General features: G+C 40.8%; 2 protein-coding genes across 13 annotated transcripts; both read right to left on the reverse strand.

Moving 5' to 3' along the window:
• Window positions 1-1,589: 1,589 nt before the first annotated feature.
• mctp2a (multiple C2 domains, transmembrane 2a) lies at window positions 1,590-34,250 on the reverse strand. Its single transcript, XM_005470781.3, has 23 exons — window positions 34,139-34,250; window positions 32,288-33,275; window positions 31,366-31,407; window positions 31,172-31,280; window positions 28,954-29,096; window positions 28,745-28,821; window positions 28,534-28,648; window positions 28,410-28,433; window positions 25,891-26,067; window positions 25,040-25,170; window positions 24,738-24,924; window positions 24,460-24,553; window positions 24,219-24,321; window positions 24,022-24,124; window positions 23,831-23,932; window positions 23,641-23,715; window positions 23,243-23,362; window positions 13,396-13,515; window positions 11,525-11,566; window positions 6,863-6,972; window positions 6,623-6,732; window positions 4,531-4,628; window positions 1,590-2,379 (listed from the first exon to the last, which is right to left on the reverse strand). Exons 2-23 carry the CDS (start codon window positions 33,260-33,262, stop codon window positions 2,320-2,322), a joined length of 3,117 nt encoding a protein of 1,038 aa, XP_005470838.1. The 5' UTR covers window positions 33,263-33,275; window positions 34,139-34,250; the 3' UTR covers window positions 1,590-2,319.
• A 7,418-nt stretch (window positions 34,251-41,668) lies between these two features.
• Window positions 41,669-103,773, reverse strand: mef2aa (myocyte enhancer factor 2aa). 12 transcript variants are annotated; one of them, XM_025908680.1, is made up of 12 exons: window positions 100,440-100,623; window positions 97,925-98,054; window positions 82,858-83,072; window positions 75,816-76,019; window positions 58,683-58,817; window positions 57,086-57,308; window positions 55,242-55,301; window positions 49,472-49,656; window positions 47,941-47,964; window positions 46,080-46,209; window positions 45,784-45,907; window positions 41,669-45,593 (listed from the first exon to the last, which is right to left on the reverse strand). In XM_025908680.1, exons 3-12 carry the CDS (start codon window positions 82,909-82,911, stop codon window positions 45,257-45,259), a joined length of 1,476 nt encoding a protein of 491 aa, XP_025764465.1. In that variant the 5' UTR covers window positions 82,912-83,072; window positions 97,925-98,054; window positions 100,440-100,623; the 3' UTR covers window positions 41,669-45,256. The 12 variants fall into 12 exon arrangements, with proteins under 12 accessions (XP_025764465.1, XP_025764464.1, XP_025764463.1 ...); XM_025908679.1 differs by lacking the exons at window positions 97,925-98,054; window positions 100,440-100,623 and adding an exon at window positions 103,511-103,773; XM_025908678.1 differs by lacking the exon at window positions 97,925-98,054.
• Between the last annotated feature and the right edge of the window lie 3,123 nt (window positions 103,774-106,896).

Below are 106,896 nucleotides of genomic sequence, written 5' to 3' on the forward strand. Positions count from 1 at the left end.
AGCATGAGTGCGCACCGGTGCATGCAAAGTAGAATCAACAATTGTTGAATCCCTGTCAGACTGTTCGGTATGATCCACTGAATATGAATGATACAGGGTACATCCAAGTCCACAACCTCAGTGCCACAGATTCAAAGATTTGACAGCTTGGAGGCAGGCAACCATAGTCCCACAGGACCTCTCGTAACTGGAAGAATTTATCTTTATAATAATATATATGTCAAATGACACATCATTTCAACTAAGTGCTATTAACCAAAGCGATTATTTTAGATAAACCGTGTTGTTTTTGGCCCCGTATATGTCACATTCTTATTTTCACATGTTCTGTCAGATATTTAGATGAAATCCGGTTGTTTGCTGTAATGTCTCTTAAAAGTACCCTGGGAGTGTCGCTTAATTGGTTTCACCTCTTGGGGACGTTTCATCGGGTTTTGCATTGGAACTGCTTGTACCCCCCCTTACACACCTCCCCGCGATGCCCTCCTCTCAGCACAGCCAAAATCAGCCCCCTCCCCGCCAAGCCCCAGTGGAGCCAAGAATGTAGGAGGGTTTCAGCCAGTGTGTGGGATTTAGCTCGTCAGAAGCTCAGGGTCACCTCCACACCCTCTCACTTTGAAATGGACCCCTGGTGGCAGCTCCTGGGAGAGCCCAGTGATGTCTCTATCAGCCTGTCAAAAGAGATAGCCCGGGGCTCCACCAGGTCCCCCTGAGCCAATCAAACTCTTCACAAAGCACAGATGGATGCTCTTTCACCAGCGTGCTACTCCTGAGGAGAGGGGGGGTGGGTGGGAGGGAGGGGACCCGGCCGTGATGCTCAGTCCCCCAATTGGTTAGAACAAACTTCCATTGCTGGAGTCCACTCCTCAGTTCAGCTCAACTTCAATTATAACTATGTATATTGTGAAAGAGAGTATCTGCCATTTATCTAGTGGGCAAAGAAGGAAATATGTACTACTGCTATTTCTAGTTTTAATTTCCTCTTATGTACTCTCATATATTCTACAGGATGCAATTATTTTGAAGGACATTTCTTTAGTCACTTTGTGGAACATTTATGTGAGCAACATAAATAAGAAGAAATACTGTTTTGCACAATCAAAAATGATCAAAGATGCCAATCGATCATTTTGCGTATTTAAAATTAATATGCGCGGGAACACTGAGAGATGATACGCTATATCCCTTGACTTTGAAAAACTGTTGCGGGAATACAGATGGAAAAACAGAGTACGTGTGTGTGTATATGTGTGTGTACGTGTGCAACCATTAGATAGGCCAGGTGATTTTAGTGGAAATATAAAGCACTAAGTGCCGGGGATGGAGAGAGTACTCTCTGTGAGATGAGCTTTTTCTCTCTCATCTGGACCCTGTTATTGTGAGAAGGCAACAAAGCAATACATTAGGAAGCACACTGGAGCCACACAGCTTTGATGTGAGCTTGGTAACCAAGGCGCAGCAGTGGCCGGTGTGTGAGCGCCGTTTCAATGGCTGTGTTGTGTAATCAGATGTGTTTACTGTGTATTCAAGTAAAGAAGTGGTGTAATCCATCCTCACAAGAGTGCAGTTATTGAAAAAAAAACAAGAACTCAAACTGATCAAGATTCTTTATTCAGGATTCGTGCAGATTCTCCATTTGATGATGCAGACACGATGCTAGGAGGTAAAACTTGCACATGAATTTAACAGGAAACACAAAAACTTTACTTAAGCAAAGCAAGTTGGAAATAATACATTTCGTGACTATATTTGCTTCGGAGATAAAATGAGGAGTGCTTGTAGGATTACGTTAAATAAAGCAAATCTATACCACAAAAAAGATAAATTCAGTACTCTGTCCTTAATATTTTAAATATAAACAAAAAATATTATTTCACCACAGTTATTTAAAATATATGTGACCTTTAATTAAATGAACATATAAAGAAAAAAAGCACATTGCAGTGATTTGGCAAATTTCTCAGTTTTACCAAAGTCGAAAAAAAGCCCCAGATGCTTTTCATTCCTTTTTTAAATTATATCCAAAGATGAAGGCTGAGCCTCGCAATGCTCTCTTTTCTTTGCCTCCAAGCTTGTGATTGACAGCGCCATGTGCTGCCCTCCTAGCGGCTGCAGTTCACAGCCCCTGTCAGGGGGGTGGCAAACACACAAGCCAGAGAGCGGCTAGCTGCCCCTCAGCAGCAGGGAGCAGAGTTAGGGTGGTATGATGGGGTGCATGGGGTCAGGGGCTCTGCTGGTACTGGAGCATTGTTGTCAGGTGGATTGCATCATGCCACATTTAGAAAGAGACCAGCCTTTCATCCAGCGTGTCCGCGGAGCTTACTTTTTCTTCCGCGCCTGGTTCTGGCTGGTGGGCGCTCTCAGCACACTGTACTCCACCTGTAAAAACAAACAGGAGTTTGGTCAGAGGCAGGTAATCCGAGCTCAGTGGAGCGCACGGTAATGGCTCCCCTGAGGAGAGCTGGTGCAGGGGAAAGCGAGGCAGGCTCGCCTGTAATGAATCATTTTTTAAACACAGGAGCAGAGGGGATTAATCACAGGGAGGAAGGATTTGAAGAGTCAAGGGTTCTGTACCAGTGAACGCCCCCCTCATTCTGCACCACAATCACAATATTAGAAACAGACATCAACTGCTGAGATGACCTGCCAGCCAGGCCAGTGAAGGAGTTGCGAGCTGCATAATCACTCACTGTAAGTTATGTCCCCTAAAGAAAACTTTGTAAGTGTTTAGTGTTGTTTAAGCTGAGCGCTACCAACACAAGTTGATGTATAAGTTTCTTTATGACTTTGCAAACCTCGGCGTGACTTTAATTTCTCCAGGCTAAAACTGGACCTGAAATGTGATATTTGAACTTAAGACCTTGTTCTTTCTCCTGGATACATATGTAGTGTTAAACTCAAGGAACTTAACTCATGTTATACATTTTCTCATCCATAAATTCCCGCATGTGCTTGCGAAATAAGAATCGGGTTTATTCTGACGCAAATTTTTCTCTTTTTTTAAAAAATTACCACCAAAATTCCCATCATATGCCAAAGAGGGCCGATCATAGGGTAAGCTGAAAAGACAAGTTGGAATTTGAAAACTTGCTTTGAAGCTTGCTCGCTGAGCTCAAACAATACGGTGAATCTGTTGAATAAAGGTAAGAACTCTATGCTAATTAGCTGCTCTCCATTATTAGAATGGGAGATGGAATGTGGGAACAAAGTGACTGCCTCCTGCATCAGAACATGAAACTGTCCTCAGAACTGACAGATGCTTCTTATTTCAAGACAGACACTGTGTTGTCAGAAGTCCCCGTTTGAGGCGGACTTTGTAGATGTGCACAAGCACTAATTGCCAAGTCACATTTGCAAGAAAGACAGGAGTCAATTTTCCTCCTTTGTGGTGTTCTGTGTCCACACCTATCTGAGGATTGAAGTTCTAAGTCAACAAAAAAAAACAATATGTGGTTTATTGTTTTTGGGTCTCCTGTGTATATGATGTTAAGGTTATTTTTCACAGCGCATAATGGAACGTACTTATGATTAATCTTAAGAGTGTTTTGTTTCCTTTTTTTATGACTGAGGCTATTTTCAAGATGTAGTTCCTCTTTTAATCCAGGCTAAAAAAAAACAAAGAAAAAAAAAGTATTGTTTCCATGGGATTTGAAAATGAGTCAATTTCAAAGCTCAAATAGTGTATCCCAATGGGGGAAAAAGACATACAAAGGATTCTGAATCAAAATGTATTCACCACCTTGTTTTGCCAACTCAGTCAGCCAAATCTCAAACAACACAGGCTCCCTCCAACATCACAGAGAAGTCAGCAATGGCTTGCTGCAGAAGGACATCAAGGGTGCAGCTGAGAAACAGACTAGGGTGAGAGTGCCTTGCCAGATCCAGACTGTCAGGATTTCTCGCTCTATTCTGTCTGGTGAGTTACCTGCGAGATAAAGGCATTGTGTGGCACTTCATTTCCTGGCTAAGCAAAATCCTCAGTCAGAGAGCGCCGAGCACCCAGCACCACTTATAACACCCTGACAGCTCCTCTCAGCTCTGTGATGTAAATGCAAATGACATATCAGCCATGGCTAATATGTAATCACATATGGCACCCAGCAAGTCGACTGGGGCTCGCAACTACATTAATTGACTCTACCACCCTGAAGTGACTGGGGCCACATCAGAGTTTCTCTGCTGACACAACAGCCAGGCACGTCAGGAGCCCTCTCTGTCGGCATGCAGCCAATCACTGGCTTTTATGTCACAGCGCTTCAATCAGCCGCGCAAAATTGCTAATAACGGACAAGGCCTCGGCAATATGGCTGAGGAGAGATCTGAGCATCTCCTTATTCGGGCATTGCAGCAGCTACACGGAGTTGCACTGTGGAATAATTGGGCCAGGCCCGCTTTAAAGGCGAGTGACCATTAATAATCAAACAAAGCCAGAGGATATATCTCTGCAACACTTGGGAATTCTGGTACAGCAAATAATGCGGACATCTTCAGGGAATTCCCTCCATATCTGTATGTAAAATTGGACCTTACCTTTTGAACATCTGAAGGCACCCTCTTGAGGAAATCCAGTATTTCATTATGGTCAATACTATATGGGTTGCGCAGCTTCTTGGTAAATTTGTTAATGCCTGTGAAAACAGGAATGCATTATTAAATAAAGCTGTCATGCAGGAAACTAGTTTATATAGTTTTATATACTTTTGTACTGTAAATAACACCTATAATAAAAAACTGTTGTGCAACTCTATCAATGCAGAATTTCCCCATCTTGTTTAAGTAATGCATTACATGATGCTGCTTTAACAGATTCCTTTCAACCACAAATTTGGGGACGGTTGTTAATAAGGAACATTATTCAAATCTGATCTTACCCTTTATTAACAAAGTTTATTTGTAATTATTAGAAGGACTCCTGACCACATTCGCAGTGTGTGCTGCATCCACTTTATCAAATCACCAGTAGAGCAGGCGGTGTACAACGATTTGAATCAGCAGGAGACGCAAATCACTTTTCAGAACCTTAGTGCCAAATGGTCCCCCCTTTGACATCCTAGGATGTTATAGTAGAACTCTCAAAAACAAATGCTAAACATCTTCCCGACTGAACCCTGTGGATTCTTCCACAAAAGGTGATAATGGTCTCTGAGTTATACCAGGAGACGCAACTCTCAAACAGCAGTATTACCCCCCGACATATAAATCGGGCCAATTTGATTTAGAAATTACTATTTGCTCAGTGTGCAAGTTTGAAGACTGTGATGGTGTCACATACGCACACATCAGAACAGGATATCCAGGAAGTAAAGTTTTAAAAAAGGAGGAAATTTAAAGGTGATAGCATCAAAATTTTATGGGAAGAAAAGATTTTTTTTTTTAAATCACAGATCTAGGCACGTCTGACATTTAATGGGTTTACAATTGTGCATTAACTAATCAATGGCAAGTGTTTATCAGTCACTCAAGCAGTATTTATTAACCATTCATTAATCAATTATAACGTTTTTTGAACATGCATGCATCAGGTCGTTGTAAAATCACAATAAAGATGGTTAACAGATCAGTGATTAACCCATTGGCATTAGTAATTTTATAAACAAGTGAAAGATTATGTAACATCTTTGCATGTAACAACTTTAGCTTTAGCTTACTAAACCATCTGAATCTCATTTAAGAATAAAATATTTAATTACCCACGAATGTACGATTCATTAATAGTAGTTATAAAGTGTTAGCAGTTACTTTAATTTGAACTATAGGTACTCGGTTATAACAACTTTTTTCCACTTTTGTTTGCTTCAATCTGATCTTTTTGTGCACATCTATATTTACTTTACAAATAGTTCCATACCACAGAGGGAAAAAAATCTCTTGGGTCTTGTAATGGGACCATTATATTCACAGCTCAGTACTGCCTGTACCTCAGCATGCAGACAAAGAACCTAAGGACTTAAATATGTGCAAGAAACTTGAAAGGCTTGCCTTGCAACCACAGAGATGGGGGTTAACTGGGAAGGCAGAGGAGTGTCTCAGACTGTGTGTTTTTTGTTTGATATGGTGGTTTTTTGGTATTGATTGTGTTGAAGGCAGTGTGGAAGTACAGTGGTTGTGGGCTTACAGCTGGAGGAGGAGAGCCTGTTAAGGGCAGCATATCTCCCTGACCACTGAGATGACGGTCTATTCTCTATGACTACAGCAGATAATGAGAGGCTAGACCAGGAGCCTACAGACTGCCCAAGGACATCATGTATTATATACAGCTTGCTACTCTACCTCTGCTTTGTTTTCACACAAACCCTCGGTCATGCCTCTGCTGGGCTCTGCTACATCAGCCCACACTGGGCAGAGCAAACCTCTGCAGCTGTCTGATCTCTGTGCATTTGCAGAGGTGTTGAGATGGCATAGTTCTTAAATTAGTGTACTTCATTAAATCATGGATTCGCAGTTAGGAAGACTGAATAAAAGTTGTGTTTTGCAAAGATGATATAGGTATTCATTTTTTGTATAGTATTCGTAGGGATATTTTTGGTTATATATATGTATAGATGGATCAAATAACAAAGGGTACTAAGTATCTTTTGTGAATTAAACATGCTTGCGATTTTTCTCCACGTGTGGTACTTACCCCATATCAGTACAATGTATCGCAGTGGGATCAAATACAATAGCGCTGCTGCCACAAACAGCACCAAGCAGGCCAAGCACGACAAGAATGGGACAGACCAGTTGAATATGCTGTAAAAAGAATAACATGTCCAGTTAAGTTTTATGTATACACTACAATAATAAAATGTTAGTAATTTAAATGTATTATGTATAATAAAATCCAGATATTTGGCAGGTGATTATGAAATAGTCATATTACTTCTTAACTCGCTCCCCGATGTTTGCAATCTCCTCCAAAACGTTCTGGACAGCCAGCACTACTTCCTGCACCATATATATCTTGTCAATCAAACCCTTTTTTCCGGGTTCCTAAAATGAAACAAAAAAAATGCACAGACACTGATGAGGTACACTGTATGTCAATTGTTGGGCAGAGTAGACAAAGACCAGTTTATCTCTGCTGTGCTATTATGTGTGATTTATCTATTGAATGGCCCGTAATGAGCAAACACTGTACATCTTCAGACTATGCTTTTGAAGATGAGACAGACTCGGCCATCCACATAACAGCTTCAGAGCACTGAGAGATTTCAGCTTTTGTCCGTCACACACAATGGAGCTGTTGCACAAGTGCAGCACAATCAAGACTCTCCGGTAGATGAAAAGTACAGAAAATGGCCATCTGCAATCAGGCAGACTAGACGACCTAGACAAGAAGTGCAGGGGCCTCACAACTTAGGAGCGATTTTATTCCAGGAACCTGCACAGGACAAGTCTGAACACGTTTTGACAAGCTTCCTAGCCTATCCTAACATTCTCTCTGCATGGGGAAAAAAACAACAAAACACACACACACACACTTCAACCTGCTTAGAATACCACACACGAATATTATCACAACCATCACGACGCAAAGCGCGCTATTTGCTTTTATGCATTGAGATAATAAACAAGGTGGAAAAGCAATAAGTCAGAACGAGAGCGGATTGGGCTGTTTGTCTTGAAATGAAGCAAACATGATTGCATCAAACTTGGAAATAATGGCAACTGTGAAGCCTTCCAGGGCAGAGAAGTAGACTAGAGATAACACGAGTAACACAAGCTAAAGAGGGCTGAGGAGGCTCACATCAAAAGGAGGAAATAATGACAGGAATGATGACAGAGAGAAGTGTGGGAGAGGGAGAGTGAGAAGGGGGATGAGAGTGTTGAGGGGTGGGGGTGGTGGGCTTGCTCTAATGGACCCTAACAGGAGGCTTGAGGATGTCTATATGTTTGTGTTACAAGTCAGCTGAAGCCGCAGCCTGTGTGCATTGACAGGGCGCAGACAGAGTGCCTTTATCAGAGCTTCATGAGGCAGCCCCTGGGAACACGCTGTCTGCCAGCACAGAGAGACTCCCCACTGCTGGGCCCACTCTCCTCCACGAAAGGCGCAGGAAGAGAGCAATTCCCACACTAGCGGAGCCTCCCCCACTGGGCTCCGATCTGGACAGACACTGAAGGCCTAGCACTGTCCAAAAAAGGAAAAACTATCACAAATATGCTTTCTGCGAGATTAACATCTCACGGTCTCATTATGAGGAAAGACGACTATCTGTGTGCACGCTTCATTTTTGCTCTACACCCCACTGCACCGGGCGGCAGAGGGAAACAGAGGAAACCATCCTGAGTGTCTTTTACTCCACATCAGGTGTTAGTTGAGCCGACTGGGGACGCTTTCAAGTTTATTTTGAAGGCGCGGAACATCTTCAGAGTTTGCTAAAAGCCATTACGAACCGTGTTGGTAAGCTCCTGCAGGACTTAGACAGCCACACATCAAATGATAGCTCATTTGATATGGAGCCTCGTCAGTTAGGCATTCCTTTCCTTATTTCCATTTAAACTTGTTTAAGCAGCCCAATTACATGACTTGGAATTCAAATATATTACAGTATGAGATATGAAGCATTATTTATCTACAATGGATACGCAGGCGAGGTAAATCTAGGCCCCAAAAGAAAAAAGAAAAAGAGAGAAAACCATATTGGCTTTCATTTCTAAAAGAAAAAACAGACAAATAGATGTGCTCTGAAGTATGCATCAAGAGGCAGAGCTCTCGTGATTATCATTATTCATCTGCTTTAAGATTCCTGAAATCCTCCATCTCCTTAGCGACCAAAACTGAAGTCCTTCCTACATTAATCATGTGATGATATTCTTTGTTCATTTCTCTTTTAAGCATGTACTTGAGCGCGAAGAAAACACAAATAAATAAAAGATCTCCCTCTTAAATGGGAAAGGATGACTGAACTGGGAATGGACTAAACAAGGCCTAAATGTCTACTGATTAGAAAACCTGTGTGAAATCATAGTCTCATTTCAGATAAAATTGTAAAAGCTTCCTTTTAAGGTGCCGTAATGGAGAACCAATTTGATCTCCCACATAAAGGTAAACATGCTCTCACAGACATGTGGCGCTATCAAAAGCTGGGGGGGGGGAAAAGCTCATTTAGCATCATTTTAATTAGAATAAACGGTGCCAAATTTGAATTCTCAGACTGAATCTTTTTTTTTCTTTTTTTTCCCTGACATGGATACAAAATCTCTCTAAACAAAAAACACCTGTGTTCCTGAAACAAGCTAACAAACAATTTGCTGAGATAGGGCTTTAATGTAATGTTGGGTCCACATGCAGCACGACGTGCACATCACAGATCACGACATGGGCAGTCTGTCTGGCTGGCGTGCTCAAGGAGACCCAGCGGTGAATGTGGACTATCGGGTGAGTGATGGAGTAACCCCGCAGCCCAGTCTAGCACCCCCACAACCACCTCTTCACCCCCCCACCAACTCCCCTGGGCTGGGTTCTGTGAGCAAGTCAACCTCAGACTTGGGCGCGGGGGGGGTGTACAGGCTGTTTCATCTTCCCTGTTCGTTTCTGTTGGAGATCTATGGACTTGTTTTGCCTCTCTGTTTCTTTATGTTATGATTAAATATTGTCTATGTGCTCCATTGATACCTAAGGCCAAAGGGAAGTCACTTTGGCCACACATAATTTGTAAGCCCTCTTCTTCCCTGAGGACAGATTTGTTCACAGGCAGAGAATCTGTTCTGTATTATCCTGCTGTAATGCTGCCTTGCCTTTCGTCTCTCTTTAACGTCATGCCTTCACATTCTTGCCGCTCTGACTGAGGTTTACATATTTCCTTCCTCAAGGGGGAAAAAAGAGGGGGGGATAAAAACATATTTGAGTGGTAATCATAACCTTCTCAGAGGGAAAAGAGACTGTGGGGAAAAAGTGAGGCTTTGAAGTCATCAAATTTAACACTGATCACTCTTTAACCCCAAATATTTTTAAAGAACACTTTGATAGGGTGTGTAAAGCTACACTGCTTGATCTAACTGCATGATATCGCATTCAAGTGACAGCAAGACCATAACAAGACTTTCAAATAAGCCACTTTAAATTAAAGCTGACAGCTTAAAACAAACATGGGTGACTGCTTAATTAGTAAATGAAAGGAGATATTTCATTTCCTCTGAGTGTGAAAGGGCTTAGAAGGCTCATGGAAAAACCTTTCAAAAAGCTTTAAGAGGCGAAGGCTGAGTTTGCAAACACATGGTGTATATAGAGAATCATAAACCAAAGCAGTTTGTGGGAGAAAAAAAAGAGACATTTCTCGCTTATGTGTTGAAGTTTCAAGGTGAAACCAATAATGATTTTTCTGACCTCGTAACGTAATGATGATTTGGTCAATTCAGTTCCCAGTTCAATGTGGATAAAATGCCGGATTCTCTCAGTGTCACCGCTGTTTGTTTAAGCCTCGGTTTGCCTGTTAGTAGCTGTGATAGGAAGTGTGGGTTTTCCACTTTGTATGTGCAGACATATCACGCGAGTTTCATCTGTGAATTAGCCCGTCCTTTCAGACAGGATTTGCAGGATGTGCCTGTGTTTTTAAACAAAGCTGGCTTTTTTTGTAGCCCCTGGTCATCACTGCAGAATATATTGAGCGCATTATGGATATGAATCCTGGGCCTAGACACGCAGCACAGGGGTCATTGCTTGGAGGCTTTGCGTTAGTTCCACACTTCATTGCCATAAAGCAATAATACACATCCCTGTTAACTTTTTTCCCTTCTGTACTAAAAAAACGGCGAGTTGAGTATAATTGAATATTATGTGCTGTGGGAAGTATAATTTTCAGGCTACTTAAAGATTTCCTGTTGTTCTGTTTTTCAAGCAATGTCATTATTATTTATGATTTCTCACAAAGGAAAAAGTGAAGATAAGTGATAACCTTTTGGGGTGCGGTATGTGTTTGTTACTGTATCTGATTCTAAAAGATCATCCTCAGTTTAACTTCTCCCTTTAGAAAAGGATGACATAAGAAAATCGACTTATTTTGTCCCCAAAAGCGGACTCGAAATCTACCTAATGATGCGGTTTGGATTTGTAGATTTTCAAAGTGCTGCAGAAACTATGTGCACTGCATTCAGGATTGATACTGAGCGCCCAGAGGAAGAGAACAAAGAGCTTCGTGCTACAACTGTTTCACAGACTTTGAATGCATGAAAATATGGAAAAGAGCTTCGGAGAGCTGTCATTGTGACTATGCTAAAATACTGACTAGGACCCGTGTGGCTTTTTTATTTTGTCTGAATATTTCCTGAGAGGAAATTTGCAAAGGAATCACAGCTATTTGGTTGAATCGGGTTTGTCTCTGCCACAAGCATGCACGCATCGCCGTGTTTGATTTAACCTTAGTTATTCAGAAAAAAAATATTTAAAGGATTTTTGCTCAAGCCGTTGAGTAAAATCACAGTGAAATGTTAAAACAGCCTGTGCTAAAATATGTATTTACATTCATAGTGAAACTGAGAGGAAATAGCATTCTAGCAGAACACGTTATCCCTTAAAATGCAAGAAGGAGACAAGATAAAATACCTTCTCGTCTTCCTCCTCGTCGTCACCTATGGTCATGTTCACCTAAGAGAAAATAAAGGGTAGAGGGTGAGTTCCAACGAATGGGACATGTGGGCACTGGAGCATTTTTAACAAACACCTAGTAATGAAATTTTCTTTGAGTACATTCACCCCTATTGGGAGAGGCTTGTTTCCATAGAGACTGCATCACAGGGGTGACCTCACACAAAAGCAGAGGTGAAAAAGGGCCTTCCTCACAAGAGCACTGTCACACCAAAGCAATCTCTTTTCTTCACAACATAAGCACACAGAAAAACAGAAAGAGGAAAGAAAAAACACATTTAATTTGGATGTTGTTGCCTAGATCACTTTATATCAAGTCATCCCTGACCCCTCTGTGGTGCGCGCTGTGGCATTGCCTGGGCACAGAGTTGTGTCATTGCCGGCCAGAGGGTCACATGGGGGTGACAGAGGCTCCACACTGGATATGAGGTTGATCCTGGGCTTTAACATTGCCCAGGGATGGCATCTTGAGCCAGCAGCCATAAACACAATGACTGGGACAGAGATTTCGCTTTGGGGAGGGTGTGTGAGGAGGCCAGGCCCCTGGCTGGCCAGTGAGAAGGCTTACAACACAGTGAAATTGGGGGGCAGTCAGAAGTGTGAACAGCATTAACCTTCACAAGCATGTGTAGGGTGAGAATAATTTCCATAAGAGTAGATAGAGGAAAGATAACACCGTAGAAAGACCTACAGTCTTCCACCTACAGATGTGGACAAACAATATCAGCAGTCTGTAAGCTGCACCGCGTATTCATAGTCACTTCATTTGAGTGGCTTTTTGCTGCTTGTTGTTTTGTATTTGGAGACAACATAGAAACTAATCTTGCTGCATACAGTGGAAAGCTGCCACAACTGACTGTAGTGTTGGGAAAGATATTTTTTGGGAGTGGCTCAAAAAGTAATGATTTATGTTACTGTAAAACTGCATATATGCCCCATGTGTACCAAAGGAAATTAATTCTATCCAGCGCTGGGTTAAAGGGACAAATCACCCCTAAAAAAAAATGACATGTACACAAATTTACACATTTATCTCAGCTGTAGTGCTCTTTTATTCACAAGTATTATTTCAGTGATAGTCTGCCTTCTCCTGAGTATAATGAAACAGGAAGGCACTTATCTCGAGTCTTTCAAAGCACCAAAAAATAAAATAAAGAACTACGCAGCAATGTCTCTTTCCACACACCAAGACCTGGTTACTCAAAAAATCCAAAAACATTGTTCTTAGCTTAATGTGGGAACTGTTTTCTCTCTTACCAAACTATACAAACCAACTCACTCACATGAGAAAGTCCATCTACCCCTGGTGAGTTGCTTGTGCTGGTGACAGCACAGCAGGTTGTAAACACAGTGTCCCCTCCCATCCGATGTAATTTTAGCTGCTTGACTCTTTTGGTTGGCAGATGTAGATTGTAGAAAGAAAATAGTCACTGTTTTAAAATCTGCTCACACTCAAGGTTTGTGAATCTTCACTCAAAAAAGAAAAAGCTGATTAAAACTAATTTAATTCAATGTTAATTTTGAAATGTAATTTTGTCACATAAGCTCAATGAATCATTTTTGGAGTGCTTTTGAGTAACCAGGTCACGTTTTTTTCTTCTGCTTTGAGGATCATGTGTCAAAAAGAAGGCAGCCTACAGCAGATAGCTCCAAAACAGGGCAATTCACACCAAAACAATCTACATGGATGAAGCACATTGGAGGGCAGAGAGAATAAATGTGATTGACTTTGAGATCTATTTAACTTGTTACAAACTGTTGCACTGTAAAAGCATGCATTTGAAGATCCTTCTGGATAAATACTGAAGTTACGAGTCCTCATCGCTTACCAGGTCTTGGTTGTAGCTGGCCCTTCCCGTTGAGAGCTGGAAGTAATTCCAGCCTATGAGGAGAAGCAGGAAGAGGGGAAGCATGAAGAGTTCCCAGTGCCACACTGTCAAGAGGAAGATCTGAGGAGACAGAACATGATAGTATAACGCAAAGCACACAGCACACACCACTGCACCCTCACCCAGCTTTCAAATCTCAGCAAATCTTTTCACAGAACAAAATATATCATGGTTTTAATCACATCCTAAATTTCTTGATGACAGCTACAGTACTAAGCTTGTAAGATTTAGAGCCAGTGGCAACAGATTTTACCCCTGGCAGTTTGAAAGTAAAAGACATTCAACTTTTAATATCATGAAATCCTATTTGCAGTATACACACAAATAGCACTGTGCTGGCAGAGTGCCTTACCGCTGAACAGAAAGTCTGACATGGATAGGCATGATATGCTGCCTTTTAACATGCACATCAAATCCTCTTAGATTCGGAGACAGGAACGCTTTCTGACGAAGCACATATGGCAACTAGAGAAGCATTTGCAACATTTACCCCCTCCGTGGCAATGATACTGAGAAAAGCCAAGACCCCTGGTAGAAATAAGATGGATCACACTGAATGAGTAATCCCTCATAATTCTGTAAAGGAGTGGTGCTAAGCACGTTGCACAACACCCACTGCATTTCACAGCAGAGGACTAATTGGACGGCTGCATTTAAACCCATTTAGTGACAGCCTAATGAGTCTGCCTCCAACTGAAATGATCGGGAATGTTTGAGGAGGATCACACCAGCAGGTTGACATGGATGAAATAAAACATTTTTTTTAAAATGTCCCCCACACACTATTTTAGATGTCCTAAAATCTAATATAATGCAAATATGTGCCAGTGCACCCAATATGGCCCACTTTTATTTACCACAATACATCTTGCGTGCTGAAATTTTGCCTATACATTTTCTACAATTAATGCTTCATTTGCAAAAGTTACATTAGCTCCGCTTTCACGTCCATTTCAAACATGGTGTGACTGCTATGTTGAACCCACATGACGGTCACAGTGTGCAGTCTAGGCTCAAAGAGCTGGAGGCTGCTTAGAGTATGAACAATATGTTCGAGTTAAGCTCGAGACAGGATGTGAAGCACTGAGGCCTTCAGGCCCCAATAGCAGGCCTGTAAACAGCAGACTGCTCCTGTCACAGCAACCATGCGGAGTCTGTGCATGTTGCTCTGGGGGGCAGTCTACCTATTGCCACACCAGGCCTAGGTTCAAACAGCCACCAGGGAAACGTGTACCATGACTAATGCCGACAACACTGTGGCCCAAGAGCCCTGGGCTTCACTACTGTACTGCTTATTATCCCCTCTATGCAACCTGGGTGGGAGGGGTGGGTGGGCCAAAGTGCTGTGCAGGAAGCAGTAAGATCACTAAGATGCAAAAAATGAACAATATAAGCAATATGTTATTGTTACAGCTCATTTGAATTACGTACACAAAAATAAACTAGAGCCGGTAAGTGATAAAAAAAAAAAAGGTAAACAATGAATATGCATGATGTGCAGATATAGCTGCGCTACATCTCCTCTCGGTTATGAATAACTTACGTCATGTGTTGTCACCTGAGTTCCCATGAGGCAATCTAAAGCAATGCTCCCCTCACCCCAGAGGAATTCTGCTGGCTGGTGGACAGGTAGCTTGTCATATTCCCAGTATTTTCATTAAAAAAAAAAAGAAAAGAGAAAAAAGGGGGGAAGGGAGGGTGTGCCTGGAAACTGACACAAGCCCAGCAGGAATGTTGAACCTCCTTGCCCTCCCTGCAAAAGCTTCTACATTAACCACTAAAGTCTAATTGCTTGGTCTCTGTCTTCCTGTGCAAGTCAACAGAGGGAGCCAATTCATTTCCGCCCAGGGAGCCAGCAGAGAGAATCTGTCACAGGTATTCATAATCGCCCACTAATGCAAATTTCTTCTCACAGCGTTCTGGCTCAGTGGACAAGATAAAAGCCTACAGAAATACAATGCCTTGTGTCTAAACTGAGTGCTTAAATGAGGGTATAAACCAAAACTGTCAGAAATATCTTCTCAATTCCTCCCTCATGGTATGTCAACCCATGTGTTCAGGATTTACATGCTTTTTTAACACTAATAAAAACGACGGAGAGAAACATCTGGGAGAGGCGCTCAGATTCCTTCACTCAGGTGCGCACACTGAGACTTCGCCGTCAGATATTCCGCAGTAATGAGAGGAGGCAGGACTATTCCTTCCCCCTGTCTTCTCACATTCTACAGAGTTTCTGTGAAATGGAGACGGAGCTAATTCCCCACTTAAGTGGTTTATGTTTTATTAGCAAGCAGCTGAGTGATTAAAGGACATGTTGGACAAAGTGCAGCCTTTCAAAAGTAAGTGTAAATTTGTAGGAAAATAATCCCGTTTTTAATTGCGTTCAGCTCCATTTCGGAGCCCAGCCGCATATTTTAATCGTCTTTTTGTCAACATGACATTGCTAATATGTTGCACAAATACTTAAACAGTGATTTATTTCACCAAAAAGGACACAAAGCACCAAATGAAAGCCAGAGTGGTAATAATTAATGATATACCTGGGCATTGCGGTTTACCCACAGCAAAATTGGATAACGAGCGACATGTAATTGAACAAGTGTTGGTATGTATGTCTGGAAGGAGTGTCTCTAATGCAGGAAACCTCCCTTGACAAACACCATTTAGCTGAAAAATGTCTGTATGATTATGCACATGGTGCCTAGGGAGAAAAAAAAAGAATGAATTAATAAAACTATTAGCACACGGTGGAGTAGATGATGGAGATGCACTCTCCTTAGCCACCTGTAAGCGCTTGGAGAAGGGGGCAACCCTGGGCAGAGCAATTCTGCCAGGAGGGTTAAGAACAGCCTGACAGATTTGTTTTATAGTGCCATTAATATGATTCCACTAAATGCATTCTGCGCCTTCTCATGCAGATCCCCTGGCCAGCAGAATCCAGCACCTAATAATAAAGCACTCAGCGATTAAAAGTGTGAATAAAATAACTTAAAGCTGAGCAAGCACGGTAGCTTCCACCACCCACACTCTCCCTGGAGAGGGAGAAGGGACTGTAGCAAGAACAAAGGGACAAAGACACCTTCTATATAAGTTTCTATCACTCTGTAAATTGATTAACAGGGGGTGGCCCGATCTACCAACCTAAACCACTGACTGGCAGACACACTGCCAGACTACCAGGCTGCCAAATGCTCTCTTCATGCAGACAGACTATAAATATAGGCCTGATATCAGTATAAGATAAATAAAACTGTTGATAATCCAAATAAGTGTAATGTCACAGCACCCGGGCCTTAACAAAATCCTTATTGTTTCTGTTTAAAAAAATAAAAAATAAATAAAAGCTTCTTTTTTTTCCTCCCCTCGGTGTGGTACATTTCAAAAATACCCTTATTTTTAAACTATGCACCAAGCAAAAACACGAAAGATTTAATCTTGGCTCTATCTTCACTATTTCTCTTCAGTTGCACTCCACTTGGAAAGCTAAACAAAGCGAGAAGAGCGCCAGCCAGCATTATGAGGGTCAGTCATGGGGGCTGTGGACGGATGCCAGATTACGTGAACATACAGTGAAAGAGTTTAAGACGGACTATAGGCTGCAGGGTTTGTGTCTGAATGTGTGTGGTAGTCTCTATGTGTGTGTGTGTGTGTGTGTGTGTGTGTGGCAGAGAGACAGCAAAAAGGACATAATTCGTATATGTGATTAACGGCAAAATATGAACGCTACAAATAGTAAAATTATAAATTTAGGCCATGAAAAAAAAATCTTAGGAACTTTTACAAAACCTTGAATAGTTTTTATTGTGACAAAATTTTTCCTTTTATGGGTGAAATCAAGGGCAGTAAAATTAACCTGAAATACCTAAATTACAATACAAAAAACCCCAAACAAACAAAAATAAAAATTAATAATGAATGAAAGGCATAAGTAGCAACTCAGCCCATGCGAGTCCTTTTTTTTGGTTTTCTGCTGAGCTGAAACAGAGTCTGGATGAGAGGGCTTATGTGGGGGACAGGAGCGGCAGGCTTTAAAGTAGCTGTAAATGCAGAGCAATGAGACATGTAATTTGTGTTGAGCTCGGGCCAGTGTGGGGACAGGCTTTCAGGGGGTGTCGGAGGCAGAGGAAGCACAGATAAGATTTCTCTTCAGGGCAGGTAGAGTGTGTGGGCAGCCATAGTGCTCTGAGCTAACGCTGAATAAATATTTCACATACCCTCAGCTCAAGTCTTATCGACTGAGGGGAGGGAAAGAGAGAGAGACAGTGAGCGTAAAAGGGGCTACCTTTGAAACAAGGAGCGATACAGTGGGGAAAAAAAAATCATCTCCCTCTTGAGCAGAGTGAAATCATTTGTGGCAGTTGCAAAGTGTGACACAATTAGGAACAAAATTTTTAAATAAGGATATAACATTATTTTACATACCTAAAGAAACAAAACTGACTGTTTTTTGAATATTATTTGAAATTAATATTCATTTTTCTTCAGGATAGGGTATAAATAGTACAAAGACACCAATTTTAATTATAAATGTCCAAGTAAATAAAAACAATTACATTTCTCAAAATGTAAGATCAAAACCTAAATATAGTGTTATATAGCGCAACTGACATCAAATCGGTGTGCACTACTTTTTCAAAGTCGGACCCAAATGATTAGCATTGAATGATAAGCCTGTAAGTCCGCCTGCACGGTACAACGCAATAGTGATAGCTCTTCATCAAAGCACTTATGAAGAGCAGCTGTGCAATGCGAGGCATTAGGATTTGCACACGGGGACATTTCTGGCCGTTGTCTCCCTGCCTGTCTGACACATGCCAGGGCCAGAGTAGCGCCAGTACAGGCTGGAGCGGGGCAGTCAGCGGGGGCCCCGTGGTGCCTGTCAGTGGTGGCTACACTGACCCCGCACTCCGGCACTGGCCACTAGTGTTTAATCCGTGTCGGGAGCGTTAACACTGAGCGACCTCCCGGGTGACAGATCTGCCATGCAACCCTTCTCCCCTGAGGAGGTGTGTGTATGTGTGTGTGTGGTGGTGTGTGGTGGTGGGGGGGTTGGGTGGCAGTGGCACAGACTCTTTCTCCCTGTCAGCTCAGCTCACGTCGGGGCCAAGACCAGCCCCGAAACAGCCACACACAGGGGTGGACAGGTCGCTACCTCAGCTGCACAGGGAGAGGTGTCCTCTGTGAGTGGGAAGGTGGTGATGATACGGCGCAGACAATGGGGTCAAATGCGGAGCATACTTCAACTAGGCTGAAAACATGCATAATATAAAACAACAAAGCGCAACAGATGCACTGACAAAATCTTGCCTTCTCATAAGTTCGTAACCACTCAGTAAAACTTTCAAGTGAATTCATGCTGTTTTCTAACTGTAAATTGTAATGATGGGCAGCGGTTTAAATTAATTCACGAGCACCCGCAACTTTGAATGTCCTAAAACATAAAACATTTACAGCCCTAATGACGTGAACGTTAGCACAGAAAGCTTATTAATCCCACTAATAATGTGACATGTTCCAAGGTTACACACTGAATTCAGCTGGCCTCAAGAGCTGTCAGCAGAAACACAGCTATTTGAGGGCAGATAAATAATAATAGCGTGTTAAATCAGGAGGCACTGCTGAGCAGTTTGCAAGTAGTCACAGACTATCATTTAATAATTAATAGATCTCGGGCTAAAACACCATGAACACACACCGCCATCGCTGCCATCATTTTTTTTCTCCCTTCTAGACACATTCCCACTGCACAGCCTGTGAGAACTCCCACAGCCACGGAGATGGAGAGTGTAACCCTCATGAGACTGAAAAGAACCACTCCTTTAAGGCCTCCAACTTTTTCAAACAGAGAGAAAACAGATGTAAAGCAGAAACAAGGAGACAATTCACAGGCGCACGCGGACCTTTTGCTTTTCTCGCAAAAAGCCCAGGCACGCCGCAATGCAGTAAACCACAAAAGAGCACATCCAAGACTCACAGAGCATCTCATATTCAGGGACGGTGTTAACAAGAACAATTATGACAACTCTGATTGTGGCCTTCATCTTGGCCAGGCTGGTGTTCTGGTTAATGGCTCTGACTGCTGTTGCTCTACACAGGTGGTCTCCTGAGACCTCTGGAACCAGATCTGACCCCGTCCTGCCCTCATCTGGGACGACGATGATTCTATCAGCCCGCAAAAAAAAAAAAAAAAAAAGAGCGCCCGCTGCAGCTGCCAAGTGTGTTTACAGCTGCACCGCATCAAACATTCATCAAATGCCATCTTTACAGTGTGTGATGTGAGGCAATCAGCATTTCACAGGCCGTCAAATGATGTCTAAAGCAGTTGTTACCTGGCAATGTCGAAAAGAAAATGGTTCAAATACTCACGCAAGGTTTACAGGTTTCTTTCTAGTCTAAGTCCTGACAGATGAGGTGCCTCATATGTTAAAATATTAATTCTACTTAAATACTTAAAACGGTCTAATGACAGCAAAGCTCAAAATAAGCTTTCAAGTGTAAATGATCCCCCCCCCCCTTTTTTTACCTTTCAACCATTTCATCTAAATCAAAATTGTTCTCAACTTTAAACTCCAGATTAATTTGGCTTGTTAATACGCGCTCATTTCTTTCTTTCTTTTTCATCTTTTTCTCTTTTTTTTCCTGGAAGAAACTTGTGTCTTTTGGTTTAATGCACAGAATGGAGGATTTCACTCCAAGTTGTTCCCACGAATGGCTCCTGTTGGGAAAAAGTTAGTGATCTGATCTCTCCAGCGCCTCCGCTGATGTTTCTAGCAGTGCTGTAGCTCCATCTACAGGTGGTATCCTTGCATGCAGCAAAGAACTCTGGGTGACCCCTCTGCAGTCGCTGCTGATGTATAGCACATTCATCTCGCTCAGTCTTAGTGAAAAGCACATCTAAAGGCAGTTATTTTATGAAGATTTTAGCTGTCAAATTTCCCTCTCTCTCAGAGAAAGGAACATGCTGTTGTCAAACTCTTTAAAAGCCCAGATCCTCAGCTCATTACTGTAGCATAAACAAGAAGAAGGGAGGAAAAAAAAATCCAAATTTCATGTTTGTATTTCCACTTACTGATGAAAATGTTTATGAGGATTTGCCAAAACTTTGTTTAAATGCACGACAAAGATTTTCCCCCCCTTTTTCTTGTTTTTCTTTTTCTTTCTTAAATTGCATTACCTAATTAGAGAGACTATTTTAAAACTGCAACCCATTGGTGGAAAACTGAAGGTAACTTCAAAAAGTATGGACTCTGCTGATGAGTTTGCACAGTCAAAACAAGCGACCGCCCCGCGTTCACAAACTGTAACAACACTGCAAGTCTTTCCATTCCTTACGGAGTCTCCTCTCCCACAAAAACACTTGTTAGTCGCCCAGCCAAATAAGTCAATGTGCAGCTTTCTGATTGCTACCCACGGGGGAAATCAAATTGAGATATATAAATATATATATACAACTCGCTTATTCAGTCTTTCGAACCAGACCACTGATCTCTCGTGCAAAATTTGAATACCTTGCACACCCTAAACCAACAACCTCTTCATAATGCAGTTATAAAATCTACATAAACAGGGTAGCAGCGTAGACTACGTGCTGTGTAGAGGTCAGAAAATTGGCCTGTGGGACTGAGTGATATAATGGCTAAGTATTCCTGGTAAAGCACTACGTGAGCATCCCGCAGTCCCAGTAAAAACCACAGCTGTGGTAATGCATTACAGGATGTATATAGTGTAAAAGGGTAGGACTGGTCTGCCTGCATGATAAATAATGTATTGTAATGTATATTATAGCTAGACCCACCGCTGCAGTGTTTCCAACTGCTATACCCTGAGAAGCCCTGTGCTGCCTGCCACTGTGGAAAAGAGCAGACACTAGTGGTATAATTATGCACATCTGAGAGGCAAGCAGAGGCCATCTGTCAATGTCTGAATCAGTTACCTTATTACCACTGCCTAAAGATATAAAGATAGGAGTGGGAGCTGCTTTCATTAAAGCACATGGTGGCATGCTGCTTTAGACAGCTCCAAACAGTAACTTAATTGGAAACGATGACTTGGAGGAGGAGAAGTGACTGTACGGTGGGCGCCCTTGGAGTGGGCAGGGGCACGAGACGAGGATGGTGGCATGGCACCAGGCTTGTAATGACAGTCAGTCAAGACCTTGCGGTTGGCCTCGTTGACAGTGAGGCGGTAGCAGAAGGAGTTTTTTTCCTGTTGCAGTATTTACAGTATTGTGATTTGCATGTTTCATTGTGCCTGTTGAGACTATAATAAATCACTGAAAAGGGAAAAAAAAGAGCTTTTCACTCGCTGTACTCTCAGTCTGCTGATGAGTGGGTGATGAATAACAATGCCAGTTTCGCTCTCTTTGGGCAACTCTCGCCGTGCACCTTCGACACTTAGACTATTTGAAGCGCACCTCTTCACGGGCACAGGCGTACTCTGACTGGTGTGTTACTGTCTGCTTTTTGCACGCTGGTATCAGTGTCTGAAAACATACCAGTTGTTTCAAATAAAAGGATAAGAATTGCAAGAATTACCATTTTCACCGACAGCGAACAGATTATACACAGCTGACGACGGGGTGGGGGGGCTACGCTGCCGTAACAATGACAGTCACCATGAGAAAAGTGAGCGCGAGCCTCTTTCCTGAATTTTAAAATCTGCTGAACTCTTAAACAGCAGGTGGAGTAGAAGTGGAAATGAAAGATTAGAGTGTACCACCTCACACTCCCAGTGCCTGCGGAGGATCTAATTATAGGTGGAAGAAGATGGCCCCATCCCGCTGACCTGTCACCTGTCAGCCTGCCTATCCTCCTGCTCTCCTGCCCATATCCATGCCTGCCCGTCTGCCTCCAAGACTCTCGCTATCTCGCCCGCACTCTCGCTGAACTGTCTTCCTCTTTCTGTGCTCCAACTTTCTTTCCCAGATAGTAGCCTGCCTCCCACTCTCCTTATACAATTGGCTGCATTGTTCTCTGCCTTCCTGTCTGTGTGTCCGCTGTCTGCCTGTCTATGTGCCGTGCTGTTCTAAAGGCTGTGATACACTGAGCCTGGCCATTGCCTGCGGGGATTTGCACCTCAGGATCAGTGAGAAGGGCTTATAGAATACACCAGGTATGAATTGCATGTCATCCTGAGACAGAGCAGACAGAAGAAAGGCGGTGAAAGGAGAGTTCTTCACACACCCTGTCTGTGACCGCTTCCTCACCCTGACACAGCGCTGGCAGGGCTTTCATGGTAAGTGTGCACTCTTAATCATGACATTACATGTGCTGTACTGCAGGGGATTCACTGGGTGCTTTAAGATTATTTAAGCTTAGGACCTAAGATCACATACCCTCATTAAAAACAGCTAAACAGAGACATTTAAACAAGTTTCAAATCTCAGAGGCAGACTGTCACTACTCTACCCAAGGAAGCTGAGACTGTGATCCTCCTTACACCATCCCCTGGGTTAGGAGGCTTTGCTAAGAAGTCAGATGTACAAACGCCCAAACCCCACACCTTCAAATACACTCTAATGTCATCAGAAGTGAAGGAAAGCCAAGTGGGGTTTGATTTAAAGGATAAATCACATCCATCACATTGCACATGGGATAAAAACAGAAGGCAGCCATTGTTTTTCATGGGAAAAAGTCCAGCAGTGAGAGAAAATGGCTAAACCAAAGAATCTCTTCAACATCTAATTCACATAAAATGAAAGAGTTAAAACTGGGCTGCAGTGAAATGGGACAAAACTTGTTCGCCCCTAGGCTTAAAGAGAGTTCATTAACATGAGGCAATGACTTACCAGAAAGGCTATTAGACTCCGTTGCGTGCTCTCCCACTGAAAACAGCTTTTAATGTACTGTAACGTGGACAGAACTGCCGTGCTGATTTTGCGGACCCGATATATACTCTGGGCAAGAACCTAATGGGAAATAATTGGAAGAAAACACCAGTTAGTATCATTTTGATACTGGACAAAATGTTTATGACTTTGCAATGAGCTTGGATCGGCTTTACAATCCCTTATTTGCCACTATGAAGCCAAACCCAATAAAACTAATTAGGTTGAGTAGAACAATCTGAACTACGGCCTATGTGTAGATTTTTAGTGGCCACTTTATTAGTACATTGTGAGGAGGAGACCTTAGTGTAAGCTTTTAGTTCCTTCTGTAAAATCTTGCAAAAAACAATCAAAATCACCTTTTTGTTGAACTTGATGGTTTCCTCTGTTAATTTCGCCTCCTTGGGCTGAAAGGATTTGACACCAGCTCCCACCTGAGGCAAGCAAAGAAAACAAACGAATGCTGCAGTTCGTTAAGACTTTTCACAACATATAATACAGGCTATTATCAACATTAACAATTTTTGACAAAGTTGATTTGATCTTTACTTTGTTGTAGATAACCTCCAGCACCAGAGTGATGGTTCCTTTAGACGCACTTCCCAGTTTTTCTTTCTTCAGTAACAGAGTTATCTCCTGGCCATTCTTAACCTTTGGGAAATTCAAAATACATAACTATGTATAAAAATAATTTGCTGCTTCTTTTTTTTAACAGATATTTATAAACTCAGCAGACTTACAGTAAGTAAAGGAATGGCCACCTTCCCCAAAAAGTTTGGGGCTTTGTCTCCATTTTCATCAAAGACAGTCAACTCGACCACATCGGTGATGTCCTTAATCGGGCTGCGAATGAGTAATTCAAATGTGATCAATATTAAAAATATAGATCCCAAAATTTGCTACAGATTTGCTTTTTTTCCCTACTTGTATTACTTACAATGTAAATGCTTTGTTCCACTCTGGATTTACATTCTTATAGACTGTGTGAGTTTGAAGTTTACAGTTCCCCAGCTCTATAACGCACAGGGCGTTGCTTTTCCCTGCAAAACAGCAACAATGCGATGTACCCACAATTTCATCGTACATGTACAATGGCAATAAAGGGCTATTCTATTCTTATCTAACGTAAAGAAATGAATCTGAAAATTAAAAAAAGATGATATGGAGTAGCTGAATACCATTAATGTCTGTAGCAGCGAGATCATTTGCCTTGATTACGCCAACCTGAAGGATGCCAATATCTCTCATGCAGTTGTGCGAGTTTTTTAAGCTCTGGAAAGATGAAATTGAAAAATGTTAAACAAAGAAGGCATAATTATTCAGTGTAATACTGCTATACATATAACAGAATACATCCCAAACTTGAACTCATTACTGAACCAGTTGGTGTTAGTTCATGAATACTATTGTCCTTTTTTTCTTTTTAACATTATACAGGTAAAAAGGAAAAACATACAAATTTCTCCACCACTTCGTCTTTCTCATCGGGTTTTGACAAGGTAGCATTTTCAATGTCAGAGATGGAGACCCCCCAGACAGATCTCAGGGTGATCAGAAACACCACTCTGCCTTTTCCTGGGTTCAGCATATAGGAGTAGAATTGCCTCTCATTAACCGTAAGTCTCGACACGTCAACCTCAAGCCTGGCGCACAAAAAAAAAGGGAATTGCTCAATTGAAACAACTTGTAAGGAGTGTGAGTTCCTCGGGTGAGCAAGTGTGTGGGCAAATGTAACTTTACAAACCAGGGAATACTCACATCCCCCATGATTCTTCACTCTTCCTCCCTCTCTTTGAGCACATCTCCACCTGTAGAGGTTCCTGGTTATCTTCAAACTGATTGAAGTCAAACTGCTCTCTCCACTGGGGATTTGGCTGAATGCAAAGGTTCTAAGGGCAGAAAAGATGCGGCTTCAGCACATACAGTAACACAGAAACACACACACACAAACACACACGAGAGCGCACAAACACTTTGACGCAATGTCAGGTTTAATGCATTATCAGACTGAGCAGCTCCTGCATGACAGCTGGATTAAGTCTTCACTCAGTCCTACCAGAAAGAGGCAGGAGAGGAGAAAGAGAGGTATGTTGTGCGTATGTGTATCTATTTGTGTGTGCTTGTATGTGTACACCTCAGTAGCCACTGTGGGATTGTAAACACTGACAGCTTCCAATTAGAATCAGCTTTGTTCAACAAACAAACAAGCAGAGAGGAAAGCAGAGAGGTTTACAAAGAAATGACACGACAACATGAGACAAGTGCACCATGGAATCATCAGGGGGGAGGCCAACAAGTACAGGTAGATGAACAGGGCATGCTGGGTATGCAAATGAAGGCAATGAAGCCCGGCACTCGCGAGCACAGTTAGAAGTGAGTGGCAGCCTTGCCCAGTCTAATGAGCTGCCTCTGCCATGGCCCAGTGAGCCAAGGTGGAGGTGAGTCAGTGGCAGGCGCCTGCTGGGAGAGAAAAGCGGGGAAGTAAGAGAGTAGGGCTAGGAAGAAAGTTAAAGTCTAAAGAGCAGACATTAAAAAGACAGAGGAGCACGAGTAAAGGGAGTGTAGGAGAATTGCAAAAAGAGAGCGACTTTTAATGAGACCAGTCCAACCTTGCTCTTGTACTTCTGATCACTGAGGCGAAAGCGGACGTAAATGTCACCCTGGCCACACTGCGGCATGTCCTGTCCCTCCACCAAGGTGATACAGAGCACCCCGGTCCACATCTGGTTCCTCAGCTGATTCTTCTGTGTTTCAGCCGAGCGCTGAGCCGGCGTGGCCTGGTTCTGCTGCAGGGCAAAGATGCACACAGATAGTTACATCTTTTTTTTTCTTTTCTTTTTCTCAAACCAACATGCATGCAAGCTTTGTGAGATCGCTTCCCTTTTACCTGCTCCCGCCTCAGCCTGGCATGTTCGCAGAGTGCACAAAAGTAGGACAAAGGTTTACATTATACAGTGCATCTCTGTTGGTGCACATTAGCACATCTCTACTGACAGGCGAGCCACACCATGGCGGCTCCTGGAACGAGAGGAAGAGAGGGACGTCAGCGAGCAGCCAGATGTCCCTGGCTGTGACAGTCCCACTCATCACTGGCTCCCAGACTGAGTGTGGGGAGGCAGGACACTTGGCATACTGCACCAGAGACAGCAGGCAGCAGTGAGTAATGATGCAAACCACACAGCTCTCTCTCTCTCTCTCTCATCAGCAAATTATGCATACATGCAGCATGTATGGCCAGCGTCAGAGTTTTACTGCATGTTAGCAAATGTATCCACTTTGAATTCAGCCAGCAAAGTAACGAGTGTTTTTCTGCTCAGGTGAAGATATCAAACTGACCAGGGTACTGTGCTTTCAAGAAGACTTCAAGAGCAGCAAATAATCCACTTCTCCCGCCGTGTGTCACAGAGCAAGTGTGAGAGAGAAGGAGAGACCTTGATATGTTTCCATGTTAGAGTTCCCGTGAGGCTGTGCAGTGATAGGCCAGGGCTGTAAAAACAAACAGCACAGAGGTTGTGTAGGGCTGACTGTAATTAAAGCGAAGGAGCGTAATCTGCTCTCGCTTCTTTGATTGCCCGGCTCCTTCGGCTGCCCCGGCGACGGCGCTTCAAACAGCCCCACTGCAACTCCCCTGCCACTCCGGCCCCTCCTCAATAGCTACGGGGTCGCAACCCACATTGCCACCCAATCCGGAGGGGATCAAAGCACATCTCAGGGACCTGAATTAACATGGAATACCACAGGCACAGCCCTATAAATATCAGGCCCTTCAAAAGAAGAGGAACAGAGGGAGTGGAGGAGCGATATAAAACAGGCCTCAGCCAAGTCATCCCAAGTGTTTATCTTGGACACATTTCTATCTCAGCGGCCAATAAAACAATTCCACTTAACTGTAAGTGGCCCCTAAAGAGAATCTATTCCTGGTCTTAAAAGGGCTGTGCGATTGCTTCCATATGGTGGGACAGCATGGGGACAAGCATGATGAGCTCAGACCCAGGTCCATTTGGCTGGTGTCTCAGCACTGTCCATCCACAGCTGTGATATTACATCCTAACATCTGGGTTATTGCCCGTTATGCCTGGGAATTATCAGCCTTGCCGATCTTAGTCATCCCACACTGGCAACATGCCTCCAACAGCCAAGCCCCCCCCTCTCCCCTTCCCTTCCGCTTCTCCCATACGCCCCCTCCTGTTTGAAACACTGTCACACAGCAGACTTTTACTCAGGCACTTGCAATTCCCTGTCTCTGTCGTGGTAACACAGAGGGAGAAAACGATGTTCTGACGGAGGGGGAGTAGAGCTGCAAGAGCCGTGTATTCAGCACTTCCAGGATAGGTGTTAAATGCAATAAGATATTGTACGTTTGTCAAAAAAAAAAAAAACATGAAATGGGGGGTAAAAATGGCATTGTTACATTGTTAAATTAGCACCGCGATTTAGGCAGGAGAACAGCGCGCAGAGTCCCGCCACACATTTCTGTCTCCCTTTGAGTATATTTAACCATCTGTAGTGGATAACCTACAATGTGTATGAAAATGGCATTCATTCCTTTGTCATCTAATTTCAAATTGAGACTGCCTACTGGACCATCAAGAGACTGAACAGTGGCAGATGTAGTGACAGCATAGGTGTGAAAATAAACCCAATCGCTGCAGTGCGAGTCCCAAACAGCAACCCTCCTATTTCACTCTGAATCTAATTACTGCTTCAATATATTGAAAACCACTTGAGAAGAGACGGAACTTTGTTTACCACAAAACCAAATACTGCTCTATAATGCTCATCAAAAGGCTCTTTCATGACAGCATATTCAGCGAATATTATTACTTTGGTTTTGATCAGAATGTGATATTGTACCATACTTTCTTTACACAAAATGATTCCACTGACTGAATATAGTATGCATTGCTAAAAAGGTTAACTATAAACCAGAAAGGAAATAGGCTGTGCTGATAACAAGGTTACACACAAAAGCCTGAGTCCTGAACATATGCCTCGTTCTTTGTTGCACCATTGTGTAGTGAGCTACTGCCCCCTAGTGAGTTAGATTAGCCTAACCATAAGCGCTAATGAGGAAATTCAAAAATATGATGGCATTAAAAGCAAATGTGAAGATTTTAAAAATTCATACCTTATTCTTTTTGGGTCCAAATCTCTATAAAATTGAAAAGAATTACAATGAATGAGTGCATAATAGCAGGTAAGAATATAGATTTTCATCACACAAACACTTGTAATGTCTGAAATATTCCTACCGGGCCTTTTTTGATGGTGGCGTCTCTGAACATCAGGCAGACGTCAACAATAATGACTCCCATGTCATCTTCCTTGCTTTTTGGATCTTCGAGACGCAACTCCATTTCATTGGTTCTGTGAGGAGACAGGAAGGGCATGAAGATTAAACATGAGAAGACCCCTTGTGCATAAGCTAATCTCTAAAATGCAAAAAAGAAAAGTATTACTCACTTGTGCAGTTCAAGATCTCTCAGGGAAATAAAGCTGGAACCCATGAATTCATCAGAGGTCCGATTTTTATCGTAGACCTGCAACATTATTAGAGACATAGCATGTATTAAATTAAACATCTCATGGCCTTGCATTTAGACTGAAATTGTCCAGTCTGGCACAAGACCAGTGGTACTAGGAAAATGCACTAATATATAAGCAGCGCCTACCCGAACTTCTATGTTATGTTCTCTGTCTCGGAGAGGGTGGGAGAAGGACTCGTTCCAGCGAGGGTTCAGGTCTTTATAAACCACTTTGCTTTTATAGAACTGCTTTCCTTCAATTTTGAACTTCACATATGGATCACTGGTACCTAAATTAAACACAATAAAGGGCAAATCAGCAAGATAGTGTCGTGTGACACAAGTGGGGGAGTGATCATACGTGTTAAATTATCAATCATCAAGCTGGTTCCATGACAGCATATAGAGGAAGTGGAAATACTAAATGGAAACTAAACGATGTTAGCAGCTTGTCGCTCTATTAGTGTACACTGTGCATGAAAACGCACATTCGTATACACTCCCTCCTCCCCCCCACATGCTGGTTGTGTGAGAGAGTGAAATATGTATGGAGGAGGTGCACCCCACACATGGCAAAAACAGAAGAATGTAGCTGTTTAATTGTCACAGGGTAGAAACACTCGCCAGCATGAGGCTACCAGAAACCAAAATCTAGAAGCAACCAGTGTTAATCCTCCAAGCTTGTTAAGAAAGTCTGTCTGTGAGTGGGGTGGGGGTATGGGACTTCTTTGTTTCTGCAATTGCATGCAGATTGGCCAAAAAAATGAAAGCCAGCCCCATGCCTTCATTTGTATAGGGGAATAAAGGGGTGCTTGAGAGAGCCTGCAGGGAGGCTTGAATCACATGACAAAGGCCCTGTGGGGATGGGCTGTCAGGCCTGTCAGCTCCCCACTCCAAATGAACATCTCGCAAAGGCAGGCAGGACCCACAGCAGCTCCACCCTGCCAGCCTGTGACAGGGAAACCTCCAGGCAGCTTGACAGGAGGAGAATGTGGCAGCTAGCAAGGAGAAAAGCTCTGGCATGACTGAGAATGGTGACGATGGAAATTAATAGGGGAAAAAAAAGGGAGAACAAAAACCAAGGAATGGGAGAAGGGGGGCTGGTGATGTGGGTCCTTTCAGAATATGTAATGACAATGTATGCCATTGGTGAGCTCTTGGCACTGTGTTGACTGTTGGGCAAACAGTGGAGAGATAGGGGGCGTGTGAGGATTGCATCATCACGGTGCCATCTTGTCAGGGGAAGTGAGGTCTCAACTAGCTTAGAAGTATGGCTGGGAGAGCCTTGTGCCACAAAACAGCGCCATTTCAAGAAGACAGGACCACCACCATATAGCTGTTAGGTGATGGGAGGCACAGCAAAGTTTATAATTGCTTAAAAGGAAACTGAATGAAATTAACATAGCTTTAAAATATTGAACTTTTACGAGGCCAATTTGAACAATTTTGTTCTAACCTCAAAATAAAAGCCAGAAATGTTGCTTTAGTTCCTGATCAGTCTTCACAGTTTTCTCATAAGTTGTAATTCACCTTATGACCACGTGAGGGTGTAGCTTTCCCAAAGTAAATCCCGACCTAGGCCTCAGGGGAAAGAAAAATAATCTTTTCTCTCTCACAGATCAATCCCAGATAGGGGGAAAACAGTCATTTAAGCACATAAAGATTTAAAACCACCTTTCAAAATGTCTCATTGATTTTACACACGGATGTGACTGTTAATAAATGCAACCAAAGCACAACTCTACCACTTTAGGAAGAAAACATCAAACTATCAAAGTAATTACAGTGATAGACAGCTTTGACTCTGGGAGGTAAGGGATAACTTTTCCACTTTAAAAATCTACAGGCAAACAGTCGTCACAATACCAGTGGTGCCATGCACAACTGCGTGTTCTTCATACTGTCAACCTTTTGTCATACTCGTTTGACTGCATACTTTTCTAATGTTTTTTTTCTTTGTCCGTTCACATGACATGTCTTTCTCACCTGTAAATAGGAGCTTTAACTGAACTGAAGTGACCTAACTGAAGGATATCTCACCTTCCATTCATTACACGATAACAACAAGATTGACAAAAACCTATATGGACTTCACGTGCCTGCAACATTTTATCAGATTCTCTCTAGGAGCCAACAAATAAAGAACAGCATTCTTTTACTGCATACAGGAAATGTGATCTATCTGTGATCTAACTTTCTGATATATACTGATCCAGGCAAGAGTGTTTAAAAAACTGCTTTTACAAAAACAGGATTTGATGTTAGCTTATTGAAATTTCTAAGATCTAAGTGAGATCTTTTAATTTTACAGGTTGTTAAAGGTCAGGAGCTTATTTTATGGATCACATGCAGGTTTCTGACCTACCTGAGCGCTTGTGTCTGATGACCAGGTTTTTTCCCCGCTTTAGGTTGATGTTCAAGAGATACCTCTGGAATCGGGCAGGTACTCGATCCTCACACCCCCCTTGAACATCCTGTGGAGAATCCCCGACATTTATATGCATTTGTCACACCAGATGATTAGCTTAATAAAATGGAGACAACTCAGTGAATACTCACAGGAGGATTTTCATCAAATAAGTCGGCTGATTCACTGGTTATCTGTGTATAAAAATAGAGTTTAAAAAAATGTTGTGACACTTAATAAAACATAAAACTGCGCAATCATTTGAGTCGAGGACAGCCGAGCCATCTAGGTTTGTGTAGCATTCAAAGGAAATCGTAAAAGTGTTGCTATTATTTATTTAGTCGTTTGTTTGCATTATTACAAAAAAAAGTTGTCTATCCACATCATGCTTATGACCACATATTACATTGGGGAGAAAAAGTCAGTAGAAACTTTGTAAACGGTATCGTCTGAAGTGCAAAAGAAAGTGAAATTCTGCTTGACCTTTCTGTTTTTTTTTTGGTTAGCACATTGTGTGACTAACTGGTAGCACAGGTTTTTATCTTTCTTTTTTAGGGTTTGTTTTCCTTTTTTTTTTTTTTATCTAAGAGACATCTAGACAAAAGAGGATGCTTTCATTTCAACTACACCCAAGGACTTTAACTTAAACACCAACCAGCTTTTGACGGTTCATCAGTGGAGTGAATTGACTAAAAGCCGCAGAGATCGAATGTAATAAAACCACAACTCTGGGCTCAGGTTTAGAAAAATTATTTTAACTTCGTTCAAGACTTACTAGAAGCTATAGTAACTACAACTGTTGGCTTCATTTGAAAAGCCACACTATTTGAAAGTTAAATGAAGGCATGGAAATGTTCAAGTAAATGTGTCCAGTGCTCGTGACATTAGTTATTGTGCTGTTACTTCACGTTACATTTGCTGCAACTACTTTTTTTCGTTTTTTTAAGGAACTCATTGGGACAGATGTTTCTCTTGCAGAGCCTCTAATTTCTGTGTCAGTTGTCAAAGTAAAAGGAAATCACTATGATCCTCTGACTATCTGTCTAACTATATAATAATAAAAATAATACGGACCTCTCCAGTATCATCGTCCTCATCCCTCTGGGTTTCCTCAAGAAGATTCTCGTCTAAGGAGAACTCTCTCATCAGCATGGGAGTAAAAGGTTCTTCCACGTCTGTCATCCAAGGCATGTTGACTTTCTCCTCACTGGGAGTGCCGCACGCCGAGTCCAGAGAGTTGCCATCTCCACTTTCCAAAGGTCTGCCCACAGAGTCTAACATCATCCTATCAGTATGAGCGTTTTGTCTGATTGCTGGTGGAGTCCCTTTTTCAGATGATGGCTTTTTCGGCTCAGTTGATAAGCTCTGTTTTTCTTTATAAAGGTTTTTTTGCTCCCCCAGTGACTGTGCTCTGGCCAGCGCTGCAGCAAGACTAGGCCCTTTTTCTGGGACTTCTTCACCAAGAATACTCCATCTCTCTGGAAGGTCTGGTCTTGGTATGGGATCTTGTCCACCGTTAGACATATCGCTTCCTGTCGGAACTTGTTCAAAAGGAAATTTTGATAAGGGCCCTTTGCCTTTTTTATCTATTTTAGCATATAAATCATCTAGAGCTGGGCTGGATTTGTTCTCTGAACCAGAATTAACCATTTCATTAATTTCCTCATAAAGGCCAGGGGTCTCTGGCGGTGCGCTTAATCTATTCAGAGCTGTATATGAGGGATCAGGCTGAAGAAATCTGGATCTGGTTTCTGGGATTGTATTACTTTGTTTGTCTGCAAACTCGTTCAATGAACTCGCAGCAGAATCAGTTTCACTCAGACCGGGAGAGACGCCAACGGCCGTGGCATCAGCGGCAGAAGACAGCAAGGGATTCTCAGTAGAATATGCTTCACCTGGCACCATTGTTAGGTCGGGTACAGAGATACTTCGTCGATTGGCCAGATTCCTCCCCTGCTTGGCCAGTGGCTTCTTGGGGGACTTCTTAAAGTTGGGCAACTTGGGTTTCAGACGAAATCTGTCTGCTAAATTCTTTTTCTTGTTCTCCATCTTGAGGGATACCCTTCAGATTAAAATAATCAACAACAGTGAAATTGAGTTAATATGCCGTGCATGTTTAGAGGTCTAATGCATTTGTATAGATGCTTCGTGGAGATTAGGTGATGTGAACATAATGGAGATGGTCAGTCAAAAAATCTTTCCTATAGAAGCACTTAAATGTGATATTACAGATCTTTAAACGTATTTATCTATTTTGCTGATGAGGTTTGGTTGCACTCATTCACTTAGAGGGAAGTGTAAAACAATGAAAAGTTGCTGTGCAACAGTACCCCCATACAGGCATGTTGGCTCAGTGAATGCTTCAATCAGTATGAAAATCTTAGAAATCACATGCCATGGCCTTCACAGGAATCAGATCCCAACTCTACTGAACAGCTACAGGAGGTTTTGGTGTCTAACATGATGACCAATCACTATCAACACAACAACAAATAATATTTTGGGAGAAATGTTTTTCATCTCATCAGTTTTCCACAAACTAGTAGAATCAGTGCCAAGACACACTAAAGATAATGTGGCAGCCCAGCACCTTACTAAGACCCTTCACATTCCATTAATTTGTCACCTTTCTGAATCTTCCTAATGTAATGTAAGTAAGGGGGTAGGCAGTAGGTTGGCAGTAATATGGCAAAGAACTTTTCAACATACTCAAATCACATGAAGACAAACATTTAGTGTGATTTAGTGTGCCACGTTTCTGCCTTTTACTTTAATCCAACACACATACAAAAAACATATTACAACTGGAACGATCTTACCAATAATGTTGACTTCAAACATCTTACTGCATAAATCTGTGTTTAAAATAGCTTTACATAATGACACTGGATTTTCCAGTCTAGTTTAACAATGGAAGACACATACCTGTTCGGTTGACTTCTGCTGTGAAACCCAGCAAACCCACACAATGATTTAGTTCCCACTGAGAGCAGATGAAAATTTTCCAACAGACTGGTTAGCAATCCCAACTATGATCAGCAAGCGGAAATATTTAAGGCAACAGATCATGCAGGAACACAGACAAGTGATTGGTGGAGGAGTCGCAGTAGGTGAAACTAGCTGTACCAGTCAAACAAGGCGAGTTTCAATGACTATGCGAATGCCTTTCAACTGTTCAGTCCTACCCAAGTTGTCTGTGATAGATGGAGCCACATATAGTACAGTTTGACTCCACTTATGTGGGCTAAGAAAAAAAAAATCTGACAACAAATATGGAGTAAATTAAGACAATGTAGCGAGAGATTAAACCAACACCGCAGCGTTGAAACTATGAAACAGTTGCTCACGGCACAGCAGCCTGTTATGCCAGCCTGCTAGTGTTGATTTGTATATTTGACCGTTTATTTGCATTTGTGAGGCAATTTGTATGTTTTACGACTTGCATTCTCTCATATGGGTTCCATTATAGGCCCAAGTATTTGAAAATATACTTAATACCTTAATCCAGCCTAATTATACAATACAACTGTCTTTCCTATGTGTCCAAAACAGTCCCAAAAATGCTGCTGATGGATTCTGCAACATGACTGAGGCATATGAAATGTCAGGGAGGATCTGGCACTCGGTAGCTGCCTCACCATACCAAACTCCATTACTTTCGTACGCCCCCATATTTGTTTACAGTAGAACGTGGTTTAGCCTAAGCTAGTTAAAAAGGAGCATTTGTGTTTGCAAAGTATAAACTATAGCTTTCTGTCTACAGATAGAAGCTAATGCAACAGACACACTGGTGTTCCCTCTCTCTCTCTCTCTCTCTCCTTGTCTGAGCCTAACAGTTGAGACTATATGACAACAGATGTGTTTGAGTCTGGACTGTCTTGTTCAATATTTGCTGATGTCTTTAGGAGATCAGGCCCACATGAAAGACCCTCTACTTGGCTTCTAGTTGAAAGGCAGGGTTGGGCGTCAGAACAGGGCAAGCCCCTATGGCAGGTGGCCTGTCGCCCTCCTTCTCGCTCAACTCAAACAACCCAAAACCCTGCTTGGTTACTCTACCCATGCACAGTGGACATCTTCCAGCCTAAATCACAGCTGGTCTCTGGAAGGAGAGCCAAGAACATGCACTTGGGGACAAATCTACTGAGTTATGCACATGCAAGCCTACAAACTGAATACAGCCATTAAAGAGTGAGCCTGTGGACCGAGTGACCTAAAACCTCTGTGTTTTATGTTCGATAAACGTAGTTTAACTTTTTCTTTGTATTTAACAGAAGCAATAATATATTAACATAATTTAGTTGCGTGTTAAGAGGAAATATAAGGTAAATTTTACTATGGTTCTACTATATAGACAACTACAGCTGTCGAGATCCATAGCATTAACTGTCAGTAAAACTGGGAGCAATGATGCATACAGTCTCCACAGTCGAAAATATCCAAGTAATGTTAATACCAAAGTAAAATTACAGTAGATGTACATACAGTAACTGACCGAGCTGCTAGTGGTTAGGCTAACTATTTGATTCTCACAATGGATTACAGTTGGCCCAGACAAGAGCAACTTGGATTACTTACAAGCTTTAAACTTTCTATGACGAGATACACTCAAAATGTACAAAATACTATTAAGTTTGCACAACATGTTTAGGCAATGTCTCAGGAATTCCTTCACAGACCTGCATGGCAATCTTGCTCAGCTAGATACCAGGGAGGTTACGACTTATAGAGCTTCGTTTCACTAAAACACTAAAGCGGCCAGACACAGTGATGATCACTGGCTGACTTGAAAAATTAGGAAGTCCATCACCTAAAAATAAATACATAAACGTAGCTATTTTCAAAAGCTGTTGTCGCAAAGACAGTGAATATTTGGCGGAAAGCACATTTTAGTTGACCTAAAAATTAAGATTTTTTAAACATAAGATTGCAGAGCTGAGTTAATGCATGAAATTAGGCCTGTGGTTGAAAATAAAGTGGTTGCACCTTTGGATTATTGCAACTGACAGTGGATGGGGGGAAAAGGCAAGATGATTTGGCCATATTCCTGCGCATGATTTCCTGAATGAGGTGTGCCAAGTTTCGAGAATGTGCCCAAAAATTTTTAATCTTACCTGATCCCGGTTATTTCCCTTTTAAGTCCAGCTTCTTGGGCATTTTCAGACATTGTCGTGCATGGCTATCAGATTGCTCCCTGAACACTTCCACTGTGTGCGCATTACTGTTTCGCTGTAATAGTAAAAAAAAATTCTAACTGACTACATTTTCTGTGCATGATTTCCTTGGGATGATAGCCATGTCTCCAGCTATGATTTACCAGTTTAGTTTTCAGTTGATTTCAATTTATCCATCCATTTTCTCAGGCGCTTATCTAATTCCAGGGGGCGCTGGACAGGCCGCCAGTCCAGCAATATATAATATATCAATATATATATCAAAACATATATCGATATCAGTGCTCACATCACAACACCAGTTCCCAAAAAGTCGCCAGAAGAAGCTTTTAAGAGCTGTTAAGTCAGAATAAAGCAGAATTTTATGTCCTATCCTAATAAAGGTGCAAAATAATATTTGCTTCAGGTTCTCCTGTGTAGGTCATCAGTTAAATCCTTATCATTAAACTAATATTGTCAGTTAATTTTTATTTTTATTGCTAAGTTACAGGTCGTCTTATGATGATGATCCATCCACTTTTTTAATTAAAAAGAAAGCAGTACAAAAACATGTTGAGATTCACAAATTTATTAGTTTTTACTTCACAGTGGAATAAACTACATTTGTGTTTGTTTGTTTATTTACTTTTTAATGAATGCCTTTGACTAATTAAATAAGATTAGCATCTTAAACAGTCCAGGAATAAAGTGCTAAAAACTGTAATTCCTCTGGGTGCCACAAGGCATTTAAACTGGTACAAAAAAGAAAAGAGAAGACTTTGGACTCTACCCCTTCATAACAACTCTGAGTGCATTTTGCATAACTGAGTTAAGAGTGTGGCCATATTGATTGGCAGGTGGCCTACCCTGTCTCATTAGGCCTCACCTCACTATGAAGTCCTTAAACTGGACTTCTTCACAGTGCATGTATGCGTGTGCGTGATTGTTGTAATCCATGCTGTTGTAATTTTGTGCATTATTTTAAAGGACTATCCGAGTAATGTTTTGACTGTGGCCGTGTGGTGCAGACAATCCTGTGCTTCACTTTTAATGATTGGAATTTTTATCTCTGTTGAACACAGTTTATTAATGCAACTTGTTAACCAGTCTAGATAGATTAGCTGATAAATGACCCCTCCACCCTCCAACACTAACACTAAGGATTAGGTGTGGATGCTGTCCAATGTTTATGGTCTCTATGAACATTGTATGATGATGTATTCATCAATTAATTTAACAAGTATGTGTGTTTTTCAGACTCCTTTCCTACATTTCCCTAATAATAGATCACCTAATTCTGCTTCCCATTCTAAAAAAAATGATATTATGGGATTGAATATTTAAATGTGTGAAGTATAACGGTATAATGCCTCAGATTTTCTGCAGGGGTTAGATTGTAGAGGAGTCTATGACCCACACCCCAAATACACACACATCCCACCCTTCCCACTCAAACCTTTAACTACACCCATGTTTACATGCACTTTTAGGAAGTGCAGCATTTTGTTGTTTCCCTCCCAGGTAATCCGAGTATCTGCTCATAGATTACCATGTAGTAACAGTTCTGTACATAAATGGGTGATGAGTCACTATCTACTCCAGATGTGCAAAAGCAGAGTTTTCTTGAGAAAGTCAACTTTAATTCAGAGAGAAGGTTTTGGGCTGCACATTTAAAACAAACAGTTACGAATGAGCCGTGCCATCACCGTGCGGACGAAAATCTATTCTATACTTCGAGCAGTAAATGCTCAGCCTAGCATCTCTGATTCAGAATTATATTCTGATATATATTTGATGCACTGAACTGTTCCCAGTGCCCTTTGTCCACAGACACTTCGCTTGGCATCCGTATTGGTTAAATTGGTATGGCCCAACAAACGTTATGCCTGCGACTAATCCAGACTCCATTCTACAGCAGTCTGAAGTCATGGCTCTACTCTACCCAGCATTTGGCAGCTATCAAAATAGTAAATGTTTCTCTGTGGAGCCCTTGGTCTCTGCAAGGTCTTACACCTGCTTTCCCAACCATCAGACTCCAGCTGCCTGATTAAGAAATCAAGGAATCACAAGAAGAATGTGTGCAAAAACCTCAAGATTCAAAGGGTAAAATCTGTCTTTCACTGATACAGGTAGTAACAACTACCCATTGTGTGTTTTTTCCCTACATTAATAATAGGACATCAGTCAGTGCCTGCGCAATAAAATGCTAATGTTAGAACTGCACAGCTGGGCAATGTTAACAACCTAATATGTAACACTGAGTGAACAGTTTGATAGTTTGCCATTGGGAAATGACCATTCAGGCTATTTTACTTAATTGACAACACCTCCCTTTAAGTAATCCTTCAAACACACACACACACACACACACACAAACTGCAAATTGCATTCAAAGTGTAAGTAAAAGTAAAGAAATAGCCCAAGCCCATAAATACATAGTTGTGACTACTGCTTTACCAGGGTTTGAGCTTACAATTTAAACATTGTAAGTGGTCAAACTGTAACTATTAAATCTAATGTAGCAGAGGTAATTATTTTCAAGCCTGTGCTGACCTGTGGCTCAGGAGGTAGAGCAGGTCATCCAGTAATCAAGGGGATTAAAAGATAACCGGTAGACTGGAAGGAGGTTCAATCCCTGGCTTCTCCAGTCTGGATGCCAAAGTTTCGTGGACAAGAAACCGAGGCCTGTTGCTCTTGATGCGTTCATCTGAATTAATGTGTGAGAATGTTAGCTAGAAAGCACTTAGATGTGAAAGAAATGTAGAGAATTAATGTGTGTGAACGGGGTGTTGTTTAAGGTGCTCAAATAGTACAGTGCAATAGAAGAATCAGTTCATTTACAATTTGGCAATTAACAAGCAAGTACAGGTGGCAGATGAATATAGTAAAAATATACAAAATTGTCCTCTAGATTGGACTTCCCACTAACAAACACTTTGAGTTGCCATGACTAGAAAGAAATAGGTGTATTAAAGATCTCTGCATTCCATTTATGGGAGGCCCTGCTATTGCGTATATTGCTGCAGGATCACGGTTTACTAGGACATTGAATGGAACTGAGTCATGAATCATTAATGTCATCAACTCCACCTGTGATTTTCCTGCTGTCAAAACATCTGCTGCTAGGAATGAAAGTCTATTGCAAAAACACTGCGTAGTCATGTGAAAAACAAACTCTTACTGCTTCCGTGGGAATTAAGAGGGTAAGTTTCAGCTGCTAGGTGAAACCAATAAACTGTATAAAAGCAGAGGTTTTGGTTTTCTGGTTTGAAGCATCCAGGTGTTAACACAGTAGCACGGTCTTCCTTGGAACGGTCATCCCAGCAAATTCTCTCCCAAGTCAGACCATACAATATTCTGTGAAGTATAAAATAAAATACAAAACAAAACAGAGAACTACACCTCAGATTCTACAGGCCTCAGTTGCATGTTAAATATGAAAGTTCATGGCAGTAAGTTTTAGAAAAAGACTGAACAAATATGTGTTTGTTTGGAAGCACTTGAGAAACAATTTCCTTTGGACAGATGCAACCAAAGAAGAGCAGTTTTGCCGTGATGCACAGGAAACACAGCATAAACCTGAGATCATCTATCAAGCAGGGTAGTGGAGGTGTGATGATTCAGGCTTCTTTTGTACCCACGGGACCTGGTCATTGAGTTGAGCATGAACTCCTCTGCTAAAGTGGTAACGTGCTAACGTGGCCCAAAATTGCTGCAATTGGGCAACAATCACAGCACACCGGCTGTGATCGATAAAAGAATGACTAAAAAAGAATCAAGACGTTGCAATAGTCTGGTCAAAGTCCAAACCTCAACTTGATTGAAATGTTTAAGAGAGCTGTGCATAAATGAATGAGTGCAAACCTCAATCAACTGAAACTGAAATGTTGTAACAAAAAGTGGGAACAATTCCTCCATAACAATGTGAGAGACTGATAAAGTCACGCAGGAAGCAATTACTTCAACTTATTGCTGTGGGTGGCAAGCTGTTAAATCATGGGGTGTGTTTAGTATTCTACAGAAATTTCTGTGAAAACTTTCCTTTTTCAAATGTGTGTTTGTGTATGTTCGTGTATTGCGTATCAAATTACCATTTCCTTGAAGTAAAAATGGGGAAGTGTCCACTGCGACTCAATAAAAAATAATAATATTAATAAATTATTCCAGAAGAACCCAGAGAAACCTCTGTAGGTAAGGAAAAGCACTGAAAATGTCGAACTTATAACAATAATTCACTTTCCAAATTATATATCTATCCATCTATCTATCTATCTATATATATATATATATATATGAACATTTTTAACGTTGACTTTTGGTGTGATCAGTGATTCAGTTTCAAAGTGGCTTATGTTGTTGTTTTTTTTCCTTGTCATTGTCGTGTTAAAGTCTATACTTGTTTTGTTGTTGTTGTTTTTTGACATTTTATTTTATTTATTTTTTTTCCTTACTTTCTGGTGTGTCCATTTAACCTTATATTCATATATTGATGGTTCTTAATGTCTGTCATTTCCCATCTTCCACATACACATTTGTATAGTAGACATAAAATTAATATAGAGCCCACTAATAAGAAGCTTTGTGATAAAGCTTAGTCAGAGTAGATCAAGAGAGATGGAAGAAACTTGCTTTCCTTTGCAGTACGTTCCCCTGCTTTAGCAACGACCCAGCAAACTATTGACGAATTTATTGTACTGCAGTGCCTCCTGCAGGCAATAGCATGCAAATACACTGTTCTCTGCTGATGCCTGTAACAGCCAATGCAAAAAATATGGTTTCTATAATATGTAATTTGCAGCTGTTCTAACAATAATATTGTTGTATTAACTTGACGAGAATTAGAGATTCTTCATTGCAATAAACAGGAGATCTTTCATTGTAGTAAATATTAAAGCCAAGCCGTATACAATATATAAAGTAAAAGCTATGTAGAAGTTAATGCACAGGCAGAATATTACTTAATATTACACATGATCACACATAATTGAATTTAACAGACAGTTTTTTGTTTTTGTTTTTCCAGTGCAGTAGTGTTACTTTTTCATTGGAAATTAATATAATTGATACTATTCGAAATACTTTTTAAAATACACGAGTTGGAAATGAAAAATGAAACATTTCTTATATAAATTCTGTGTTTTTTCAAGTTTGTAGAAGCAATGTGCTGCCTGTTCAGCTTGCATCAAATTGACAATGGCAGTGGGCCCAGTGAACCAAATAAATATAGTACACCGATATAAGAGACGAGGGGAAAAAAAAGTCTTTCAAAGCATAATTCAAAGATAAATAGACAGTGAGATCAGACTGAGCATACACTGAGGTGTTTAATAAAGTTGACAGTTTCTACTGTTTGGGACTTCACAGGAGAACAAATTCTATGAAAGAGTTGTTTACTTCATTTTATACAGAATAAGAGAGATAACCTAAATTACACATTAAAAGCCAATATTTTGTACTTTTGTGAAGAATACAAATTTTGTACAACATCTAGCATAGTATCTTAATTGTTTAATAAAAAGTTCACTTGAATATTTATGCTGAAAATAAAGGAACACATTCAAGGGAAATAAAATGTAGATTAACTTCAAATCTATTTTGATTCTGAAACAAATAATGTCATTATTGGCAACAAAGTCCAGCTTGTGCCGCCAAACGGTCTGAGCATTCAAACCGAAAACAGCTTCTTTAGTTAAGTGAACTATCAACTACAAACACTTACCAAACACGTAGTTCTGTTTATAAAAGCAGTGAAGCAAAGCAGTGTACTCTTGCACAGCAAAGTGAAGAAAGTCCTCGACAGAGGTTCATTGATTACCCTTTCCTTTCACATTCATCAGTTGTGCACAACTTGGACAGAGACCAAAAGAGCAAAGTGTATCGCGGTGCGTTCGCCATGCGTTTTCTTGCGCGTGTCCTATCTGAGACGAGGCAGGTCTGGTCATGTTTGCTTGAAATCTGCATTGTCTTTGTTTAACTGAGGGAAAGTAAAAGCGGTGTCATTTCTCTTTGGGATAAGGCATTTTCCTAACTGTGCATATAGATAGAGCAACTACAAAATTCCCTGATATGTTATCGAGTGCTAAAATATGTGCTCAACTTCGAGGTGATGCTGCCGAGACAGGCAGACGGTTTTCGTTGTAGTCTTTTATTATTGCTATTCTCACCAGCTGTGTTGAAACTACATTACATTATGGATTACTATACACCATGTGAGTATGTGGAAATTGACATAGGGTATCCAAATAAATAATTTCATGAAATGTATTAGACCTAACTTGTACTCCAGCAACTTCCTTCTGTGGCACTTTAAGAGGCTAACAGTCTTTGACACTCGTCCTCCTAATGCACCGCAGACTAAACGTAACCTGTAATGACATCATATTCTGTATGTTTCATGTGAATCGGGGTTAACTGCATAGATCATTACAGACGTGAGCAACCATGGAGCTGTTGATGGGGGCAGCATAGGTCAGAAATCTCAGAAACGCACACAAGAAAAGCTATGGCGAAGACACGGCAACACTCGTCTTGTACAGCGAACTTCTCATATAAATGTGTGCCTTTCAGCAGTGAGATTGAAGTCAGTCAGTGTGTTTTATTATGATTTGGCTGCTGAATAATTCCTTTCCGGTGAGGATGAAGAAGAAAACACGTCACAGCCCCTCCCCCTGCACACCATCTCCCGTCTTTACATGACCTCAACAGCTTCAGATTTTCACTCTTCCTCAGGCTGCACTACTCTTACTAACAGGAAATGGAGATAGGATGAAGTTTGCGTAGCCAATTCATGACACACATGGGTGTTTTTTTGCACGCAATTGTGACGGACAGTTCAAGCAGACTTACATATTTACAACTACACGTGGGAACAGGCATGACTGGTTTTGTATGAAGGTCAGCAGCCACTTCTGCCACGTCCATGTGTCTTTAACTGCATGAACCAATAGCACGATAGTGGAAATGGCTTGAGAGATGACGTGTCTTTCAGTCGAGCTACACGCAATAACAATAGATTATTCCTCAGTGAGGGGCTTGGACCTTGGATTTAAATGGTGGCAGTGTATTCAGCAGCTGCTAACACAGGCCAGCACAATAGGTGAGAAGAAACCCTATTTCCCCTAGCCTTGTGATTATCCTTAAGAAATATGAAAATAGTGGAACTTCAACCTCACAGCATTGTTATTACAATGTCATCAGGACAAACAATCACCACTAAACCACTAAAAAGAGAGACAAAACAAATTAGCCATCTGGAACTAAACACATGGGAGTTTTATGTTGGCGATTCATTTTCAAAGAGACTAACATAATAGTAAATATTGACCAGTGAATGATCTACTTTTTTTTTTCTTTTTCTTTGAGGGTGTACTCTTGTAAACTTGGTTGTAAACCACAAAAATATACTTTCCTTGAAAACGGTGATCATACAGTACATTCAGCATGTACTCACACCCTGGTAATATATATTAAAGTCGCTATTTACACAACAAAAGACGACGTTTGGCTCAAATGATCAATTACACAAACAGAACAGCAAATGTTCATGGCTTTCGATATCGATTCAAGATCTGGTTTACATGACTTTAAACTGTAATAAAAGCACAATAACAAATAAGAACTGTGACGAAAGAAACGGTGCGTTTGAGTGAGTTGTTAGGAGAAATCAATGCAACTGTACAAAACAACACAAAAGAACAGCTTTGGCTTATATTACTGATGAACTGTTACACAAACGTGAACATGCTGACTTTCTCACCAGCTCAACTGGGCATTATCTTAATTGCACATTTACATACCCTAATCTTTTAAATTATAAAATGAATAGTTATTGTCATTATTGCAATAGATTCTGCTGCTGTCTCATTTTTACCCCAGACATTAATGTTTCATGTATTCACTAAAGTAGTCTCAACTGTTGCAACGATTTACTGTAGGGTCAAAATACCTGTGTAACTTCGATAAAAAGGACCAGTGTGCTGGATGTTTGGGTATCCAACGGCAGACGTATATTATTAAACATGTTTGAATTAGTTTGTAATCAACTGTAATTTAATTTGTTTTTTACGTTTTGAAGGGGGGGATGGGTGGCTTATATTTAGGGCAGTATTTTCTTTCACGGGGTCGGTCATGTGGGACAAACGTTGGACAAACCTTTCACATTTCTACATTGACGGCCTTGGAAGGGGAAAAGTGAGGGATCGATTTGCAACACACACCATTGCAGCTAAATTCTACCAAATCCCACACACTGGTCCTTTAAACTGATGAGCGCCTGATCGACTCAGTCAATAAATTAGGAGAGGCCACTTAATATAAAGGTCTTGTGTGATTACAGCATGATTTTAAAGACAGTTCTTGCAGTGAAATATCATATGAACGGGTCCTCAGCCTGAAAGCAACACAATTTTCTCTGACTGTTTGCAACTTGCAAGCACAACAGCAAAAACAGCAACTACATGTAAGTGTCTGACTAGACCAGTGACTAAAGTAATCTACCGCCTATTGTTTAACGATTTTCTTTGAACATCTTTCTTCTGCAGCGTCTCCTGAATTGCACCAAGTACCTGATACCACCTGTTTGTGCATATAATTCAGTCCACCTAGCTGAGTTTTTATTCTTATTGTATCAGTCTGAGAATTAACTTTAGATATGTCCTGACACGTCTTATTACATTACATCTCAGTCATACAAACTGAAGTGGAGTTGAATAATAGCATGACAATGATAGCTGTAAGGACCCTTGCTCTTGCTCTCTCTCTCTCTCTCTCTCTCTCTCTTTCCCTCGCTCTCTCTCTTTCTCTCTTTTTCCCTCTTTCTCTCTCTTTTATCTCCATGTCTAACCCCTCCCTCTCACTCTGACCGGCTGGTGACTGGAGGCTTGATCAGAGCTCTTTATGTCACCCATGTGTCCATGCGCAAGCGCTTGACCGACGGGCTCTCCCTGTCCTCTGAGCCAGCAGGGGGTCTGCCCAGCCCCAGCGGGGAGTGGAAGTCTGGCCGGTGGTCCTCGCGATCGCTGCCATCATATGAGCTACAAGACGAGCTGAGGCTGTCGGCAGGTGAACGTCCCAGAACTTCCTGTCGGCTGGACCCTTGCTGCGGCTGCTGTGGCGGGAACCCAGACGGGGTGACGCGCTCCCGTGGCGGTGAGATAGGTTCAGACTTGATGTTTATGCTCTGGCTGGTACTGATAGATAGGTTGGAACCCTGAGGTAGGTGACCTCCGCCACTGCAGCAAAGATAAGCGAGACATTTTGTTCTTGGTCAAAAACAACAAGCGAACAAATATGAACTGAAATAATGTGAAAAGCCAGGACTGTAGATGTGTGATTCAGTATGATATCACAGAGCACAGTGGGTGTTGCTTTTATGTGAGGGCGTCTGGAGAGTGTGCTTTTGTTTGTAAGTGTGTTACTCACACCAAAGAATTAAGAGCTGCTTGGCCCAGTTGATGCTGTTGCCATGCCGACATGGAGCCCAGCGAGAGCCCAGGAGAGCTGAAGCCCTGTAGGGAAGAGATCTCTGCACTGCTCAGGGAGTACTCTGTTAAAAAAAAAACAAAAGCAACCACGCACACTGAGAACTCACTCGCATTTCAGTTACAACACTGTGTGCCACTGAGAAAAGAGCAGGAACCAACAGCGTGTTGTGCAAATAATCTCGGCCAAAAAGGTTGTTGTCAGTCTGGGAGGGGGGTGAGCGAGTCCAGACTCACCAGCAGGATTGTAGGAGGTGGTCATGCCTGAGTAGACCAGGCCCTGTGGGGGTAAGCTGGGGGTGGTGACAGACACTACTGGAGTAGCCAGCGGCTGGGTGGACTGGGAACTGCTTATCCTCTGAGTGTTCTGCAAAAAACACAAACAACAAAGAAAATACTTTAGCTCAAAATATGGCACTATGAAAATATCACACTTGGATGCTAAACAGTGCCAATAGTATCATTTAAAACACTTCATTTAGCGTCGTGTTACTCGACTTAGAGGCTGCGTGCCAAATCAGCCACATAATGCCAAGGGCAGGCTGCACTAAATAAGACTTATTGATGAGTTTTCACCTCTGCCTAATGCTTTCAAAATGTAACCAAAGCATTTTCAGTTAAATAAAGCTGTATGTTACTGAATGAAGCAAAATCCTTTCTTTGTTTGTCTTTTGATCCTTTTATTATTTTACCTGATAAATATCGCAGATGATTCAGTCATTTCGCTAAAGTAGCTCTTGGGCAAAGTTAAAAGTCCCTAATGTAAAGGCTACAAATGATCCAGTTTTTTTTAATGACTATTTTTTTCAAAGTGTTCCATATTCTGTACTAAGGGTCGTGTCAGGAATGTGCATGTAATAATAAAAGCTGCCACAAGGTGGCGGTGCAGCTTCATTGCTGTAAATGTTCCGCTCTTTCTGATTCATTATTGACTGTGTGCTTTAAAAAGTTTATGAAAGTAGATTAAAAAATGAGGACACCAAACAATAAACTGATATCTTTAGTCTGATTATCTACAGATTAGTTTATATTTAATATATACAGAAAAAGTTTGAGATAACTTTGCAATAAATTTAGGTAGAATTCTGCTATTTAAAGTAGAAAGCTGACCGACATCAGTACAGAATTGCTGATGCGCAATTAAAAGCACTACAAATACATTTTGTTACAGTGTTATTAAAGAGTTAAGAACACTCGTTTTGGGCAAGCTCCATTCCACAAGAGTCCACTGCAAAAACAATCAGAGTGAGCCACTAATGTGAGTCTGGAGATCAGTTTCACACCCGAATATTTAAGACGATATACGAGGACAGTGTATATGACACATATCAGCACCCAGACTGACACACAGCAGAGCCCCAATGGTTTTTAGTGCAGTGACTGGCATGCAGTCCGCAAAAAATGCAGCTTGTTGTGGTCATGCAGTAAACTCTTCAGTGAGTTGCAGATCCACTAATGAAACGCAGCAAAAGTTTAGAACAATACTATAAAAATCCCCAGTGTTTAATGTAACAAACATATGTGCAGCTGCCAGCAGTTGTGTTTGAAGCGCCATTGCATAATGATCTACAGTCGATGGCTTCCTCGCATTGTTCCAACACTCTCCAGCCAGATGACTTCACCAAGTATCTCGCAGGGTGATATCATTTAAGATGATGTAATCCTCTCTGGCTTAAAAAATATAAATGATTTATAATTTACTCATCAGTCTTTGAGTTGTAAAACGTGAAACTATGCGTAAAATAATTTTAAAAAGTAATCACTGATCTGCTTTCGCTCTCTCCCGCTCCCTCCCTCTCTCGCTTTCTCTGTCACACACACACATTTTCACACATAAACTCTGGTGGTATATGACTAACATTGACGTGTTGGGAATAGAGGAGCCAATTTAACAGGCCGAGGCAATTTTCACAGGCCAAACCCAAAGCATGCAGTGTTAATGTTTTTGTCGTTTTTGTTTTTGTTTTTCCATGTCTTGTTTCTTATCACTGGGAGATCTGAGATCTCCAGTGTGCGCGGTGCCTTCAGTCTAGCATCAGTGATCACCGGAAGCACGTTCACATTGCAGCCATTTGCCCAGGCATTTCTCAAAACTCACCAAATCCATTTCCTCCTCCTCAGACTGCCCTCAACAGAAGAAAAGAAGAGAGTTACAGAAAAGCAGCAGAGCGGCTGTAGATCGCTCGGGGTGGGGGGCGGTGACAAGTGCAGGAATTTAAAGTAAAAGGGACAATAATAAATATAAAACTTCTGGTGACCAATCACTGGTAAATCTCGCTCTTTGAACAAAGCAGTTAAATTTGCTTTTTTAAATGTAATGCAAATACATGGGGTCACCAAACCGTAGCATGTGTGGGTATGAAGCGCTGGTGCTCCCCTTTGTTGGGCTATAAAATTCCAATCTTGTAAATAAAGGCGATGGAGCAGTCGGACGTCAGTGAAGCTTACACAAATGAGAGCTGACATTTGTGAGTGGCACTGAGATCAAATCATAATCACCAGAAATTACGAATGAAGCTTCTCCACTGGTACCAATAATGGCTGCTTAGTACTGTGCACTTAAAAATCCCCCCTGTGCTGGGAGGAAGAGCAAGAAGCCCATTTTCCATCTTTTCTGTGCTGTGGGACATACTGTGTCCACGCCGGGGCTCTTAATACCCACACTCAATCAATAGCGGTAGGAAGACACGACAAGGGCGACAAGATATTATCTGGCTCACACCCTGGGCCCCTGATTAAGTCTTCATCTACACTCTGTCACACTGAGATGTGATTAATTTAATACCATTATGGCCTAATGACAGGCTGTCTGCAGACCTGCCACAGCCCACGCCCTCAACCGCCTCTACCAGTCGAAAATGCTTCGTAGGCTCAGACAGAACAGGACCGACCTCCCACCCTGCGCCTAAGCTGTTTTAGACCTCTTGCAACACAACCTGTCCTACTCCTACGTATTCCACAAGCAGACACAGTATCACGCAGTTGTTTAAACACTGCTCCAGGCCAGCTGAGGCTCAGCAAAGGAGGAGCAGCCACAGTAACCAGAGGTTTATTTACAAAACACATCGGTTTTCTGGAAAGGCTCCTGTTACTGACACCACAAACAACACACAGAGGTGAATCAGGGTATTTGCTTGCCACTGTCTTTAAATCCCGCCCCAACCCCCCTTTTACAGTTTTCTGAATGTCGATTCGTGACTTGGAGGGTCTGCTTAAACCTCAGGTGTTTGCTACGATCAGGGCACCCTGTAGCTTTCTTATTATTATTATTTTTATAAGCCTCAGATTAAATGTGAATAATGGAGCGAGGGTGCAGATCCATGGTTCGGTCCACATTGAAATAGAGGTGAACGCATCTCAGACACTAACGCTACCACACCGAGCCCCACTTCTCAGATAAATAAAAGTCCTGAGTTCAAGTGTTCAAGTGAGGCGGAAGCCTCAGCTGAACACCACGCTACGTTTTGTGATAACATCAAAAACATGTTTGGGCAAAATCCAGGCAAAGTGTTCTGCTACGAAGGGCTTGATAAAGACACCAAACAAAGCTCTGCTCTGCCCTGCAGCAGAGATATTTAAAGGTGCTTCAGCTGGTGATACTCGTGTGCAGTGGTGTGCTCTCTACTCACCAGCGGGGGCATCATCCCTTTGCTTGATGGAGGGATAACAACCCTCAGGTCTGGCTTGCGGCTTCCCATTCCCATGTTCCCTCCAGGGGGTGGCGGAGACTTGGTGGGCATGACTTTACCCAGGCCATTGCCACTGGCTGTGCTGAGGAGGCCTGGAGAGCCCCTGGGGTTAACAAAACCATTTCCTGCAGATGTACACAGCAACAGAAACACATCATCAAACCATGCACTGTGACTGACAACACTCCCAGTCATCAACCAAACCTCTCGCGCTGTGTTGTTTTCCAGCTTGCTGCAGCATGCAGCGTTAAGTGTTTCCAACCCTCTGGGAAGTTTTAATAGACTGGGATAATTATCCTGCACATTTACAAAAATAAAATGTCCATTTCAAAATTGATGAGCCCTTTATTTTTACTGTGAATGATTACATCAAAGCCAATTCTATGCATCTTGGGACGAGGAGCAGTTCACTGGCAAATGTACTGTGACTGCTTAAAAGAAATAGCTGAGGCCATTACAATTGAATAAGAACAATAAAATGTTGTTCTTTGTTGTTTTTCACTGTGCACACAAACAGCAGCATGCGCTAGACTATCCCCACACCATTCACACCTAGGCATTCATGATCATTAGTCATTTCCTTTTCTTGAGAACAATTCAACTAATTTTAGGAAGTTATTTTCTTGAGTTCCAACAACTTATTTTAGGAACTCCCTCTCCCTTTTCGCACTGGACAACAACCCTTGAAAAACATCACTATATCCACTGGGTGTGGACCGATCAAAAATAAAAGAACTAATCCTATTGAACCAATATTAAATATAAGTCTTATAAAAAGCTGTTAAAGCTACAATAAATGCCTATTTTTGTTATTATTAGGATTTTTTTTTTAAGAAATATTTTTTGGTAGTTTCTCAATTAAAATAAATTTTTCTGAAACAAAACTGAAAATTTCTAGATCACCATAAAGTGTCTGTATCCATTAAGCATTTTCTTTTTAAAACACGTTTCACATAAAGATGTGTTCTTCCCATTTCTATCATGCTACAGTACCTTATTTTGAACTGCAAGACACTGTATGACTCATCTGCACAAGATCTGCAGTGAGATTCTGCAGATTCCACACAAAAGAGCTCTGATAAAAAACGGACCGCTGAATTCTCATGAAAACAATAACCAAACAAAAGTAAGATTTCAAGTGCACTTGAAGCTTAGCCTCACTTTATTTGACGTAGGTCTGGATAGAAAAACTATACTTTAAGAAAAACACACTCAGAAATCCCGAAAACAAAGGGAAGAAGGAATTAATGATATCTAGCACTGCATCAACAGATCAGTAACACTTCAACAAGTTGCTGATTTCTCTATTGTGTTCAGTTTATCCCAGTGAAACACAAAGTGTGTGCGCAATGAGTAGGCTCTTGCATAGGAACATAATGGAACAATAGCCCGTCTGACTACAGATAAGGCCAGCAACAATTCAAGGTCAAATAAACAGTTATGAAGTGCACAATAGTATCTCACCGCTGAATCAACAGTATATGCAAGCAGCTACTGCCATCAGCCTTCACTTTGATCATATAAGACTACGCTGCTGCAAGACAACAATGTTTACAGAATTAGCAGATTAAATGTCCAAAGCCCCCAAAATAGCGAGCCTGATTAAAAGCATGGAAGAAGTCATTCAGTGGGAATGAGGAGCAATGAGTGCAAATAGAATTTCATGTAAAGGAATGGATTTCAATTTGGCAATTTGGCAAATAAAGACCTCTCTGATAGCAATCAGTGAGCTCGGGTATTTTACTTTGACAGAAGTCTGCCTTGTAACGCTGAGGAAAAACAACACGATGGAGATGACTAAAGGCCTTTTTCACATCAGAGATTTGTCTTGCAGCATCGGAGGGCAACCTTCGCAGCCAAAACCGTCTGACGTAACATTGTTTTATAATAATGCTTTGCAATAAAATATCAAAATGTAATCCTTGCTTTGGTTTAATTTGTTTCTATTCCCTCATCATATCAAAAATCGGACTCAAAACATATATGAAAAACTAATGTAATGCATCCTCTGGTGACACATATATGTAGCCAAAAGAAGACAAATGATTTGTCTTGGTTTAACATAAAATTGAACTTGCACATGTTTTTCTTAATTGTGTGCATAATGTATTGTTTTATTATGTAGCTCATTGATCTTCATCTCAAATAGGCTGTTTAAATAAAGGATTCATTCATTTATAGCTGATGTTGTGAAATGTGTGCATATGACAATAATGTTTGTGGGTTAAATTGCCCTGTATGCTTTATGTTTTCATGCACTTGCATATATATATTTATACATATATCTATATGTATTTCATTATGTCTTTCTCATGATAATCTGCTTAATTTTATTCACTGGTTTAACTGTTTTGTTCACTCAAAAACACTTCAGGCTTAAGGTTGTATCTTTGCTAAAACTGCAAGAAGGTTCCTTCAGAGATGTTTGTTTCATACTTTCAAGCTACGTAAGATAAACTTGCATATTCTTAGCACTTGTAGTCATGCTAGCATTAAGGTTATGTTGGTGGCAATGATGGTTTATTTATCAGTGAAAAATCTCCACAGCTGTTTGACATAAGAATATCACATCATTCATAGTGGCCACAGCACAAGTACACAAGTTAAAAAACAACAACAAATAGCCAAAGAAAAGATAGAAAGGATCACGAGATAAGAGTACAGTCTTTTCACATGAAATGAAATGATTTCACATATGCAGGTAACGCGAGTGTTCGGCTTGACTGGCTTGTGTTATAGTGGGTTTATTATGTTGTTTAAATATTTCCTTTTTGTGCCATGGAAACAAACTTTCATTATTAAAAACAGCTTACTCTAAAGTCTTTAAAAATTTAGACAGTGCAAAACTGATGTCCGCCACTTCCCCTGCTAAGTCGTCTTGCTTACTCATAGGCTGGTGTAGTGTTTAAAAAAGGGTTTGTATACATGACACTCCTGTTTCTGTAGCCTGTAACCTGCATTATCCATAGTCTAATGCACTTTTGTAAAAATTTTACAATCGAGGAGACGAAAAATAAGGAACACTTACTCTATTTTCCAAATGTGAATATTCTCAGAAACGTAAAGGTAAAACTCACAGCGTTCCAATTGTAATATTTCTAATTCTACATGACTTAAATTGTAATATTGTCACACTGTATCTATTAACATTTCAGTCATGTCCTTTGGCCACCTCATTTAAAATACATTTGCGTCACACTATCGGCGATTTCATTCACGGTCAGAGACAGAAAGACCCACAGTCTTGTGTTTACTGGCTCATTTAGACACAGAATAACCCACCTGACTTGCTTATGTGTGTAATGTGAGTTTGATTATGACTTCATATGTCTGACGATGAGCGAATGAAATAATTCTTTGAAAATAAGTGTGAGGATGAAAACACGTCTGAACAAATACACCGCGAAGTTCAATGGGATCCAAGATAACAGGCACAAGTTAAGACCAAGCCTTCAGCATAGGGCATGTCACCAGGCCTTTCTGCCCTCATTCTATATTCAGACTTCTCTTAACAGATTGGTTGTGCCAGTAAATCCTCTCTGACTGAAACCTGTGCACGTTGAAAGCTGTTTGGTTTCTGTTCATTGTTCTGAATTATTAAAATGGTCTGGTAAGGGGTATTACATAAAGCCCTGTGTTTACAAGTGAAACATTCGGTTTTCATTTTAAGTTTGGGGAAAGAAAACACTGTGACTTATTGTGTCCAACATCCCACACGCGCCAGGCTCAAGCAAAAAAAAAAAAAGGGGGGGGGTCTTGATGAATGAGAAAAAATGATAGAACTGAATCAAGGGGCTCCAAATGCAGTCTTCCAATAATAGCTAGATGCCATGTAGCCTACGGTCCTTTTGTTGTATCTCAGCAAACTAATTTGAGACAGGATGTCCCAAGTGTAACTGGTAAGAATGAAGTCAGATGGAATAACTGTTCACGCCCCATAAAAACTGTAGACTGAAGAAAAACTGAAACACGCATTTGACGTTGGAAAGTATCCCTCATTATTCAGCAACTGCTCCAAGCAACCTAAGATTAATAAAGTAAAACTACAACAAAGAAAAACAACTTTCTGAAAACAAACTCCAGCACCACTGAGCCTGTTACTTGATGACATCTGGTGAGCATGCAAACAGACTTTGTAAATGTGTTTCAAGAGCTTGCAATCATTCAGTATTAATGAAGGCATGTATACAGCTCGCAACCATACTGCATACCAGAGAGCACTCTCCTAAATCCCTCGTTTTCACCACAACTTTCTCACCAGTCAAGGACCAGAGCTTGTAATTAGGTGTTATTGTATGAGCTGTTGTAAGAAGCGATGCACTGTCACTCAGTGAAGTACACACACTACTCAATCACATAAAATGAGGCTTAAAGAGAAGCAGTTTGGTTTGTGGAGGTGTATTAGCTTTCAAGCCATTATCTGAATGAGAAACTAGACAAGAACAACAGATGGCTTATTTTAGAGAGAACAACTGACATTTATCTGCCAGAAAATGTTGCCAGTGATGTTCACTGTGGTATCGTGCATGCATATACAGTACGTGCGCCTGTAAGATGGAGAAATTTTACACAAAAAGCTAATAAATAAAGTGGCTATCACACACTAATAGTTGAATGGGATAACAGTTTTTGCCTTTTGCTTAACTTAGAAAAAAAAAAGTTCTGTGTTTGAAAGTACTTGAAGCTATTAAACGGGGAGAAGATATCACACAGCACATCTTCCATCTGGCTGCTTTGAAATGCCTCTACTGTGGTCACTGCGGCTACTTGGGAAAATCATAAGTATTTCAGGAATGGTCATCTGACATCAGGGCTAGAGAAGTTAGTCCTCCTCGTAGCCTATGCTCTGCTACACACTTGTTGCAAACAACAGCTGCAACATGCCCATACAGTGCCAAATGCTGACGCCCCTTGGCAGAGGCTCCTGACTTTACCCTGACCTGGTGCCACACCCAAACTTAAAACCAACTGAGCACTTTCTTTTTGGTGGTCTTTAAACTCTGTGACCAAGGCCGAGTCTAAAATCCCTTAAAGCTTATATCCTAGTGTTCTTAATTGTTATTACCTTTGATTGTCATGCAGTTTGCCAGTTTGCGAAACAAAATAAGGAAAGAGTTAAAACTCCACCTGCCTCCACGTGTCACACAACACATTTCAGTCATGACAGGCTGTCCGGTCATTGTGTACTGAGGACTTAGTGGAATGGCATGGCCTGAATACCTACAGGGTTATGCTGGTCTAGGCATCTTACAGACCCTCTCCAGCCTTATAAGGGCTGCCAGGGCAGTCAGGGGGGAACAGATGCACCTGTCAATAGACGGGAGGGAAACAGGAGAAGAGGGAACCGCGCAGAGGCGACAAGTTTAAAGGAAACACTGGGTTTATTTACCTGCCCATGTCAGTAAGACAGCTAATTGCCCCGCTCGGTTACCACTTTGAAGTACAAACACCACACAGTGTTTAATGCCGTGGAGCCATTTCCCAGCTCTCAAACATGCGTTTACCAAGTATATTGTGCATGCTCTCTGTTAAGAGGACATGTGTGCCCTTTGCATGCAATGGAAAGACAGTCAAACCAATCAGTCAATGGTAGTGACGACTGTCTTTAGCCAATCACAAATAGATATGCTACTATCCAGCTCATTTGCTAAGCAGGAAGCCTGTTGGGCAGAGCTACAGAGAGCTAATGAATCTCTCCAGGAGGACTTACCCGCTGGGCTGGAGCCCGCACCACTTGGCACTGAAAGGTCTGTGGTATCCAGCATGCCACCTAATAAGATGCACAGAGTGATATGATTAACCATCTGCATCTTTCTGCAAGCTAGCAGAGCATGTGATGGAGATGGCAGACCAGACATGAAAATGTCATGTAGCTCTATCTCCACAGTGCACGAAAGAGTAGAACGTGCTCTGCCAGGGTCCTTATGGTGAGGGAATTTTCAATATGTGATTAAAGAGAGCAACTCGTTTGTTTTCAGCATGTTTATCAAGTCGAGGATGAGGAATGCAGCATTCCACTATGAGGAGGCACGTTCAGAAAACGATTACATGTGTAATTCTGTATTTGTGCACCTCTGAGTGATGTTTCACACACATTTAAGCAATGCACTTAGGTCAAAAGAATATAATGCTAGCATGCCACCAGAATCATCCAAAAAAAAGATAAATGCTTTACAGTTATTAATCACAAGGGATGAGTTATTTTAGAAAATTATCATTTAGTATACCTCCAGTAAACAGGTACATGTTACAACTGATACGTGGTCAAATGTCAGTGAGGCATTTCACACCTCGCTGCATGTGCTTCCATCAAAGGCATTGTAGTGAAATCTTGCAAAAGCCAACCGAACTGACTGAGTCAGACCAGTCATACCAGTACTAGTGTCACTGACATCATTTTTCCACTATGCAGATACAGTAAAAGGTGTAACAATAAGCATCTCAGAAGATGTGAAAAAAATATATCCACCAAAGATCAGATAAGAGGTGTTGAATGACGACTTGACATTAGCTCACTTACCCTGGAGACCATTTTGGACAAAAAGTTGAAAACCATTTGAGATAGAGACCACTCAGAGGTTAAATGTGGACAACCTAGATAACGCAAACCTATTTTCTGCATATGAAACTAAAGAGGTAAAAGCTAGATCAGTCAAGTTTTCTCTAATCTATCTGAAATATGCAACATTATTGGCTTTGTCAAGTGCCTGCATTCTGTCATTCAGACACAGGTCACATTTATTGTTTTTTCCCTGACTTGCAACCCCGTATCCTTGAGATGGGACAGCATCTCAATATCTAGCCCCAAACTTCTCTGAGCTTCCAGCATTTCCGTCCACACTGCCATGTGTGTGCCCCATTCCCGCCTCTCATATTCCCTTGCCTCTCTGTGCACCCTGTCCTCATATCCCCCCCCTGCTCCTGTATTTGTGCAGCCTCTCTTTCACTTACGTCTCTTAGTCAAAAGCCTGCGCTTGTCTGGTAATGTCTGAACTTTGTTTTTCTTTCTTGGGTTGTTCTGTTGCAGATCGGTCTTAATTGTGAGCATACCAATCCCATAACGTTAAACAGCATGTATTTATTTGAAACGGTAAAAGTGATACATAAATGTTGCGATGTCTAACCCGATACAATTTCCATCAAAGGGGCCAGGATGCTTTTTTACAAATAAAGCTGATAAGTCTGGACAATTGATTGGATCCAAGATTAATTTGTATGTCGATTCTATACAACATATATCCTGCTTATAAAATTAAGTGAATTTGCATGCTGCTACCCATTGTCTCCACTCTTTATGCTAAGCTAGGTTAACAAACTTCTGGCCTCCAACTCCATGTTCAACAGGGATATAAGAGTGATACTGATCTTCTCAGCAAATTCTGAAAAGTCAAAAACAGCAATTTCCAAATTTGCTGAGCTACTCTTTTCAAACTATTGCAAGTAAAACTTTGATAACATTTCTGATGTTGGTGAGACAGACTCTTGTATCAGTTTGGTGGGAAACTGCCTTAACCACCATTAACAAAAATCAAAGTGAGATTGTTGTCCACTGACCTGCACTGCCGGCACTGGTGGGCCTCTGGGATCCTCCACCAGAGCCAACATTCCTGTGCAGAGAGGCCTGTGGAGGGGACAGCATCCCACTCTCACTCAGAGAAGCTGTGGCGGCTGCCAGGCCCTGGCTGCCCAGAGTCCCTCCTGCCTGGTACATGGCATTAGGATTGGATACAGGCACTGCCACATGCATGGAGAAGTTCTGCTGAGGCAATGCTGTGGGCTAGAAGAGGGAGACAAACACACAAATATTTACACAGATTACACTAAAAATCCAAGCTCTGATGAGTCTGATGAGTCACTGGTTGTCATGGCATCATTAACAGCAAGCTCCACTTGAAGGTTAGCTTTAATAAACAGATTCACAAAACAGGCAGGCAGGGCAGATTGAAGTACTGCAAAGAAGACCTCCTACATTGTCGGCTTTGTATGCTTTATAGTATACATAACATAATATTTATATAGCAATTCATGGTACTTTAATAAACATTCATAACCATCATTCTCATTAACATTATACATAGAGAATACACACAAATCTTCAAGTAATACCACAACATACAAAAATAATAACTTACAAAACCCAAAATATAAAAACATGCTGTCAGGTGTTCACTGTGGCATTGCAGCAGTCAGCACTAGACACATACATTTTTCCTTTTGAAACACCATTGTGTAATGTGTTTCTCTGCCAAACACAGCGGTGGTGGGGACTTGCAACCCAGACATCTACAAGAATCACAACTCATTTGCATTTTACCCACAAAGTGCTGACTGTGCAAAGCTTTAAGTGAGAATGACAGGTGGCAGTGAGAACATTTCATTATAGCATTATCCAGTGAGCCAGTTGGGTGTTATCATTAGTTTGTTAATGGCAAAGTGATGCTCTTCATGTCAGGAACATAGAGAAAACAACTGCTTCTTAGTAAGCACTATGTTCTTGCACAAGTCTAATATTGTCACGCGTGATAAGATCACAAGAGATCTGTGATATCTTGAAAGACAGAGCCAGTGTGGTACTTGGAGAAGGGAACGGGACGGTGTAAATATTAGTGCAGTGTAACGATGAAGAGATATAATTTGAAAAGAAGAATGAAAATGTTGGATATTTAAGGTCCTACAGAGACAAAAAAATATATATACTTTTACCAATCGAATGGAAATCTGGATTGAGATGGCAAAAAAACACCCTTAAATTAAAGGATCTGCAACTGTTTATAATAAACACTCATATTACTCTTAGGGTATTTACTGTAAATTCATTATGTGTTGAGATAGTGATTGCAGTTTGATTTGTGATAACATGACCATGATACTAGGGTGTAATCTTTCTAGCAGAAGCATGCAACATTTCATCTGTTAATGAAATGTGATCTTATCAGGGTGTGCCAAAATATCAGCGGCAAAACAACTCAACGTAAGGAACAAATGCACACCCAGTAAAGGGGGCATTAATCTTTAGTGTAGGTCTGAAAGAAGTTAACGGAAATTTTCGGAGGGACAACAAAAAGAGGAAAGAGTTAAATGGGGAAAAAAAAGAGCCAAAAATCCGTTGTGCCACAAAGCCAAGCAAGAACATTGCATTTACAGTACTTACGATTTTATGATTTCTCATCATATTATCAAACTCCTCATTAATTTTTTTATACTTTTCTTCTGTGTGAGGAGTGAGGACATATGAGGCATCGGGGTCCGGGCTATCACAACCTCTGTGTTCTTTCTTGTTTAGCGCCTGTAGTGAACATCAACATAAAGACAGGAATCAACACAAAACAGCAGGGGACAAAGGAAGTACTTACACCACAGCGCTTGTACATTAAATCACTCTCTTCGCTTAGTTTGCCGAAATGGTCATCCATGAGGGGGCTGTGCCCAAAACAGTCATCAGGATCAGGACTAGCACAGTCATTATGGCCTTTGTTTCTCAATTTCTGAAATGAAATTGCACAGTTGAAAAGAAACAATGTACAAGAAGTAGTCCTGTGTTTATGCTGCTTGTTACCTGTTATATACAACACTGTGCAAAAGTTTTATGGACATCAGAACTTTACATTTTTTACACTAATGCTTAACATTAGGAGGAAACTGATCTGTCACAAAATAATTCTGTAGCATTACAGACACAGTCAGCCATAAATACATGTCTTTAGTGCTGAGAAAAACAACAGGTCTGTAACAGATGGTATGGCCCCCATACAACATCACTGAGTCAGTCTAGGATCAAATGAAGAGACAGAAGACGCCATAGACTGTATTTATAAAAAAGCCAATGTGATGTCACCCATTGGTTTGTGGACTCATTTTGAAGCCTCAAACTAAGCACTTTGGCCGCTGCCATCTTATGGAGAGGTGGATATGGCTGATAAAGTGTCACATGTCATAAAGTAACCACTCCCTAAAGCATAACCTGCTTTACTGCCAATATTACTCGGCTAGAATTTATGAAATAAAACAGCACGTTATGGTAAATAAGGCCTGAAACTAGCAATTGAGATCATAAACGCTTAGGGAAAAAAACGCTTACTGAGGTAATAAATAAAGTAGGCAGTAGGACAACTTAATAATAGACTTCCGTACAATAGCATTTTATTTTTGCAACCAGATGAGCACCACCCCCTTGCTCGGCATTGGAAAGAATGCAGGTTTAAGGCACATTGATGCCCAGTTTTTAAATATACAGTATGAAGCAGACACTGAGGTAACCCAATTTCAGACAAACAGTGGTAAGTTCCTCAAGATGCTGGAGATAACCTCACAGCTGAATAACTGGAGACACTCTGTGTAACGCTATGTCATAGAATTGGTAACATTTTAAGGTCGAATAATAGATCACTTTTTAAAATTTTTGCACTTTTTGTCAAGGTAATCATTCGCAAATGTACCTGCAACCTTTTACCAGTACTGTACTTTAAACCAAATTAGATATGAAAATATTCTACTCTACTGTTTTTTCTTTTCTTTTTTTCAGAAAAACAATTAGAGCATTTACAAACACAGTGGGCTAGAGTGTGGAAGACAAGGATAAACTGGAAAAGTCACTTTCACCCATTCACCCTTCACCTGGAAGCTCCCTTTTTCTTTTCTTGTATCAATTTCTGTCCCCACAGCCTACCCTGTGCACGTTCATATATTTCATTATATTTCAACTACATTGAGCCACACATTTATCAGAATGCCCTGCACAAAACGACTCTACAGCTGAGCACACCCAGTCTGCAAATTAGTATGGTTGGCACTTGCATACTCTGATCAAAGTTAATGCATGTGGGGAATAAAATGGATTATCAAAAATTGGTTACATATGCTTATTTGTGCAGGTCATTGAGAAATTATAGCAACATAAGGTGGTCCGTTGTGATGCTATAAAGAGCCTATTCTAACTTTAGCGAGGTAAGAAACATGCCATGAAACTAAGCTCTTTTGCTCACTTTCATACAGGCTATTCTCTGCTCCTCATTACAGCTCTGAAAAGCAGTGTTAACAAGACTTGCTGACAGCATGTGACAGTTTGTGATATCTAGGCAGTGTACATCAAAACATGATTTATGTGTGGCTCCCAAGACTTCTCTATCAGGCTGCTGCAGGTCCACAGCAGCACCCTGCCCCGTCTTGGAGACCTCGTGTCTACAGGAAGGTCACTGACTCCTGTGGATGTAGGGGTTACAGTGCACACCAGAGGAAAAGAACCTACACACACTAATGAGACCTTACTCTCTTGTTTCTGGTCTTCATCACCCAGCAAAGTGGAAAATGTGTGTCTGTGTGTGTGAGAGAGAGAAAAACAGAAACTATGTGAGTAGGAGTGTGCGGTGCATATGTGCAATGTCTGTACGTTGTGTGTGTGTGTGTGTGTGTAAATGTGGTGAGGGGAATGGGGGAGGGGGGATTTCTACAGCTGCTACATCCTCTGACAGCGATGTGACAGTACGTTTAGGTCTGTGCAGACAATGTGGCTAACCTAGCAGTTCTCACCACAACCTCAGTGTAAGTCACATTTCCTAAAACCTGGCCTGTATGAGACTCCTGCATAATACAATTTCTCATTAAAACTAGACCACTTTAAACTCCCGACTGCTCCTCCTTTTTTCGCGTACATTTTCTTTTAGAGGGATGTATATTTTAAAACCCAGTAACAATGTTGATATGCAACATGCAATGAGAGAAATTATGCTGTGCATAGCTGAGATCGAAATGAGGAAGTTCAGAAAGAAAAAAACAACAAAGAAAACCACCCACATCTCTTTAAACGTTAAGTGTACACAGTGCCCAAAGGAGCGCAAGAGAGAGAAGTCCTCTGGATAATGAATGACCAGCACTATACCACAGATGCATTACTGTTTGGTGTGGTACAGAGTGGAGGCATTCTTCTCATTCTAAGAAAACGCCTTGCTGGTTCATTTCCTGTTTACTGAACGCAACCCCCTTTAGTTAGTGTCCTGAAAGGCCTGTGTTTACTGGGGTTAAGCTATGCACTTTCTCCACCAGTGAGCCAAAGATCTGATCTCAACCTGCTAATTTAAGTTCCAACCTGCTCATTATGGGAATATGTTGGTCGGATTGGTCGGGCACGGCTGTGCGAGATGGGCAGGGTTGCTCCACTTTCACAACAAGCCTGGCCAGCCTTCAGTACACCACACCCACTAGCCCAAGCCTTTTAGGGAGGGGTAGCAGAAGCAGAGTGGGCGAGCAGGAACCAAATAGCAGTCAAGGGCAGGCGGGACTCAGATGTGTTCTATGATACATGACACGAGTCACTACAATACATATTATCTTCAAAGAGATGTACTAGAAGGTGTTGTGTTGTGCAACAGTTCATCTCTGTACTCTTCTAATGAATACAACATTGAAGTGCAAGGAAAGCATGGCTGTAATTCTTTTTTTAAATTACTTGGCATGTTTTTGGGTGCCCCCCCACAGACACTGCCTACAGCTCCCAGTAAACGGATCACTAAATGAGCACATGGCCAAACAGGTGCTCCTCTTCCAAACACCTGTCAAGACCTGGCTCCCCATGCCAGCCAATCAGAGGCACACTCACGGAGACATAGCCATAGCAGGGACCACATGTATCCCTGAAGGCCCCCCAACCACAGACCAACTTAGTTCTTACATGCCAGCGCCGCGCGCTGCTCCAGACGCTACAGGGTTCTGACATGGAAAAGGAAGAAAATACATGATTAGGAAGCAAAAAACCCACTTTCTTTTTTCTGCGTTATGAACAGCTTGTTAAAAGCAGCTTTAAAATGTCTCTCAAATGTTGAATCAAGCTTTGGGGTTCGTACTTTTTAGAAAGTATAGTTGGCTGGACGTGAATACAGCTGAGGCTGGGATTTTCAGTAGCATGTCTGATGAAAGATATGGCCTGTTTGTTGCGGGAGAAGGTTACAAAGGCTATAGACAAGGGAACTTGTGTAATCTATTCACGAGGCCCTGAGAGGCTCACAAAGATGAGTGGGAACAAGGCCAGCTGCTATTTTCTCACAGTGGTCCAAACCTGTATTGATAGAAATTTGGCTCTTGAAATAAAAATGAGGCTGAGTGGCTGATGACAAAACCTACTGGGCCCTATTGTCTGAGAGTGCATCTATAGTAAGTGTGTCCATCAGTTTGCTTTTGTGATACTTCTCTTAAAAAATATTTTCCATTGCAGGAGGCCTTGAAGCTTCCTTGTCCTGAAGAAAACATTTATCCGTCATTTCCATCTGAGCCCTGACTAATAACCTAGCTGTTACCATGGGAAGCATTCAGCGCAGTAATTGCCTCCTCAGGTTTGCACTGTATGTTCAGCACAGGAAGCAGCAGAGCAGTTAGAGCTCACCTTGCGTTCCATTTTGATATGATATCAATATAAATTCTCTTTTTACTGCAATTCTGCGCAACGACACGGACTGCTACTAAAATAAGTGAACTTTGAACAGTTTCTGTGTGTCATTAGGCATGACAGATCATCAGTTTACATCACTATGCTCAATTCTGCCTCCTAGGTTTACTTTTAAGCAGGATTTTCACATTCAACGGGTTAAAAATAAAACCCAAACTATTGCATAAGCCACCTACATCACCTGTTTCTTGAGAAGTACTTTCAGTGAGATGGGTCCAAGCAATTTACTCCGCTGCTGTGAGTCTTGGAAAACCATTTCTTTCTGATGTTCTCCCTCTCTTGTGTCAAGAGAGCTTTCTGCACTTAACTTATTCATGTACTGTACTCTACTGTACATGAATAGAAGGGAGGGTGAAAGGAGAAAGATAGTGGTTAGGTATAAAAGCTAAACTTCAAAACTGTGGGGGAGATGGCTGAAAGGAGGGCATGAAGAGGCTGTTTCTGCAGTCTCTTCTATTGTGCCTGAATCACAGCAAAAGGCTATACTTAAAGTAGCTTTCACTATTGGAAGAGCACCACCTGACCTATGACTGGTTTACCACAGCTCCAATTCAGGGCCCTCTGTGGAAAGACAGTCTGTAGAGTTATAAACTGGAGTACATCATGAATGTTTAATTCACGTAGTGTTTGTTCAAGCCTCCCCTAAAGTGCACGGAAGCCATATTTTAACGGGTTGCCGTGCCTGCGGCCTCCCCTCACCTCATTCCAGCCGGGTCTCTTGGCCCGCTTGCCCTGCAGTGCTGTGAATTAGCCCTTGTGCCCGCCGCTACACTAAGCAAGGTAGCGTGCTAATCCTCATGACATCACTATTGTGTCCAGGCCGTTCCATCTAATGTGCTTATCAAAGGGCTTCTTTGAGTGTTAACGTACTAGGAAATCAGCATGGGGAGGTGGCTTATAGGAAGGCTTTTATCTACTAAGGGATATTTCTGCCCTTATATAACATCTTAACACTCTTTCAGTGCCGCCATGTTCCCTTTCCTCTCTGGTGGTGCTGTAGTCTTCACTCAAGGGGAATAAACGCTTCCTCAGGTCGGTCTTTAGCCGCTGTTTGAAACTGTCCAGCACTGGGTTACTAGGAATCCATTTTTCTCCATTTCCTACCGCATACTGTGAGACTAGAGCAAGGAGATTTTAGATAAGGAGTCCTCTGTAATTCCCAGACATATCTTGTTTAATCTCATGACCATTAAACATTACAGAGTGGAGTGATATCAGGATATGAGACTGGATTCATGTCCTTCCTTTAGCACAGTCCATTGTCTAGTTACTCAGTGGACAGGAAGAGCGAGCAGGAGGGGGCAACTTGACTGCCTACATTACATTTTGACATTGTTCTCTTGCAGCTGTTAGAAAAACAACATAAATAGTGAGATTCAGTCCCACCTGAAAGTAGTGACAATGGAAGACAACAATGAACTAAGGCCTCAAAGTCAGTGGACCATGTCCAAAGTGGCAATGCTTGTTAAATAAAACCGTGACAGATAGATAGACATCAGGCAAACCTCTTATATTTTACTGCAAATGATTACCTGCATTTGGTTGACTAGATTCCCAATTTAATATAGTCCATTGATTTTACTGAATGAGGAGTAATTGCTGTGCAGTGAGCAGTCCCTTCAGAGCTTTCTGCTCTGAGACTGTGGTGAATGACTGATGTGACAAAGCTATTAGCTGCCAGAGTCAGAGAGAACAGTCTCAATCAGCGGACTGCATATTTTCAGTATAGACAAGAGGGAATTAAACTACAAATTGAGGATAAAGGCAAACCAATGTCATCATTATCTACAGATTAAAAAGAATGAGAACAAGCACCCTGTGCCCACGTGAAAGTGGTGGCACACATAAAAACTGAACAAACTCTAACAAACACAAAATCCTTCAAACCATTTAAATCTCAGGCTCTTCATCTCCCTCTTTCTCTGGTCATTGAGTGGATCATTAGCTGTCAGAGCCATTGAAACCATACCCCCAACCCTGAACTCCCATTCCTGCTCGCCTCTAAAATATTCATAAGGACAATTAGGAGTTCCGATAAGGCGAGTACGAAGGGCTGGGGGGCGTGCGGCAGAGAGGGCAGGATGTGCCAGCAGGACGTCTGTTCTGCAACACTCTATACCCAGACCACAGACCTGTCCTCATCAATCTGAGACACAGCAGCCTCCCTCTTTGCTCCCAGTCAGGCCGGGCAGTCGGGGGGAAGGTGGCACTGTGCCAGCTAACCCCCCCCTATCCCAGCAGGCTTTGCTCTGTCCTCGCCCCTGGGCAGGAGGGGTTGGCTGCACAGCATGCACAATAGGAGGAGGGGGGCACAAGGGCAAACTGATTGTTGCACGAACTAACTCACAGAAGCTGTTTTGAACGAAAGCAAGGTCACTGAAGAACGTCGAGGGTGGAGTCATGGCTTGAGGTTCTACTAATCTTTATCATAACTAGTATTGCTGTTGATCTGTAACTAGATCAAACCAAATTAGGCCAGCTTAGTGTATGACCTATTTCATGTGGTTCGTGCCACAGTTGATGACAGGTATGTGGTTTGAGCCTAGTTTTGAGGCGCTATGGTACACATAATTTGTGTTATTTGCTCTGAAATATGACAAAGAAATCTAAGTTAATTTCTGCTGAATAAATTCCAAGGGCAGCTATGCCTCTGCAGTGACTTTAAAAGAACATTTCACAGAAAGCTGAAGACAGGTTGGGGTGCTTTGATGCTAGGTGCAAGAAAAAAGCCAAACAAAATCAAAATGCATAATAATGTAATTAATTTCTTATTAATCTATCTAACAAGTTTAAAAAAAATACCATCTAAGCACTGGTGCCAAAAAATGTGTCCATCAATAGTTCTCCAGGCTTTCTGAAGGTCTTTAAAAGTTCTTCTTTGGGTATCGGCTGCGTATTGACCAATTTTTAGTCCAGTCCTTCTACTTCAGCATTTTCGCAAGAATGCATTTCTCTTTGTTAAACCACTTAAAACTGACCTATGAGACAGTCAAGCATAAAAAAAGACATTTATTAAAGGGTTGAACACATAAAAAACAACTAAACAAAAAAATCAATTTTATATATTTGTATTTTTAGGCACTTTGTTACTAGCAGCCTATTGCAAAAATATTATTTTATTAAATCTATTAAAAAAATACCAATGAGAACACAGTTATTCCCAAATATCAGAGGAAACTGGAGATGTGGAGGACATCAGAAGACATAACAGGCCTAAAGAACTATCCACAGTAGATGATGTGTATCTGAAAGTCTTGTCCTCAAGAAACAGGTGATTTAAAAGCTCTGTTTTTGCCTTATATACTGCTTATGTATGTTTGAACATGTTTTAATAAACTTTACACCTATTTTTCATTTTCCTAGCAAAATAAAAAGACATTTGTGGTGACGCTACTTTTTCACAAAAATCAGATAAAAACAACTTTTAACACTGCAAATTTTTATAGCATAAAAATATAACTCTCTCCTTAGTTTACTGAAGTGTGTTCAGTTGAACACACTTGAAACCCTTGGGTCCTAGTAAGCTCCTTGGAAAGTACTGTTTAGAATAAGACACAATGTCTTGTGGTCCTTGTTGTTGTTGTATCTCTTTTCATTAGATGCTTACTAAAAGACCCTCCGTTTGAAATGAGACATATGCGACGTAGTTGAGAGGGTGGAAAAAGAGCTCTGACGTCAATGAGGCACGACATGTGCCAAAAGCAAAAATCTCTTAGCAGTAACCTGGTAACAGGAATCGCATACACACACAGCCGAGTCATAATAAAACAATGAGACGTAGTACATGATGGATTTAAAATGCACAGAAAAACAGTGCTTGATTATGGAGTAAAGCCAGTCAGCAATTCAAAAGACAACTACAGCTCCACATACAGAAAAGGGATACTGCTGGTTACCCAATAATGAAACTACATTTCAAGATGCCATCGGATAACAATTAAAGTATCAGTTCCACAGCAGAGCACACGTGTTAGAGAGTCACCTATAGCTTAACCATATATCTGCATGAGCATTGCAACATCTGTTTTATTACACTCAGAAAACTACAAAAGAAGACTGCTGACCTTTTTTCGCTAAAAGCCCAGAGGAAAAGGAGTCCTTGTCCTATAAAAAGGGGCACTTCTGAAACACAGCGTGTTGCTCGCAACAGAACCATTAATACTGCTCGCTGTGGCGAGAGAAGACCTTTCAGAAAACTCTCATCAGACTTCGTGAGAGATATGAAGACATCAAGTGGCATAAGCTAAGAGAAGTACTTATTTAAATAGAGTTTACTTTTACACTTTGCCCCACATTGGGTATCTCTACTCTAAATATACTGTAGACTCTCTGAGGCTATAAAATTTATACCCTCTGTTGGAACTATAAATGCAACAGAAGCATTCTAGTAGTCCAAAATAAATCGTCTGCTTTTACTATAAAATTTGTGAGTTTATTTTTATCTCATCCCACTGCACTAATCTGAAAATAACCTCTTATCCTGTATGTATATAACAGTTAGCATGTTTGCCCTGACACTCAACGAATGTTAACTGCAGAGCCGACCCGGCCTGAAACACAGGCCCAAAGGTTAAATGTCTGCCCTCAGACACAAAAAAAACAGTCTGTGCACACAGACAGGAAGAAGTGCATCATCTTAACAACACTGTTTGTTTATATGTACGCCAAACGAAGAGGCGATAATGGGATTTCAGAAATACTAATTAATGGCTGCCTCTGTTGCTACATTATCAACCTCTCCAGAGACAACAGACTGACTGACAGGTTTCATATTTATGCGGCAACAAGAGGAAGACACTAATATAAAAACTAGAAAAAGAATAAATCTTCGTTATTTCAATGCAGTATCACCGAAAACTTCTATTAACTCAAAACAAAAACTTCCAAAACATAATAACATCATATTTAGGTTGGTCTGCAGTATTGTATGTGACCTACAGTTATTGAGTATAAAAAATAATTTTAATATCACTTCAATAAGTCATAGAAGCCCCAAACTACATGTATTTTTTTTTCTGTAATATTAAAAATGGGCTGGCTGAAAAATTTCACATATATTGAAAAGCCCTGGAAAATCAACATCAACCCAATAAATCTATGTCAACAGCAATGACATTTGACTTAGCTTAAAAGGGATATCTCATCACTGCTGCTGTGAGGTCTGTGGCGAAACACCAAAAAGGATGATGATGGTGCAGATAAAGGGTAAAGTAGAAAGATACTGGTGAAGGGCCGAGGTAGATATTGAGCTTTGTAGAGAACTGAGAATGAAGTCATTAAACCTGCCTATTTATTTATTCCTTTAAATAGCGCCCATTGCAGAAAACACAGACACTTGTGCTTGTTTTACCTCTTTTCAGACAACGGGGAAATTCCGTCAAAATCAAAACATTTTCACCGACATATCATATATATATTAGTTAAAATGCAATGTTACTTTTTTTTAAAAATTAATGTATACACATTACTGTAAACACACCAGAAAAGTATGGATACTATCAACTTACAGAGAGAGCAAAAGAGAAAACTGTTAAATGAATGCTATGTCTTTATGTTTTTCATGACGGCACAATATAGAAACACTGAACAGCAAACTAAAAAAAAATATACCAAATACCAAAAAAAAAACAACTTTTTGTAGAAATGAAACCAAGACAATGAAAAATCTTCAAAAATGCATAAAAACTTTGACTGGTGCCACGTACAAGTAATTATCAAAACAACAATTAAAACTCAACACCTATAGCATGAGCCAAATCATGCATCTGTTCAGTAACTAGTATTACTGAGTGGGTATCTGTTCACTTAATATAGCCACCCGACACTTAGCACAAACATTGTGTTGTTGAAAATAAAATTCTATACTAATTCAATTCTCCACAATTCTAAATTTCAGTTACGTAAATATATCTGTGTAGCTAAACTTGAATGACTTATGTTACAATTGCAAAACTGACCACATACCATTCAAAATACCACCACCTGCTTTTCCAACCTGGAGAAATTCTCTCATTTTCTACACAGAAAAGTATGTGTGTTAACTTGTTGTGAAAAAGACTCTTTTTCATCGGTATGAATAACTTTCATAATGTGTACGTGTGTGGGCAGCACATACCTATTACTATATTACTTAAGTGACCAATGAATGAACAGTGCAATAACTGCAGTATCCACCAAACACATTTTGTAGCCTATGAGATAATACCTGAGAGATAAGGAAACAAGCAGGTATTGTAGGGCTAAAGAAAAAGCATGAATAGAAATAAATAATCATTTCATTGCCCCTAAAATATGTTTGGATATAAAACTTTTGGATGTCTAAAAAGAAATTTATATTAATGTGTTTTTTTATTTAAACACTGTGACATAAAACATAAAAATCGCACTACCACATTTCTGTCACACTATGAAATTCCTCAAGGAACTAGAATTTTTGTCTCTCTATTGTCTCCACTAATCAGCCAGGTTGCAGTAGAAGTTGCAAAGAAATTCATGCTGTAATAATCTTTTTAATCTTTTCAATTTGTGTTCAAAAGATTTCAATTACACGTGTCAGAAATCGTGTGCTCAGACCGCTCTAAATGCTTGGTTTTTCAAAGGTTTTTTTTTTTACTCTTAGCTCTAATTGACATCAAAGATAGGTGATGACCTTAATATAGTCTGCTTGCACAAGACGGCCAATCACTTGGAGGTTGGCTTAAAGGGAGAGCAGCTAATTGAGCTTGTTTCAGACCAAGGATGAATTAAGGGGCTGCACCAAGGCCCACTAGAGGGTAAATCAGGAATAAGGAATGATGTAAATCTAGAATAAAAGTGCAGAAACAGAAATTAGCATAATAGGAACACTTTAAATTATGACCATAAATGTTTAGTGAGGTTAAAACTGTCCTTGACCTTGAACTACTATTTCTAATCAGTTCATGTCTGAGTCCAAGTGGATTTTTGTGCTAGATGTGATAAAATACTTGAAGGTGATCGATCCTAATTATTTGCAAGACTGGGATCGACATGAGGTCAGAGACCTTGACCTTTAACCACTAAAATTAAAAATGTTCATCCTTAACTCCAGGTGAGCTAATCCTACCACGACTGCCGCCAGTGCAGAAGCATGAAATATCAATTTCAATCTACTGTTAACTAACGTTTCAAGGTCTCTCTATAAACGTGAAGCTTCTGTCAGAGTTGTGTGCAGTATGTATTCACCTGTATTCACCTGTTAACTCTAAATCAAGTATACCACACTTTACTGCTATTTTCTGAGATGTGAGGCTTTACTTTTATAAATTAAGATTCATTTAGAAATCAATACGTCGAGATATAAAAACATGCACTTTCAACAGTGCATGTTGCTCAGCAGCAATCTACACGACACATAATTGGCAAGACATCATCTTGAGTAAATCATGTAGCACTAATAGCAATTTAAAGCACAATTATAAATACACGCTCAGGACAAGCTGCCTCTGGTACTTGGAGTAGTTTCACCAATTCACTCTGATATTCAAGTATTTGTTCTTGCTGTTAAAACCAACACAAATAATCTGCACAGCACAATATCCTAGACAGACTTCAGAGTTGACTGAGTGCTGATCTATTAAATATTTGCAAGGCTAAAGCTCTTTTCTCTCATAAATATTTGATCAGTAATTCTGGTGATGAAGGGTGAGAAAAAATTCAAATGCAATTTGTGTTGGGGTTTTTCTTCCCATGTGAAACAAATAAAGTATTAAACAAAGCCGGAGCCACAGCCTGACTTTGTTAACACATTTGCTAAAGTAATATATTTTTTCAATTTTAATCTGAGCACCTGATCTGATTTCTCTGATCTCTGATCAGCTCTTTGGAAATGTTTAATTTTGTCAAAAAGTCAGAAGTCGTTCAAAGATAAAATCACAGCTTTTTCAAGTGTTGTTTGAAGCGTTCATTTTTAAGAAATGTCTGTAAAAAAGGAGCCTTCTTTGAGTAAAATGACACTCCACTATTTCTCCACTCTCATAAAGTAATAAATAAGAAATCACATTCACTGAGTGGAGGCTTAAGACAGTTTTCTGCTTGTTTTTTTTCTCATGTTCTTCCATCTCTCTTCCTTAATCCCCCCCATCCATACACCCCCGGCCCATTCCCCAGCCTCCATTTCCAATGAGCCACCAGCAGGAGGATAATTGATCAATCATGCTAATTGAAGAGTCTGGACAGCTAGACCACCATAGCAGATGTGCCAATTTGCATTCATTAGGATAGAAATGAGCCTTAATCACTGCTCAGCCTTTGATTGACGAACATAAATATCTCCTGTCTGAAACTCCCGGTGCCCATTCAGCCCAAAGCTTTTCAAGGGATTCATTCTATAACTGGTAATAATATTTATTTTGCTTTGAGCTGTATATCACAGAAAGAAAAAAAACACTTGCGAGGCACAGTTTATCACTTAATGCAATGATCGTCTCCATCATTTAAAGTGTAACACGCAGAATGAGGGACAAGAGGAGGAATTAAACCTTGAATTGTGATAAATGCATGCGTAGCTTTTGTCGTCGCGAAATCTACAGCACACAATGTGTGACATTCAGTAATGGTCAACATTTACATACCTTATTAATACAGCTCAGTTTATGACAAAAGTTCATAGTGATCGTGAAATAAAGCCTAATGGAAATTACCTGATAATTCTGTGCTCATTTCCTCTCACTGTACTGGTCTTGTGAGACGGGGGGGCTGCTCGTTCATAAATACAGAATGAATTGTCCCTTTTTCTCGAGTCACAATAACAATGGCCACCTCTCTTTATTATGAGTAAGATAAGCAGAATTTCCCTATGAATGATCTCACGCTGTTTATTCTCAGAAACCATCAGGGTAAAAGACATGAAAAGGAGCGCTAAAAAGTCACTTCTTTGCATATAGCACTCTCCGGGTATTTAAAAGGTATCGGTATTTCACTCCGAGTGCATTCCTGAAATTACATTATAGTCTATTCACAACCTTGATTTCATGAGATTACAATTAAGTGTCAATTAATATTTATTCCATGTGCCTACAAACCTGATTAATGCTAACCTATACCATATACCTTAATTGCATCGAATTGCTTAAATAGGGGACAGATTGATGCCAAATTATGCCTGTGAAGTTAATATCTTATTTCAAGGTTTCTCCTGGAGAGACACAGGGATCTTTCTGTGTGCAGAAACACAGCGTGAGGTTATAGCAGAGCACAAATCTCATTAGCTCCACAAGCGGAGACAAGAGTAAGACTAAATATTATTAGATTAATCTAATGACTAACGGCAGCATTTTCATTTGTGGAATAAACAGAATTCAATAAGTAACACAATAGAAACAACACCATGAAAACTTCATTCAGGAATACCCTACTCAGTCCACTGTTACATTAAATAACCCTAATGCATGAGAATATGCTGAGACAACATGAGCTATAAATGCTAAATAAGTCGTCTTTATTTGCAGTAAGAGACACTGCTGGTAGTCACTCAGGCCATGTGATTCTGACAAAATTATTTATTTAACAAATTAAAATAGTAGCTTGTATAAAAACACCCACCTGTCTTTAATTGTCAAAATGGGGAAAGGTTTGTTTGATGCACACAGGTGAATTCATAAAAAGAGAGATTTTACACCACTGCTCACCCTCGCCTGGAGTGTCGGTAAGGTTAGCACATGCAGACAAGAACTACCAAAACACACACACACACGCACACAACCAGGGTAGAAAAATCTGAGCCTACTGCTCTGCTTTGGACTGCGAGCCAAGTTTGAGACAAAGTCCATAGCCCTCCACTGGGTTATCAAACTGTGGCCAAGGCATGCATCCATCTGTGGAAAACATGGGGACTGTTCTCCCACACTGCACAGCCCAGCCTTTATCTACAGATGGTACTACTGAGCAGGAATGTGACCTTTGATTTTGTTTCTCACATGGAAAGGTCTTACCAATGAAAAGTGGGTGAGCATTTTTCTTTCCTCCAAAACAGGACAAATGAGCACATGGCTGTTTTTATGGCACAGATTTGTTTAACACAATTTAAAAATTTAGATAAGTGTCCCGTGTAAGTGCCCTCATGTGAGGCCTATTTCAGTAGATAAATGAGGAAGGGGTGGATTCTTCCCATTATTATAAATGCATCAGCTCCTCTGTGTAGTGTACAAGGATTTGTACAGCTGTGGAGAAGCACAAAAGCTGGGAAAGTGCTCACCAGCAGAGACGGTCAGAAAAACAGCCGAAATTAGGCTTTCTCTTAAAATATGATCAGATCTGAGCGGGAACTTGTGGGACTGGAAAATAAAGCCAGCACAGAAATGCAAACAAAGCTGCAGTTCCTGAAGTGGCCACTTTTACAGTGGAAATAAACACAGTTTTGGCCTCAAAAGCTTATTTTCCCCTTCATTATGACTGAAACCTCTACGTCACCCTATCACAGTTGAGATAGATCCCACCCCCTCAAAACCCAGACATGAACAAGCAGTTAAGAAAATGGATGGATGACAAACTGTTAAAATGTATGTATTATGAGCTGTTGACAGGTGAGTGCCACCCAGGCAGCTAGTTAGCGAAATAGGCCTCTCCACTGCATAACAAATAACACGGCTCAGTTGTGGATAATTGTGTTAAACGCAGGGGCGGATCTACTTTGTTGGCATGTGGCCTAAAATATTCTCTTGCCAACCCTAGCTAAAGCCAATTAGAACATTACAGATAATGTTTATAGGAAATATGTGTATACTTACTGCATTTGATGTATTTTAACCATATATAGTATATATATTACAAATTGTAACACATGCATATGTGTAAAGAAATGGCTTTGATTTTGCCACCCCATCTGATTTCCATGCCACTCTAAGAACGTTTCTCTAGATCCGCCCCTGGTTGAAAGCTAAGTTAAGTTCTAGTAAGTTTGCTAGAATTAGCAAATAACTTAGCAATCCATCAAATATGGTCATTTCTGGCTGATGATGATGATTAAAACAATGACAGTCATAATGCTAAAACTGGCACATCAAACCGGGAGTTCATGGGTGACGTCACGGTGGCTAGAACTATCTTCTACATGTATATATACAGTCTATGATTGGGTCATAGCCTGCACACATTATCAGGCTCCTCAGACACAGCTCTCTGAAGAATGAATAGTGAGACAGTGTGTTGATGCTGTTAAGTGGACTGGGTTGGTTACTTCAGCTCTGTTTCACATCTGAACCCTGACCACACAGCTCGCAGGCAGAGGGGCATTTGTTATAAACTGCAAAGACGCTGGCCGAGTGAGCCGGGACAACAGTGGCTTGTTCTCGCCTTTTATACAGCGGGGCAGCTTGATGGGGTCAGCCAGCAGTACTAAGTGGGAAAATCAGCAGGAGAACAAAAAAATGTACATTCCAATTACACCAAGCTGTTCACATAAACATACATCTGCAGACCACAGATATAGAGCGTGGTGTGGATTGACCCGGCTGATACGCGGTGAAAAAAACAATCCCATGACTCTCAGTGCAAGGTGTTTGCGGGAAGTCTTCGTTGTAATAAGACAGGCTCCAGAGTCACAGCAAAAGCAAAACTGTGGTCACTGTTATGTAAGGAAAGTATTTATGTATTTTTTATGCAGGTGAGCCCTTGCTCTGCTCTGAGGGCCCCTGATGGAGGAGTGACTGCATGAGTGTACGGATGCCAGAACACTCTTGTGCAGCTCTGCCAAGCAGGTAATTCACAAGCAGCAGCAGTATAAATAAAAGATAATGGGCCACAGCTGACTCCTTTATGTTGCATGTAATTTCACTAATTCCTCCAAGTGAAAATCTTTTTTAAACTGGCATTCTTGATTTTTTTTCTCTCCATTCTGGCCCATTTTAAACTCTTAATGTCTCTTAATAGTGCAGGAGTAATAAAAATGCTATATGTTTTAGTGGGCAGGTGGCAGTAAAAACAGAGAATTGGGATGTAGCAGTTTGCATGGTCTATTAAAAAGTGTCTTGCTGCAGAAAATTATCATCTAAGTCTATTTCAAATAATAGCAATAAAGATTAATGGGCAACTTCATACTGAGAGTGTGGATTCCATCAATAGGCATTAACATACATTGTGTGTGCTTTCATCTAGTCAGAATGAAGATACCGGCCTCTTAAAGCAGATCTTGAATAAGCTGAGAAACCACACATGTGCCAATGCAAGATGTTTGGAACAGGATGTATCCCTAATTATTCTCATTTACTTTGGCTTTTACGCTTTTGGCTGACAGTTTTGTATGCTGGCATAACAAGTGGCTTACTCTTCCGCTAGTTGCTGGGCATGCAGGAGCTGCCAGGAAACCCAAGTGCTTGTTGAGTTTTATAAAGCTGTATGGAATGTACTAAACACTGTATTTCTCTGAAAAAAATACTGCAGCATTGGGCAAGCTAACTGTGTGTACTGAGGAGTAGCCAGAGAACTGTGCCCTGCAGGTACAGTATCTATGGGAAACAAGGTCAGCAATGGTGGTCGGCAGCTACTGTGTGCATGAGTGTGCAGAGATAGGTTTTCCACGTTAGTTGATGGGCCTAAGAGAAGCTGAACTTATCAGAGAGTGCAGACCTCCTGTGCCCTATCTGAATGGTGACTAGAAGGAAACTGCTATTTGTTCCTGACAGCACTTGCAAACGAAGCCAACGGTTATCAAAGAATAAATACGTCTTTTAAAGTAGAAGCCAAGCAATAAAATAATTTAGCCTGCATAAACCCGAGGATATGTTTTGTATAACAAAACATAAAGAAGATAAACTACATGCTCAGTGTGAGGTTAAAATGGCATGGTGTGAAAGAAGTTTTTTATTGCAAATTAAGAAAGCGGTGCTTGCTCACCTCTACAATGTCAGAGTTGGTTCTGCTCTCGTGGGGCTCGTTGTACTCTGTGTATTTCAGCAACACTTTGTCCATGTCTGTGCTGGCGTACTGGAACAGTTTGTTAGAGCTGTTGAAAATGATGAGGGCGATCTCACAGTCACATAGTACGCTCAGCTCATAGGCCTTTTTCATCAAGCCAAACTTCCTCTTTGTGAAGGTAACCTGAGGAAACACAGAAAGCAGGCAAAGGAGAACATTTTTATTTGTACACACACAGTTTGGTTTAATTTGCACTTTAGCATTCTCATTACAACGAAAAGTCAGTAGTTACTGTGTGATTATTAATGGTAAAAGGGGTATTTACATATTTTTTTGAAATAAAAAAACTCTTTAAAGTACATTTAAATGTAAATGCAGAGAAGTACTATCAACAATAATAATAACAGCCACTGTCAGTGTTGTCTGTTAAACTGCTAGATACTTCTGCATTAAGCCCTGTAAGCAGCGTATAATCGATCCAGGTGGATCTTATAAAGGAATGTTTTTATGTAAACTGTCCATGTCCTAAATATCTGATATTTCAACATAAATGCAACACTTGAGTGAACTGCAGCAGAGATGTATAGTAGAAAAAAACATTAGAAACACTCGAGCATGGTAACACATGATAAGAAAGGCAACAACACTGCTGTAAACAAGGTGACAGATAACAAATTCATTTCTGCTTTAGTAACAGCTGAAATAACATAGTGCATGTCTGAAATGTCTAGTTATCGGGCCAGAGGTCAGGGTTAGAGCCACGAGTCAGCGAGCTGAGTCAGAGCTTTGGCAACAACAGGGGTCCATACATTACTGTAGCCCCTGTCGCCATATACGGAAAGCTATCTCTGTAGTGCAGCATAAGCCTTGTAACACGAGCCCTCAGATGGGACTTTGGGTCATACATCACTCCAATGGTAACGCAACCCTCTGCAAAGTGACTTTCTGTCCTGTAGCTCTGCAGCTCTGTCTCTGTGGTCACTCACACCAATTCACATGTGTCATTATGTTACACTACCTCTTTACAGTAAGCTACACTCATTTCTCAAACTAAAAACATTATTAGCGAGGAGACTGGACACAAATACAGTCGTTGTCTCGTTTGTGTGCAGAAATCTGTTTTGGAAATGCGTTGCTTTTTTTTATCTGATTTTTCACAGCATATGTCTCGTCAAATTGTGGCTTGAGAATGTGCTAGTAAAAGCTGCGCTCAGAGCTTTCCGTCTTACAAAGCAGTGCATGGGGTCTATATCCTCCATCAGTTTTACTGACCTACTAAGAGAGGAGTTGAGGAGATGAGCTTGCTTTGTTCAACTTTAATTGGTCACAGCTCGCGGCTATACCCTCATTTTAACTGGTATAATGCAGTATAATCTTATGTGTTGCATAGTGTATGTGTAACCGCTAAGGCAGCGGGGTCACTACAGCTGTGATAAATGAATTTTAAATCTTCCACGCTACAGGTAATTACACCGGATCATTATTCCTGTTGTAGACACACCGGAGCCTGTCCTGCTGTCATTTTCTTTTCACTGCACAAATGTTATTCAAGCTCATATGACAAAACAAAATTCTAACATGAAATTTCTTAAAATGACAAGGTTTAAGTACAGGAGAAGCTGAACCGAATAACACGTTACCTTACAAATCACAGTGACAAAGTGTTTGAGTGAGTTTGGCTGACAGGGAAAAAAAAGCATTTTCTCAAGGTGGACACACAGTGGGGGATCAAGCCGGGACCAGCCTCTTTCTACCTAGTTGGAGTGGTAACCACCTGATACTAGTCTCCTCTGATTAAACACCAGCGATGTCCACTCACTCATTTACCCGCTTGCGTATTTGTTTGCCTAACCAACTGGAAAGCAGCGACTGTCATGCGGGAAAACGATTAACAAATTGTATGCTTTTTAGCAGATGAATGTGGCTGTTAAGCCATGGAGATGTCACCTTTCAGCAGGAAGCCCAGGATGAGATGCTGAGCGAAGACTTTGTTCCACCTGGATGCATGGCTGTGCTGAGTGCAGAGCTGCTGACCCAGGCATCGCTTCATTTCAACCTCAGCAGCAGTACTGAGACCTGGTCCTTGCCCCAGCCACAGACAGAGTAACTCTACAGGGGCTAGCTACTGCTCACACTTCCATTAAAATGTGACAAGCATATTATTCTTCTGTACCTACACACTTAGGTTATTTTGTAACTGTTTGCCCCATTTTTATCCTTTTGTTAGAACATGTAAGACGTCCATCTAAATTTGATGGGTCACAACGCAAAAAAAACAAAAAAGGTTTGGGGCATATGGACCAGCATTCACAAATGCACAAACCTCAATCCACCCCCATCTTTTCTGGGGTGACTGGTGCGACAGTGGAAAACCACAGACATCCTTGAGGTCAAGTGGGAGGTTCAATGGCAAAGCTTTCCTATGCTTCACCGAGTCAAATACACCCACAAACACACTCGATGCGGTTTTAACATTTTTTCGAATCGCTCCTGCAGTAAGATGTGGTGCACATTTAGTCTAACTCCCTGACTAATTCATGTAATTCACAGCGACAGGATTAGCCTCAGTATTGTAAAATTCTACACCACACTGTACCAGTGCATCTTACAGTTGTTCACAAAAACCGTATGCCGCGGCAAAAAAAGACAGGCCACATTTAAACTTCCAACACATTTAAGTGATCCCAGCTTTCTGTGCTTGATAAGGTCATTTTAACAGCTCACACAGTACCCAGCAGATCAGCGAGCCTCTGCCACACTGAAAACTCTCTGATGTTTTAAGAAGCTCTCTCAATTTCTACATAAAGTAGTAATTCCACTCTCAATTCACACTTTCTGCATTTCTACCTTCTTCCCAAGGGCCCCACAACCACAACCTGTGTTTATAGAGCTTTAATTGAGCTAGGTAATTTACTTTTTATATACATATTTTTATAGCAGACCAAACTAAATGCTGCTGCAGTTCTATCTTTCCCTAAGCGATAGCAAGTTCAGCTAATAGAGAAACCTTCTTTGGAACGGACAAAATCATACTCGAGGGGTAAATTTAAAAAACTGCATATGAACGGCAACAAGTAAATTTGGGCTCATCAGCAATACAGTAGCTTGTTTGTTAAAAATAATTATAGACCTGCTTAGCTGGTAAAATGCAATGGAAAGTTTAACTGCACAACGTATAGACCTTCAGTGTAAACATGGGTCTGTCACGTATGCTTTTACTGCTGTATTCGGTTTATGTTTTATTGTCTTCAACATTCACAAGACAGGCTCTGCAACGGAAACTTGTGTAGCATATAACAGCATATGCTACAACAAACTCCAATACACACATTCACACAGAGCTGACTTGTCAATCAAATGGTCTATCAATGTCTGTCCGCAGGCAGAGGTGCCAAGATGACAAACAAGACATCTGGGACTGAGAGTGCAGCTGTGACTGGAGCATGGCAGGAGATGCCTGAGTCACTAACACCTTCAGAGGGGTGAGGAGCTAGCGGCCTTATTAGAACCTCATGTCACCTCTGACAGCCCCCATGGCAGACATGAGAGCGGGCTTCAGAGACAGTGAAGTCTGGCACCAGCTGGCAGAGTGACCCAGGCCCTGTGGCTGCTGCCCTGGCTCCGCAGTGGCAGAGTGTGTGGGCTTAGGAGATGAGCCAGGGCCACTGCGACTGTCTGCCTGGATCAGCTCTCTCTGAGAGAGAGGACAGCCCGAGGAACCCCATGTGGACATTCGAAGGCACAATGGGCTAATCCAGTGGGTGGGATTGACCTTGAAACCTACAGTAGCTGTGACGGATCCTGTTTAGAGGAGACGATGACATGCAAGGTAACAAAATGTAAGTAGGTTTCCTGGAAATATCTCTAATCAATAACAAGAATGATGCATTTAACGGATAATTAATTTGTTCTGTTTATTGAAAACTGTAACAGAGAGAGTGTGTTGTGTTCAATATACTCTAAGTAAACCTGCTGCCCTGTCTAAAACCAAGATGAGATGAGCTAATTAATGGACACAAGCACTATTTCCACTTTCCTTTTGGACTTTCACACACCAAACAATAAAGAGATGATGCAAACAAATAACAGATTCATCTCAAAGTACAACCTGTCCGTAACGCTTTGTGCTACTTCATGCTGCTGCACCACAGTTTTAATAAATCCACATATCATGTTAAACAAAGAAAAGAGTGCAGATGCACTGGATCTTAAATTTAACACTTTTCTTCTGTTCTTTCCATTGTCTATCAACAAACTCTTTAAGTGTCAAAAATATACATAAATTTAAAAAAAATATATAACAATGACTGCTCAGAACTTCAGGACTGAGTGAAAGCTGAAAAAGAGGCGCTATGTGCTGTGTTGCTCCCTGGAGAGTAAGTGAGAGAGAGTCTCTGCTTGCCTACAGGCATTTGACGTGCTGGAGCAAAATCCAAAATGAGCCACAGCAAGGGCAGGCAACCCTCCACCCAGCAGCAAAATCATCAAACTTTTAATGACTTGGACAATTACCCCCAGTGAGCCTGCTTAATGGCATCCAGAGGACGTCACTAGAAACTGCTCACTAGGCCTCACCAACATGTACACTAACTTACGAGACTGATGCATACCTTGGCTTCTTCACTACTGTTCTCCCTATAGTTTCACAAAATCGCAGCTACTTTGGGAAGAAGGTAAAACTCACTGAATTGGCTCAGTGCTCTTGGCTCTACTATTGTTATTTTGTAAAGAACATGAGTTGCAAACATCTGAAGTCTGAAAGAATGACACCTTTCTATTGTTGAAGACTAAATTTTAGTGGTCCGTCCAGTCTTCTAGAAACTCAAAGTAAAAGAGGAAAATATAAGAACCCTTCAATCTGTGCATGATGCCTTTACCTGTCTGTGTCTCAAAAGGTAATAATTGCTGTGAATACATCAAATCAGAAGAATCGTGCAGGTTGTTATCTTGCATTCATTTGCAATCAGTAAAGTCGGTCTAGCTGATGACTCTACGGCTGCCATCATTTAGCCAAGCCATGGAACAGAAACTGGCTCTTTGCAGTCGTACAGTAAGCATTATACGACCTCAGTTTGCTCCATGTCTCATTCTTCAGTGGATCTCTGCCAGGTCAAACAGCAGAAAGCGGCACAAAAATACTCTACCCTACACATGATGTATTAAACAGTCACACATCAATTTGTCATACATGCACAACACACTTCATTAGAATATAAACCTACCTGTGAAGTTCACAGCTTGCACTACGCTGTAATTACTTACCTTCTCACCCTGTGTCACACACAGTGTTATAAATCCTGAAGGGTTAACAACCCTCCTAAAACACTTGCAGAGACAATGCAAGGGAGCCCCTGTTGTCCTTACACAACATCCTCTATAGAAATACTGTCTAATTAGTCCACTTAAGGACCTCTTTCATTTCAGTGTTACACTATGGAAAGCTAACAGCAAAGATTTAAACTGTCTCCTGACAATGGGGAACATATGCTAATGGCTATTCCCCCTTGGTTAGGAGCACGCCCAAGGGAGATGGCACTGTGCGCTTCATGGCCCACGGAAAAAAAAGAGAGAGGGAGAAAAAAAGCCACACACGCATACATCACCTTATACCAAAGCTTTATTTTAGCACAGCCTATTGTCACAGCAGATTCTCTGCTGAGCCAGCTAAAACCAAACTAAATGCTAAATGTAAGCTGAAATGCCTGCATGCTGCTGATAAACTTTCTCACAAATTATCCAGTCAGACATTTAAAATCTGATGCAAACACTAGACTTTGGAAGGCATGTTAATAATAAGCTCCTCAGCTTTACTTTCCTGTAAAACAACACTGCAAAATGTGTCCCCTCACTGCCTCATATATGCAGTGCAAAGAATGGATCCTAGCAATCAGAAAACAACCTGTTTTCATATAACTTTATGTTCTATTTTTCCTTCATGTCACAGGTCACTGAATAGAGCTTAGACAAACGCTTAGACCAACGAGCTTAGACCGATTCCCCTAATGGCCCCCTATTTGGAACCCACCCAGAACCAGGTGTAATGCTGATAATTGGCCCACACTGTGGATTTTTGTTTTGCACTTGACTGAACTGCTAGCCTCACAGACAGAAACATAGTCAGAGTACCAACTACATATTACCGCATAATTAATCATGTTTAGCCGATGTTAACCAGATGCGTTCTATCTAGGTACAGGAAACCTGTGTATCTGCATTAATTGGTATAATTTGTCAGAAACAGTGCACATGCTTCCTTAACTTAGCTCTTAAATCATAGTGAGCGTAGCTAAATAAGACATACCGTTTCTGCTATAGATATCTGCACCTGTTATTCGTGTTTCAAACAGACCCAGGCTGTTTTTTTACTGTTTTGCTGTTTAGGAGTTTATATTTAACATGAGCAGACGGAGTGAATTCCAGCTCTTTCCCGCTTTGTGGCTAGTCGGGACCAGCGAGGCCAAGGCAAAGAAGGGTGCTGTGTGTCCTTCTGACCCACCCTACAAATGAGAGGGTGCTGTGGTGCAGTGGCTGCTCCTAATTACTACCAAACAGCTGCAAACACACAGGGCTACAGCAAAGGGCCCCAGCCATACTGCCGGGCCAGGGGACAAGCCCTACAGTGTGGGAAGGCCACAGGCGGCCCGCTGCACTTCTTGCAACACTCAGTTCACTCCCACGCCATGAGGCCCCCGCTGCGGCCCAGAGCTGCTGCTGCCTCATCAACTTCTCTGGTTGAAATTGCAGGGTGGCAAGGGAATCATGTCTGTAAATGCGACCGCACTGACAAAGAAATGTCATGGTCCCTGTTCAGCTGGCTGGGACTTTGGGGAGGGAGGTATGTCTGTTCAGATCCTTGCACACCATGACAGCTGCTGAACTTTTCCAAGAAGGAAAACAGAGGAAAACTGTAACCGTCAGATAGATACAGAGAAGCATGTAAAGATACAGAAGCATCTTTTAAAACAGTCTTAGATTAGACACAGACAAACATATATATAAAGATGAACTCTGTCCCACTCACCTGCCTGTTCCTTTCGTCCATGATCCTCGTGATCTGTATCTTCTTTCGCCCCATGGCTGTCTCCTTTCCTGGTTCTCTGACACCTCAGCAATATCAGAAAAACAACACTCGTTCTTCCCCCTCTCTCCTAGCACATTGTGCAAAAGTCTCTCTTCTTATATACGCTCTCACACTTCTCAAAACACTCTTTGTTCTTCAGCAGACCACACCAGGATCTGAAAGAGGACCAAAAGAGAAAGAGAAAAACTGAAAGTTAATATGACACCCAACAACATCTCCCAAAGTACCAGAGGGTTCTGCATTTAGTACTCAAGCACATACAGAAACTATGAGACCTACATAGCATGCTGTTATCTCTTTGACTGCTTCAATTGTTCCACAGCTGAAATCACTGAAAGGCAGGTTCACCCGAAATGGGAAGGAACTATTCAAGTCTCCTTGACTTTTATTGGGTTTTTTTTCCAATTAGAAGCTCATATTTTGAAAGAACAGTTTGACATTTTGTTAGGTTTTATATTTTTCTGACAAAGTTAAAATTGATACCAAAGCCAGTGGTGTTTTAAATTACAAAAAGGAGAATGAAAACTTTTGTCCAAAGGTGACAAACTACACCCCCCAGAACCTCTGAAGTACACCAATTAGTAAGTAATCTGTGCTAAGTCTATAAAAAGTTAAGAGTCAAGGGGAAAAAAAACAATTCAATATCTTATTAAGGGTTATTTGCTTGGTTATTTCTTAGCTGAGAGCACTACCTTCCTGGAGTCTCTGGTCGTTGCCTGGCAACTGGTTTCAACTGGTGTGAGTAAGTGAGCTCTGAACTTGTAGGCAAATTTAGTTCCCTTCACAGAGATTCAGGTTAACCATTTTCTCTATTTCCAGGCTTTGTAATAAGTTAAGCTAAACTAAGGTTAGATAACCAGAAACTAGTTGTTGATTTGACTTTTGAGGAGAGGTATAAATCCTTCCACAAAGTCTTTTAAAGAAAGTGAAGAAGTGTATTTCTATAAATGCCAAACTTTTAGTATACTCACCTACTTTAAGTTAGCATTTGTCTTATGCTTCCATTTAACACTATTTCACACTTTTAACACAGAATGCAAGGTTTTTATTAAACAAAAACTTCTAGTCAGTCTCTCCCCCCACCTGTACACATAGACAGTTTTCAAAAGGAGATCATGCTTGTCCCGAGAAGGCAAATTATGGACACAGTGTCCTCTTAGGAGAGGGACCATCTGGATTGTTACTCACACACAGTTAAAAGCAGGCATACACGATGGTAAAGGGAGCAGGTTGGGTTTGGCGGCTTTAACAGAGTAGTTGAAATCTATGCATGACACTCCCTTTCTCTAATTCTGGGTTTACAGAATGAAATGTACAGTAGTTCATTCTTTTTTTATCCCATAACGTTTATATTGGCCATATAAAAGTTATCAAGGGGCACCAATGGCCCATCCGTGACACGGACTAGGATTAAATGATGCGCAATACATAGCATAACTAACATTTTTGGTAACTGGCTTTGATAGCATTTAGCAAAGATTTTCTTGAAACAAATAGATTTATTTTAATAGAAAAAAAGTGTACCTTCCTCAGCCAGTGATATTTCTTTAAAAGTCTGAGCTTGGTTACACTGATGCCAGCTTTGCTCTTAAGATGATGAAGAGGGAGAGCCTGGTTTGGTATTACAATAGCCTGGTTAAAATCTCCAGGGTTATAGGAGAAGCCAGAGGGATAAAAAAGAATTGGGAATATATTCCCACATGAGCTTGTAACCTGGCCAGTGGTTCAGACCACAGTGTTCCCCAAGGAACATCTAACTCTGTCCTGTCTCCATTTCTCTGGAAGAAGAGATATAGCCCCCTCCCTGGAGGCACATCCATCACTTACACCCAGCAAATAGAAAATGTCCAAACAACTGAATTTCCCCCATGAGTACAAATGTAGAAAGGTTAACAACTCGGGCCTTTAGATGCAGTCAGCAGTTGCGAGGTGAGGAAGCCAGGGGCCGATTTGGCAGTGAAAACGAAAATGACCAGTTGCAGTGGCACACAGTCATTATGGGTTACAGATGGACTGGCATTATGGTGTCTGGCTGTCTGAATCGGGGCTCCACTGTAGGCAAACTTGACTGAGATCACCTTGCTAACTTCCCACGCGTGGCTGTCTGAGCCAGGAAAGAAACTGTCTGAACCCCCACAAAGAATTTCCCCAAACCACATCACAACAGGCCAGGGAGAATGACAGTGCTCTTGTTCATTCAGCATTTTACACACAAACTAATGTTTGAATTAAAGGGAGCCCTGGGCAAAGGGTGTCTATTCCACTAAAGAAATACACTGGCCACCCTGAAGTTTAATATATTAGTATGGGAGACAACTGTAGCAATACAGTAGCTGCAATGTCAAATTCAGTGACTTTACTTCTTTTAAAGTAAAATAAATGCGATTTTCAAGTTCAACACCAAACAAAAAAGTTCAAAACTTGAAAGAAAACTCACCACCCTGGTGCATTTTATCTGCAAAGATTATGAGAACATCATTTTGCTCCTCCTCTGTGTTTGTCAAGCTTTATCTGTGCAAGTACATGTGAATATGGTGTCAGTTTTGAGATGTTTTATCTAATCACTTGCCAAGGCTAGTCTGAACTGACCAGTGGCCTGTTATTTGAGTGTGTGCATATGTGAATAGGTTCAGTGTAATGCGAGTATAAGCAGCGCGTACACATTCTTTCCTCCCGTTTTGCAGAGGAGCTGTCACCGGAGGACAGTTCAAGTCTAGAGGCATAATAGGCTGTGTCATGACATTTTATCTTGCACAGATACGAAATGACAAGCTGAGAGAGCCTTCAGACTGCAGGTGTGCCACGCTCCAAACTTAGTGTCCATATTCATCACAACTTAGTCAAAATCTAAAGTGGCTAGCTAACAAAACATTATTTTCAAGACTTGAACAACAGCAATCACTGATGTGTTACTCTGGTTATCACAATATACTTTGGCATAGAATAAATAACGCAATTTCAACGTCCTGAAGTGAGTGGGATAATTCAGCTGGTCTTACCAACCGGATAAACATGTCAGAAGATGTTCAGATTACAAAGTAGAACAATGTCTGCACTGTAGCAGAGTGCGTGTTTCTGCGTGACACTCTTAACTTCTCTTGAGTGTTGGAATGGGACAGAGTATCTGTTTATGGCCTAAATCATGTGCTCTTTGTACAAGTGAGTGTGCATGTGCGTAGGAAACAGAGACATAGACAATAAACATAAAAGGAGAAAAGCACTGAACCAGGACCAGGATACCATATGAGGCTATGAGCCCACCTTAGAAAAAATGTACAGTATAGTCACGCAGCTGACTCCTGTAAACTCACTGTCAACAGTAAAACCTCTTTCTTTCCAGCAGAGTTATTTAGTGGAACTCTACTGGCAGCGATTTGAGTCTTTTAATTTGTGTAAAATCACCTTAAAATGATAACTGGGCTTTTGTTATCTTACCTTCACTGCAAGTGGCCACTAAATAATACACATTGGTCCTTTACCTGCTGCAAAAGGTTCCACTCAGTAAATTATAAAGCATTCTGTGGATATTAGCAAAGTAGACGAAGAAGATAAAGTCACCTTGTTTGCAATAAAGATGCATGGAAATGAATGAACGGTGTTGATAGTGACCGAGGCGAATGGATTAGCATCAAAGTTCCATATTAAATACACTTTTCTATTCTGTTTTGTTGATTTACAGCTAGAAGATCGCATGTTTAATACTACCACTTATTCTTCTCTGCCTTCTGCATGTGCTGCACAATAATCTGATTGGGAGATAGTGCAAGGCTTCCAGTTCTGTAAAACTAGAAATGACTCATGCAGCTCACTAATGTTAGCTTTAGTGTTAGTTTTTCCAGCATTACATTTTTTGCTCTTCTTGGCTGTCTGTCATTATGAGGTTGATGCATTGTAATGTTGCAGTTTCATAAAGACACTGCAGGAAACATTTCTACAAGCCCTGAAAAAACCCACATATCTGAATGGCTGCCTCCACATACAGAAACCATATCTACTGTGAATCCAACATTACCTCAAGCTTTTTCATGAAAAGCCACACAGATACTAAATGATTTTGCATTTAGGAGAAGCTTTAGTTTGTGCACACAAAACAGCACATTGTATAACAACACTACATTAAAAGGACCTTGATGTGACACACCTGGTCCACTTTGATATAAACCAATCCAGCACTTCTGAAAGATGCTTACCAAACATTTGTAACACATAAATCAATGTGCAGAGAACATGTCACTGTAGCAACGGCCACAGCTTGACATAAAGTCAATATGGCATCCCCTACTATACCTGCTGTTAAACAAACACGCAGTTTTAGAATATGCCATGCCTATACAAGTGACTAAGCATTGCAGTTGTTTATTAACAGTGCCGCAGCGATCCTCTGTGATGAGGTGCGACACTGGTCAAGTGACAAGAATGCTAGTCCTCCTCCTCCTCCCTTAAGACGGACCACTGAGACACTGGGAGGCTTGGTGACAGGTCTAGCCCTTTCACAATCAATAAAACATGCTCAATTCCCAGTGTAATTACTGGATCCAGCCTCCTCCCTCCCTCCTTGTAAGCCTGCGCTCGTTCCACACAAAGTTGAACCATTACTCTCTCATCTGCTGCCCTATATAAAAGGTAACATAAAATTACATTTCTGTTGTGAGATGTACCTAATGAGCAAAAAATGAGGCCAGTGCTATGCAGTTAGTCCGTAATGAAGCTTATAAACTAGAAACTTTTTTTTTTTCACTCAACATCTCAAACATCATAATATAATAAGAATGTCTCAAAGAAGATTTTGAAGATTCATCCTATGTGGCTTGTGTTAAAGACGTACCCACCATATGTAGCTATACGCAGCAAGCGCGCTTCAACTTCTTTGAAGGTGATGGACAGCAGCCAGAGTCTTAAGCATAGCCGTGACAGTTGCACTTCCTGTGCAAGGCAGAGTTAGCCTCAGTATCCTACCACAGGCCGTGGGCAGACAAAACTTAACTTCCTGCCCCTCGACTTCCTGTTATTCAGGACCTTTCTAAGTGCCCCTCTATGGGGGAGACAGAGGGAGCGGGGCAAGACAGTGGGGAGGAAGAAAGGGAGGGACCACCTTGGGGATACCCTCCCTTCTGATCCTTCCCCTTATTATCATCCTGAATGTAAGTCGAAGACTAAACAACGGAGGCTCATCTCTTGTGGCTTTGCCCTGTCTGTTTACAGTGTTTACTGTAAGGATCATTAAACAGGCCGGACGACGTGCACAGGATGCTTTTGGCCACTCACTTTACAATTAGCAGACAGAGGCCTTTTCTAGTTATTCAAACACTCCAGTGGTTACATAAGAATGAATCACGGTGCTCACAACTCAAGTTAATATATAAACAACATGATTAAGACAGAAGTACATTCCCGAGCATGCAACAGCCTCACGCGGTAATCTGATGTGCATTGACACCCAGATTCTGTGAAATAATCCATGACGACATTCTTAAGTGTATCAAACTCAAAGTGTCAACATTGTGGCTCGGTTATGATTAGCTTCTGGCAGACTGAAGACATAAAGCGAAGCGGCCTAAATCCACAGTTTTACCAATTTGTTTCAATGGCGCCTTGACACCAGCGCAGTAGGAAATGAACATCCACCTCTTTGTTCTCGCTTTAATCAGGAGGTGCTGTACCTGTAAATGGGGCTGTTGGCCTGAGGGGAGTGGAGGCAAGCCAGCCCTCTCACACTCACTCCCTCTTCCCTTTTGTGAGAGTGCGCTTATCTCCCTCTCCAGCAGTGAAAGGCAGTATTGTGGCCCCAGCAGCATCACTAGTGTTAATGTCTCCTGATGCTAATCTGACACACGGCTGATCCTTTAACAACCACTTTCTCTATCCCCCCCCCCTTTTTTGCCCTCCCCCTTCTTTCTTTTTTTTATTCTTTCATGCCATTTCTCATGATTTATTTTTCTTCGTCTCTTTTTAATTCTCCCTTTCTTTAAACTCATGTTATACATTCCCTCACCTCAGTTTCCAAGGCAACTAATGAGACATAATTAACATGAGCTATCGCAAGGGCATGTGAACAAAAAAGTGAAAAAGGAGGCTTTGAGAAATGTAGAGAGAGGTGGGGCAGTCTGCAAAACATGGACTTTCTGCAGCACTTCCCCTTCCTCTGTAAAGCATAGCTTGGGGGTGACATTTCTCACACAGGAGAGATTTGAATATCATTTCAAGGAAAGGCTAAAATGCTTATGATATGAACACCTTGAACGTGTTAAAAACAAAATTCATACAGTTTGCACTAGAGAAGACCCTGCAGGCCAAAATACTGAGACTGAAATCAGGAATTGCAAGTCTTTCATAGGTTGCTTACAGATTTAAGCACTGTTAGAATGTTTCTTGCCTTATTGCATTAGGTGATACGTTTCCCTGCATATTAAATCAGTCTGGAGCTAATTCGATGAAGAAAGTATAAAAATGCATTGTTCAAAAGCAAACAGTGACCTGCATGTAGGGACAGTCACAAAGCCAGCAGTGAGTGCCTGCACTGAAATGGCAGCCAAGCAGACAGCGAGTGGTTAATCTGCCCTGATGACTGGAAGCTCAGTCCAACTCTCCAATGACCCAGCTGTAATCCCACAATGGATCAATGCAAGTTCAAACAATCCTCCATGCTGCTAGCACCTTGCTTGGGCTGGGGGATGGTGGTGTAAGACAGGGACCAGGAGACAGAAAGCTACTTATCACCTGCAAAATGACATCAAAAGGAAAGAGAGCCCCACAGGATGAACTTGTTCTCACTGAGAATACGCTTCACTGTGGGCTACAGCATACTGTATAGACGACTGAGTGGAAATGATGTCGCTCTTCAGATAAACACCAGACACGTATTCAATCTGCAAAATATGAATGACGATGAGTGGATATAACAACTTGTAACTGAAGGACATCATATGCTGACAACCTTAGCAGACAGACATCCTCCATCTCACTCTCGCAGTACTGTCAGGGGATGAGAGGACTATGCAAGGTGACTTTGACTAAGTGCCTTGGGGTTTCGTGAGAAAACGCCATTGACATTACATTAATTTCATGTCTCTTTTTTAACTGACTTAGTGCCACGGAGGCCTGGAGAATAGAAAAAAAATGAAACAGACATTTTGCTTTAGCTTCAAGGCACAGGCAGTAGGGATCTAGAGGCCAGGAAGACAACAGCGAGAAATAGGTGACATGATGTGATACCAACTTTTTCCTCATTATACGAGTAATTTAACAGAAGGATGAGACATTCAGTCAGCAGATCAGGATAAATGTTAGTCAGAAACTTTCCACTGCAGCTCACGTGTGTTTAGGTTTGACGGCATTTTTGCCAATGAAAGAGAGACAGAAAGAAAACAACAGAGAGAGCGAGTGAGAAGGGGAGTGGGAGAGAGAAGACAGTATGACTGTGTTAACTATGTGGAAAGATGTAAGGGAAACAAGACTAAAAGAAGCACCCCGCACCCATCCCAACCCACCTCTGTGGTAGTGTGGTAGTGTGTGGCAGCTGCGTTGTAACATAATTACTGCTGGGACACTTCTATTCCCAATGATCCATTTGCGTCAGTCAGGTTTTCAAGCCCAGCCAATGAATGGATTCTCAGTTTCTCAAGGATAAAGAGATGACCCTCACCTAACAGTTATATCCATTTCATGTAGAAAAGCTACTCTCTTCCTCAAGGTAAATCCCTTGATGCATATTTGAGTCAAACTTTCATGAACATAGAAAATCACGATAACTTCTTTGATGCACAGACAGGATGATGAATTATATCTCATTAAAAATGGATGTGCTTGATGACATAGATATACAGTTAAGTTGCTATATTGTCCCGTTAGCATAAGGATATGCCTCTAAAATATTACCATTACTATTAAGTTACAGAGCTCAACATTTTAGTTCCCGGCTTTCCACGTGGTTATTTAATAAAACTTACCGACGTCCTGAAGCTCTCAGCATCTTGAAAAATGTGTTTAAACACTGAAATTAAAGGCTGCGTTAGACCACGACCCAATGTTGGGTTTATACCACAGCTACCTTATATTAATTGGCAATTGCCAAAATGATTTTTTAATGTTTTTAATGGTTAACCTATATACGCAAGCTCTTTAACCAAATTATATTTTTATGCTAAAATATATTTATTGTTGCTATTGTTACAATTTTACAAAAAAGCTGAAATAAATAGTCAAATATATCATTATCTTTGGTTAATTTGCAAATTACAATTATTTTCTTGTATTTCTAAACAGAAATAATAGTTTAATAGTTTTTGTGGTTGAATGTTATGCTTGATTAATTTTTGCTTCTCAGAGAAGTCCAATGTGATTGTTTAAATGTTGGTTTAAAAATGTGAATTCAGTTAATCTAATTCAGTATTTTTGAATTTTAAACAAATTTTTGACACAGTTCCATAATATTTGTGTGCTCTAGATTTAATGACAGGTGGTCGAATAAACTTGTCTCGTTTTGTTTTTTGTTTTTTTTAATCTCTAACTTGAGAAATCATTAAGAAAAATTACTGTGCAAAGGCACTTTTTTAAATGAAGCAACCTGGAAATACCTTCAGGACTCACTGTCTATGCTTACATTTTAAGTTTCCATGCTAACCTGCTACTTTGGTGCAGGACTGACGGACTGATTTGCGCGTTTAGAATTTATAGGTTTTGTCTGGATGGAATATTTTACTTTCTTTTCTTGTTTGTTTCAGTATTAATATAGCTACTTTTTGGATTATTCATTTATTTATTTATTTGAGATACCACAAATCGCACAAAAGACTTAACTTTATGTCAAAACATTTTTTTTATGCTCTTTGGAAGAGACATTTTGATTTTTAACTAACTATTTGTTTAATTTTGTATTTGTTGTGTGGGGCTTTTTTTATTTAAATAAAATGTTTGTATTTTTTCTGAACATAGGCTACTGCCTTTCTTTCTTTCTATTATAAGTTTGAGTAAATAAATCGCTGCATTGTGTGCACCTGAGGAGGGTGCATTTGCTCGCAGCTGCAAGACGGTGCCGTTAAAACAGCGCTATTATTTTTTACGTTGACTGTTTCTCCTATGTTCAACCAACTATATTAGCAAACTTATCATGGGCAAATAAATAAATAAATCGCTCCTCTAAAAACGATTGGTGAAAGGCTCAGCCTATCGTCAATAGTCAATAAACTCGTCCAATTGCCCAACCTTATCACAGTCCTTACAACTGTTTCTTTATAGCCTCAAACCCTGAAAATGTGAATTTTTTTTATTAATAAAATTTGCATTATTTGGGAAATGTCCATACCAACTGGCAGCTGTAGCTTTCTGGTAAGCAACACCTCATTGGTCCTTTTCTATGTGGTATACTTGCCTACCAGTCTTTTATGAAATTCTAGTGTTTTATTTGTATGTTACTGAGAACTAATTAGCAGGTATTTATCTGTGACCATAGAGGCTATGGATGTAGCTTGCAAAACAAGCTTGCTAACATTGGCTGATAACTTAGCTCTTCCCCCTTCTTTCATCTACATATAATCACTTCAGATGGCAACAGGCAGAAAAATTGGAGTCCAGAAACGAATGGGTTACACCCACTTTTTTTTTTACATCCAGTCTGTTCTCCAACCAGCAAGACTGCTCTGTTGAAGTGGCACATTATGCGCCAAGTAGTGCTTCTGAAAAAAGCCGTACTACTGTACTACTGTTTAAAAGTATGTTAAACAGTAGTACAGATATTGACTCTGGGGCACAGTATGATTTTTTATAACATTTTTTCTTATTTGTATTTGCAGAGGCCAAGTGTGCAACTACATTTTGGAATTTCTTTAGGCAACAGTATTTCCCATAGTATCACACCATGATTTGGCTTAAGAAACTTTTCAACTCCTGATGTGTATAAATTATTTATTATCAGCCAGTCGTACTATGTTAAAGTCGTGAAAAATTATGTCATGCTATATCCTAAACACACTCGACATATTAACCTCTAACTGCTCAGCTCATATTAACTCTGTTGATTTAACAAATTGTGTATCTGAGCAAAATCCCTCCATCACCATACTCCCTGTGACTTTGTATGAGCTTCAAAGGATATTGTCTTAACATGACACATTAGCAATGAGGACATTATATAAACAACTTCCTGTGTTACCCCTTTGCTCTAACTGATGAAGTATTTTCAGTATTTCCCTATTTTTGTTGCTTATTGCTCTGTCTCACTGTGTTACACACAAACACACATGGAATAATAAAAACTAATGCATGCGTGCTCCTAGAGGTTTATAAATTTGCATAGAATTACAGTGTGGCTCTGTGGTCTGATTTGGTATGATGGCATGTGTCCATTTGCACGGTTGTCTATCATAAGATGGACTTCTCACCAGGGAACAATAATAATGCCAAACCCATAGGGAGCAATAGTCCCCCCCCCCCCCCCCCCCCCCCCCCAACCTCCCAGTAAGCCTGTGAGCTGTGTTAAGTGTCATGGCAGCCTTTTGATGTTGCACAGACCGCAACTCAGAAATGGTAAACAGCAAAGATGAACCAAGATCTTCCTCCAGGGGGAATCCACAGTGTAAGGATATTAGGGACGTTATGCATAATGCGTCTCAGCAGCAGTGCATTTACCCAATCCCAACACGTCTTTTTTAAACACTGGGAACCCAGATTAGACACAGAACTTCTAGATATTCAATTCTCCACCAGCATTTGGAAATCCACATGAAGATTTTACTAAATAAAAAGCATGTTTTGGAACATATACATGGGGTCCATATTGTTAGGAGTATAGTGACTGGGTGTCTTAAGAGAATGTCTGCCTTTAATGGGCAAAAAAATTAAAAAGCTCAGAATAAATATTTGATTTTCTCTTCCCATTTTTATCTTCCACTCGATGCCTCTTTCCCACAGTGTTCCATTACATAAAAGGTTTATGCAATCTGAGCAGTGAGGATGGCCATGAGTCATAACAACAGTGAAAAGGCTAGCTAAAGTAGCACTGATTTTTTTTTTCTTATAATTTTATGTTATAGAATTGGTCTTTTAATGATCGCACGCAGACCTGTGATTCATGCATTTCATTTCATTTATATTACATTTAAAATAATGAAACTACTCACTCATCTCTCCGTACCACATGGCTGAGAGATGATGGAAGTGTGAAGAAAAAGGTGAGGTTTTGTAAAATCATTTTGTCATAGTGCTTCATGTTGTTCAGGCTCCTTTAGGTCACAGTGGGTGACAGTTTTCATTCTTAATAATCACTCACGTTATCACTTTGCTTTCGTGAATGACAGTAAACATCAGTTTTAATGAGGCTTTTCCTGAAAATGTACAAGGCAGATCTGCCCATTCTAGTCTGATATGCATTGAAATGAATGATTATCATTCACTGAGCAAATAATCAAATGGGTATTTCACGAGCTATAGCCCACAGTTTCTCCCAGATCAGATGATATGTGTTAGCTGTCACATGAACACTGTGTGCAAACACGCACAGAGAGAGACAGAGAAGGGGAAGACAGAAAGACCCCAAAGGCCTTAGCGCAACTTGTCTCTCCAGGAAACAGAAAGATTCCTGGAGAGGCTCTGGTCCTGTGTCCCAGCTTCAAATAGCTAATTGCCTCAGGCCCTCTATCCCAGGGCCAGGGGCTCATGATGAATCCCGGCCTCCCTAATCACAATCCCCGCTGTGAACACCTCTGTAAGCTGGACCAGTGACAGAGGTTCAGAGGAGGATTGAAACAAAGTAAAGAACAACCCAGTCTGACATGAATCCAGGATGGCAACAGCCAGTGGAAACACTACACTATTTTCACCTAGATCTGCAGCCCACAGCACACAGATGGAAAGTGGACTGGGAGAAAGGAAGAGGACAGACGGGCAGACGCACAAACAGCGGGCAGACTCAACACCTCACTCGCAATCACAGTCACACTATGAAGAGCTGGGATTTGGAGACTGGAGATGCAAAGACAATCATTTCTGAATGCCCTGGATTTAAAGGGACAAGTTTTGACTGAATTAAAATGCAAAAAAAGAAAGAAAAGAAGAAAACATGGCCTGACTGTGTACAAGAAAGAAAGAGTAATATTTAATTTTCTGGATGATTTCAGAAGTAAAATGATATGATGGCCAATAACTATTAAACTTGACCAGGCTTGCACTTTAACTTAAGTGGGGACAATCTCATCATCCTGAATCTACAGAAAAACATACTCAGTGCACAATGGTTTGGAAACTCAAATGCATAACTCGTTGCAATGTTCATGGTGCTATAGCTGACAAACAGTAGAGAGGAAGACAACTTTAAACTGTAAGTCAGAGCCCTGCGGTGAACCGGAGCAGCTTCCACAGAGCAGAGGGGGCTGGGGTCACTTCCTTTCCCTGTTCATATGGCTGATGTGTGCTGGAGAATAATAGGAGGAATCACATCCCCCCAGCTGTCCTAGTTCACAAGGCTTCTCAGACAGACAGAAAAACAAGGATATTACAGACAAGGCCTCCTTCCTGCAGCTGAATTGGCCACAGGGCCGGCCCAGCTGCAGGAGATCCAACTGTTCCCTCCCAGAAGCTACTGAACTTTTAGTCAATGGGCTTTGTGTATGAGCTGTGACACCTAAGTCTCACAGCTGTAATGAATACACCAGCCATTGATAAACACTTTTTAATGCATTCGACTTTTATTTTTGGTAACCTAATGGACGGCTAGATTAAGTGGCTGTAACTGATGAATCAAAGAGCCTATATTAGCCCTCTCGAACAACACAGTAAACACCTCCATCACTTAGACAACACCAGACTTTGAAGAAAGTTTTACTTTGCACACAGTTCAATTGTTTGTCTGTTGATGAGGCTTCTACTTCATCGACTCTATACAAAGACAGAGAAGTTAAATCTCCAGCGAGAGAGGCTTTTTAAGATCTACAGTAGAGCATGAGTAATTCAATACAGTGGGGTATATTAGCAATCATGGGAGAGCTTTTGATCTAGTAAATTATATTATAATATATTCCTTTGATTTATGTGTTTTTCAAAGTCTCATTAAGATGCGGCTAAAATGCAACTCAGCAAAGAGATGTCTTTCTTAGTTTTGTACGTGATATTGTTTAGCTACATCATTGACTAATATTAGGTCTCCATGCAGGACAACAAGATGAAAACAAGGTGAAAAATACTGACTGAAAGCACGGGATGCACGTGTTTTCGATCTACGTCTTTTGAGTGTGGCTCACTCACTTCAGAAATGAAGCACAGTGTGATTCTGTGGTTTTTCGTGCAGTCCAGAAAGTCAAAGAGACGAGAGGAGGCATCTTAAAGGTGTTAAATGATTTGACTTGTTGAAGTCATCACCTTTGCTCTAGCGCATGCTTCCACAGTCTACCCTCCCAAACCACACCAACTGTGCAAGGCCAGTCTATGCTTAACACAGTAGCCACAACCCAAGAAACCAAGAAATTCTGGGTTTTAAAAAAAAAGTAATAGCATAAAAAAAAAAAAACATAAAGACTATAGGCTTGATTCTTCACCATTATAGTCTGCTTGCATTATGGATGTAAATAGACTGACAGGCTACAGTGGCAAAAGCAGGCTGACAGCATTACAGTGTGACTCTGTGTGAGGATCTTCCTGCTGAGTCTCCTGTGTGGTCCAGGTTGTAGAGGTGAAGAGACCTCCAGCCAGGCCTTGTTTGAAAGAGCAGGAGAGACAGGAAAAGACGGTGCGGCCTTAAGCTGCTCTGCCCTGCTCAGCAGCACATGTGCTGAGTGAGCCAAAAGGGTGGCTTACCACCAGAGGTCTCAGTCAAGGGCAGGACAGTTGAAAGGTCACCGCTAGCTGTCTTGCTATACAAACAGTACCTCAGTGAGTAATGCCTTCACCCTTTGAGCTGTTATAGAGATTTAAAAAATACTAGAGATAATGAACATAGTTTATAACTGTCAATTAAATGTAAGCATTCAATCAAAGAGCTATGATTTTTCTTTTATTTATAATTTTTCTAAATTATTTTATATTGTCTGACAGCACCTTAGCACGAGTTTTGCCAGTGGACTTTGTTATATCTTAATTAAATTTCAGTTTACTTTGTGTATATTAATCAGTCAGATACTTCACGCAAGTTGCTGTTGTCAGTCACCCAGTGCTAGTTCATGCCCATACCAGTGGCTCATGATCACAACACATGAATGTCCTGTCTTTAAAGTAAGGGACCGGCACTAACCAAAGACCCATAGTGACTGCCACAGTCCAGAATTTATCAGACACATGAGTGATCTGATTAGCATTAACAAAAGAAAAAGAAAACATGTAACTAAACATGAGTAATTATATGTATACATTTATAATAACAATTAATAGTCCATGGGGAGCAGTCTACAGTTAACTGTAGCCTAAAACATTATCTCCCAGGCTCAAGATTCTGCATCCAACCTCCAGGTCTCACAGAGGAACGCTGGAATCTCCATGCTGATGATACAGCCCCAGTAAGGAGTTCCAACAAACAATGACTCACGCTAAGATGTTTTAGTTAGGAAGACTGATTATTGTTATGCATCTGACTCTTTTAAACATAGATATTAATTCAAGTTCTTGCAAAGAAAAAAAAAAGCATACCACAAATTTAAAAGAACGATAGCCGTGCAAAGAAGAAAAACAGAGAAAAGACAACTGTGCGTTAAGAAGTGTCGCCTCAAGTTAATTGCCGTCAGTGAACAGACTCAGTATCTTGTAGCAAGTTTAACGGACCAAACCAACTCACACAGCTGGAGCGGTGTCGGGGGGGTTGCTAGAGAACACAGTATAATGAGTTTAAAGTTAATAACTAGCCTGGTATAGACACAACTTCAAGGATTCACAAAATAAAACTAGGGATTCAAAACACAGACAGATAAATAACCATGCAAGAAATTTAAAATAAATATAGCAATCAAACTACACTGTATAATACTATAATATCCATAAGGGCCTTAATTTTCTTAAGAAATCTGCAGCATAAAAGAACAGCTTGGCTTACCAAACAACCAGAGAAACACTATCCTCTTTAACGGGCCAAGAATGTTCAGCTTCTATCTCTTATTTTTCATTCAATGCATCCTTGGCTTTCAGCTCTCTGCTGTTTTGTCCTCCTTGAAAAAAAAAATGTCCTGGGAGGAGGAGAGTGAAGGAGAAAAGACTTTCACTCAGTGATTCAGAGGCATCGTGTAAACGCCAGCATTCTCCTTCTGACAACCGGCGTTAATTGCAGATCCGACTCGCCCACACACTCCACATTTCTCCTGGAAGGAGAAGCTGAGACACTGAGATTGAAGTGGGATGAGGAGTGCAGTAAAAGATGCTGCAGCTGCCCATTCCTCGCACCGTCACCACCTCTCATTTCTCCCTTTCCACTGAGAACTTGTGCTGAGACGCAAACAAGCGCTTACGCACATTTACACAGGCATGCAGGGGCACACAAACATCCCATATAACAAGGCTAAAACAGTTACTAAACACTGGTAGTCATTGTGCAATACCAGCCATAACGATTAAATAAATACAGGACAAAACTCTCATATTATCAAAGCTCTCTGTGTGCTTGTCTAATGGACGCTATAGAACATTTGAGGTCTCTGAGGTTAGTGCAACAGTTCACAGCACACGTGAGAAAGACATTTACGACAGTCCTATCTGTGCCTTCATACTCATTCCTTTGACTAATACATGACATAAATTGTTAAAATGATATTCATTTCAGCGCGATGAAAAAATCCCTCATCCACACATTAGACACAGGAGCTCACGTGATGTAGATCATGAGCAACAAGGCCCATTACTGGCGAGGCCTGGGGCAGCACAGAAGCTAATGACTGCAGATTGGAGGGTGCTTTAATGCTTTGCTTTAGAAATCACTGGCAACCAGCTGGTACGGTAACGTGCATGCTTTCAGAGTAGCGGTAGCACAAAAAGGACAGTGAGAAAATGCAAGTACACTTTCATGCTGCTGTAACAACTCGTGCCCCTAGAAAAACAATGAAATTTGTCATTAGTTCAACCTGATAAGGGAGTAATATACTGTAAGCAGTAAAATATTTACAACTGTGGTAAAGACAAAGTCACGTTTTATATATGCATGCAACATACAGAGGGGTTTTTTTCAACACGGCAAAACATAAGTTTGATTTTGCTGGGTTTTATCCACACAAAAGGCAGTTTATACGTTCAAATGTGAAGCACAAACAAATATTTTCCACACGATCCCCTCATGAATGAGCTTATAAAAAGCTTATAAAATAAGGACAATTTCAAGTCTTACTTTCAGTTCCAACTGAATAAAAACTACTCCTTCTGTGCAATATTAATGAGCTATGCAGGGTGTAGCATACACTAGAAACATTTGAGAAGGTCAGGTTACCGTTGGCCAATTCCCACTCTGGCCAGGGGTTAAGGTCACCAGAGTGCCAGAGATTCAAAGAAACACCAGGCAGCAAAGGTTCTCTCGCACAATCTCCGCTGGCCAAAGATCCTTATGCAGCTTAACTTAAAGGTGCGATGCCCCTGTCACTATGCCTGTCACTTAAATGCATAAAATGTGTCACCTTCAAGTGATCTTATTAACCAGGGAGAAATCTTTAAGGTCAAAGATCATCTAAAATATCTCACATCAATTCACTTGATTGGGCACGCTTTGGCTGAGCATATTTAACCAGTTGCATATCCCTTCATCTATTTCAACTAATTATGAAAATATATAGTACATATATGTATACATATACAATATAGGCAACTACCTCAGCTGAGACTTTTATCATGCCAACTGCTCTAATGAAAAAGAAAAAACTTTTTTTATTCACGTTATAATTCTGCACATCTACAAATTAAAAAATACCCCTGCATACATAAAATGTATTTTATTTTACTTTATTTTTTTTATTAAAGGAGGCTAGGTGTTTGTAGAAAACATAAAATTTGCAGTAAACTCACGCCAGACAACTTTGTTATTACCACTGTCACCGTGTGAGCTCGCCTGATGTTGTCAGTGTGATGGCTCAACAGTGTTATTATATACACACTGATTACTATTTTCCCCAGGAGACTCGCCCGTTTTACAAAGTACGGCTAATCATTTCACACTTTGGACAACAAGTCAGAATCTGTGTGAGTTTTAAGACTCACAATTGACAAACCGACCATGTAGTCGAGCTTCTAGTCCAACTTATTACCGGCTTAGAGATGAGTCCTATAAAAGTTTTTAACAATTGACAGATATCAACAGCGCGCGCGTCTAGCTACACCCCCCAAAACACGACACTTGGGTATTTTACGACACGGAAAGCGACTAATTACCAAGTGTGACTTATGTTAAATGACGCCACTTTTTACGCTGTCTCCTCGCAAAAACTACATGTTATCAGGATACGATAGATAGATGTCTCCTAATGTCTCCCAAATCCACTCTACGTCTCCCTCTTGCGCTTTTCTACACTCACTCTCACTGTAGCTACAGTATCGCTGCCACACTCCGCAACATTGTTTCTATTTCCGTTACTCACCTTTACTCCCAAGTCAGTCGCTGTATATAGACACTCTATATCGGTGACTCCAGTGGATAAACGTAATTTCAGTTCACATTTACACGCTGACTGCTATTTTAGGGGGAGCTGACAAACTCAGAAAAGCCAGTCTCCCTCTTGTCAGTGAGACTCCTCCCCTCATCTGACGAACTGCCTCTGCCCCCCCACTCCCTCCTTTCTCTCTCCCTCTCCCTCTCTCTCTCTCTCGACTCTCACACACACACAGCGTCAAAACATGTAGACTACAAACTGTCTAAACAGTGTTTTGGTTTTAAACGTGAACATTCATGTGAGGTGAGCATTAATCCATTTTGTGCTCATTTTCAGACATGGAACTACCGCCTCAAAAAATTGTAGAAAATCAAAGAAAAAAATTATAGAAGCATGTCCTCAACTCCTCTTCCTTTAAGGCGTATTTTTTATTTAAAAAGCTACTTTTCCGAACTCACTGGTCTCGGCCTCATTACAAACTACATTTGACGTCATATCTCTAAGACAACAGCGATGGAATTCGGTTTGAAGGGCAGGTCCGTGGGCCGATGAAAACTCGCAGCGCCCCGTGAGCAGCTAATCGGAGCGGGAGGGCGGGACTTTCGTGACTCCCATATGGGCATGTCACGTGTATTTGCGGGGGTCATCGTCACAGGAGGCGTGGCTAGCACGGTCTGTAGTGGCGAGTGGCCCGCCCCGCTGTTTATACTGGCGTTTGGAGGCAGGTGTCATTTTCTCTTGTAATTATGCGTTTATTATGGATTTGATAGACTTGATTCTGGAGCAAATTTGCAAATGAGTGGCTATTACGATTAAATGTGGCAGTTTAAAGCTGTTTGAAGCTAACAGGGCTTTCTGGTTTGAAATGGAGCTTGAATAGAAGGACCCTTTTCTTCTACTTTAAATGCGAGCTTGGACTGTATTTACCAAGAAACTATTCTAGCTACATTTTACTTTATACATTTATCGCATAAGATTTATTGTTTGACGTCTTACTACCCAACAGCAGGTTAACATGAACTCTGTCTTAACAAAGTACGCCAGGTTATGCCTCACACGAATTATTCATTTTAAAATAATTAAATTTGTTAGCATAAAAACCTTTTTCCCCTCCAAGATTAAAAACATAAATGAAAGAATGTCCTTGATATCCTTTTGTGGTTTTGCTGCTCTATTAAAGGATCCACTTCCTGAATCCTCAGTCTTTCTAAGAGTGAAACCCAGAAGTCTCACAGAAGTTTTACACATTAAACTACATTATCTATTTGTGAAGGAATAGAATCACTTATTATCAATTATTATCATTATTAATAGCTTTTTGGGTAACAAATTTTTATATACAGCTGATAAAATCAATTTTAGACCACAAAGAGTAACCAAACTTTCAATGTCTGAAAGTTCTCACTTCCTCTAAATGCTTTAAAAATGGTAGTCAGAGCAGCAATTCTGTATCTCCTCAAACACACTGTATGGTTTGATGGTGCTATGGGGAAACATTTTATACTTATTTAGGAATGACGGAGAGGGTTTTGTACAAAGTTGATTAGTGTTTGTTTTGTCTCCGGTGCATTGTATTATCTAACTCACCAGTTAGTTTGAGTTGTAAAAAGAAAGGCTGTGTTTAGTGTTCCTGGGACCTCCTGATTCCTCATAAATTTAAAGCAAGAAGTCAACATACCTTAAAAAAAAACTATTAAACCACAAAATGTCACAACCTTGGAATAATTAGGCCAAGAAGCAGCAAACTAACAGATTAAATGGCAAATCAGTTTGCTTCATTCTATCATGGACTTGTGACCTGTCCACACTGTATCCTGGAATATGCTCCAACATCCCCCACCCAACACCACCTTACTAAGCTGAATTGGGTCAGCACTAAAGAAATCCTGTCTTTCTCAAGACTTTTCAGCATATTACCCATCCCTCCCTGTGAAAAAAACAAAAAAAGCCAAAGTGATGAAATTAAATTTTAGAATAAGTCCTTAAACAAAAAGGGAGTAATAATGTTTCCATTCTATCTACAGCTGTTGATTTACACTGCCCTCCCATTTGATTCTGAAAATCATGCTAGCATTTTAAATCATAGCATCATATTGCAAGGCAACGTACATTTCTGATTGTTCTTTCATGGGAGGCCATTTAATTGTTTTTATTTGTGGGTTTCCCAAATTTACTATGTATTTATAAGCACCACATGACAGTGTTAGCAAGTTTTGTTTTGTTTTTTCTTTGTTAAATATTGAAGTACTTTTAGTCTAATGAGCAATTCATGCAGTTGTTACACTTTGATGAAGTCATTGAAGCCTTTCCTGTAATTTGTGGATGGCTGAAATTGTAGTCAGTAGCAAAAAATTAATATTTTGCACCCAGCAGTGCTTATATCATAACAATGCTAGTGCGAGATCTATCTTTGAAAAGATTTTTCTTTTCTTTATCCAGACAGAGCAGAACATATACTTTGTGTACTTTAATAAGTATTCTTACATTGTCTTTGTGGTAAAAGTTGAACCCCCTTAGATATATTGTAGCATATAAAAGTGGTATAATATATTAGATAATATATGATGTATGTTTTCAAAGTGACTGAATCTGTTAGTGTCTCATGTGTGGTATTCTGTTATTAGAACAACAGTACTACTACATTGTTAGTACAACAATATTACATCTCATAACCAAAAGAAAAATCAGCATTGTCGTGATCCTTTATGAGTTCCAGCTGATGCCAAATGGCAGCAACGTGGATCCAGGTTCTTCCAGATATCACCTTAGCAGCACTTTTGCGTTAACGTGTGTTACCATCATCTCAAACTGAGGCTAGCAAAAAAGAACAAAGAACAACAAAAACTTTTGCTATTAAGAATACAGAAGAACATCATTGTAGTGATCTGCATTACCTGTGTCAGTTTAATCCAATAAAAAGCAGTAGACTAATATATGAAAAGCTATGTGCAACCCATATTATCCTGGATGGGAGATAAAACTTAAAATGACATTAGCATCACATTTCACTTCACATCCTGTGTGAGGACTTCAAGCCCTTTGTGACACCTGTGTCTTACCTGTTGTTCTACATGCGCCTTCACAGAACCTGCTGTTCCGATCTCCACCTTTCCTTCTGCAAGCATTGACTTTCCTTTTTTCTTCTTTCCGTTCTGCCCACAAGTCTTCTTTCTGCTGCTTTGTGTCACTCTACCCACTGATTTACCTCAAAGCCAGACCAGCTGGCTTTGGATGCTTCCCTCAGAGCCCTACGAGGCCCGTCTTCACACCCTGTTCTTTCTCTTGTCCCTTGGTCTCTCTGCCGGCAGAGAGCAAGGGGCAGTGGTTTGAAGGGTAGGACCCCAGATGGACATAGACATGTCGGGCATGCATTATGCGATGGGGCTTGGCTCACGGCTCTCTAGACCAGCCACAGCTGTCAGTCATAGCTTCACAGATGAAGGTGTTGAGGACTTTTTTTAACCCCCTACTCTGTGAGAAGGATGATAAGGATGAAAAACTAATTTTCCCTAACACAAACAGTTTTTTAAAGAGTGAATGCTAATGTAGTTCATGAGAGAGGTTTTTTTTACGAAACAAGTCACAATGCACATTATTTTTCTCATATATCAAACGTTTGTTTGCCTTTATCAATTAAGCAGCATTTTTTTTACACATATGACACAGTAAGTGATGCATTTCAACCAGCTGAATGGACATGCCAAATAATGGTTTGTTCCAGCAGGGCTTTGATGCCGACAGCTGGCATTTCCAACTTACATTGCGCCAGACCACAAATAGACCCAGACACTCTCCAATTAAAAAATGCATGCAGCTAGCTTTATTAAGCCGTACAAGTCAAGTCTGATCTATCTTATGATCGCGAGGAAAGAAATAGATGCTTATGTTGTAAATGAGAAAAACACAAACAGAACTCAAAGTCACACAATTTCCTAAGACAGCAGTCAGACTACAAGGATCTAAAATAACATTTCATTATCTGAGGCTCATTAAAACAACAGTTCTAAAACCCCTCAACACTCCTCACCAATCCCCGGTTCTCTCCTCGCTGCACATTACACCTTAGTCATGGGACATGCACTGCTAACAACTGTCATGCTGAATATCACTGATATAACTGAACAACTACACTTATAATGACTCTGATATATAAGTCAACCATTAGAAAAACAGTAGCATACCTTCTTAAATAATCACCAAATACGTTTATTTATTAAATGTGAAAGTAACAGAGTTGCATAAGATGAAAATATTTTCAGTCTCAGAAGAGATTTAACAGCATCATAGAAAAGTGTTGATTGATTGAAATCATATTTTTTTCAAAGTGCTACAGCTTTTCTTCCAGACTGATTTTAATCATATTGATGGTACAGAAAGTCTTCCAACAAAGTCATATCTGAGTCGACCGCAGCAATGTGTTAGATAATCAAGATCGAGATCTAAAAATACTCCGTGTCTCACAGTTTGAAAGTCTTCTCTCATTACCCACTGTAATTAAAAGTAACCAAGGCATTCAAGCTCCAAATAGCAGACAACTGTTAATGTGAAGAAGTGACACTTGAAACGAAATTCCTTAGGATACAAGTTTGCTGAGGAGAGCGGAGTAGCTAACACGATATAGGTGCACTCCAGTGAATGTGGGTCTGGAGAAAAGTGCCTGCTTAGGCTTAATGGTCAGCTAGCAATCAAATGTTTTCTGCGCAAAGCAAGACGCTGCGGTTTCGGTTTATTTGCTCTATAGAAATAATGACAGGTATAACTTTGCAAGAGTTCTGTGATGTTTCTCGCTTGTTATGTCTCACTTCTGTACAACTTTGACACTCTGCAGTAGTTTTGTTGAGCGGTTCCTGAGGCAGAGAACGACAGCATACAAAGGTCCTTATGATGAGCTGATGATCCCTCTTGAGATTATCAGTCTCTTGGGTTTCTTAATGTATTCGTCTCTGTTTATCGCACTACTGAATGCTTATCAGCTGCAAGGGGGAGTAGCTCAAACATCCATTCTGTCTTGTTTGCTTGATAGGCCCCCTTTTTCCAGCAGATGTGCAGAGATTCGGATAATAACGCAAGTTCTTTAATTATCTGCAATATTCACACAAGTCTATAGTTCCATTTCTGAAATTTAGTCTCAATTGTACTGAGCTCATTAAAAATTGAACAAGGTCAGGAATTAATCTGCTCTTGCCATTATTCATTTTGTCTCTAATATCGATTTAATTAATCACCTGGAATGACTCAAATGATTAACAGTGCCACGTACTACTGAGTGATTTCACAAACATATTGTGGGTTTTTTTTCTTAACATCCACCTGAGGACCTCACTTATTAGTAGAAGAAATCATTCGAAGTACTTTCAGGGTTTGTTTTTTTTAATAAATCTTTAATTTTCTACGAGTGCAAATGATGATTTTGTACTCGGGCAGTTCACTGTTGGCTAATTTCACAGATTTTCTGACTCGATGATTGCATCATAAGCAAAAACGTGTGCGAGCGTGTCTGTGTACGTGTGAGTTTCTGACATTGCCAAAGCCAGTGAGCAGGTGCCATCACTTCTCATTCCCACCATTTCCAGTGAAAAGACATGTTGAGAACGAGACGGATCAGGGGAGTCTGCGGCAGGGAATGTGTGGGAGAAACCACTTTAATTCCTGCCTTTCAGCCAGTTCTCCTTGGCATTTTAGTTACGATTGCACATCAAGCTAATGCTACTGTAATTGAATTTGTCAGACTGTATAGCAGGAAAGCCAAAAGATATCTAAATCTACTCTCAGTGTACAGTACCTGTAGGCAGGATTTAAAGAAGACAGTGTCCTCCATTCTGATCCAAATGCTGTTTAACAGTAGACTCTAATTTAGCATATAATTTGAAATGCCATTACTAACTTGTGTTTACTGTTTTTTTTTTACATATGTTGCTGCTAAACTGCTTTCTTTAAGCACAATTACATGTTCCTTCACAATGCTCTATTACTGCACAGTTCCTAAAAAGCTAAAAAGCTACCCTAACATGCAGTTGAAGGTAGTAGGTGCCCAGTTCTCACTAAGCATTATGACTCACACCAGGCATACAGCAGCTATCCAACTCTAATCCACAAGAGATAATTTGGTATTCATGTTTTACAAATGTGCTTGAGAAAAATCCCTAAATCTTTTTGGCAAGTGCAGTCGAGAAAGTCGTGCAAGCATGTCATCCACCGTGAAAAGGCAGCTCGATGGTTGAGTAAAGCGAGGCTTTGTCTCCCGAATTCAGCCCGAAAGACATTGCCATCATCATCTCCCTTTGTTGCGGACTTTGTCTTTCCAGTATTTTACTGGTTTCTCAAAGGTAAATAGAGGCTTGACTCACTGGGACATATGCAGTTTTCCTACAACAGGTAATAAATTTGCGTGTCAGGCCTGCGCGTCACAGATTAAACATGCTTTGTTTAGGATGATTTATGAGTG

Source organism: Oreochromis niloticus, linkage group LG7 (assembly GCF_001858045.2).
Source record: "Oreochromis niloticus isolate F11D_XX linkage group LG7, O_niloticus_UMD_NMBU, whole genome shotgun sequence".
Taxonomy (NCBI): domain Eukaryota; kingdom Metazoa; phylum Chordata; class Actinopteri; order Cichliformes; family Cichlidae; genus Oreochromis; species Oreochromis niloticus.

Bases quoted from the DNA above. Each gene is read 5' to 3' on its own strand.
- mef2aa (XM_025908679.1), bottom strand. From the start codon at position 82,911: ATGGGGCGAAAGAAGATACAGATCACGAGGATCATGGACGAAAGGAAC. The intron at 58,818-75,815 runs GTGAGCAAGCAC...TGTTCACTACAG, and splicing joins CCAACTCTGACATTGTAGAG to GCGCTAAACAAGAAAGAACA. The intron at 47,965-49,471 runs GTGAGTAGAGAG...TGTTGAGGGCAG, and splicing joins AAGGGATGATGCCCCCGCTG to TCTGAGGAGGAGGAAATGGA.
- mctp2a (XM_005470781.3), bottom strand. From the start codon at position 33,262: ATGGAGAACAAGAAAAAGAATTTAGCAGACAGATTTCGTCTGAAACCC. The intron at 31,281-31,365 runs GTGAGTATTCAC...GATTCTCCACAG, and splicing joins TATTTGATGAAAATCCTCCT to GATGTTCAAGGGGGGTGTGA. The intron at 23,716-23,830 runs GTAAAGATCAAA...TGCTTGCCTCAG, and splicing joins TGGAGGTTATCTACAACAAA to GTGGGAGCTGGTGTCAAATC.